A 139,656-nucleotide genomic window follows, 5' to 3' on the forward strand; every position below is an offset into this window, starting at 1 on the left:
CTTGTTTCAGAAGTAATTAGTATCTCTAACATGTTATGATGTAACAGTTGGGTTTTGGTAATCTTCCTGATGTCTTCTTCACACCTTGCTCCCAAGGCTATCTATGGTGGGTAGAGCATGGGTATGGCCACTCTATGATAGACAGGTCACTTGGCAACAAGCCATTGCATTTTAGAAGGAAGAACACAGCAAAGAAAAAGGACCATGCCAACAACAGCATAGCAGTGGCAGTGAGATAGAGATTCATGTGGAGGAGGATTTGTAGCACCCCCAGTTGAAGACATTTTCATGATCAAAATGAAACATGGGACACACAGTAACGAAAATCTTCCATATTTCATTAGAAAATTAGAGGCATAAGTGCTCTTCTAAATTATGTAGGGGACAGAGCAGGAGAAACATCAAGAGTACCATGCTCACAAAGTTATATGTCAACATAGCCACCACACAAAAGACAAAGCCAATCAAAAGTACAGGGATATAAAGGAAGTGATGATAGCCCTAGAGCATGTCACAGTTGATAGAAAGGTCAGAGCGTTGGGTCATTGCAACTGTATGGAAAGGATGGTGAGAAACTGCCACAAACCATTCCTGACACATCACTGCTGATATGAATATATCTGTCCTCCAGAGAATGCACACAAAGAATTGCTTAATGCATCTGGGAAGGAGATGATTTTTTTCCTTCTACAAACAAATTTTCTAACAATTTGTAAATAACTCAATTAGACTAACAGATATCAACAGAAGACCCTCAGAACAATGTTCATGGAAACACTTTCATTAAGAGATGGAAAAGAAAACAATGCCAGACAAAAATAAACAGTAGTACAAATAAGCTAATTCTGGTAAATTCATTTGATGAAACACAATTCAGTTAAAAAATGAAGCGTAGTTACAATTTATGAAAAATTCCTCAAAAGGACACCAGATAAAATGGAATGTATAGTTTAAATGCATTTCAAATGCAGAAAGAAGTAAAATGTAAGCATTCAAAACCTATACATAGAGATTGGAGCTGGGAAGAAAAAATTATGAGTTCCATGATCTTCAGGCAGAGCAGGCAAAGGGAGTGGAAAAATGCTTACGTGGAAATCAAATAGTGTTGCTCATGTTCTTTCTTCACTTGGTTGGAGGAATAAACAGAGAATTATTATTAATAAAGTTCTGTGTATAAGGTTGCCACATTGGGATACAGAATAAGAGAACACTAAAAATAGAAATGAAGGATTGGGTAGGGAATAAAATGAAGAAATTGAAATAAAAAGAAACATACTTAAGCTCTAAAAAATAGACTATGGACATCATAGAAAACCATCGTTTAACCTACTACATTCTAGTTGAGGTAAAAAAAAAAAAAACACACAGAATTTCCCTTCTCATTATTCTCCTTTGCTCATAAGTGGTTATTAAAGTATAACTTGATTTAACAATCTGATATATTTAAATTATCTCACAAGTTCTCTAAACAATTGCATACCATTATTTGAAGAAACAATTAAAATCAATGCAATGTTTAATCCACATTATTTTGAAATTAGAAGGGAAATGTGTGTGGGGGGAGGGTGTAACTATCATGAGTGAGAAAGCACTTTTAAGTGCATTAACTTGCTCAAGGTCTCCTTGACATCTTTATTCCTTAGGCTGTAGATGAGGGGATTTAGCATAGGGATGACCATGCTGTAAAACACAGTGGCAAATTTGACAAGGAGCAAGGAGCTTTTAGATTTGAGCACACAGTAGAGAAGGAGGATGACCCCATGGCAGAAGCAGATAGCAGCCAGGTGGGAGCCACAGGTGGAGAAAGCTTTTCTGAGGCCACCCTTGGCAGGGATCTTGATGACTGTAATGACTATGACGACATAGGAGGTAAGGATGATCAGCAGGCTACAAATCTCATTGAACATACAGATGACTAAACATGCCAACTGGCTGAGGGAGGAATCCGAGCAGGATGCAGAGATGATGGCGGAATACTCACAGCAAAAGTGATTGATAATTCCAGATCCACAGTAAGATAGGGCCAAAAGAAAATATGTGAGTGTGGAGGAACAGATTCCACCCCATATGTAACTTCCAGCCACCAGCAGAGCACAGAGCTTTCGAGACATAGCAACTGTGTAGAGCAGGGGGTTACAAACAGCCACAAACCGGTCATAAGCCATCACTGCCAAAATAAACGTTTGTGTGATGACACAGGTGCAGCCAAAGAAAAACTGTGTTATGCATCCTTTGAAGGACATACTTCTGTCCTCCACAACCAAGAAATCTAAAAGTTTGGGTGCAATTGTGGTGGTGTAGCAAAAATCAACAAAGGATAAATGGCTGAGGAAAAAGTACATGGGAGTGTGGAGTTTGGGGTTAATCCTGATGATCAGTATCATACCAAGGTTTTCCAGCACAGAAATGGTGTAGATGGTCAAGAATATCAGGAACAAGGGCACCTGGAGCTTTGGATATTCTGAGAAGCCCAGGAAGATGAAAGTGAAGACTGTACTCTGGTTCCCCTCATCCTGCATTTGGCTCCTGTTGGAGGAAATCCGAGAGTTCATCCCAAGAAGCTGAAAGAGCAGAGAGAAGGTGTTGTGAAAGGAAAGCAGAGGAACCTATCTTAATTCATGGCAGCGGGACATTCTGCCACAGAGATGGCTCAACCATGCCTGCCAATAGGGATCCTAAGAACCGGTTTCACCAGGTATTCCTTGTTTATAATCCAGTCAGGCAGCTGCATTCCCGAAGCTTAATTGGTACTGAACAGTTCAGTATGGATATTTTAGTGTTACTGTTCTAGAAATACCCTATAGTCAAAGTTGCATAGAATCCCCTTTGGTCATCTGAAAAACCTTGATTTGTCTTCTCTGAAATCATCTACACTTCAGTTTCTCAGTGATGCTGCTATCCTACCCTTCGAGCATCTGTAAAAGCTATATAATCTAAATTATTTTACTTCTAAGGAAAAATGTTGAGCATTCTTTAATTTTGAAAATTTGAAAAATTGGAAAAATATCATGTGCAGTAACAAAAAAAAACATATAAATTGTATACATCAAATACAAACAAGAAAATGTATACAAAGGAAGAAATTCCAACTAACAAAAAGCAACTTTTGATGTTGGGTGTAAAATACTATGATATAAACGCATTTAGTAAGGATTGAAGTGTATACCAGAGCTTGGTTCACAAGCATAAATAATTCTATCATTTTCACACATGAAATCTGAGGCAATACTGTTCTGTATTAAGCAGCACTTTACAGACTTTTTACAGTTATACAAAATCATGACTTTCTACATAATTTACCATGGCTAATTCACCTTACAAACAGTGCACCCATGTCCAGGTCATGGAGTCATTGTGTTGTTTCATTTTTAACTTTTTGTATTGTTCATGTGATTGAAAAAATGGTTCTTTTCAAATATAGAAATGATTTACTTTATTTTTGAAATCCTTGCAGATTTGGAAGGCTGAGATATACATTATTCCTATCAGAAATCCTAGACATTTAGACCAATCTATGTAATCAACACGTGATACAAAACTTGAGTTTTACTTTTATGGGTGTGGTACAATTAAGCAGGTCAAACAGATGAAGTCTGCGAAACAAGGTTGAGACCTACTTCAGGGTAGAAGGAAACACAAGGATCCTTCTGTTTTCACGTCTTCAGCAATATTTCCCCTCTGTTTCTTAAAGTTTACATCACACAATAGATAATGTTTAGTTGTCAGAAAACCCTAAGCTGGTTTCTTGCATTGTCTGCAGAGGGACAAATCCAGCACAAACACACCACTTTTATAAGATTTTAAACATTTATTCCCCTTGTGTGGTAAACACTGTCTGAATCTTCACAACTACCTGAATTATTTCCCCTTTCTTCAATACTGGTTCCTTTAATGGGCCATATCATCTTGACATCCTTGTCTCAGATTACCAGTGCTGCAAATACTAGTAATCATTTCGCTGATTGGCCAAACCTTGTTAATAGATCATTTACACTTCTTCTTGAAAATATGTACAAACTTTGTTAAAATCTTAGACTTCAGATCAGAATACCCTGTCGAAATTCTGCCTCAGCAGCCTGTTTGTATGTGGCTCTGAGAAGCTATTCATGCTCTCTGAATCTCTTCTCTTATCTATAAAAATACAATGATCCTACAGGCATTAGATTATCATCATCATTATTACTGTAACTGTTTCATTTACATGATATAATGAAGTATATGGGATATCTTAAATTAGAAATTGATGTTAAAACATCCAGGACTGTGTTCTACATTGTAGGGAATCCACCTAGGACTCAGTTTCTTTTTTCTATTCTTTATAAAGTTGTCTTTTTAAATTTACTAGTAATTTTTAACCAATAAAGAAAAATCCTAGAACGCAGAGCCAGATATTGTTTTGGAAATCAAGATATGGGCCAATAGGGAACAAGAAGTAGAAAAATTTTGGCAGAGATAGTAAAAGGAGTGTTCTTTGTTGATTTCATTCTAACTACTCCTTTAGTTTTACATACAAACTTATTCCAGGCTCTCAAACCTTGAGAATATTAGTCTCTTATTCAATTAATAAAAATAATGTCACAAAGTAAAGAAAAAAATAAACTAAGTTCTGGGGACATTCCCTAAATGTGGAACATAGTACTGGATGATGGTTTTACATTATTTTCTAATTGGAGATGCCCCATATACATAGTGATATCAGGTACATGTACCCGTGACGACAACAATAATAATAATAATAATAATAATAATAATAATACTTTATGCATATGGGACTATTCTATTTGCACATTTAAGGAGAAGAATTTTAGAGAGAACTAACAACTTCTATCCTACATATGACCAGGCATCTAAGGCAGAATTTCCACTTAGGTTGACCTGATACAAGGTCTAATCATTATTTTCTCTTGTATTCCTTACTCCCTGTTTTTCTCTGGCTCCTTCAGGCCATCTTTTCATCTTGACTTCAGGCTGAGCAAAACAACTTAGAGCCAAATGAAAGATCTCAAACTGTTCTCTCAACTTAATGCTTATTCCACTTATAATCAGCTAGGTAACAGGGGATCCTCAGGTGACCAGTCTACTCCAACCCTGCACAACTGAATTTAAGTCTTACATTATTGTGGTGCTCAAATTCTTATACATTTACAAAATGAACTTTTCACAACATACCTGTAATCTATGAACTTCTGTGTGATGACCTATAATCTCTAATGTACCTTCATCCCCATAGGCTACTGCTGTTCCTTCTGTTCATTCAGCATTTTCAATCTCTCATGAATATATTATTTTATAATTCAATACATTCATCAAAATATCACTTCCAAATAGGACAACAGATTTCCCCTCAAATTCTAAGAACAATTACCTCCTACTGTCAGATTCCAGGTACACTCTTATAGAAAACTTCTGTGATAAATCGGGACTTCAGTTACACCATTTACACCAGATCTGCTTTCACCCATGTGACTTCAAAGTGAAAATTATATACAAGGCATATTGTATCTCTTTACAGTGTTACAATTTATTTAATATTTCCCTCTTAAAGATTTTTAAAAATTGAGAATGGATAATTTGCATAACATTAATATCTGCCAGAGTTATTAAACATTATTAAAGAACATAGATGAAGTTTAAAACAAGATCATGCCAAGGTCTTAAAGGTGTAGGAAAGAGAGTTCAATACCTGGTATTCTTATTCTCAGTTGATGGATATACACACGACTGTCACTAGGCTCAAAAGGTGTTCCTCTGACAAAAAAAATAATTGTAATTTTTTAATATAATTTTCCCCACCCAAATCCTACTATAGTGTTTAGATTCAATAATTCAATAAAATTCAGATTTATTTATTGAAGTCTCATTTAGCAAATTATTAAAAAAAATTATTTCTCATATAAAGTAGCTGTTTTACAAATCGTTTTAGTTGGTAATTAAGCAATGAGAATACTATTAAAAATATACCACTGAAGGTACCAAGGATATAAAAATTATCTTATAATGAAAAACAAATCTGGGCATCACAGAGTCTCTTCAGGTGAGTCAGACCCAGAAGTCAAATTCAGGCCTCACGTTGAGTATTTTACCTGGAACTGACTGACCTTGGGGAATCATACCTTAGAGAATCTTTACTAGGTGTTTTCTCTGAGTATAAACAACACAATTTGGAGAAAATCCCTTATTTCTAATTTAAACTATAATTAATTTAAATCACCAAATCATATGGGAAAGTTTAACATGTTGATATGCTGGTCATTAGAAAAATAAAACCAATCCATAACAATAACTCCATATTTTATACCATTTGTAATTGATTATTCAAAATATGAACCTTTTGAAATTCACAAAAAAAGAAAATCGCATTCTGTTTTAGTACGTATGAATTTTTGTTGGTTTTGGGGGGAGGTTGCTGATAAATGTTTTGGATAAATGAAATATGTTGTTGTTTGGCAGAAAAGAATTTTTCAACAATTCTAAAATGATAATCATTAAAAATTTACATTAATGTTAGCATATTTGAAGGAACTCTATCAAATAAATGTTAATATAGAATGTGTAGAACAAAAATCATCTTGAATACTATAGGGAAGAATATCTTCTTGATTTCAAGGGGATAAATATGGTTTTAAATAATATTTAAAACATTAGACAAAATATATTATCTAAGTTAGGATTTAAACTTGCTCTTTGTCAAAGGATATTAGTAACATGAAAATAAAGCATGATGTAAAAAAATTTCAAGGAACACAGATGAAAAGTGATAATTTTCATAATGTATATGAAATTTTTCAGTTATAAATAATATAAATCACAAATAATTGAAAATGCTGGCAAAGCATCATACGTAGACATTTAGAAAATATCAATAAGCACATTAAAATATGCCTTATCTCAATAATCACAAATATTCAAATTAAAGCTGCAATGAAATATCTACAACAAATGGGTAAAATAATGACTAATAATACTGACTGTTGTTGAGAAAATAGATAATAACTTTTTAACTTTTGAACATTACTGTTAAAAGTGTAATTGATAGGAACAATTTAAAATATTCAGATGTAAATATGTGTGCAATTTCATTATAATGAGTATTTATGCGCTGTATAACAGAATATATTTCCTAATTTGAAGGATGCCAAATGTCCTTCAATCTATATGGACTTACAAAAATTTCTGGAACATTCACTTGATGAAATATTAAATAAGAATAAAAATTTTAAAATAATAAATGCATGCACCAAAATTAATGATTTGTAAAATCATATGGATAATTTATAAAAGTTGGGTGCATGAAACACACACTACATGATTGTGTTCCCTTAAAGTTTGCCAATGGCAAATGCTAATTTGTGTTTTTAAGAGATAGACAGTTAATACCTATAGAAGAAGTAGTGTATCTTTATGATTAAAGTAATAATTTTATTATTGCAGGGAGTTGGGAGAACGGGCTGTGATTGGCTTTGAGTTACTGGTGATATTTCAGCTCTTCATCTACTTAAGAACTAGTTAGGTATTTAAAAAATATTTTAGAACATGTTTTTAAATTTTAAAGTCAATATCAGAGTCAATTACTACATTTTTTTACAAAGAGAATGCTTTTCACTATAAATGTAATAGAAATGTATATTACAGTTCTAATCAACAGAGGGAAATAGATTTAAAATTTTCTAAGAACATAATAACTAATCTCTCATTAATAACTTTCTTGTAAGAAAAATAACCATATTAGGGTTGCATTAACCACTAAATTCCAAATGTATTACAATGATAGATCAGAGAGGATGGAAATCAAGAAACAGATCTATACAAATGAATAAATAGAATAAAGCCTTTTTTTAAAAAATAATTCCTTCCTTAAAAAAAAATAAATAGATCTATTTTGGAGGTATAATCAATGTAACCTACAGATGTTCAGGAAAGAACAGGGAACATAAATAACATTGACTCCTCTGTTTAACCAATTTAATGGTATATAAGGAAATTTACTCATAAACACTTACATAAGAGATGAATTTATTGTTAGAATGGATGATCAAAGGTACAATTTCATAACTATTATGTCATGTCCCTCAAAACAGGATACACATATTGTTAGAAGTAACCATAAATTTTCATTGCACTCAGCATTACCTCAATACATTTCATTGAACTGTAACATATTGCGTGAATACTCAGAAAATGGGTGATGCACACAGATATACCTCTTATTTTCAAAACTTACTTCATAAAGCCAGTCAATATTTTTTCATATGTAACAAAAGCTTCTTATTGCACTTAAAGTATTAGAGTGAAACAGAAAGTTATGCTTCACAGAACTTTCTGAGTAAACACAGTGGGTTCTGAAGGCTTGAGTATGATTCTGGTATAGGAAGATGTCATTTGTGTTTTCACTACTTAAAGAACAAAGAACAGCCAGGCTGTAGAAATGGAAGTAAGTTCTAAATATGGACTTCTAACTCCTAATTCTGGACTTCTGTAGTGTTCCGTGAAAATGTTTGGAAGCATGCTTTCTGAAATTCTTCAGAAGAAATACACAAAAGCAGGATATTTGTAATGAAACCAGAAAATTAGAAAGCACTCAGAACATTGAAGAGCATTTCTTATTCAATATTGAGTGGAGAAGAACATATTATATATTTAGTTAAAACTTAAGTATCACCAAAAACATTTTTAAAAGTTGTGTACTGTTAGGATATACAAAAACATTTATCTGAATTTTATGTGGAGAGAATGCAGTTTGGAGTTGATCAGCCTCCTAACTGTCTCTTTTACATCTTTGTTCCTGAGGCTGTAGATCAGGGGATTCAGCATGGGAATCATGACAGTAAAAAGAACAGTGTCCACTTTGACCAGGATCCAGGAGCTTTTGTCATGGGGCACACAGTAGAGAAGGAGGATGATCCCATGGAAGATGCTGATGGCAGTCAGGTGAGAGGTACAGGTGGAGAAGGCTTTGCGGAGGCCACCCTTAGAAGGCATCCTGCTGACAGTGGCAATGATGAAGACATAGGAGGCAAGGATGATCAGGAGGCTACACACTTCATTGAATGTAGAAATGACGAAACATGCCATCTGACTGAAAGAAGTGTCAGAGCAGGACAAAGCGAGGATGGCAGAGTACTCACAGCCAAAGTGATTTATGACATTAGATCCACAATAGGACTGTACTAGCAGAGAGTAAGTGAGTATCAAGGAGCACAGGCCACCCCACATGTATGTCCCAGACACTAAGAGGGAACAGAGCTTGCGAGACATGGCAACTGTGTAGAGCAAGGGATTACACACAGCCACAAATCGGTCATAGGCCATCACAGCCAACATGAACATTTCTGTAACCACAAACATACAAATAAAGAAAAACTGTGTCATGCACCCATTGAAGGAGATAGTTCTGTCTTCCACAACCAAGATCTCTAACAGCTTGGGTGTGAATACACTGGAGTAGCAAATATCCAGAAATGAGAGGTGGCTGAGGAAAAAGTACATGGGTGTATGAAGCTTGGGATTGATCCTTATGACCACAATTATGCCCAAGTTCCCCACCAGAGTGACAGTGTAGATGTTGAGGAACACCAGGAAGAGGGGTGCCTGTAGGTGCGGGAATTCTGAGAACCCCACCAGGATGAATGTGGCCACAGAGCTCTGGTTTCTGACTTCACTTACCATGATCCTTCTTGAACAAAAAAAAAAAAAAATATGAGGAAGGAAAATAAAATACAGCAGCAGAACTTGACATGGTGGAGAGGCAGGCACTGAGGTGATGCTCAATGTAGGCCAGTGAGGATGAACGTGATCAGTGTGCAGTGATGACCTTTTGCTCCCCTTGGGAATCTTACTGGCTGCTGCTTCAGAGCAAGTTACTGTGTTCTTCAGGATGGTAGTTGTCTTATCTGGAATAAAAAAAAGTGGAAGTGTTCAACATCACAATTTTATAAAAATTGTCTATATATGGAATTTCTGATGTATGGAAGACTTCACATTAAAATACAATTTTATGACAGGCAAGGAGACATGTAGTAATCTCAGACTATCCTTGAGATGATTGTCTTATTCATATTATCAAATCACATAAGTCCTTGGGAATAGTAAATGCTTTTAATATGCAAATAAGTACAAAATAATAAAAAGCTTAAAACTCAACTCAAAGTGGATCAAGTATCTAAATGGTAGAACGAACACTCTGCGCCTACTAGAAAAAAAAGTAGGCCCAACTCTCTATCATGTTGGCTTAAGAACCAATTTCTTCAATAAGGCACCGAAAGCACAAGAATCAAAATCAAGAATCGATAAATGAGATGGTATCAAACTAAGAAGCTTCTTCACAACAAAGGACACAATCAAGAACATGAACAGAGAGCTTACAGAATGGGAGAAAATCTTTAACAAAAGCTCCTCCAGGATATACAAAGAAGTCAAAAAACTTAACGTAAAAAAATAATAATAACCTAATCAATAAATGGGCTAAGGGTCAGAATAGGCATTACACAGAAGATAAATTATTAATGGTCAAAAAATATATGAAAAAAATGTTTAACATCTCTAAAACTTAGATAAGTCAAATCTACACTAAGATGTAATCTCACTGCAGTCAGAATGGCAATTATCAAGAATAAAAGTAATAAAAAATGTTGGCAAGGATGTGGGGAAAAACATAAACTCTAACATTGCTGGAGGGACTGCAAGTTCATGAAAGCACTCTGGAATGCAATGTGAAGGTCCTTAGAAAACTTGGAATGGAACCACCATTTGACCCAGTTGTCCTACACCTCGTTTACACTCAAAGGATTTATAATCAGCATAGTATAGTTATGTAGCCACTTCAATTTTTATAGTATCTCAATTCACAATAGCCAAGCTATGGAATCAATATAAAAGCCCTTCAACAGATGGATGGATAAAGAAAATGTGGTAAATATATACAATGGAATTTTACTCAGTCCTAAAGAATAATGAAATTATGGATGGAACTGGAGAAGTGCAATAAGCCAATGCCAAAATATCAAAGGCAGAATATTTTCTCTGATATTTGATTACTAACCCAGGACAAGGGAGTGGAAATGTAAAAGTTTATTAGTCTAAAAAAGGATAATGAAGGTAAGGGCAGGGAATAGAAAAAACAGTAGAATAAATCGGACCTATCTTTCCTATTGCATATAAGTACACGAACAATGTAACTCCATGTCATATATAACCTCAATAATGGGATCCTAATTGGAACAAGTTATATTTTCTTCTATGTATGTGTAGTATGTCAAAATACAATCTACTGTCATGTATACCTAGAAAAAAAGTAAATAAAACCAAATTCTAAGAATTCTGTTTTGCAAGCTTTGTGTTGAGCCTCCATTAACAAAATTCCTGCCACCCATTTTCACAATAAAGCCACTGAGTTCACATTTCAGAGTTCTCTTGAATCCTTGTCATGACAAGAAATTGAGGCACTAGTCATCATAGTCAATTCCATATTTAAACGTGTACCTTGTAATGTCCTTTATTAGTATTGAAGTTTAGAATTGTTCTTTCTGAGTATACACATTTCTCATTCTAAGGAACAAAGAAAAATAATGATAATTCTCAGAATATAGACTTTCAAATATTTCAAGACACTTTAATCAGTCTTCTTACTTTGCCTGGCTAAATAACCTTATTTTATATTTACTGAATATTTATTTACTTTCTCAAAGCGTTAAAACATATCCCAGAGTGTATGTTCAATATTCTTATTACAACATTAACCTTCTTTATCTGACATTAAGCACTAACACTAGACTCACTATCCAAAGAAAATTGATCAAGGACACGGAGGAAGAAACTCAGGAAACTATTATTTCTATATCTCTACAAACATACAGTTTGCAGTTAATTGTTTGAACTGAGTCAGGTTCATTCACTACCATATCAAATTTTGTCAGGGTTACTGATAAAAGCCACAAACCACAGATTCATACTCTAATGATCTTGGAGAAATTTAGAGATTGTGCATTGATTTTAAAATTTTATGCTCAGCTTGATTCTTCTCTTATCTCCCTTTATTGGCTTCATGGCCTTTGATCCAATTGTACAACCCCTAACTCTACTTCTTGCCTTAATTCAGGTTGATGTCTGCCTAGAATCCTGGATTAAAATTTCACTTCCAACTAGGCTTATTGATCATTAGTGACCATTCCAGTCTTCTACATTGCATTATGATTTGAGCAATTAGTCATTCAAGCAATTATTAACTCTTCTTGCATCCCAACTATTAGCTCAATAATGTGATTTTAGTATGGTACCATAGGAAGGCATCGGAAAATGCAAGGGTTCAGGAGCACATAAAGGTGCTCCATCTTGAGCTGGGGATGTGGCTCAAGGGTAGCTTGCTCACCTGGCATGCATGCAGCCCGCGTTCAATCCTCAGCACCACATACAAACAAAAAAATGTTGTGTCCGCCGAAAGCTTAAAAAAATATTAAAAATTTTCTCTCTAAAAAAAAAAAAAAAAGATGTTCCTTCCCTACCTACCTCACTATCATTGTGAGGTGGTCTGCAGTGTGTGTTCCTTATTTACAAATAAAAAGGTACATAAAAATGCACACAAGGCAATTCATGCTAGAATAATATTGTGGTGAAAGTTATAGTGTTCCTCGGAGGTCATTAAGATAAGTGCCTGCAGGATTGCTAAGATTGCAGCATTCGTGTCATATCAATATTTAGGGCATCACAAAAGACAGCATAGTCTTAAAATTTGTATGTGAAAACCTTTCAGATTTTAATTCACATTCCCTTTTGAATTCCAGTGCCCACTGACTGCTCCCCCACCACTGCCTGGTGCTTTTTGCATTTGCCTATACTTTCCAAAACTCAGGCTGAGGCTGCTGTAAAATCAGTCAAGGTTAAAGGAAAATGAAGAACTACCAAGCTATCTCTCATTCTTCACTCCTACTGTGGCCAGCAGGCAGTTCAACATATTTTGCTAACTAATAAGAAATATCATCTAAGCTGGGGATGTAGCTCAGTAGTAGAGCACTTGCAGAGCAGGAGTGAGGTACTGGGTTTGATCCTCAGAGACACATATAAATAAAACAAAATAAAGGTATTGTGTTCATCTACAATTAAAAAGATATTTTTTAAAAGCCTACCATTCAAACAACCCTTGAATACACTCATTGAAGTTTTTGTCTCCACTTTCTTTCAAAGTGCACAAACAGAGGCTATGGATTTTGATATTTCCTTAATACATGAAGAAGCAATTCTGTCCATTCATACATGTTTCTTAAAATTGTATTCTATGAAAACATTAATTTCTTCTAATCTACTTAATTGACTTTATTCCTCCACTCATGATTTAAATTAGTCTTGTTTCATCACAATTTCCCTACACAGCTCTTCCAAGAAAACTTCTGTAGTTATCCAAATATTACTTTTTCTCATGATCAATATTCTTTTCACATATATCATTAGAACATTTAAAAAATGTAAGATTTATCATTTCAATGATTGTGTTTATGTGTGTTCTCTATTTCACTAAATTCAATAAATTTAATGAAAAAACAAAACCTACCTTTAAGATTTCACTTAAGTCCTCTAGTATGATATAGCCATTAAGAACAAAGTTTCAAACTCTGTCAAATTATCCTAAGAATCATGAAAATAAAATTTAGCACATTGTATATGCACTGCTCACTGAACTCAATAGAAAATACTCTCCCTCAGCCCTGATAGATTTTTTCCCCCTTTCAAAGCAATTTATGGATTTAAACACATGTCACAGAAGAAAGAAAAGATGCCCAATATTAAAGTAAATTACCAAAAGACAGATTCTCCTGATATATATTTTTAATTGTGGCCTTCCTTGCCATTATGAACATACTGCATATACATTCTGCCTCACAATTAAAATATTCTGATCCATATTTGCATCCCTTTAAAGGAAGTGACTCTTCCAGAATAGAATTCAATAAGGGATGGAACTAACAACATTTTTCCATGTGTCAAAAGTTTTTGGTAGGAGCATGGGGATGCCCGAAAAAGAGACAGATCTTGAACCTATATTCCATGATCATGCAGTTTGCTCACATCTAGCTGCTTAACTCAGGGGACACAGACCTCTGGAGAATACACACTGTTGGGAAGAACTAACAAGAAAACAATTAGAGAATATTTGTCTTCTGTTCATTGGAGTATAATTTCTTCTAAATAAGTAAGATGTTGTTTGACTTGTCTTAAAAATATGTCACTTCTATATAGAGGTTACATTCTGAAAAGCACACACACACAAATCAAGTTAAAAGCAGAACCCTATTTATTGCAGCAACCCCAATGTAAATATATACTACACTATAAGCATTTTTATTCTTCTTTGATTTGTTTGCATGTGTTTATATGTATTTGCAGAAAAATACTCTATATTGGAACTATATATTCTTGTATATTCAATCACATTATGGGTATCCTAAATATGTCTTTAGCTAGGGGGGGTCAGAAAACTGTAATATGTTATATATCAGGGCTTTTATTATAGACCTAGCTATATTCTTCAGAACATCCCTGTAGATCTGGCACTGATAGTTTTAATCCATCTATTGTAAACACAACATTTATTCGTATAGGGTAAAAAAAATAGTGATGTCAAAATCTTATCAATAAAAATACCACCAAGACTCTTGACTGACTATGAAGTCTTGAGAAATGTACAGAGACACTAGCATTTGAAAACAAACACTAATGAGTGCAGTTACAATTGCAAAAGTTGGAAAAACCAGTAGACAAAAATGAATCAGCATTTTATTTTCATCTTTACAAGTGTCAGCTGTTCTTAATTGGGGCTAGCTAGCAAGTATAATTATAAATAAAATAAATATAAATTCAAGTATAAATATTTGCTTGGAAGCACTTTGACTGCATGACCCACATCAACACATTTGGTCTGGTAATGAGTGCAAATGACAGCAGAGGTTAGTTACTAAAAATACTTCTAAATCAAAACAAATAATCACTTTAAAACAAAATACTGATAATCAAATCCTTTCATTTTCCTTTTCTATTATTCTTATATCTTACTATGGCTAACAAACTAAACTAAAAAAAAAAAATGATGGAAGCCCAATGCCATGCGTGCCTAGGAGCAATTGTGCAGTTAGTTCTACCTTTTAAAAACTATTCATTCTTAATATTATTAAATTGGCAAAAGGTACATATTCTTTTCAAAATAGCATTCAGGTTTAGGTTAAGGAATCTGTGTATCAGAGACTAACAGTTTTATCATCTCATACATAGTCTCATTAGATTTTTAAGGCATTATTTTCAATTGTGTTCCTATACTCCAATGACAAATCAGCTGAAAGAGAAATCAGGAAGCCATCCTGTTTACCATAGCCTTAAAAAAAGAAAGAAAGAAAAGAAGGAATGAATCTAACAAATGAGGTGAAAGGCTTGTACAGTGAAAATTACAGAACACAAAAGAAAGAAATTGAGGAGACCTAAGAAGATAGAAAGACCTCCCATATTCTTGGATAGGCAGTACAAATATTATCTATATGGACATATAACCAAAACCATTTTACATAATTAATGCAATTCCCATCAAAATTTCAATTATGTTCTTTATGGAAGTGGAAAAGGCACCCATTAAATTCATCTGGAAAAACAAGAGGTGCAGAATAGCCAAAGCAATCTTTAGTAAAAATAAATAAATAAATAAATGGAACAAAGCAGAAGGCATTGCAAACAGACCTAATATTATAATATAGAGCTATAGGAATAACATCAGCAGCATGTATTGGAACCAAAACAGGGAAGAAAACAAATGGAACCGAAAAGAAGACAAAGAGATTAAAACACAAAAACAGCTGACTCATACTAGAGAGAAGCCAATAACATTCTATAGAAAAAAGATAAACTCTTTAACAAATGGTGCAAGGAAAACTGGAAATCTATATGCAGTGGAATGAAATTATACCCCTATCCCTCACCTTGCACAAATCTCAGCTCAGAGTGGATCAAAGATTTAGGTATTAGAGCAGAAATACCCAATACTTCAGTATATTGGAACAGAAACTGACTTCCTTAATAACAGCCCCAAAACTAAAAAAAAAAAAAAAAAAAAAAAAAAAAAGTCGATAAACAATAAATGGGATGGCATCAAACTCAGAATTTTCTTCACATCAAAGCAAACACTCAAGAATATGAAGAGAGAGCATAACATAAGGGGAGACAATCTTTGTCACATACCCCTCAAATAGAGCATTAATTTCCAGGATATATAATTAATTAAAAAAACCTAACTCTAGACAAATACCAAACAATATCATTAATAAATGTGCAAAGAAACTGAAGAGGCACTTCACAGAAGAAGAAATGAAATGGTCAACAAATATGTGAAAAAGTGTTCAACATCTCTAGGAATTAGAGAAATGCAAATTAAAACTATGCTGAGATTTCATTCCACTGCAGTCAAAATTGCATTATCAAGAATACAAGTGGCAATGAATATTGGTGAGGATGTGAGGATAAGGCTACACTCATACATTGCTGGGATGAGTGCAAATTGGTGCAATCACTCTGGAAAGCAGTATGGAGGTGCCTCAAAAAGCTAGGAATGAAATCACCACTTGACCAGTTATCCCCCTCCTTGATAGGTACCCAAAGGATTTAAAAACATCATGTCACATTTATGTTTATAGCAGTCATTTTATAGTAGCTAACTTATGGAGCAAACCTATGTGTCCTTCAAGAGATGAACAGATAAAGAACATTGGTATATATATACAAATCTTACTCAGCGATCAACAAGAATGACTTTATGATATTTGCCAGCAAATTGATAGATGTGGATTCTATTATGCTAAGTGAAGTAAGCCAGTCCCAAAAAACTAAAAACCAATTGTTTCCTCTGATAGGTAGAAGGTAACCCACAATAATGGGGATGGAAGTGAATGAGGGGAAGAATAGGAGTACAATAGATTAGATGAAAGGGAATGGAGGGACTAGAGGGGGGATAAGAAAAGGAGAATACTGAAAGGAATCTAAAATAGTTTTCCCAGGTATGTATATGAAAACAAAACAGTGAATCCCAGCAGCACGTATATCCATAAGAATGGAACTCTAACTAGAATAAGATATATTCCATGATTTTACAATTATAACAAAATGGATTCTGGGGCCATATATAACCAAAATAACCAATAAAAAACATGAATTTTTTACAATAACAAGATAGTATTCTTAGTTTTAATTTTGTCAGTCATTGAAGTAAAAACAGTATAGTTCTGAATACTTGCAGAAATACATGTATAAATGTTAAGATGAGAGAGAAGAGTAAAATAATGTTTGTTTTTTCCTCAAGATATATGATATTTTACAGATAAAAATACAAATAATTTTGAAATAAAATGAAAAAGAGGAAAAATAGATAATATTTTGCAGTTCTTAAATTCAAAATAAAACAAAAGTTGCACTTTTTCATAATAACAAGATAAATGACATATTTAAGAAAATACTATTTATAATAGTATTAAATATATCAAATATCCAAGAAGGGCCAAGTACTCTAAATATAATTTTCAAAAATGTTTTAAGAGGATTTAATGTAGACCTTACAAACTTGTACTATATTTATATATTGGAAAAAATAATTATTATAATTATATTTATTCTTATAAAATAAATTATATTCTGTTCAATTCCAATACAATGTAAACATCTCATGGTCATTATTATTATCATTATCCTAATCATGCTTTCCATTTTCATTTGTTTTGTACTTTGTGGTAACAGTTCAGTAATTTTTCTTCTATTCCTGATTACGTTGAAGTTTGTTTTATTTTGTTTTCCCATGAACAAGTGAAGGTTAATTTTCCTTATCGATTGACTACGCCAATGCTATGCCCAACATTATTATGGGTATTTCCTGTGAGGATATTTTTTAATGAGATTAACAAATAAGTCATCTGAATAAAGCAGATTCTCAGTTAAATGCCTAGGTTTTACTAAAATAGCTACTCCTCTTCTGAGTAATCAGTTCTCTTCTGACTTAGTGTCTTAGGACAAGGACACTGGATTTTTCTGTTGTACAGACTCAAAATTAGACTCTAGTTTCTCCTGGGTCTCAGACCTTCTGACCCTTGAGTTGGATCTGCACCCATGGCTCTGCTGGTCCCAGGCCTTTCAACAACCACTGGAGCTTGAGCATTAGCTTTCATGGCTTCTTGTGGCTGCAGATCTTGGGATCTGTCAAGTTTAATGAGGACATGAACTGATCTTTTAAGTTCCTCATGTACACAGATTCTGATAGTACAAAAGGTATAGGTTTACATGTAAACATTGCTGGTTCTGCTTATCTGTAAAAATTGATCAAACATATTTATTATGCAGATTGAAATAAATCTGTGAGTTCCCCTTATTATGCCAATGTAATAGGTCATTAATGAATTAAATGTAATGGCAACCTAATATTCCTAGAATAAATACTTGTTGGATTATATTTATTTTTGAAATTTATTTGTGCACTCTATTATTAGTGTTTCCACAAATATATTTAAGTTATTGGCTATAAAACTCAACATTATCTCCAAATTAATACTCAACTTGGCTTTGCTGAAATCACTGGTCATGACTTCTTTATTCCCTTATAATTTTTTTTTCTTGTGTTTCAGGTATGTGATCTCAAGTTTCATGGAAACTGCAAGATGCACTTAAGATTGCATATTCTATACACTAAGGGTACAAAGGCCAGGAAATCCTGACCATTGAATCAAATGTTCCTTAATACATTTCTTAGTGAACTGTGCACTGTGCACATACTTTTTTAGTGACTCTCATCCTATGATTTTTGGAAAAAGAGGGAACCCAAGTAATATTGACTCCTTTGTTTAAGCAACTGAATGGGTACATAAGGCAATTTAATGATAAAAGACGTACATAAAAGATGATTTTATTGTTAGAATGCATGATCAAAGGTACAATTTCAAAACAATCATGTCATTTCCCTCAAAACAGGGTACAAGTATTGTTAGAGGTAAGTATAAATTTTTATTAAACTCAGCATTATCTCAATGCATTTCATGGAACTCTAATATATTACACTGGAACTCAGACAACAAGGGATGCATTGAGATAATGCTGAAATAATGCATAAAAGTAGCAGCTCTTATTTTTAATACCTACTTGCAGAAGTCAGTCAATACTTCTCATAATATAACCAAGGGTTCTCATTGTACTTAATCTATTAAGGTGAAACAAAAAGTGATGCTTTATAAAACTGGTGGGTCAACACAGTGAGTTCTAAACATTTGAGTACGAATCAGATAAAGGCACCTTTCATTTGTATTTGAACCTCGAAAATATTAATCCCAAGGTAAATTCAGGTTGTGGCACAAAAAAATGAATTCTATTTGGACTACTAACTCCTCATTCTGACTTCTGTGGTGTTCAGTGGGGAAGTTTAGAAGCATATTACCTTCTGAAATTCTTCAGGAGAAATCTACAAAAGCAGCATATATGCAATGAAACAGAAATTTAGTGCCCTAAACATTTAAGAGCACATTGTATTCAATATTGGATGGACACAAGAGTATTTCATATTAAATAATGGTTGGAAGGTCATAGGTCATCACTAAAAACATGAGTATTTACATAATCACACATAATCAAATATATGGTTCAAAAACAAGTGCCATCAAGAATATTTTTTAAATTAAGTATGGTTAAGATATACAAAACATATTTATATGAATTTTATTTGGAGATAATTCAGTTTGGAGTTGATCAGCATATACTAGAAGAAAATATAAGCCCCAAAACACTTTACATACACAAAGCAATTCCCACAAAATTTCAATTATGCTCTTCATGGGAGTGGAGAAAACCTCACCACAATACCCAAAGCAATTCTTAGCAAAAGTAAATGGATAAATAAATAATAAATAAATAAACAAAATTAAGCAGGAGATATAACAACATCAGCCTTAAATTATACTAAAGAGCTATAAGAATAGAACTAGTATTGGCAGCAAGACAGGGAAGAAGACCTATGGAATAGAATAGAAAACACAGAAATAAAAACACAAAAACACAGCTAACTCATCCTAGACAAAGGAGCCAATAACTTACACTGGGGAAAAGACAGCCTCTTCAACAAATTGAGCTCAGAAAACTGTTAATGCATATGGAGTAGAATGAAATTTTACCCCTCTTTCTCACCCTGCAAAAAACTCAGCTCACAGTGGATCCAGAATCTAAATATTAGACCAGAAATCTTGCATATACTGGAGAAAACATAGGTCCAACACTTCAATATATTGGAACAAGAACTGACATCCTTAATAAGAGACCAAATATCAAAAATTAAAATCAATAAACAATAAATGGAATGGCATCAAACCAAAAAGCTTCTTCAGATCAAAGAAAACACTTGAGAATGTAAAGAGAGAGTGTACTGAATGGGAGAAAATCTTTGCCACATGCCCCCAAGATGGATCATTAATTTCCAGGAAAAAATATCAAGAACCCAAAAAACTTAACACCAAAAGAAAACCAAATGACCAATCAATAAATGGGCAAAGGAACTGAAAAGGCAAGTCATAGAAGAAGAAATGCAAAAGGTCAATATGAAAAATTCTTCTATAGGAATTAGAGAAATGTAAATTAAAACTACACAGAGGTTTCCTCTAATTGACCTCAGAATGGCATTATCAAGAATACAAGTAGCAATAAATATTTGATGAGAATGTGAGGATAAATCTACATTCATACATTGATGGGATGAGCACAAATTGGTCCAATCACTCTGGAAAGCAGTATTTAGATGCCTCAAAAAACTAGGAATGGAACCACCACTTGACCCAGATATCCCACTCCTGGGTAAGTACCCATAGGATTTAAATTCATCATACTACAGTGAAGCAGCTCCATTAATGTTTATAGCAGTCATTTTACAGTAGCTAAGTAAGGAGCCAACCTAGGTGTCCTTCAGGAGATGAATAGATAAAGAAAATATGGTATAGATAGATACATATTGGAGCCTTACTCAGTCATAAAGAAGAAAGACCTTATGACATTTGTGCTCACAAATGGATAGATCTGGAAACTGTCACGCTAAGTGAAGTAAGGAAGTCCCAAAAAACCACAGATCAGATGCTTTCTCTAATAGGAAGAAGAAAGGTAACTCACAATAAAATGCAGGACCAGGGGAATGAGGGGAAAATACAGGTGCAGTAGATTAGATAAGGAGGAATGGAACAAATGGAGGAAGGATAAGATACACATGAGATTGCATATTCCATATATTTAGGGTTCAGAGACCAGGAAAATCTGACTCTTAAATCAGACATCCTGCAATACGTTTTCCAACCAACTGTTTAATATTTTTCTTTCTTAGTGACTGTCATTCTATAAATTTTGGAAGAAAAGGAAAGATACAGCATACAACATTGACTCTTTGTTCAAGCAAATGAGTGGGTACATAAGAAAATTCACTGTTGAAGACTTACAGAAGAGATGAATTTATTGTTAGAATGCATGATCAAAGGTACAATTTCAAAACAATCATCATATCCCTCAAAACAGGGTACAAGTATTGTTAGAGGTAAGCATAAATTTTTATTGCACTCAGCATTGTCTAAATACATTTCATTGAACTCTAATATATTACACTGGAACTCATACAACAAGGGATGAATAAAAGTAGTACCTCTTATTTTTAATACCTACTTGCTGAATTCTGTCAATAGTTGTCATAATATAACCAAGGGTTCTCATTGTACTTAATCTATTAAGGTGAAACAAAAAGTGATGCTTTATAGAACTGCTGGTTCAACACAGTGAGATTTAATATGAATCTGCTGCAGTCATCTTTTATTTTTGTTTCTGACTCCTCTAGTAAGCACAAGGAAAATCTAGGGTGTAGCAAAAGGATTGAGTTCTAGATATGTACTTCTAACTCCTCATTCTGACTTCTGTAATGTTCACTGGGGAAGTTTATAGCATACTACCTTCTGAAATTCTTGACAAGAAATATACAAAAGCAGCATATATATTTCATCAAACTGAAAATCATAAAGCACTCTGAAAATTTACAATCATTTCATATTCAATATTTCATGAATATAAACTATTAAAATATTCAGTAGAAACAAGATTCATAAAATTATTTTTAATAATTGTGCATGGTTCTGTTATACAAAAAAATATTTATCTGAATTTTATTTGGAGAGAATGAAGTTTGGAATAAAAGAGCCCCCTGACTGTCTCTTTCACATCTCTGTTCCTGAGGCTGTAGATGAGGGGATTCAGCATGGGGATCATGACAGAGTAAAGTGCAGTCTCCACTTTGACCAGGTGCCAGGAGCTTTTGTCATGGGGCACACAGTAGAGAAGGAGGATGACCCCATGGAAGATGCTGATGGCAGTCAGGTGAGAGGCATAGGTGGAGAAGGGTTTGTGGAGGCCACCCTTAGAAGGCATCCTGCTGACAGTGGCAATGATGAAGACATAGGAGGCAAGGATGATCAGGAGGCTACACACTTCATTGAATATAGAAATGATGAAACACGCCATCTGACTGAAAGAAGTGTCAGAGCAGGACAAATAGAGGATGGTAGAGTACTCACAGCCAAAATGATTCATGACATTAGACCTACAGTAGGACAGTCTTATCAGAGAATATATGAGTATCAATGAGCAGAGGACACCCCACATGTAAGATCCACCCACCAGGAGGGCACAGAGCATGCAAGACAGAGCAACTGTGTAGAGAAGGGGGTTACACACGGCCACAAACCGGTCTTAGGCGATCACTGCCAACATGAACATTTCTGTAATCACACATGCACAGCCAAAGAAAAACTGTGTCATGCATCCATTTAAGGAGATACTTCTATCTTCCACAACCAAGATCTCTAACAGCTTGGGTGAAATCATACTGAAGTAGCAAACATCTAGATGAGAGGTGGCTAAGGAAGAAGTACATGGGTATATGAAGCTTGGGATTGATTCTCACTACAATGATGCCCACATTCCCCACCACAGTGACTGTGTAGGTGGTTAGGAATAGCAGGAAGATAGGTGCCTGGAGCTGTTCGAATTCTGAGAACCCCACCAGGATGAATTTAGTTACAGTGCTCTGGTTGCTGACTTCATGTGCCATGATTCTTCTTTAAAGAGAAAACATGAGGAAAGAAATAAAATTGGAGCATTGTAACTTCATGGAGTAATGGCAGAGACTTAGGTGATGTTCAGTGTGGCCCAGTGAGGAAGAAAGCTGTCAGTTTTTCTGTGGTGAGTCCTCTGCTTACCTTTGCATTCTTACTTGACCCCTTACCTGGTCCTTGATAAAAAGGAAGTTACTGTTTACTTCAGGACTGTACTTTTTTTTTTTAATCTGAATAAAAAAGTGGTAGTGATCATCATTATTTTATGTAAATTGTGTATAAATGTATCTGACGCATGGAAGGCTTCATGTGAAAATATTTTATGACAAGCACAGAGACATAGAGAAATGTCAGAAAATCATTGAGCTAATCATATATTTTACATGACACATCAAGAGAATCCTTGAGAATAGAAAATACTTCTAAATGCCAATACAAAGAAAAGAATAAAAATTTGAGGGACAGAATATACTTCATCAAACTTACACTTCTTTATCGACACAATTAATTTTTTTTATTTTCAAGACATATTCTAGTATCTTTTTCTTTTCTCTGTCCTTCTTTTTTCTATTTCTTTTCATATTTCTTTCTTTCTTTATTTGTTTGGATGTTTGGTTACAGAGTCCTTGCATGCAATACCACTGAACTGCATCTCCAATTATTTTTGGGGACAGGGTGTCACTAATTTCCTTTGATTTTGGCCTAGTTTCTCAGGCTGTCTTGGAAGTGCAATTGTCCTTCCTCAGCTTCCCAAGTGTCTGGGATTGCAGGTGATCCTTGACCTAGCAAACCTTATTTTCAATTTATCATGAAGCATCTACTGAAGAGGACTTTTAAGTATATCATTAACCCTTCCACTGATAAATACATTCTTACAGTTATATAAAAAACTGTATGGTCATTTATAATGTTGACAATGCTAAATATTTACAGCGATGTGCTGAGTGTGTATTTTGAAAATTTTCTTAACAGTTTCACATGGATTACCTTCCATCTGTGCATTTTATAGCACATATTTTATTAAACACAAAGAAACAATCCATTATCAGCATTTAAATATACTACTAAAAATAATCATTTTTCATTAAAATTACCTAAACCCTTGATTCATGAGGTCATTTTAGAAGTGTTGACCAAAGAGAACTAAAAGCATATGTAAGACTGAATAACAAAACCATCATATTTTTGCAATCCACACAATGTCCCAGTGAATAGAGGTCAAAAAACTGTGATCTTAACACATCTGAGAACTGGGACAAATTTTTTGCTAATGTGTTTCAAGTGACAGAAACTGTGAAACCTACTACTATTAGTCCCAGCACAGAGCACTGCTGTACCTTGCAAACTTGACATGGTGTAATGGCAGAGACTTAGGTGAGTTGGTGACCTTTGCAAATAGTCACACATAGGGATACTGGTGAACCACAAACCCCATATTTATACCCTTAAGATCTTGAAAAACTAGACCTAAAAATTTATATTCTAACTTCTTTTTGTTTTCAAATTCACATGTCTTTTTGAATTTCAGTGACCATGGACTCCTTCTCCAGTGCTTAGATAATGCTCACTTTGCATTGCTCCCCAACCACTCCCTGGTGCTTTTTGCCTTTGCTTATCCTTTCAGATGCTCAGGTTGGGCCTATTATAAAATCAGGCACAGTTAATGAAAATTGAGGAAATATAAAGCTGTCTCTCATTCTTCACTCCTACTCTTAACAGCAGGCATTTCAACAGAACATTGCTTGCTATCTAATAAAATCTATTCTCCAACTAACCCTTGAGTACAATCAGTGAAGTTTTTGACTCCACTGTCTTTCAAAGTGCATAAATGGAAGCTATGAATTTTGATGACATTTCCTTAATACTTCAACAAGCAATACTCTCCATTCATACAGGTATCTTAAAATTGCATTCTCTGAAAAGATTTATTTCTTCTGATCTATTTTATTGACTCCATTCCTCCACTTGTGTTTTAATCTTGTTTAATCACATTTTCCCTGTATATCTCTTCCAAGAAAATGTGTATGGTTATCCAAATGTGAGTTTTTCTCATGCTATACATTCTTTGCACTTATATTGTCAAAACATTTATGAAAGCATAACAGATTTGAAATTTTATGTTTGCATTTAGGTGTGTTCTCTATTTTACTAAATTCAATAAATAATGAAAACAAAAACTTACCATTGACAGTTCATTTTAAACCCTCTAGTGTGACATAGAATTCAGAACAAAGTTTTAAACTCAGTCAAATTATCCTTGGAGTCATGAAATCAGAATTTAGTATTTTGAATATGCACCATTCACTGAACTAAGGAGACATTCCTCTATCTCAGACCCCACAGTTGTTTTTGTTTTTGTTTTCTCTCCAAGCCATTTCTGGATTTCAACACATCTCTTGGAAGAATGAAAAGTTGCCCAGCATTGAAGCAACTCACCAAAGGACATATTATCCTGAAATACATTTTTAATTTTGTATTTCCTTGCCTTATGAACACACTTCATGCACATTCTCCCTCATGATTAAAATGTTCTTATACATTTCACATCCCTTTAAAGGCAGTGACTCTTCCAAAACAGAATTTAATAAAGGAGGGGTTAACATTGTTCCAACTGTCAACAACATAATGATGCTCTGAGGAAGATATAGCTCATGAACATATATCCCATGATAATTCTCTTGGTTTTACATCTAGCTGTTTAATCCTAGGGACACAGACCTTGGAGAATCCTGATTATATTGAAGAACTATAAACAACAGAATTAGAGAAAATCACTCATCTGTTACCTGGAGTATAGTTTCTTCTAAATTGGCAATATATTGATAGACTTGTCTTAAAAATACCTGACTTCTATATGGAGGTTCACTCTGAAAATCACAAAATCATAAATGAAAGAACAAGAACATATTTATTTCAGTCATGCCAATATAATTATATGTTATAAGCATTTTTAGTCTTGTTTGATTTGTTTGCATAACATTCTGCAAAATCATAGATAAAGTTTGTTCAAAATAAAGATGTCAAATAGTCTGAGTCATGCAATAATGTAAAGATGGATATGGTTTTATAATTTTTTTATGTACCAACTTAGTTACATGTATATAGGAAGAACACTACACTATACTATATATTCTGAATATACCTTCACCTAGGGAATTCAGAAAACTGGCATATGTTATGTATCTGGCTTTCACTATAGACTAGCTATATTCTTCAGAATAGTCCTATAGATTATAGCACTGGTACTTTTCATTCATGTATTATTCCTGCTACATTTACACTTGTGGGTTGCAGGTCAGGGTAAAAAAATAGTGGTGTCAAACACTTAGCATAAATATAATACCCAGATTCTTGACTAACTATGAAGTCTTGAGAAATTCAAATAGACACTGACATTTAAAAATAGTAACTACCAAGGGTCTTGTTTGTTTGTTTGTTTGTTTGAATAAAGGATTGAAAATTCTGGTGCAGTTACATGAAAGGACTAGGGGAAATGGGGAAAAATGAAGCAGCATTTTATGTTCATCTTTACAAGTATCAGCTGTTTTGAATTGGGGAATGCTTGCAGAATAAATATTTTTGCTTGAAATACTTTGTCTGGTTGATCCACATCAGTATATTTAGTCTAGTATATTAGTTGAAGTTACAGCAGAGATTAATCACTAAAAATACTTTAAAATCAAACAAATGATCACTTTAAAATAGAACACTGAGAACCAAAATCTTTTCATTTTCTCACTCTATTCTACTTTCATTTCACTATGGCATGTAAAAAAAATAAAAGAAAAGAATAAAAGATGCCCAAAGAAATGTGTGCACTATAGCAATTGTGTAATTAGTTCTATGTTTTAAAAAGTATTAATTCTTTATCACATTGAGTGAAAAAGGTACATATGCATTCCAAAACAACATGCAGATTTTAGTTTAGGAATATGTGTCTCTGATATTGACTGTTTTATCATCTGATTTGTAGTCTCATTAGATTTTTAAAGAATTATTTTCATGATCTTCAGACATGTTTTTTTAGATACAGAAACTAAACCCTTGCTGTATCAATCAAGAAGAGATATTTGCAATATAGACATCGATAAGAATTGCATCTTCATTGTAATGATGTATAACTTTGAGTTAAAATACAGAAGCATCCCAATAACATTCTGCATAATTGTAGATAATTTTTGTTCAAAAAAAGACGTCAAATATTCTTTCATGAAAGAAAAAAGATGGATGTGGTTTTATAATTTTTTTCACTTTTACCAACACAGCAAATATAGTGAGAAGCAATAAGAAAATTTAAAAAGACACAAACAAACAAAACAAACCTGAATGACTGGTTAATGTATCAGAACATATTTTTAAAGAACATATGCTGTGATCCAAAGTGGGAAAGATTTTTATGGGTTTATGATACAAGGGGACTCATGCTTAGCAAAGCTCTAAGCAATGTAAATATTTAGATAAATGGTCAATGATAGTATTAATTAGTAATGGACTAGTGTTATTTGAAACGCATTCAAAAACCAGTTGAGTTCAAGGGTGAACTCCTGAAATGATGTAAAGTTTAAGAACTATTTATTTTAAATTTCAATGTCAACAAATGTACATATTCTTTACCCAAGAAAATTAAGAGATCTACTTGATAAGGGGGATTCACATGACAGTTCCAGAAGAAAGTACTAATATTGTTTAAAAGCTCAGAAAACTGTAAGTGCATTTGTAGTGGAATGAAATTTTGCCCTTCTTTCTCGCCCTGCACAAAACTCAGCTCAAAGTGGATCAAGAATCTAGGTATTAGAGCAGGAATCTTGCATATACAAGAAGAAAACATTGGCCCCCAAACACTTTACATACACAAAGCAATTCCCATCAAAATTTCAATTATGCTATTCATGGGAGTGGAAAAAGCACTCACCAGAATACCCAAAGCAATTCTTAGCAAAAGTAAATGGATAAATAAATAATAAATAAATAAACAAAATTATGCAGGCAGTATCACAATATCAGCCTTATATTATACTAAAGAGCTATAGGAATAGAACTAATATTGGCAGCAAGACAGGGAAGAAGACCTGTGGAATAGAATAGAAGACACAGAAATAAAAACACAAAAACACAGCTAACTCATCCTAGACAAAGGAGCCAATAACTTACACTGGGGAAAAGACAGCCTCTTCAACAAATTGAGCTTAGAAAACTGTAAATGCATATGGAGTAGAATGAAATTTTACCCCTCTTTCTCACCCTGCACAAAACTCAGCTCACAGTGGATCAAGAATCTAGGTATTAGACCAAAAATCTTGCATATACTAGAAGAAAATAGGCCCAACACTTCAATATATTGGAACAGGACTGACATCCTTAATAAGAGACCCAAATATCAAAAGTTAAAAGCAATAAACAGTAAATGGAATGGCATCAACCTAAAAATCTTCTTTACATCAAAAAAACTTTCGAGAATGTAAAGAGTGTACTGAATGGGAGAAAATCTTTGCCACTTTCCCCAGGATACAGCATTAATTTCCAGGATAAATATCAAGAAACCCAAAAACTTAACATCAAAAGAAAACCAAATAGCCCAATCAATAAATGAGTAAAGGAACTGAAAAAGCAAGTCATAGAAGAAGAAATACAAATGGTCAATATATATATATATGAAAAATTCTTCTCTAGGAATTAGAGAAATGTAAATTAAAACTACACAGAGGTTTCATCTCATTGATGTCAGAATGGGATTATCAAGAATACAATAGCAATAAATTTTTAGTGAGAATGTGGGGATAAATCTACATTCATACATTGATGGGATGAGTACAAATTGGTGCAATCACTCTGGAAAGCAGTGTTTAGATGCCTCAAAAAAAAAAAAAAAAAAAAAAACAAGGAATGGAACCATCACTTGAACCGGATATCCCACTCCTTGGTAAGTACCCATAGGATTTAAAATCATCATACTACAGTGAAAGAGCTCCATTAATGTTTATAGCAGTCATTTTACAGTAGCTAAGTATGGAGCCAACCTAGGTGTCCTTCAGGAGATGAATAGGTAAAGAAAATGTGGTATAGATACACAATGGAGGCTTACTCAGTCATAAAGAAGAATGAGCTTATGACATGAGTCCTGACAAATGGATAGATCTGTAAAATGCCATGCTAAGTGAAGTAAGCAAGTCCCAAAAAAACACAGGACCTATGCTTTCTCTAATAGGTACAAGAAAGGTAACTCACAATAAATTGCAGGGGCAGGGGAATGAGGGAAATTAGAAGTGCAGTAGATTAGATAATGAGGAATGGAACTAAGTGAGGAAGGATAGGATACACATGAGATTGCATATTCCATATATTTAGCCTTTAGAGACTAGGAAACTCTGACTCTTAAATCCAATGTCCTGCAATACATTTTCTAACCAACAGTTTAATATTTTTCTTTCTTAGTGACTGTCATTCTATAAATTTTGGAAGAAAATGAAAGATACACCATAAAACACTAACTCCTTTGTTTAAGCAACTGAGTGGGTACATAAAGCAATTTAATGATAAAAGACTTAGAGAAGAGATGAGTTGATCATTAGAATGCATGATCAAAGGTCAATTCCAAAACAATCCTGTCATATCCCTCAAAACAGGGAACAAGTTTTGTTAGAGGTAAGTATAAATTTTTATTGCACTCAGCATTATCTCAATACATTTCATTGAACTCTAATATATTACACTGAAACTCAGACAACAAGGGATGAATAAAAGTAGTGCCTCTTATTTTTAATACCTACTTGCTGAAATCTGTCAATATTTCTCATAATATAACCAAGGGTTCTCATTGTACTTAATCTATAAAGGTGAAACAAAAAGTGATGCTTTATAGAACTGCTGGTTCAACACAGTGAGTTTTAAAGACTCGCATATGAATCTGCTGCAGTCACCTTTTATTTTTGTTTGTGGCAGCTTTATTAAGCACAAAGAAAAGCTAGGCTGTAGCACAAGGAGTGATTTCTAGATATGTACTTCTAACTCCTTATTCTTACTTCTGTAGTGTTCACTGGGAAATTTGAGAAGCATACCTTCTGAAATTCTTCAGAAGAAATATACACAAGCAGCATATTTTTTTAATTAAACTGAAAATCATAAAGCACTCTGAACATTTATGATTATTTTAAATTCAATTTCATGAATGAAAACATGTTAAAAAACATTCTGGAAGCAATTTTCATATAAACATGTTTTTAAGAATTCTGCATGGTTCAGTTATACAAAAACATATTTATCTGAATTTTATTGGGAGAGAATGCAGTTTGGCATAGAAGAGCCCCCTGACTGTCTCTTTTACATCTTTGTTCCTGAGGCTGTAGATCAGGGGATTCAGCATGGGGATCATGACAGTGAAAAGAACAGTGTCCGCTTTGACCAGGAGCCAGGAGTTCTGGGCATGCGGAACACAGTAGAGGAGGAGAATTATCCCATGGAAGATGCTGATGGCAGTCAGGTGAGAGGTACAGGTGGAGAAGGCTTTGCGGAGGCCACCCTTAGAAGGCATCCTGCTGACAGTGGCAATGATGAAGACATAGGAGGCAAGGATGATCAGGAGGCTACACACTTCATTGAATGTAGAAATGATGAAACATGCCATCTGACTGAAAGAAGTGTCAGAGCAGGACAAAGAGAGGATGGCAGACAACTCACAGCAAAAATGATTCATGATGTTGGACCCACAGTAGGACAGTCTTACCAGAGAATATGTGAGTATCAATGAGCAGAGAACACCCCACATGTAAGATCCACCCACCAGGAGGGCACAGAGCTTGCGAGACATGGCAACTGTGTAGAGAAGCGGGTTACACACAGCCACAAACCGGTCATAGGCCATCACTGCCAACATGAACATTTCTGTAATCACACATGCACAGCCAAAGAAAAACTGTGTCATGCATCCACTGAAGGAGATACTTCTATCTTCCACAACCAAGATCTCTAACAGCTTGGGTGTAATCATACTGGAGTAGCAAACATCTAGAAATGAGAGGTGGCTGAGGAAAAAGTACATGGGTGTATGAAGCTTGGGATTGATCCTTCTCACTACAATGATGCCCACGTTCCCCACCACAGTGACTGTGTAGATAATTAGGAACAGCAGAAAGAGAGATGCCTGGATCTGTGGGAATTCTGAGAACCCCACCAGGATGAATTTAGTTACAGTGCTCTGGTTGCCGACTTCATATGCCATTATTCTTCTTTAAAGAGAAAACATGAGGAAAGAAATAAAATTGGAGCATTGTAACTTCATGGTGTAATGGCAGAGACCTAGGTGATGTTCAGTGTGGCCGAGTGAAAAAGAGAGCTGTCAGTTTTTCTGTGGTGAGTCCTCTGCTTACCTTTGCATTCTTACTTGACCCCTTACCTGGTCCTTGATAAAAAGGAAGTTACTGTTTTCTTCAAGACTGTACTTTTTTTTAATCTGAATAAAAAGGTGGTAGTGATCATCATTATATTATGTAAATTGTGTATAAATATATCTGATGCATGGAAGGCTTCATTTGACAATAGTTTATGACAAGCATGGAGACATGTAGAAATATCAGAAAATCGTTGAACTAATCATATGTTTTACATGATCACCTCACAGGATCCTTGGGAATAAAAATACTTCCAAATGCCAATACAAAGAAAAGAAAAAATATTTGAGGGTCAGAATATTCCTTATCAAACTTTTACAGTTCTTTATCAACATAATTAATTTTTCCATTATGAAGACATATACTATTATATTTTTCTTTTTTCAGTTCTTCCTTTTTTCTATTTCTTTTCATGTTTCTTTTTTTATTTTATTTTTTTTTTTTTGGTTCTTTGGTTACAGAGTCTTTGCATACAATACCACTGAACTGCATCTCTAATTGTTTTATGGGACAGGGTCTCACTGATTTCCTTAGATTTTGGCCTAGTTCCTCAGACTGTCCTAGAAGTGCAATTATACTTCCTCAGTTTTCCAAGTGTCTGGGATTGCAAGTGTGTCTTGACCTAGCAAACCCTATTTTCAATTTATCATGAAGGATCTACTGAAAAGGATTTTTAAGTATATCATCAACCCTTCCACTGATAAATAGATTCTTTCAGTTATATAAAACTATGTGGTCATTTAGAAGGTTGATAATGCAGAATATTTACACAACATGCTAAGTTTTTTTTTGAAAATTTTCTTAAAAGTTTCACTTTCATATGTGCATTTTCAAGCACATATTTTATTAAACACAAAGAAACAACCATTATCAGCAGTTAAATAGAATACTAAAATATAGTAATTTTTCATTCCAAGTATCCAGAACCCTTGCTTCATGAGGTCATTTTAGGACTGCTGACCAAAGAGAACTAAAAGCATATGTAAGAATGAATAATAAAAACATCCTATTTTTGTAATCCACACAATTTCCAAGTGAATAGAGAGATCAAAAAACTGTGATGTTAACACATCTGAAAACTGGGAAAAAAATTTTGCTATTGTGTTTCAAGTGACCGGATCTCTGAAACCTACAAGTATCCATCCCAGCACAGAGCACTGCTGTACCTTGCAAACTTGATATGGTGCAATGGGAGACCTAGTTGAGCTGGTGACCTTTGCAAACAGTCACACATAGGGTTACTGGTGAACCACAAACCCCTTATTTATACACTTAGGATCTTGAAAAACTAGACCTAGACATTTACTTTCTAACTTCTTTTTGTTTTCAAATTCACATTCCTTCTTAAATTCCAGTGCCCATGGACTCCATCCCCAGTGCTTAGATAATGTTCACTTTGCATTACTTCCCAACCACTGCCTGGTGATTTTTGCCTTTGCTTATCCTTTTAGAAGCTCAGGTTGGGGCTATTGTTAAATCAGGCACAGTTAATGAAAAATGAGGAAATATAAAGCTGTCTCTCATTCTTCACTCCTACTCTTGACAGCAGGCATTTCAACAGAACATTGCTTGCTATCTAATAAAATCTATTCTCCAACTAACCCTTGAATACAATCAGTGAAGTTTTTGACTCCACTGTCTTTCAAAGTGCATAAATGGAAGCTATGAATTTTGATGGCATTTCCTTAATACATCAACAAGCAATACTGTCCATTCATACAGGTATCTTTAAATTGCATTCTCTGAAAATATTTACTTCTTCTAATCCATTGCATTGACTCCATTCCTTCACTTGTGTTTTAATCTTGTTTAATCACATTTTCCCTGTATATCTCCTCCAAAAAAATGTGTATGGTTATCCAAATGTGATTTTTTCTCATGCTATACATTCTTTGCACTTATATTATCAGAACATTTATGAAAGCATAACAAATTTGCTATTTGATGTTTGCATTCAGGTGTGTTCTCTATTTTACTAAATTCAGTAAATATAATAAAAACAAAGACTTACCATTGACAGTTCACATACATCCTCTAGTGTGACATAGAATTCAGAACAAAGTTGCAAACTCAGTCAAATTATCCGAGGAGTCATGAAAACAGAATTTAGTATACTGAATATACACCATTCACAGAACTAAGGAGACAATCCTCTATCTCAGACCCAACCGTTTTTTTTTTTCCTCCAACCATTTTTGGATTTCAACACACCTCTTGGAAGAATGAAAAGATGCCCAACATTGAAGCAACTCACCAAAGGACATATTCTCCTGATAGACATTTTTAATTGTGTACTTCCTTGCCATTATGAACACACTTCATGCATGTTCTCCCTCATGATTAAAATATTCTTATACATTTAACATCCCTTTAAGGCAGTGACTCTTCCAAAACAGAATTTAAAAAAGGAGGGAGTTAAAATTGTTCCAACTTTCAACAGCATAATGATGCTCTGAGGAAGATACATATATCCCATGATAATGCTCTTTGTTTTACATCTAGCTGTTTAACACTAGGGACACAGACCCTGGAGAATCCTGATTATATTGAAGAACTATAAACAACAGAATTAGAGAAAATCACTCTTCCATTACTTGGAGTATAGTTTCTTCCAAATTGGTAATATATTGATAGAAATGTCTTAAAAATATCTAACTTCTATATGGAGGTTCACTTTGAAAATCACAAAAACATCAATGAAAGAACAAGACCCTATTTATTTCAATCATGCCAATATAATTATATGTTATAAGCATTTTTATTCTTGTTTTATTTGTTTGCATAACATTCTGCAAAATTATAGATAAAGTTTGTTCAAAATAAAGATGTCAAATAGTCTGAGTCATGAAATAATGAAATGATGGATATGGTTTTATAATTTTTTTCATGTACCAAATAGGTACATGTATATAGGAAGAACAGTACTCTACTATATATTCTGGATATACCTTCAGCTAGGGAATTCAGAAAATTGGCATATGTTACGTATCTAGCTTTCAATCTAGACCTAGCTATATTCTTCAGAACAGTCCTATAGATTAAAGCACTGGTATTATTCATTCATCTATTATACCTGTTACATTTACACTTGTGGTTTGCAGGTCAGGGTAAAAAAAATAGTGGTGTCAAACACTTACCATAAAAATAATACCCAGATTCTTGACCAACTATGAAGTCTTGAGAAATGCACAGAGGCACTGACATTTTAAAATAGTAACTACCAAGGGTTTTGTTTGTTTGATGTTTGAACAAAGAATTGAAAATTCTGATGCAGTTACATTGGAGGAGTTGGGGAAATAGGGAAAAATTAAGCAGCATTTTATGTTCATCTTTACAAGTATCAGCTGTTTTCAATTGGGGAATGCTTGCAGAATAAATATTTTTGCTTGGAAGAACTTTGGCTGGCTGACACACATCAGTGTATTTGTTCTTGTATAGTAGTTGAAATTACAGCAGAGATTAATCACTAAAAATACTTTTAAATCAAAGAAATCATCAATTTAAAACACAACACTAAGAACCAAAATCATTTCATTTTCTCACTCTATTCTACTTTCATTTCACTATGGCATGTAAAAAAATAAAGAATAAAAGACACACAAAGCAATGTGTGCACTATAGCAATTGTGCAATTAGTTCTATGTTTTCAAAAGTATTAATTCTTTATCACATTAAGTGACAAAATGTGCATATGCATTCCAAAACAACATGCAGATTTTAGTTTAGGAATATGTGTCTCTGATATTGACTGTTTTATCATCTGATTTGTAGTCTCATTAGATTTTTAAAGAATTATTTTCATGAACTACAGACATGTTTTTTAGATACAGAAACTAAACTTTGCTGTATCAACCAAGAAGAGATATTTGCAATATAGACATCGATAAGAATTGCATCTTCATTGTGATGATGTGTAATTTGAGTTAAAATACAGAAGTATCCCAATAACATTCTGCATAATTGTAGATAATTTTTGCTCAAAAAAAGTTGTCAAATATTCTTTCATGAAAGAAAAAAGATGGATGTGGTTTTATAATTTTTTTCACTTTTACTAACACAGCAAATATAGTGAGAAGCAATAAGAAAATTTAAAAAGACACAAAGGAACAAAAACAACCCTGAATGACTGGTTAATGTATCAGAACATATTTTTAAGGAACATTTGGTATGATCCAAAGTGGGAAAGATTTTTATGGGTTTATGATACAAGGGGACTCATGCTTAGCAAAGCTCTAAGCAATGTAAATATTTAGATAAATGGTCAATGATAGTATTAATTAGTAATGAACTAGTGTTATTTGAAACACATTCAAACACCAGTTGATTTCAAGGGTGAACTCCTGAAATGATGTAAAGTTTAAGAACTATTTATTTTAAATTTCAATGTCAACAAATGTACATATTCTTTACCCAAGAAAATTAAGAGATCTACTTGATAAGGGGGATTCACATGACAGTTCCAGAAGAAAGTACTAATATTGTTTAAAAGCTCAGAAAACTGTAAGTGCATTTGTAGTGGAATAAAATTTTGCCCTTCTTTCTCGCCCTGCACAAAACTCAGCTCAAAGTGGATCAAGAATCTAGGTATTAGAGCAGGAATCTTGCATATACTAGAAGAAAACATTGGCCCCCAAACACATTACATACACAAAGCAATTCCCATCAAAATTTCAATTATGCTATTCATGGGAGTGGAAAAAGCACTCACCAGAATACCCAAAGCAATTCTTAGCAAAAGTAAATGGATAAATAAATAATAAATAAATAAACAAAATTATGCAGGCGGTATCACAATATCAGCCTTATATTATACTAAAGAGCTATAGGAATAGAACTAATATTGGCAGCAAGACAGGGAAGAAGACCTGTGGAATAGAATAGAAGACACAGAAATAAAAACACAAAAACACAGCTAACTCATCCTAGACAAAGGAGCCAATAACTTACACTGGGGAAAAGACAGCCTCTTCAACAAATTGAGCTTAGAAAACTGTAAATGCATATGGAGTAGAATGAAATTTTACCCCTCTTTCTCACTTTGCACAAAACTCAGCTCACAGTGGATGGAGAATCTAAGTATTAGACCAGAAATCTTGCATATACTGGAAGAAAACATAGGCCAAACACTTCAATATATTGGAACAGGAACTGACTTCCTTAATAAGAGACCAAAATATCAAAAATTAAAATCAATAAACAATAAATGGAATGACATCAATCTAAAAATCTTCTTCACATCAAAAAAACATTCGAGAATGTAAAGAGCTTACCGAATGGGAGAAAATCTTTGCCACTTGCCCACAAGATAGAAAATTAATTTCCAGGATAAATATCAAGAACCCAAAAAACTTAACATTAAAAAAAATCAAATAGCCCAATCAATAAATGAGCAAAGGAACTGAAAAGGCAAGTCATAGAAGAAGAAATACAAATGGCATATATATATCTTTTTTAGGAATTAGGGAAATGTAAATTAAAACTACAAAGGTTTCCTCTCATTGATGTCAGAATGGCATTACCAAGAATACAAGGAGCAATAAATTTTTAGTGAGAATGTGGTGATAAATTGACATTCATACACTGATAGGATGAGCACAAATTGGTGCAATCACTCTGGAAAGCAATATGGAGATGCCTCAAAAAAACTAGGAATGGAACCACCACTTGACCCAGATATCCCACTCCTGGGTCAGTACCCATAGGATTTAGAATCATCATCCTACAGCTCCATTAATGTTTATAGCAGTCATTTTACAGGAGCTAAGTATGGAGCCAACCTAGGTGTCCTTCAGGAGATGAATAGATAAAGAAAATGTGGTATAGATACACAATGGAGGCTTACTCAGTCATAAAGAAGAAAGACCTTACGACATTTGTGCTGACAAATGGATAGATCTGGAGAATGTCACGCTAAGTGAAGTAAGCAAGTCCCCAAAAACCACAGGTCAGATGCTTCCTCTAATAGATACAAGAAAGGTAACTCACAATAAAGTGCAGGACCAGGGGAATGAAGGGAAATTAGAAGTGCAGTAGATTAGATAATGGGAAATGGAACAAAAGGAGGAGGGATAGGATACACATGAGATTGCATATTCCATATATTTAGGGTTCAGAGACCAGAAAACTCTTGACTCTTAAATCAGACATCCTGCAATATGTTTTCCAACCAACTGTTTAATATTTTTCTTTCTTAGTAACTGTCATTCTATAAATTTTGGAAGAAAAGGAAAGATACACCATACAACATTGACTCCTTTGTTTAAGCAATTGAGTGGGTACATAAGGCAATTTACTAATGAAGACTTACAGAAGACATGAGTTTATTGTTAGAATGCATGATCAAAGGTACAATTCCAAAACAATCTTCATATCCCTAAAAAGAGGAAACAAGTATTGTTAGAGATAATTATAAATTTTTATTGCACTCAGCATTATCTCAATAATTTCATTGAACTCTAATATATTACACTGGAACTCAGACAACAAGGGATGCATAAAAGTAGTAACTCTTATTTTTAAATCCTACTTGCTGAATTCTGTCAATAGTCGTCATGATATAACCAAGAGTTCTCATTGTATTTACTCTATTAAGGTGAAACAAAAAGTGATGCTTTATAGAACTGCTGGGTCAACACAGTTAGTTCTAAAGACTCACATATGAATCTGCTGCAGTCACTTTTCATTTTTGTTTCTGGCACCTCTAGTAAGCACAAGGGAAAGCTAGGCTTTAGCACAAGTGGTGAGCTCTAGATATGGACTTCTAACTCATTATTCTGAATTATGTTCACTGGGGAATTTTAGAAGCATACTACCTTCTGAAATTCTTCACAAGGAATATACAAAAGCAGCATTTTTTAATCAAACTGAGAATCATAAAACACTCTGAACATTTATGATAATTTCATATGGAATATTTCATGAATGTAAACATATTAAAAATTGAGTTAAAACAAGTTTCATATAAACATTTTTTAAGAACTGTGCATGGTTCAGTTATATAAAAACATATTTATCAGAATTTTACATAGAGAGAATGCAGTTTGGCATAGAAGAGCCCCCTGACTGTCTCTTTCACATCTCTGTTCCTGAGGCTGTAGATGAGGGGATTCAGCATGGGGATCATGACAGAGTAAAGTGCAGTCTCCACTTTGACCAGGAGCCAGGAGTTTTGGGCATGGGGAACACAGTAGAGGAGAAGAATTATCCCATGGAAGATGCTGATGGCAGTCAGGTGAGAGGTACAGGTGGAGAAGGGTTTGCGGAGGCCACCCTTAGAAGGCATCCTGCTGACAGTGGCAATGATGAAGACATAGGAGGCAAGGATGATCAGGAGGCTACACACTTCATTGAATGTAGAAATGACAAAACATGCCATCTGACTGAAAGAAGTGTCAGAGCAGGACAAAGAGAGGATGGCAGAGTACTCACAGACAAAATGATTCATGATGTTGGACCACAGTAGGACAGTCTTACCAGAGAATATGTGAGTACCAATGAGCAGAGGCCACCCCACATGTAAGATCCACCCACCAGGAGGGCACAGAGCTTGTGAGACATGGCAACTGTGTAGAGAAGCGGGTTACACACAGCCACAACCGGTCTTTGGCCATCACTGCCAACATGAACATTTCTGTAATCACACATACACAGCCAAAGAAAAACTGTGTCATGCATCCATTGAAGGAGATACTTCTATCTTCCACAACCAAGATTTCTAACAGCTTCGGTGTAATCATACTGGAGTAGCAAATATCCAGAAATGAGAGGTTGCTGAGGAAAAAGTACATGGGCATGTGAAGCTTGGGATTGATCCTTCTCACTATAATTATGCCCACATTCCCCACCACAGTGACTATGTAGAAGGTGAGGAACAGCAGGAAGATAGGAGCCTGGAGCTGTGGGAATTCTGAGAAAAATCATGAGGAAAGAAATAAAATTGGAGCAGCAGAACATGACATGATGTAATGGCAGAGACTTAGGTGATATTCAGTGTGGCCCAGTGAGGAAGAGGGCTGTCAGTTTTTCTGTGGTGAGTCCTCTGCTTACCTTTGCATTCTTACTTGACCCATTACCTGGTCCTTGATAAAGAGGAAGTTACTGTTTTCTTCAGGACTGTAATTTTTTTATCTGAATAAAAAAGTTGGAGTGATCATGAGTATTTAATGTATAAAAATGTATATAAATGTATCAGATGCATGCATAGAAGGCTTCATGTGAAAATATTTTATGACAAGCACGGAGACATGTAGAAATGTTGGAAAATCATTGAGCTAATCATATTTTTATATGATCACATCAAGAGAATCCTTGGGAATAGGAAATACTTCTAAATGCAAATACAAAGAAATGAATAAAATTTTGAGGAACAGAATATATCTCCTCAAACTTTTACAGTTCTTTATCAACATAATTAATTTTTTCATGTTCAAGACATATTCTAGTCTCTTTTTCTTTTTTCTTTCCTTCCTTTTTTCTATTTTTTTTTCATGTTTCTTTTTTTACTTATTTGGTTGGTTGTTTGGTTACAGAGTCCTTGCATATAATACCACTGAACTGCATCTCCAGTTGTTTTTTGGGACAGGGTCTCACTAATATCCTTAGATTTTGAGTAGCTCCTCAGGCTTTCCTAGAAGTGCAATTATCCTTCCTCAGCTTCCCAAGTGTCTGGGATTGCAGGTGAGCCTTGACCTAGCAAACCTTATTTTCAATTTATCATGAAGCAACTACTGAAGAGGAATTTTAAGTGTATCATCAACCCTTCCACTGATAAATAGATTCTTGCAGTTATATACAAAACCGTATGGTCATTTAGAAGGTTGACAACGCTAAATATTTACAGTGATGTGCTGAGTGTGTATTTTGAAATTTTCTTAAGAGTTTCAGATGGATTATCTTCCATCTGTGCATTTTATAGCACATATTTTATTAAACACAAAGAAAGAACCCATTATCAGCAGTTAAATAGAATACTAAAAATAATAATTTTTCTTTCCAAGTATCTATCATCTTTGCTTCATGAGATCATTTTGGAGTGCTGACCAAAGAGAACTAAAAGCATATGTAAGAATGAATAATAAAAACATCCTATTTTTGTAATCCACACAATGTCTGAGTGAATAGAGAGGTCAAAAAACTGTGATGTTAACACACCTGAGAACTGGGACAAATTTTTTACTAATGTGTTTCAAGTGACAGGATCTGTGAAACCTACCACTATTAATCCCACCACAGAGCACTGGTGTACTTGCAAACTTGACATGGTGTAATGGCAGAGACTTATGTGAGCTGGTGACCTTTGCAAACAGTCACACATAGGGTTACTGGTGAAAGACAAATCCCATATTTATACCCTTAGGATCTTGAAAAACTAGACCTAGACATTTATATTCTAACTTCTTTTTGTTTTCAAATTCACACGTCTTTTTGAATTTCAGTGCCCATGGACCCCATCCCCAGTGCTTAGATAATGCTCACTTTGCATTGCTCCCCAACCACGCCTGGTGATTTTTGCCTTTGCTTATCCTTTTAGATGCTCAGGTTGGGGCTATTGTTAAATCAGGCACAGTTAATGAAAAATGAGGAAATATAAAGCTGTCTCTCATTCTTCACTCCTACTCTTGCAGCAGTCATTTCAACAGAACATTGCTTGCTATCTAATAAAATCTATTCTCCAACTAATCCTTGAATACAATCACTGAAGTTTTGACTCCACTGTCTTTCAAAGTGCATAAATGGAAGCTATGAATTTTGATCACTTTTCCTTAATACTTCAACAAGCAATACTCTCCATTCATACAGGTATCTTAAAATTGCATTCTCTGAAAAGATTTATTTCTTCTGATCTATTATATTGACTCCATTCCTCCACTTGTGTTTTAATCTTGTTTAATCACATTTTCCCTGTATATCTCTTCCAAGAAAATGTGTATGGTTATCCAAATGTGAGTTTTTCTCATGCTATACATTCTTTGTACTTATATTGTCAAAACATTTATGAAAGCATAACAGATTTGAAATTTTATGTTTGCATTCAGGTGTGTTCTCTATTTTACTAAATTCAATAAATAATGAAAACAAAAACTTACCATTGACAGTTCATTTTAAACCTTCTAGTGTGACATAGAATTCAGAACAAAGTTTTAAACTCAGTCAAATTATCCTTGGAGTCATGAAATCAGAATTTAGTATTTTGAATATGCACCATTCACTGAACTAAGGAGACATTCCTCTATCTCAGACCCCACAGTTGTTTTTGTTTTTGTTTTCTCTCCAAGCCATTTCTGGATTTCAACACATCTCTTGGAAGAATGAAAAGTTGCCCAGCATTGAAGCAACTCACCAAAGGACATATTATCCTGAAATACATTTTTAATTTTGTATTTCCTTGCCTTATGAACACACTTCATGCACATTCTCCCTCATGATTAAAATGTTCTTATACATTTCACATCCCTTTAAAGGCAGTGAATCTTCCAAAATAGAATTCAATAAAGGAGGGAGTTAAAATTGTTCCAACTGTCAACAACATAATGATGCTCTGAGGAAGATATAGCTCATGAACATATATCCCATGATAATGCTCTTGGTTTTACATATAGATGTTTAACACTAGGGATACAGACCCTGGAGAATCCTGATTATTTTGAAGAAGTATAAACAACAGAATTAGAGAAATTCACTCTTCTATTACCTGGAGTATAGTTTCTTCTAAATTGGCAATATATTGATAGACTTGAATTAAAAATACCTGACTTCTATATGGAGGTTACACTCTGAAAATCACAAAAACATCAATGAAAGAACAAGACCACATTTATTTCAATCAAATCAACATAATTATATATTATAAGCATTTTTAGTATTGTTTGATTTGCTTGCATATCATTCTGCCTAATCATAGATAAAGTTTGTTCAAATAAAGATGTCAAATAATCTTAGTCTTGAAATAATGAAAAGATGGATATGGTTTTATATTTTTTTCATGTACCAACCTAGGTACATGTATTTAGACAGAACTCTACACTGTGATATATCTTCTAAATATGCCTTCAGCTAAAGAGTTCAGAAACCTTGCATATGTTAAGTATCTGGCTTTCACTATAGACCTAGCTATATTCTTCACAACAGCCCTATAGATTGTATTTTTCATTCATCTATTATACCTGCTACATTTATTCTTCTAGGGTGTAGGTCATTGTAAAAACAATAGTGTTGTGTCAAACACCACAAAAATAATACCGAGTTTCATGACTGACTATGAAGTTTTGAGAAATGCACAGAGGTACTGGCATTTGAAAATAATAACTACCAAGATATTTTTGTTGTTGTTGTTGGTTGTTTGGTTGGTTTTTACAAGGAATTGGAAATTCTGATGCAGTTACACTGAAGGAATTGGGGAAATAGGTAGGGGAAAATGAAGCAGCATTTTATGTTCATCTTTACAAGTGTCAACTGTTTTCAATTGGGGATAGTTGCAGAATAAATATTTTTGCTTGGAAGCCCTTTAGCTGGTTTACCCACATCAGTGTATTTTTTCTAGCATATTAGCTTAAGTTACAGCAGAGATTAATCAGTAAAAATACTTTTAAGTCCAAGCAAATAAGTGCTTTAAAACAGAACACTGAGAACCAAATACATTTCATTTTCCCCTCTCTATTCTACTTTCATTTCACTATAGCATGTAAAAAAAAAAAATAAAAGAATAAAGACGGCCAAAGCAATGTGTGCACTATAGCAATTGTGTAATTATGTCTATGTTTTAAAAACTACTAGTTCTTTATCATATTAAGTGACAAAAGGTACATATGCTTTCCAAAACAACGTGAAGATTTTTGTTTAGGAATCCGTGTATCTGATATTGACTGTTTTATCATCTGATATGTAATCTCATTAGATTTGTAAAGAATTATTTTAATGAGCTGTGGACATGATTTTTGATCCAGGAACTAAACTCTGGCAGTATCAACCAAGAAGCGATATTTGCTATATAGAAACAGATAAGAATTTCATATCTTCATTGTGATGATGCTTATCCTTGAGTTAAAATACAGAAGTATCCCAATAACATTCTGCATAATCATAGATAAAATCTGTTCAAAAAAAGATGTCAAATATTCTCAGTCATAAAATAATGAATGAAAATATGGATACGCTTTTATAATTTTTTCACTTTTACTAACATAGCAATTATAGTGACAAGCAACAAGAAAATTTAAAAAGACCCAAACAAACAAACAATAACAACCCTGAATGACTGGTTAATGTATCAGAACATAGTTTAAAGAACATATGCTGTGATCCAAAATGTGAAAATTTCTTATGTGTTTAGGATACAAGGGGACTCATGCTTACAAATGCTCTAAGCAACATAAATATTTAGATAAATGATCAATGATATTATTAATTAGAAATTGAGTAGTGTTATTTTAAACACATTCAAACACAGTTGATTTTAAGGGTGAACTCATGTAATGATGAAAACATTAAGAACTATTTATTTTAAATTTTAATATCAAGAAATATACATATTATTTACCCAAGGAAATGAAAAGGGATCTACTTGATAAGGGGGATTCACATAAAGATTCCAGAAGGAACTTCTAATATTGTTTACATGACCATACTACAAAAAAAATTTACATACTCAATGCAATTCTCATCAAAATTATAATTATGTTCCTCATGGGAGTGGAAGAAGCACTCACCAGAATAGCCAAAGCAATTCTTAGCAAAAGAAAATGGAAAATTAAATAATAAATAAAAAAACAAAATCAAGCAGGAGGCATCACAATATCAGACTTACATTATACTAAAAAGCTATAGGAATAGAACTAGTATTGGCTGCAAAACAGGGAAGAAGACCTATGGAATAGAATAGAAGACACAGAAATAAAAACACAGCTAACTCATCCTAGACAAAGGAGCCAATAACTTACACTGGGGAAAAGACAGTCTCTTCAACAATTTGAGCTCAGAAAACTGTAAATGCATATGGAGTAGAATGAAATTTTACCCCTCTTTCTCACTCTGCACAAAACTCAGCTCACAGTGGATTGAGAATCTATGCATTAGACAAGAAATCTTGCATTTACTAGAAGAAAACAAAGGCCAAATACTTCAATATATTGGAACAGGAACTGACTTCCTTAATAAGAGACCCAAATATCAAAAATTAAAATCAATAAACAATAAATGGAATGGCATCAAACTAAAAAGCTTCTTCAGATCAAAGAAAACCCTCAAGAATGTAAAGAGAAAGTGTACTGAATGGGAGAAAAACTTTGCCACTTGCCCAAAAGATAGAGCATTAATTTCCAGGATAAATATCAAGAACCCAAAAACCTTAACACAAAAAGAAAAGCAAATAACCCAATCAATAAATGAGCAAAGGAACTGAAAAGGCAAGTAATAGAAGAAGAAATACAAATGGTCAAAATATATGCATGAAAAAGTATTCTCTAGGAATTAGTGAAATGCAAATTAAATCTACACAGAGATTTCATCTCATTGATGTCAGAATGGCATTATCAAGAAAACAAGTAGCAATAAATTTTTGATGAGGATGTGGGGATAACTTTATACTCCTACATTGCTGAAGTGAGCACAAATTGTTGCAATCACTCTGGAAAGCAGTATTTAGATGCCTCAGAAAACTAGGAATGGAACAACTACTTGACCCAGATATCCCACTCCTAGATAAGTACCCATAGGAATTAAAATCATCATACTACAGTGAAGGAGCTCCATTAATGTTTATAGCAGTCACTTTACAGGAGCTAAGTATGGAGCCAACCTAGGGGTCCTTCAGGAGATGAATAGATAAAGAAAATGAGGTATAGATACACAATGCAGCCTTACTCAGTTAAAAAGAAAAATCACATTTGTGCTGACAAATGGATAGATCTGGAGAATGTCACGCTAAGTGAAGTAAGCAAGTTCCAAAAAACTACAGGTCACATGCTTTCTGATAGAAGAAAAGTAACTCACAATAAAGTACAGGAGCAGAGGAATGAGGGGAAAATAGAAGTGCACTAGATTCAATAATGAGGAATAGAACAAAGAGAGGAAGGATAAGATACACATAGGATTGCATATTCCATATATTTAGGGTTCAGACCAGGAAATTCTGACTCTTAAATCAGACGTCCTGAAATACATTTTCCAACCAACTATTTCATATTTTTCTTTCTTAGTGACTGTCATTCTATAAATTTTAGAAGAAAAGGAAAGATACGCCATACAACATTGACTCCTTTGTTTAAGCAACTGAGTGGGTAACTAAGGCAATTTACTGATAAAAGATTTACAGAAGAGATGAGTTGATTATTAGAATACCTGATCAAAGGTATAATTTCATAACAATTGTCATATCCCTCAAAACAGGGTACAAGTATTGTTAGAGGTAAGCATAAATTTTTATTGCACTCAGCATTATCTCAATACATTTCATTGAACTCTAATATATTACACTGGAACTCAGACAACAAGGGATGCATAAAAGTATATTTAATACCTACTTTCTGAAAAGTCAGTCAATAGTTCTCATCATATAAATAAGGGTCCTCATTGTACTTACTCTATTAAGGTGAAACCAAAAATGATGCTTTATAGAACTGCTGGGTCAACACAGTGAGATCTAAAGACTTGCATATGAATCTGGTGCAGTCACTGTTCATTTTTGTTTGTGGCACCTCTATTAAGCACAAGGAAAAGCTAGGCTGTAGAACAAGGAGTGAGTTCTAGATATGTACTTCTAACCCCTTATTCTGACTTCTGCCATGTTCACTGGGGAAGTTTAGAAGCATACCTTCTGAAATGCTTCAGAAGAAATATACGAAAGCAGCATATTTTTTAATCAAACTTAAAATTATAAAGCACTCTGAACATTTATGATCATTTTATATTCAATATTTCATGAATGTAAACATGTTAAAAACATTCAGTTGAAACGTTTCATATTTTTTTAAGAATCATGCATGTTTAAATTATACAAAAACATATTTATCTGAATTTTACATAGAGAGAATGCAGTTTGGTGTAGATTAGCCTCCTGACTGTCTCTTTCACATCTTTGTTCCTGAGGCTGTAGATCAGGGGATTCAGCATGGGGATCATGACAGTGAAAAGAATAGTCTCCACTTTGACCAGGAGCCAGGAGTTTTGGGCATGCGGAACACAGTAGAGGAGGAGAATTATCCCATGGAAGATGCTGATGGCAGTCAGGTGAGAGGCACAGGTGGAGAAGGCTTTGCGGAGGCCACCCTTAGAAGGCATCCTGCTGACAGTGGCAATGATGAAGACATAGGAGGCAAGGATGATCAGGAGGCTACACACTTCATTGAAAGTAGAAATGACAAAACATGCCATCAGACTGAAAGTAGTGTCAGAGCAGGACAAAGAGAGGATGGCAGAGTACTCACAGGCAAAATTATTTATGGTGTTAAACCCACAATAGGACAGTCTTACCAGAGAATATGTGAGTACCAATGAGCACAGGACACCCCACATGTAAGTTCCAGCCACCAGGAGGGCACAGAGCTTGCGAGACATGGCAACTGTGTAAAGAAGGGGTTTACACACAGCCACAAACCGGTCATAGGCCATCACTGCCAACATGAACATTTCTGTAATCACACATGCACAGCCAAAGAAAAACTGTGTCATGCATCCATTGAAGGAGATAGTTCTATCTTCCACAACCAAGATCTCTAACAGCTTGGGTGTAAATACACTGGAGTAGCAAATATCCAGAAATGAGAGATGACTGAGGAAAAAGTACATGGGTGTATGAAGCTTGGGATTGATCCTTCTCACTATAATTATGCCCAAGTTCCCCACCACAGTGACTGTGTAGATGGTGAGGGACAGGAGGAAGAAGGGTGCCTGGAACTGTGGGAATTCTGAGAATCCCACCAGGATGAATCTGTCTATAGTGCTCTTGTTTCTGACTTCATGATCCATGAATATGAGGAAGAAAAGAAAATGGAGCAGCAGCACTTGACATGTGGAGAGGCAGAGACTTAGGTGATGTTCAGTGTGGCCCCAGTGAGGACAAAAGCAGTCAGTTTACTGTGGTGAGTCTTCTGCTTCCTCTTGGGTTGTTACTTGATAACTTGCTGCCCATTGATTCAGAGCAATTAGCTGTGATCATAGGACTGTAGTTTTCTTATCTGGAATGAAAAGTGGTAGTGATCATCATTATTTTTTTAATGTAAATTGTCTATAAATGTATCAGATACATGGAAGACTTTACATTAAAATATTTTATGACAACCAAGGAGACCTGTTCAATGTCAGACCATCATTGAAACGATCTTATTACTCATGTGTTAATGTCATGAGAGTCGTTGGAAATAGTAAATACTTTCAAAATGCAAATAAAAAGGAAAAAATGAGGGGGGCAGAATATATCTTGTCATACATTTACTTTTCTTTATCAATATAAAGAATCTTTTCATATTCTATTCATATTCTATTTTCCTTTACTTTCTTTTCTTTTTTACTGTGGAATGAATCCATGTGTGCTTTATTACTAAACTCCATCTACAGTTGTTTTGATTTTGGGGGACAGAGTCTCACTAAGTTGCTGAGGATCTGCCAAAGGTCTTGAGGCTAGCCTAGAACTCACAATTATTCATCCTCAGCCTCTCAAGTAGCTGGAATTACAGGTGTGCCCCACTGTCCCTTGCCCAACAAACCCAATTTTCAAACGATCATGAAACACCTACTGAAAAGGACTTTTAAGTGGTCCCATGAACAAACCTGACACTTATACCTTAGGATCTTGAAAAACCAGCCCTAGACATTCATATTCTGAGTCCTTTTGGTTTTCAAAATTCACATTCCCTTTTGAATTCCAGTGCCCATGGACTCCTCCCATAGTGCTTACATTATCCTCATTTCACATTGCTTTCCCAAGACTGCTTAGTGCTTTTGGTTTTTGCTTATCCTTTCAGAAGCTCAGGTTGGGGCTGTTGTAAAATCAGGTAGAGTTAATGAAAACTAAGGAAATGTCATGCTGTCCTTCATTCTTCACTCCTACTGTTGCCCCAGGCATTTCAACAGCACATACTTTGCTATCTAAAAAAAGAAAGAAAAAAAAAAAAAAAAGAAAACTATCATCCAACTAACCCTTGAGTACAATCATTAAAGTTTTGACTCCACTCTTTCAAAGTGAACAAACAAGCAATTCTGTCAATTCCCACGGGTATCTTAAAATTCTATTATGAAAATATTTATTTCTTCTAACCTACCGAATGGACTCTATTCCTCCACTTGTGTTTTAATCTATATCTTATTTAATCACAATCTCCCTATATAGATTTTCAAAGCAAACTTTTATAGTTATCCAAATATTATTATTTTTCTCATGCTATAATTTCCTTGCACCTATAATTCACATTTATTTTTTAAAAAACAGCTTTTTAAAAAAATTTTATGTGTATATAAAAATACACATATTTTATATGCATGTCTGTCCTTTACATTATTTTTCCTGAATTCATTAAATTTCATGACAAAAAAGCTTACTTTTAACCCCTAGCTCATGCGACATAGGAAATAAGGGCAAACTTTCAATCTCAGCAAAATGATCCCAGAAACAATGAAAATAGAGTTTAGCACTTTGAATATGTACCATTAGCTGAATTGAATAAACATTACTCTCCTTCAACCCCACTGGGTGTTTTCCTCCCCAAACAATTTCTGGATATCAACACACCTATCTCACATATGAATGAAAAAATGCCCAACATTAAAGCCACTCACCAAAAGACAGATTCTCTTCATATACATTTTTAATTGTGGCCTTTCTTGACATTAGCAACCACCACATGCACATTCTCTCTTACAATTAAAATGTTTTATATGTTTTCACATTCCTTTAAAGGTAGTGACTCTTCCAGAATATAATTCAATAAAGAATGGAACGAATAGCACTTTTCCAATTGTCAAATATTTTGGTGAGAGCATAGGGATGCCCTGAGGAAGAGACGGATCTTTAACTTATAATCCATGACCCTGCTGTTTGTTTATGTCTCTTTCCTTAACTCTGGGGACACAAACCCTGGAGAATCCTGACTATTGTGAAGAACTAAAACTAAAGGCAGAATAATTAGAGAAAATTCCTCTTCTGTTACTTGGAGTACAATTTCCACCAAATAGGTAATACATTGATTGACATGACTTAAAAATACCTGACTGTTGTATGGAGGTGAAACTCTGAAAATCACAAAAACACCATTGTAAAAACAAGAACATATATATTGCAATAATCCCAATACCATTATATGCTACAAGCACTTTTAGGCTTACTTGATTTGTTTGCATGTGTGTAAAAGTATTTAGACAGAATTCGACTCTACTTAGCATTACACATCATTTCATATGCAACCAAAGTGTGGATTTAATGTTGTTTTCTGAACATGCCTTCAGCTAGAGGGTTTGCAGAATTGCCATGTGTTAAATATCAGGTCTTTCACTATAGACCTAGCTGTATTCTTCAGCACAACTCTATAGATCATAGCACTGGATATTTTAATCCATCTATTGTAACTGCTGAATTTACCTTTGTAAGGTGCATTTCAGGGTAAAAAAAGATAATAATATCAAAGACTTACCCATAGAAATACCACCCACACTGATGACTATAAATTCAAATTGGCATTTGAAAACAACACCTACCAAGATTTTTTCAACAATTGGAAGAGTTGGAGAAATTGGTAGGAAAAAAAGCAGCAGCATTTCATGTTCATCTTTACAAGGGTCAGCTGTTTTAAATTGGGAATAGCTTGCAAAATAAATATGTTTGCTTGGAAGCACTGTGGCAGGTAGACCCACATCAACACATTTAGTCTAGTATATCAGTTGAATTCACAGCAGAGATTAATCACTAAAAATACATCTAAATCTCAGTATGACATATAAAGCAAAACTAAAAGAAAAAAAGACTCTGGAAGCCATGTATGCATGGGAGCAATTGTGCAATTAGTTTTACCTTTTAAAAACTATTAATTCTCTATATTATTAAGTTGACAAGGGTACATATACTTTCCAAAACAGCCTGGAGGTTTTGGTTAAGGGTCTGTGTATCAGATACTTTTTTTAATCATCTTATATGTAGTCTCATTAGACTTTTAAAGCATTATTTTCCTGAGCTCTGGACATGTCATGGCTGTATTAATAAAGAAGTGATATTTGAAATATATAAACAGATAAGAAGTACACATTTTCATTGTGGTAACATATATCCTTGAGTTAAAATGCAGAAGTATCTCAATAAGATTCTGCATAATCAAAGATAAAGTTTGTCAAAAGAAAGATGTCAAATATTCTCAGTTAGGCTGGGGTTGCGGCTTAGTGGTAGAGCATGTGGCTAGCACATGTGAGGCAGTGGATTCAATCCTCAGCAACACATAAAAAAATAAATGAATAAAATAAAGTTTAAAAAATTAAGAAAAATATTCTCAGTTGTATAAAAATGAAAAGATGGATACGGCTTTATATATATACATATATTTTTCATTTTTACTACCACAGCAAATATAGTGAGATACAATGAGAAATTGAAAACAAACAAACAAACAAACCCTGAGTTTACAAGTGAAGGTATCAGAACATATTTTTAAAGATAATATGCTGTGATCCAAATTGGGAAAGTTTCATTTTTGTTTGGGATATGAGACTTGACTGTATTTGAAGGGAGTTGATAGGATGTATAAAGGAATGATCAAGACAGACTGGAATGGAAGAGCTAAGGGGCATAGACTTAAGAAAGGTGAAACACTGTAAACTTTTAGATAACTGTTCCATGATAGCAATAACTAGTAATCAACTAGTGGTAGTTTTAACACTTCCAAACACCAGTTGATTTTAAGAGTGAACTAATGTAATAATGTAAACATTTTTTCAAGAACTATTTATTTTAAAATTTATTATCAATGCATGTACATATTCTTTACCCAAGAAAATCAAACATGATTAACTTGATTGTCTGGGGTTCACATAACAACTACAGAAGTAAGATACATAATGTGAAAAAAACATTTTTTTAACTATAACAATATAGTATTTTCAGATTTTATTAGGAAGTCACTGAACTAGTACCAGTATAGTTCTAAATACTTGGATATATACAAGTATAAATGTTAAGATGAGGGCAACAAACAAAATGATATCTGTTATTTTTTCACAATAATGTTGAAATGAAATATATGGGGGCAAAATAGTTAATTTTTGCCATAATCTTAAATTCAAAATGAATAAACAATAATCGATTGCATGTTTCTATAATAATAGCATGTTAAATGATGTATTTAGAAAATATTACTTATAATATTATAAAATATACCAAATATCTAAAAGGAGGCAAATTACTCTAAACACAATTTTTAAAAATGTATTAAAAGGATTTAGTGTTCACAGATTGGAAACAAATAAATATTATAATCATGTCAATTTTGATCAATTCCAATAAAATGTTATGACTATTATTGTTATTTCTATTGAACTGTGGGATAATAGTTCAAAAGTTTTTCTTATATTCTTTGTTTTTTTAAAACAATTTGTTTTTGTTATTGCTTTATCATTGGTAGGTGAACTTTAATTTTGCATATAAATTGACTGTGTCATGGGTTGTGCACATATTTGGTCAAACATTATTCAATTGAATTCTGTAAGGAGGTTTTTCCTGCCGCTCTGTCCTGCAGATCTTGGGACTTGTCAAATTTCATGATGTCATGCACCTATTCTTTAAATTTAATTCCTCATAAAGACAGATTCTGATAGATACAGTGATATAAGTATGAATGTAAACACTACCAGTTCTGTTTATCTATACTAATTGATCAATATATTTACTATGTATATTGAAATAAATCTGTGATTTTTTCCTTATTTTCACAATGCAATATATTTATTAATGAATTTTAAATGGCATGCCAATTTCTAATTTCTAAGATAAATATATATCAGATTTTATATATTGTTAAAATTGATTTCAGAACTTTATTATTAGTATTAATGTAAATATACTTATGAGTTTGGGGCTATAAAACTCAGTTACCCCAAAAACAATCTTTAATTTTGCTTCTCTCAAATCCACAAATAAAGCCTTCTTTATTCATCACAGTTACAAGTTTTCTGTGTTCTGAGTGCATGAGTTAAAGTTTCATGGAAACTGCAAGATATACTTAATATTACTTTTTCTATAAATTTGCGGTGCAGAGACCAGGAAATACTGACTCTTGAGTAAGATGTTTCTCAATATATTTCCTAACCAGCTGTGCATTTTCCATTTTCTTTCTTAGTGACTTTCATCCTATAATATTTGGTAGGGAGAAAAGACACCTAATGAGATTTTTTTGCAATAGAAATACAATTATTGAACCCTCATTTATTTTATCAACATAATACCAAAATTGACATATACAAATTTTATAATTACTGCTATAATAAAAAGCAAACATTAAGCAGTTTAAACATATTTATCGGGCTGGGGATGTAGCTCAAGCGGTAGCGTGCTTGCCTGGCATGTGTGCGGCCCAGGTTCTATCCTCAGAACCACATACAAACAAGGATGTTGTGTCCCCTGAAAACTAAAAAATAATATTAAAAAATTCTCTCTCTCTCTCTCTCTTTTTCTCTCTCTCTTAAAAAAACCCATATTTATCACTGGAGGTATCCTCAACAAATATTCTGCACATCTCTTCAGGTTAAAAATCATCTTCATATCTAGTAGATCCCATAGTTTAAAAGTTGTGTGTGTGTGTGTGTATACAATCCATAATCACCACTTAAAACAAGAATTAGCAAAATAACATATAGAATGTAAAATACATGTATTTTCACAATTAAAAATGTCTACTCCCAGACTGAAAACACAATTTACTATTTTTTTTAAGGCACATTACATTCCTGTCAGTACATATCCCATCAGGAGTATTTGAAAAATGTTTATAACAACTCAATTCACAATAGGTAAGTTGTGGATCCAACCTATGTGCCCTTCAACAGATGAATGGGTAGAGAAAAAAATGTGGTATATATAAATAACAAAATATACCTTAGCCATAAAAAAGAATGAAATCATAGTATTTGTCTCTAAATGGATGGAACAGAAGACTCATGTTAAGTGAAATAAGCCAATCTCCAAAAACCAAAAGTCAAATGTTCTGATATGCAGATGCTAACACATAATATGGGGATGGGAAAGGAAGAATAGAAGGGCTTTGGATCAGACAAATGGGAATGGAGAGAAGGGAGAGGAATGGGAACAGGAAAGACTATCGTCTTTGAATTGAACATAACTTTCCTATGTCCATATACACACAACCAGTGTAACTCCACATCATGTACAATAAAAAGAATGGGAAGTTATACTCCATATATGTATAATATGTCAAAATACATTCTACAGTCATATGTAACTAAATAACAAATAAAAAAATAAAATATATACTAATTTGAATGAATTTACAACTATTTTTGTATTTGCTTAATTTTCCACTATTAAAAAAACTCATTAGATTTCCATGCTCAAAGGTAAAAACATCAAAATAAATGTAAATATAACATTCCAACTTATAACCTAGTAAATTTATTGAATATACAAGTGTTCCATGGTGCATACTCAAACTTCTTAAATCTTTTTTTTAATATAAGAAGCATCATTATTGAACAGCAAACATGCTTCTCACACACATTCCTACACATAGAGAAACTGGAATGGAGCATTTAATGATTTCTCCTCCTTTATTAGTCAACAACTAGAATTAAAGTAGCATATTAAAATGACTATTTAGCATGCTTGAGTAGGATCTAACCCAGGAATTCGAGAATAGCAAGAAGAGTATTAGTGTGACATACAACATCAACAAAATGTAGGATGAAAACCATATGACCATCTCAATAAACGCAGAAAGGACATTTAATAAGATTCAACAACCATTTATGATAAGTAGTACTGAACAAATTAGGTGAAGAAGGATTACACAATTACATATAAAAATCTCATGTAACAGCTGACATTGTTCAGAATGGGGAAAGCTGAAATCCTTCTCTCTCTGATTTGGAAAAAGCGGGTAATATTTTCACCCTTGAATTTGGGGATTAGCTATGTAATTTACTCGGAGTCAAAAGATATTAACACATGGATAACCAGACAAGCTCCAAGTATCTTTGATGGATAGTAAATTCAACTGTGACTCAAGAAGTTCAAGAAGATGAGGGACATGTAGGCTTAAGGGCTGAAGGTTAATTAGTCAAGTTAATTCACTCTTGCAGACCAAAGAATTCATCCAATATCAGCAGAAATATTTTAGTCAAGTCATTAATACAATTGCTTAGTAAATATGACTGCAGGGTATGCTTGTTTCTATATTATCAGCTAGTAACTGCTGCCTGAATAGTATCTGTTTATTACATCAATATCAGTGTCGTATATTGTACTTTTATGGAGGAAATTGGAGAAAAACAAAATGAATTTAAAATTACCTCTAAAATATTTAACAACAAATAATTAATGAAAAAAAAAACCACATGAACATGAAGTGCAAGTCTAGAATGATGGCTGTATATTTGCAAATTACATTAATTCCTTTTGCAAATACATAATTATATAAATATAAGTATTATATATTATATATATATATTATATATATATATATATATATATTGCCAAATAAAATTTAGATACACTATATTCTAGCCTTTGTAAGAATTTGTATAATTTATTTTGTTTTTATTTTGGTTGCCTACAAATTATCCAATGCCAAAATGACTCATTTTTTATACTAAGTATTTTATTTTGAATAGTTGTTTAGGTACAAATTTTGAACGATGAAATTAGCTTCCTCATTGTAAAGTAAAATTCTTCAAATCATCTTAAAATATCACACTTTATAGGACAAAAATTGAACTTAAAGACTTCCTGAACAATCTCATGGAAAAATATGTTAAAACAAATATTTTTATTTAAGTATAATAATATTGTAATAGTCTAAATTTCATTTCTAATAATATTCAAATTTTAAAATTCACTTTAATAGAGTGAACAGATGTTGAAATGTTAGGTGAAGAAAGCTTAAAGATACATTTAAACATACTTAATTTGTTAATATTTGATTTGTTAGTAAAATAGAACACCAGTACTCAAAAAAAAAAAAAAAGCTTCTGAAATCACATTTTATGACAAAATAATTGGGTGTTGATTAGCTTCATAACTGTCTCCTTCACATCTTTGTTCCTGAGGCTGTAGATCAAGGGGTTAAGCATAGGGATGACCACTGTGTAAAAGACAGAAGCAACCTTGACCAAGAGCCATGAACTTTTGTTGTTGGGAACACAGTAGAGAAAAAGGATGGTACCATGGAATATAGTAATGGCGGTCAGATGGGAGGCACATGTGGAGAAGGCTTTGTAGCGCCCCCCAGTTGAAGGCATTTTCATGACAGTGACAAAAATGAAAACATAGGAGGTAAGAACAATCACCAGGCTGCTTATTTCATTGAATGTGGCAAAAGCCAAAAGGATTTTCTGGCTAATAGAGGGGTCAGAGCAGGACACAGCAACAATTGCAGCATGTTCACAGACAAAATTATTTATAAACTTAGTCCCACAAAACGATAAGGTCAACAAAAAGTATGTGAATGTTAAAGAACAGACTATACTCCAAGAATATGATGCAGCCACCAACAAAGAACACAGTTTCTGGGACATGGCAACCATGTAGAGAAGAGGGTTACAGACTGCCACAAATCGGTCATAGGCCATCACTGCCAACATGAATGTCTCTGTCACCACAAATATGCACGCAAAGAAGAACTGCATGATGCAGCCTGTGAAGGAGATGGTTCTGTCTTCCACCACCAAATTTTCTAATAGTTTGGGAGTAACCACAGTCGAGTAGCAGAAATCAATGAAGGACAGGTGACTAAGGAAAAAGTACATGGGGGTGTGGAGTTTGGGGTTGAATCTGATGACCAGGATCATGCCTGTGTTCCCCAGCACAGTGACTGTGTAGATTGTCAGAAACACCAGGAACAGGGGCACCTGGAGCTCTGGGAATTCTGAGAAGCCCAGGAGGATGAATGTCACTCCAGCAGTCTGGTTTCCTTGGATCCTATGGATAAAATGGAAAAGAAGTGAGAATCAATGTTTACAATAGTAAAGATTAGGAAGAAATGTGGAGAGGTATAGTTAGTCTCAATTAAAAAGTGTTGCTGAAAATGTTGGGTTAATGCTGCTGAATTATTTTAAAAATTATTGTTTATTTATATCACATCTATACAGCAAATAATTTTGAAATTCAAATAATTGAAAACAAAGACAAGAAGAACAAAAATAGAATATATTCTGCTATGTTCAAAAAATAAGTTTCACTATTAAAACAGAGGCTTCCTGAGAAGAGCTTCTATATTTTTGCCTGAATCTGTTAGTAAATATAATTCTGTAGGAAGAACACATACAGCAGATTTCTGTAGCTTCTTCACTGCCTTTCCTTTTGAGTTCTGATGGAATTAGCTCAGAACCATTCAAAAACTTGTAATATGTTAACCTACCTGTAAAATAATGAATTTAGAATTTTATTAGTTCTTTTGTTTTCCTTTTCACTGTCTTTTGTCACTCCATATGTCAACATATTTTGGAGTTGAGCTATGGCAATACTAAACATTTCCCTTTATATTGAACTAGTCTTGAAAATTTTAACAATATCTCCTTCCCAGAATTTTATATTACCCAGTAAAATGGGATCACAGCAAAATGTAAAATGTGGTGGAATAAAATAGTGGAAGCTATAATTAATCAAAATCTCTTCATTTTCCAATATGGCAAATTTCAGAAGATGAGTAAATGAGGAACAATAGAAACTGTGAAAACACTAGAAATTCTTATGTTTTGTTAAGTCATGAAAAAAATACATTCTTTTTTCACTCAAGTTTAAAGCCTTGTCAAAAATAAATATCAGAATACAGACTCATTACCAACAGGACATCATGATATTCCTCAATGCCAAAGTAATTTCAAGGACAGTCAAATGAGGATCTAAAAATATAAAATTTAAATCACTAGGTAGAAACTTCTGTAAAAAATTTAAAGCATAAGCAACATGGTGTGATTCACAGTAGATGTGCAGCACTACATTCGTTACAACATGAGAAGGTAGCATGGTTTAAAAACTGTATATACTTGGGAAAGTCAGTCCCAAGCAGCAGCAACTATCCACATGTAGGCACATTTGGGAATACAGTGTAGAATTATATTTTTGTCCCTGAACCCACACAACAGAAGCACTGTGCAGGATTTCAGTTGGGCAGTTAATCTAAGACCACATCACTCTTCCTAGAGTCCTATGTAATAGCTGTCACACACTCTTCACTTGCACAGGCTTTGTTCTGTAGGAAAGATGTATCACACAGAGACTGGTTGCTCATCAAATCTTTATCTCTTTGCAACACAATGCTTGTCTAATGGCTGTTCCCTGATACCTTTCTACCAATCTAATTATTCTATGGAGCACTGTGAGAATAATTTTCCATAATCATTTTAAACTGACATTAGTGGCTTAAAGGATTCAAATATATTTATCAATGAAAGCATGAAATTTTCAGTGTTCTGTCTTGTTTATCTAAAGTGGTCCAGATCTAGATATCCAATCTCATAACCACTCGCCTAACACATTCTTCTCTAGATGCTATATTTATCAACCAGCAACATAGCACATGTTCATTTGCACAAAGTATATTTTTCTGTTCTATTCTCACTTGTATAATGCATGATTTCTCCACTTTCATTGTAAACTATATTCACTTTTCTTTCTCTCCTGTGTACAGGAAAAGAGTAAAGTTTACAATTGACAGTTATCGATGGCTGCAGCCTATCATTTATATAGTTGTTACTCTTAACTCCTCAGAGATTATGGGTATTGTAAAGGTGATTTTTTTATTACTCTCTACTTACCCAAATGTTGATTTTATTCATGTACAAATTGTGGATATTCAGTGAGAAAACCAGAAGAACTCAAAAGTCTCCCTTAGTGAAATGAATTGGATCTGGGTGTATTGGGACTGATACATCAATTTGTATCCTGTGAATACTATTATAACTTGAAATTTTCCCACTAAAGGGAAATAACAGAAGAACTGAATGAACTCACCTAAATACAGAAGCTCTTGAGTGCTGCATTTACTGAAGAACTTTTTCCTGAGATCAATGCAATCCCCAAATCCTCTGTATTTAATAGAACAGAGCCCAAATAGTAGAGTCCAGAGTGTATTTCATTGAATGTTTCAAAAGTTGCTTTATGTTCCCACCTTTGAAGGAAACTGAGAGATATTGCACCAAATACTTTATACTAGTACCCAAAATGTCACAAATATTTATCATCAAACCTTGGGGACATGGAATTAGAGAATATCACTGAAATGTTGCCAAAGAGACTCCAATTTGAGCAATTAGATATAACATTCACAGTCCCCTGTGGTATCTTGATTGTATATTACTTTTTTAAACCTCTGGGGTGTTTTTGATATAAACTTTACTCATTAAACAACATAATGAATAGCCTTTGACTTTATGTGGATATAAAATAAAGACATGTGCAATGGAATTATCTATAAAATTAGTCCGTTGTAATATTAGTAATTCATGTTGAATTTTTTCTTCTTTCTCTCTCTCTCTTTTAATATTCTCTCTTTTATCACAAAGTTCTACTTATATAAACTCTGTGTCTGAATATAGATTTCCCAACATAATGACTTTTGTTGTTAAGGCTTCATTAGTTAACAGTTATAATATATATATATATATATATATATATATATATATATACACACACACACACATCATTCATTTTCTTAATAGAAAATAATTTGTTGCCAAAGATTATATTATTGTATCTGAAAATATTGATTTCTGTATTTCAAAAAATACAGGGAAATTTTTATATAAAGGATAATACACTCATTAATATCCTGAATTTTATTGCCAGCTCTGAGTTATTGATGGAGTCTTCACCTTTAGTATATATAACATCATGTTATTTCTAAACAGGAATAATTCACTTCCTCAACTTTTTGGATGCATGTTAATTCTTTCTCTAATTTCTCTGAATAGGAGCTATTTTGACCAAGAGTATTACAAGTAGACATTCTTCACTTTTTCTATCTTGGGAAAAATGTTTTCAACTTTTTCCTGTTCAGTAATATGTGGTTCTCATATAAGAAGACATGAATTGGTGTGAACATTCTTTATATATAAAGATATTTAAAAATATTCTCTATATGTGTAATAAGAATTGTAACGCATTACGCTATTGTGTATTTTTAAAAAATAAAATCAATTAAAAAAAAGTAATATGTGGTTCTGTTATACAAAGACTAGTATCAAGATATGTTCCATTTATACATAATCTCTTAAGAATTTTTATAATGAAGGTACATTGAATATTATTGAATGCTTTTTTAAAAATTATTTATGTGGATTTTGTCCTCATAATGTTGAAGTTATGTGTTGTATTTACTTGCATATGTTGAACTATTCTTGATTCCCTGGGATAATTCCCACTTGATCAAGACAGATGATTGTAGTTAGCTATTGTATTCAGTTTTCCAGTATTATGTGGAGAAATTTTGCCTTTATATTTACAGGGGTTACCTGTCTGTGGTTTTGTCATCATTGTTGTACTGCTATTGATTTGGTATCAGTATAATAATGTTTCATAGAATTAGTCTTTTGAGTTTTGATGAGTTAAGCAGTGAAATCACCCAATATTTTTTAATGGTGTAATTTTGACTACTCACTGAATTTTTTACTCATTATTGGTTCAATTAGCTTTTATATTTCTTCAGAATTCAATGATAGTTGGTTGTAAGTTCCATGAATTTATCAGTTTCTTCTAGGTTTTCTAATTTGTTGCTGTATCGTTGTTTATAAGACTTCCTAACAACCCTTTGTATTTCTATGGTATCAGTTATGTCACTTTCTCTATTTTTGTTAATGCCAACATTTTTTTAGGTCTTCTCTATTTTTTGTTTTAATCTAGCCAAAGTAATTTTAGTTTAACTTTTCAAACATAAACCCTACACTTCAATTATAACAACATGTATAACTTTGTTAATCATTATGTGTATTTTCAGAAAATGTTCTGACACACATCTTCAAAGGAAAAAAACTCTCACATTTATCCATCCTATACCCAAAAGTTTTATAGAATAATATCAAACAAAGACATTTGTAATAAAAATAGCCTGTAGCCACCACTTAATCCAACGTTAATGATGTAAATTATATTACTTCAAATGCATTGGGCTTCACAGTTAAAAGGTTTACTCTAAAATTAAAAGGAGAATCTGAGAATTTTCTGGGAAAAACGTTTCATTTTTGTAAATAAGTTGCTCATTCACAAACATTTACCAAAATGAAAGTACATTATAGTTTAAAGGAGTTTTAATGAGTAGTTTGCAGCTACATATTTTTTCTTACATGCTTTTATTTCCCACTAAAATAAAGAAAACTAACTGGATTGCCAAATCAGAAATTATCTAATATAAACATCAATATAAAATTCCAATTTTTATTCTAGAGACCCTATTGAATGTACCAAATATTTTATGATCCATGGTCAACATTTCTGAATACTTTCAGTGTTTATAAATATCTCATTGAGATGTTCTGAGAAGATGGCAGAGCCAGATGGCAGTGTAGGTCTCTCCAACCTATCCCTCCACAGAAACATTACTTTGAAAAGAGTATTAATGTAAAAAAAATACTTTTAAATTATCTAAAGATCCCAAAATAGAAATGCTATCTTCTTTTAGAAGAATACTATAGGGGTAAAAATGCATTGAAGAGATCTTGAAGTGCAGTCTCACATTGCTTCCATTCTTCTCCCCCAATCCCAGATACCATGGTATGGAGAAATGCACAGTACAATTTAGGGAAGTAAAGGGAGTGTGTGAGGTACTTTACTTTTGACCTTAGCACTAGGTCCAGCTTAAAACTTAGAAGTGGTCAGAAGTCCATGTTTTCTGACTCCAGACTACTCTCTCAGGATAGAACATGTAGACCTGCTATGGTGGCCAGGTGAAATCTGTCACCCCTACCTGGAATCCCATAAGGTACATCAATGAGAGAGAAGTATATCCTTGGGGGAAGGAGAGTAAAGTGAGTGGAGGTCTTTTCATTGTAATCAAGTACTAGGCCTACCGTAGTAAAAACTAATGGTTGGGGAAAACCATGTGACACTCATTTCTGCTTGCAATCTATCAATGGAGCTCTCTTAGATCTTTCCCAGAATCAGATGGTTATCTGAAACTCTGATGGGATAGATTTGTCTTCTGTTTCATACAACCCCTGGGTAACTACAGACATCTTGGGCCCCAAATGGACTTTGGTGGTAGGCAGGTTGTAGTGACTTTGGGTCTACTAATGGGTACAGATGCTACTCAAGGTTTATAGCCTTTTTTTTTTTTTCAGGTGAAAAACAAAGTAGTTTGGAATTAGGCAGAGGTATGATATATTGCACAATATATCAAAAACACTGAATTTTCCACATTAAAATAATTTATTGTAGGTTATAGGATTTTCACTTCAAAAAAAAAAAAAGATGATGACATTTGCTCCTGTTAATGACTAAGCCTGAAGTGAAATTTTATATTTATTTGATATGTTGTACATTCATCATAAATATCATTCCTCCACTAAGTGACTACTAATTCTGTGTGTTCACCCTCTAGTCTGGTGAATATTTTACCAGGTTTCTTGTCATAGGCTGTGGAAACAAAACCAAAAAGGTGCACCTATCCAGATCACTGAGAATTTGAGATAAGTAATTGATACTTAGAAACAAATAATCCATCACCATTACTTTTTAGAACACACAAGGAAATCACATATATTTGAAAAGTCACATTCTTTGTTATTTAAAATGTATATATGCAGTTTTAAATGATAATCTCTAATTTTTTGAAGAATTATTCTGTCACATTTGTAGAATCAAATATCCATTCATTCATCGGCATTTTCAAAATTAAACAATCTAGAGATTCCAGGTATTTTTCTTTAGAGTTTTATTTTCTCCACCATGACAAAAGGCTTAATAGAGTTCTTAAATTATAATTTACCATATGAACTATCACCTGTATTTTTTAAAAAATTAAGATTTTAAATATAAGAACTTAAGCAATATGTCAAACATAGTTCATTTTATATTGTGTTCACACTCCACAGATACATTTTTCCTCTGTATTCAAAATGATTTTATTAATATTGTGCAATATTGGTTAGAACATTTAATGAATTGTATATGACATCAGATTGACATACCTGTGAAAGATAAATTATATAATCCTATAGTTTGTTGACATGTTGTAAATGTTATGTATTGTTTATTGGATAAGTAGGTTAGGTTTTGCAGTTTGCTAGTAAAGCTTTAAAGTAAAGAAATTTCTATTTTTTATTTGAAAATGAAAGACTTACAATTAAGGAGACAGGAGGAAACTAGTTTACAGGCTGCTGTTAGATTGGAATCATGTAATATAAAAATTCTTCCGAGACTTTGACTTTCCTATGGAAAATCAACCATGATCAGCATGTGACTAAGACAGTCATTTATTTTCACCAAATCAATGGCTCATAAATTTATGGAAAACATTTATATACCTAGCACAACTATATTTTTCTGGAACACAGAAAGATATTTTTCCCATTGAAAATTTTTCAGTAACTTAGATATATTGAAATATTGAGCACAATTCTTTTGTCTTCCTCCATATACACTATACCACATAACCTTTCAATTTCATAATAGGTAGATACAGTTGCTACTGTTTATGACTCAAGTATTCATTTGGGGCTCAACTATGATTTCCAATGGTTAATAGTGTGTCAGCAAACATGGCAGAAGGAGACTCATGCTAGCTTTTGTTTTAGTACCTCTTTGTGATGACACTGGAAGAAAATGCTCTTACTACTCCAGTGATTCAAAGAGGATCACAAACACTCAGAAGAGTTACCCAGTCACTGTGCAGATCTGCAGAGGAGAGACAAGTTGCCCAATCAGACCAGATAAAAACAGGTTAATCAAGAAACGGTCTGACTGATATAAGCAGGGCTACCTAATCAATCAATCAAAAATATTTTATTTATCACTGAAATTCTTTTATTTTGTTATATAGGTATATAACATATATAAATAAATACACACATGAATGACAAATTCAGATTTATAAATATCTAATTATGAAGGATATGGTTGTTTTAATTTTTGATGTGTTATATACAATTACCAAATAACATTTATGCTAACACATACCATACAATGTAACAAAATAAAAGTCTTCAGTTTGGGGGACAGAGATATGCCTTATGCTTTTATAGTGTACCAATGTTCCCTATATGACACTGAATAAAATATTTCTTATAAATTTTTTATCTGTGTGTCAACGAACTCTTAGGTTACTCTATTACACTTCATTTTTCTCTATCATGGTAAGGTATAATTGCAAAAACTCTATAAATTCATTTCTCAAAAATGACTAAAAAAGAATAGAAGATCTATTTTAGAGTAAAGTGCCTACTAAAATTTTTTTTCATGACAAACCAGATTAGAAATTTTACTTAAATAGATAAAGACTTATTATTGTATTTTTTATAATTTTATGGCTTATTTTCCAAACTTCCATTTAAACAGACATTGGATTATGGATCAACTGATGATTATGTTAAACGTGTTCTGGTTGCTTTTTGAAAACTGAACTTTCAAATTGATGATAATTCTATGATATCTTGGACCATTCTGCATCATGATATATATATATATATTTTTTTAACAAACCTTTTGTGTATGTGTGGTGCTGGGGATTGAACCCATTGTCTTGTGCATGTGAGGCAGGCAGTCTACCAACTGAGCTATATCATCAGCCCTTGCATGGTATTCTTAAGCAGACATTACAATATGTGACATAATTTGGTGTTTATTAATTTCCCAACTGTCTCCTTCACATCTTTATTCCTGAGACTATAGATCAGTGGGTTCAACATGGGGATGACCACTGTATAGAAGACAGAGGCAACCTTAACCAGGAGCCATGAACTTTTGGTGACTGGAACACAATAGAGAAAAAGAATGGTCCCATGGAAAATGGTAATGGTGGTCAGATGAGAGGCACATGTGGAGAAAGCTTTGTGATGACCCCCAGTTGAAGGCATCTTCATGATTGTGATAAAAATGAAAACATAGGAAGCAAGAATGATCACTAGACTGCTTATTTCATTAAATGTAGCAGACACTAAAATGATCTTCTGGTTAATATAGGGATCTGAGTGTGATACAGCAACAATGGCAGCATGCTCACAAATAAAGTTATTTATGATATTATTTCCTTGGAATGATAATTTCAGTAAAAAGTAAGTAAGAGTCAAGGAACAGACTAGCCCCCAAGAGTAGGATGCACCAACTAACAAGTAACACAGCTTCTGGGACATTGCAACCGTGTAGAGAAGAGGGTTACAAACTGCCACAAATCGGTCATAGGCCATCACTGCCAACATGAATGTCTCTGTCACCACAAATATGCATGCAAAGAAGAACTGCATGATGCAGCCTGTGAAGGAGATGGTTCTGTCTTCCACCACCAAATTTTCTAATAGTTTGGGAGTAACCACAGTCGAGTAGCAGAAATCAATGAAGGACAAGTGACTAAGGAAAAAGTACATGGGGGTGTGGAGTTTGGGGTTGAACCTGATGACCAGGATCATGCCTGTGTTCCCCAGCACAGTGACTGTGTAGATGGTCAGGAACATCAGGAACAGGGGCACCTGGAGCTCTGGGAATTCTGAGAAGCCCAGGAGGATGAATGTCACTCCAGCAGTCTGGTTTCCTTGGTTCCTGAGATAAAATAGGCAAGTTGATACAGAAAAGAAGTAGACCACTTTGGGTGAGGCAGAATGAAATGAGCAAATACTCAGAGACCTACTGGTTATCAATAAAAAAATTGTCCTGGAAAATACATTTGGTAGTTACATTAATTCATAAGCAAGCCTTCATTCACTCCACAATTATAATAGAGTATGAAATTTGTACAAATGGCTTAGTAAGCAAGTGTAGAGGGGGAGAACACAAATGCCATTAGCCCTGCTATATTTCCAAATAGCAAACTTAGCATCACCAGAGAGCACTTACCTGATGGGAAGGACCAGGTTAGATTTTTTTTGCATGAAATATAGTTTAATGTGGTACTTATTTTCAAGGAAATAGTCATCATGGTTTTCATGAATTTCTTCCCTGCCTCACCTGCCTCTCTGAAAATTTAAAACTCTAAAAATAAATGACTCATCAAATTGATCAAGTTATTTTTTTCTGTTGTTTCACAGCTATTTCTGAATTTCCTATTCCATTATCCTTCCCATGCTCCAATATACCACTCTCTTCACACATTTTCTATAAAAGAGTAATTCATAATTATTGAAAAGTATAAATGCTGTTACCTCCTCTTGGTAATTACTGCAATTTGAGGTTGAAACAAACTTAAGTACAATATGTCCTGATTATTTTTTTATGTTTAAATATTTCTACCACATCATTCTCAGGTGGTTAATTTAGTCTACCTCAAACCCTCCAAAGATGAGACATTGCTTCCTGAGGATTTATAGTGTTTTTTATTTGCTTCAGATTTTTTTCTGAAATTCATTGGTTTTGATGGCCATCTAGTTGTTTCAATGCTCTATTCTACTGGTTATTCTCCTAATCTCTGGAGAAACAACATTTTTTTTTCACTTGACTCATTCCCCATAGCCTCATTATTGGTCTTTATTAATATCTGTAAACCCTAAAATTTCATACAGTATCTATAACATAACATATATTTCACTTACTTTCTTACTGTTTGTCATTGTGTCATTGTCTGTTTCACTTTAAAGTGAAATCCAAAATAGCATAGATGGAACAGTAGAACATAGCAGATCCTCCATAACATTTGTTGAATAAGTAGATGCATGGATGTGTAAATGAATGAATTCTACACTCTAGGTACATATCATACATGTATTTGGGTAAAAGCTTATAATACTATTAAGAAGTTAAAATTGCCTATTGAATTAGGACTGCACTGTAAACACACAAGGGTCTGAGGCACATCTTGTACAAGTAGTTACAGTGAAACTCCATGGGATCTAAGCATGCTAAATTAGTATGAAGCAAGAACAGTTAGGGAATAAAAAAAGGACCATTGTATTATTTTTATATGTTCTCAATGTATTTATATATTCCCTCAAATTCCTTCCACTATGCTTTTCTTAATTTAATGCAATTATTGACATAACCACATTATAACTACTTTATGAAACCTAAAATAGAAATAGGCATGAAGGGAAGAATATTTCACATAGAACACTTTGAGTCACATGCCTTATGAGCTGACATTAAATATGCCTTAGTTTTCTGTATTATTATGATCTTATGATTCAAGACAATACAAACAGATTGTGTTTTATGAATAAGAACATACCATATGTAACATATCCCTGCAGATTTCCTTTGATTCAGTATCCATAATTTAACCTGCTACAATATTGATTTTTTTCTCAATCTATTTTTAATATAATACAAATCACATTGAGTCAAAATTCCATGACTATACACTTTTTCACTTTTTCAAATGTTTTATAAAAATTTGTGTTTTTTCTTTAAATCTGTTCTCACATATTCTGAGTGGCCCAAAGTTGAAAGCAAAATCATTTCCATCAAAGACAAATGTATGCTGATATTCATATATTCAGCTGATTCCTACCCTCACATCTTTTCCACACATGTAGCTTTAACTCACCTCCTACATTCTGCACCAGTACTTATGGACTTGAGGCTTCAGGCTAAGGTTCACAGTCTCACATTTAGCTTCAGGAACCATCACAATATTCAACAAACTAAAGGTTCAAAGTGCAACTTCTTTCCTTCCTTTCTAGTGACACACACCCTAGCTTATTTCTTATGCAATTTTCCATGCACCCTTCACTGTATGAGCATTTTAAATCATAGAATTATAAAATATAAGCCTTTTCCTCTAGCATGTTTCTTCTGAGATTCATTTGCAATATATGTAATTGCAAATTATGTACTATATCTCAGAATTCGAATCACTTATTAAAACTAAAGGTCTTTTGCATTAAAGAAGTTGTTTGTGATAAAAAAATAAAATAAAATAGTTCCTGGTAACATAGTCCAGTCAATTAGAGTAAATATAGTGAAAGAAAAAAAACAACAAATATTTCTAGCCTGCTGAACTGTGTGGTTGTCATGGCAGCTAGATTTATATCTGTTTGCCTCTTGCAAAGATTATAGGAACATATTCTTCTGCTTCTAAAATAATATAAAGAAAGAATTGAATCAACCCACCTCAATGCAGAAGAATTTGAGTGAATCATTTATTAAAAGTTCTTTAAAAAATTAATAGACTCCTTCAGAAAGAAAGGCTTTTTCTGCTTTTTTATTTTTTAAAAATAAACTCAGTGATGACAGAATGAAAGGAAGATGAAAGGCTGAATCCTAGCTTCAAAGGATGCCACACATATATTCCACCAAGACCTTAGGGATTTTGACCCTAGAGAGTGTAAGTAAAGGACTGTACTGCCTCAGAAGTCACACAAGGAGCAATTAGATGAAACAAAGCCCCATTACATTGGTTGGAATGTAATTTCTTCCAAAGATTGAGGAATAGTTTCATTATCAATTAATTTCCATAATCTTACCTTAAATATGTTTTCAGGCATAACACATTTTGATTTATTTATCTATTAATTTTTAAATTTACAAAAGAAAAACAGCTGTTGAACAACTATCTAGAGATTACTACTCTTAAACTACTTTTTTTCCTGAACACCAATGTGGATATATATGTATCCCTGTATATCCGTATACAAAACTTGTATAAAAAGATAAATGGATAAAGAAATTGTGGCATATCTAAACAGTGGCATATTACTCAGCCACAAACAAGAATAACGTTATGACATTCACCAGTAAAAGTATGGATCTGGAGACAATCATGCTACATGAAATAAGCCAAATCTCCATATAAAATGGTTGAGTTTTTCTCTAACAAGTAGCTAAACAATCTAGAAAATGAATAAATTTGGATTTTTGACACTTTTTCACTTCAAACTTACTAAAAGTTATCATAATCCAAACAACTAAGCACTGGTATAAAAACAGATATATGATTCATAGACTAATGGAATAGAATAGAAATCTGAGAAATAAATGCACACACACACACATTTACATACAAACACACATATATATTTAATATATATCAGAAAAGAACCAAGATTATTTAACCTCAACAGGGCAGTCTTTTTAATGTATGATGTTCAGAAAGCTGGATACCTCATGCAAATAAATTTAAGATTTGTAATGTATAAAAAAATACTCAAAATGGATCAATGACTTAAAAAGTTTTAAAACTTAGAAAAAAATCTTAGAAGACAAACTTTACAACTTAGTATTTGCAAATGATTTCCTGGATATTATCAAAACAATAGAAAAAAAATTAAAAATAGAAGAAAATAAGGAAGAAAAGATAAATGGAAAATGACAAATGTTGGGAAGGATGTGAACAAACTAGGCCCTTTAGTTCCACATGGGAATGTACAATATTGATGTCTCGATGGACGTTTGTGTGGTGGATCCTCAAATAAGTAAATATGGAAATACTATAAGATGCAGTAATTCCACTTTGAATTAATACCAAACTAATTAAAAGCAGATTCTCTTGCAGATATTTGTTACTGGTTTTCTTAGAAGCATTATTTACAGTAGCCAAAGGTGGAAAACACCCAAATGTCCATCAACAGATGCCATATGTCAATATGATGAACCATGAAAATATCAAGCTATATGAAATACGACACAGAAGGTAAATGTTATATGAATAAACATAGATGGGATACTTTTAAGAGTAAAATTCATATTGACAAAAATCAGAAAAAATAAATTAAAGAAATACAATATGGATAAAAAAATAAAATAGAAAAGTAGAAGAAATTGAAGAGGACTTTAGAAGATGGAAAGACCACCCATATTCTTAGATAAGCAGAATTAATAGAGTCAAAATGGTCATACTTTGGACATAACTTTCTTATGTTAATATACGAATATACTGTCAGGGTAACTTCACATCATGTTCAGCCACAAGAATGAGATTCTAATCAGAATACATCATACTACATATATGTATGATATGTCAGGATAAACTCTCCTGTCTAAAAAGAACATAAAAAGACAGAGACAGAGAGAGAGATAAAGATTGGCATACTAGCAAAAGCAATATTTAATACAATTCCTACCCAAATACCAATGACATTCATCAAAGAACTGAAAAAAAAATCCATTTTAAAAATTTACTTGGAAGAATAAGAGGCAGAATAGTCAAAGCAATCCTGATCCAAGAAGAGTAACACCATTATGATGGAAACAATACCAGACCGCAAATCATACTATAGAGCTATAGCAACCAAAACAGCATGGTATTGGCACCAAAGAAGTCTTGAAGACCAACGGAATCAAAGAGAGAGATAGTGTTTTAAAAAAATAATGCTGGGAAACTGGATATCTATAGGTAGAAGATTGAAACTAGATTCCTATCTCTCACCCTGCACAAAAGTAAACTCAAAGTGGATCAAAGCCCAAGAAATTAGATCAGAAACTCTGCAACTGCTAGAAGAAAATGTAGATTCAACACTCCAACAAATTGGCACAGGAAACAATTTCATTAACAAGACCCATTTGGTGTAAGAAATAAAACCAAGAATCAATAAGTGGGACAACATCAGATTAAAAAGCTCTGCACAGCAGAGGAAAAAAATGATGTGCTTCAGGAGAAAGATTACAGAATGGGAGAAGGTCTTTGCCACCTGGTCCTCAGAGCACTAAAGTCAGAATATTATGAAGAACTCAAAAAAGTTAACTCCAAATAAACAACCCAATTAATAAATGGGCCAAAGACACTTCTTAAAAGAAGAAATACAAATGACCAAAAAGTATATGAAAAAAAAAATCAGCATCTCTAGAAATTAAGGAAATGTAAATCAAAACAAGGCACTAGTTTTAAAAAACTATAAAATAGACATTTGGTATTTGTCTTTTAGGGATTGGCTAGCTTCACTGAGCATAATCTGCTCTAGTGCCATCCATTTCCCTGCAAATTCCGTGATTTTGTCATTTTTTAGTGCTGCGTAATACTCCATGATGTATAAATGCCACATTTTTTTTATCCATTCATCTATTGAAGGGCATCTGGGTTGATTCCACAGTCTAGCAATTGTGAATTGTGCTGCTATGAACATCGATGTGGCAGTATCCCTGTAGTGTGCTCTTTTAAGGTCTTCAGGGAATAGTCCGAGAAGGGCAATAGCTGGGTCAAATGGTGGTTCCATTCCCAGCTTTCCCAGGAATCTCCATACTGCTTTCCAAATTGGCTGCACCCATTTGCAGTCCCACCAGCAGTGTACAAGAGTACCCTTTTCCCCACATCCTCACCAGCACTTCTTGTTGTTTGACTTCCTCATGGCTGCCAATCTTACTGGGGTGAGGTGGTATCTTAGGGTGGTTTTGATTTGCATTTCTTTGACTGCTAGAGATGGTGAGCATTTTTTCATGTACTTGTTGATTGACTGTATGTCCTCCTCTGTGAAGTGTTTATTCATGTCCTTGGCCCATTTGTTGATTGGGTTATTTGTTTTCTTGTTGTCTAATTTTTTGAGTTCTTTGTATACTCTGGATATTAGGGCTGTATCTGAAGTGTGAGGAGTAAAAATTTGTTCCCAGGATGTAGGCTCCCTATTTACCTCTCTTATTGTTTCTCTTGCTGAGAAAAAAAACTTTTCAGTTTAAGAAAGTCCCATTTGTTGATTCTTGTTGTTAACTCTTGTGCTATGGGTGTCCTATTAAGGAATTTGGAGCCCGACCCCACAATATGTAGATCGGAGCCAACTTTTTCTTCTATCAGACGGAGAGTTTCTGATTTGATATCTAGCTCCTTGATCCACTTTGAGTTGACTTTTGTGCATGGCGAAAGGAGGGGATTCAGTTTCATTTTGTTGCATATGTATTTCCAGTTTTCCCAACACCATTTGTTGAAGATGCTATCCTTCCTCCATTGCATGTTCTTAGCTCCTTTATCAAATATAAGATAGTTGTAGGTTTGTGGATTAGTCTCTGTGTCCTCTATTCTGTACCATTGGTCCACCCGCCTGTTTTGGTACCAGTATCATGCTGTTTTTATTACTATTGTTCTGTAATGTAGTTTGAAATCTGTTATCGCTATACCACCTGATTCACGCTTCCTGCTTAGAATTGTTTTTGCTATTCTGGGTCTTTTATTTTTCCATATGAATTTCATGATTGCTTTATCTATTTCTACAAGAAATGCCATTGGGATTTTGATTGGCATTGCATTAAACCTATAGAGAACTTTTGGTAATATCGCCATTTTGATAATGTTAGTTCTGCATATCCATGAACAGGGTATATTTTTCCATCTTCTAAGATCTTCTTCTACTTCTCTTTTTAGAGTTCTGTATAATGAGAGCAACTAAGAACAGAACAGGGAGGAAGAGCAGGAAGAAAAGATTAACATTAAACAGAGACATGAGTTGGGAGGGAAAGGGAGAAAAAAAAGGGAAATTGCATGGAAATGGAGGGAGACCCTCATTGTTATACAAAATTACATATAAGAGGTTGTGAGGGGAATGGGATAACAAACATGGAGGGAAATGAATTACAGTTGATGGGGTAGAGAGAGAAGATGGGAGGGGAGGGGAGGGTGGATAGTAGAGGATAGGAAAGGTAGCAGAATACAACAGCCACTAATATGGCAGTTTGTAAAAATGTGGATGTGTAACCAATGTGATTCTGCAATCTGTATTTGGGGTAAAAATGGGAGTTCATAACCCACTTGATTCTAATGTATGAAATATGAGATGTCAAGAGCTTTGTAATGTTGTGAACAACCAATTAAAAAATTTTTAAAAAAATTTAAAAAATTAAAAACTATAAAATAATAGAAGAAAGATAAGTAGAGCAGAGGAAAGGAGACAGATGTAGAGAGAAGGAGAAAAAAAAACAGAGAGGTCTTGGGGACTGAATTAGAGCAAATTATATTCCATCCATTTGTAAATTGCATCACCATGAGGATTAATATTATATGCAACTAATACAAAATTAAAATGCAAAAAAAAGAAAGGAAGGAAGAAAATTTTAAATTGATACAGACACAAATTAGAACACATTTACTGGTGAATGTGGAGAGGGAAATGAAGGGTTATTTTTTAATGGATATAGATTTTAAGTTTGTGATGTTGGAAAAGTTCTTGAGATAATGGTTATGACTGTTCACCAGTGTAAGAACATTTATTGCCACTAATTGTACACTCAAAAGTATTTAATATGATCAATTTTTATGTTATGGAAAATTTAAAATTAAAGCAAAAATTAATACTAACAGCTCAGTGATGTAAAAAGCATACTAAAATGAGCAATTTTTATAGGGCTAGACTGCATGGATGGCCAATGTTCATAGAAAGATACTCAGAATTAGTGTGCATCATAGAAATTCAAATTAAAATCCTAACAAGATAGCACTACTCAAATGGTAGGTGAGTTATGATATCCCCATTAATATTTTATATTAAATAATATATTTTAAATTAAAAAAATGCCAGTTTCTGATAAGGATATAAAAGAACTGTTGCACACATGTACCTGATAGGAAGGTAAAGCATTTAAGATATCCTATAACTGTTGCAACTCATAGAAGTGAAGTCTTAAAACTTTGGAAAAAATCTGTACACATTTCTTTATTTCAATTTTTAAAAATATGTAATGAGTGTAGTATTCCTGCATTAATTGGGAATTTTAGAGTGTCAATGTGAAGGTGGTCCAGTTATTAAAGGGATCCTTCTTACCCAATGTTAATAGAGAAATGAAATCTGTAATAGTGGTACCTATAAGCAATTCTAGGACAATCCTCTGTATGTTCCACATTTATAAGAGAAAGCTTAAAGAGAAGTGATAATTTAAATACAGATAGACAACTGATGGATATATAAATAGGTAAACGATAGCTACAGATATACAGAAATAAAGGAAGGCCAGAAACATGGAGTTTATATATACATATAAAGTACATACATATTTACATAGTTATAGCAATCATATGTTTTTTTTCATTTTATACTTCAAATTTTGAAAAACTGCTTTTTATAAGCAGTACTTAACTTTTAGGCTCTAAAATTAAAAACAATGTCTAAATGTAATAGTTTTTTTTCCAAATATTGCAAATGATAAAAACAAAATTTGAACATCTGAATGTTTTTTTCAGGAAAACAAAACTAATTATATTAGGAAATGACAAGTAAAACCTAGATTTACAAAGTCTGAGTTCATTATTCTTTCTTGTTTCATAGGAAATTGTATATTTCAATTTTATTTTAGTTGGAACCAATGAGAATCAACTATTGGTTTTAATTTCCACACATATTATCAAGTTGACTCATATTTGTTATCTTATACTCAAGGATATAATATGGAAATTGGTAAAAAAAAAAAATCATATACTCCAGTAGTAGTACAAAATACATCTACAAAAGACTGGGTGAGAAAACTTTTTTTTTTTTTTTTAACTTTCAAGTGGTAAAAATAGAAGGTTCCACTAGGTGGCAGAGCAATACCATCATTTAAATCAAGAACCTTTTTTTTTTTTTTTTTTCAAAGTACTAATTTGAATAGCTTGAAATACTCAGCTGAAACATTATACTAACTCATTTCCAATACTTTAAGGACATAGAAAAATTTAAGAAGCAGATTCATCAAGGCCTGCTTAAGCAACAGAAGCAGACAACTTTCAGAAAAAGATGATTTTCATTTTTGTTTTTATTTTGTTTTGTTTTGGTTTGGTTCAGGGTATTTTGTTGTTGTTGTTTGTTTGTTGCTTTTATGTTCCTGGTTCACAAGAAATTAATCTATTCTATGAAGTTTCAGGGTATATACATCTTATTTTGTCATTTCCAACACAGTAGCTAGTAGAAAAACAGATAACTCGGTATTGTACATGGACTTTGTCTTGAAAAGTATGACTAGGTGAAAAGAATAAAGAAAATAAATTCATGATAAGTTAAAATTTCAATTTTATTCTATTTATATATAAATTTGACTCTGGAGAAACGCAGTTTAAATGCTCCAGTGGTGGGCTGAGGAATTTGTACCATTTCTTTCCAGCTTGGCATCCTTGGGGCCTGGTGTTCACCTGATAGAAATTGGTGCACACTACAAATCAAGGCTTCCTCTGACCTGGAAAGCTGATTGTTAAACTCTTGCCACCACACCCCTGAATGTAACTACTTAATTTTTATTGTTAAAATCAAATAATTCCTCTAGATGTTAATGTGTTTAAATCGTGAACAGAAACAAATAGGAAACAGTGTCATTTGTCTGTCTGAAAATACTTGGAAAACTATTCAGTTCATCCCCTTCTGTTTTACAGGTAAGAGAACAAATGTTCAAATATGGTAAAATGACATGACAGAATTTAAATATACATATTTGACAATATTTATTTTTGTTTTTGTCACTATTAATTTTGACTTGCTGTAACTTATTGCTTCTTGGTCACTTACAGCATCACCAATTAAAAAACAATTATTGAGAATTGCTTATCAAATAAAAATTATAAATACCTCTGAAGACTTAAACTGAATCTATTATTTCCATTTAATATATTTAGATGTCTCTGAGGTTGGCTGAAGGAATCAATTACATTCATTCAGCCAAAGCATTTTGCATAATTGCAATATGTGGAATGTTAAATAGTGAATCAAACCTAATTCATTCCCTAACAAATCTCAACTCTTAGTGATAAAGAAGCAATAGGATGTGGGCAGTTGTAATACAATGTAATGTGTTTAATGACAGTGGTGTATAAGCAGGTAGTGGGATCACTTTAAAGTAATAACTCCTGGAGTCAGTGGAACTAAAATTTATTGACAGTATATCTTAATCTATTTAGCTGACAGAATGCAAATAAAAAGATGATGAAAATATGCATAAATATTAGCATAAAGGTAAAAATCCTTATGAAAATACAAAACTTTTAAAAGCATGGCACCAAGGAACCAATCTAAATGTTGAAAAGCTATGCACCTATTTATGTGGCATACACATGCATATACCATAAAATAATAATTTATATGAAAAAATGTTACACAGGTAAAACAAAATATGTGGATTATATTAATATATTTAATGGCAATGTTAAATTCAACAGGGATATATATAGAGATAGATATAGATAGATAGATAGATGAAGAATTTATAAACAAAAGACTCAGTAAAGTTAAAATTACACTGCTAGCAGAGAAAATATTCTCAATTGTTTAATGCTTTGAAATCTGCTATGACTTTATATATAATCCAGCAAATGATCAATGTTGGTAAATTTTCTACAAAAACTGCAAAATATGTATGTGTTGCTTTTGTTGGGTGTCATGTAGGTTAATTAGGACAAATGTGTTAACATGTCATTTGAAACTTCTATAATATTGAATTTTGTGATTTGTTTTATTCATCAATGGAAGAAATATGTTTAAGTCTTATATAGCAATAAAAAGCTTGAGTATTTCTTTTTTTTTTTTTTTTATCTTTTTGAAAGGTCTTTTAATAGGTGTATGGAAGTTTGAGTTGCTGTTTTCTCCTTGTAGGTAGACTTTTCATCATTTTCAAATAATTAATTTTGCCTTTAACATTTTATTGAATGGTAATGCCATATGATTAGAGCTGAATGAGATTTATAGTAAAGTTTAAATTTTTATATATATTTTACCTTATCTCCAATAGATATAAATATGCATATGGCTGAGAAAATTTACTCAAGATTTTTACCCCACAAAAATATTTAAGTTTCTTTACCAAAATATATGGCCCAAAGATTTTATAATGACACCTGAAAACTAACTGAGCATGAGAGACAGTAAATAAATAAAGCCTTAAACAACTCTCAAAATCTTTATACAAAAAAAAAAAAAACCCATAATTTATTCAGGCAGTGAATAACCAATAGGAATGAGTGGAAACTGCAGAGAACAGACAGCGGAATGCCATACATATAAAACTGAACAATGAACCCAAGTGCAAAAATATAGTATTCTCTATAATTGATTTTATATGAAATTTAAAACAGGCAAATATATCAGTGTTATAAATTGAGTTAGTAATTTCAATTCCATGAGGGAAGGCTGGCAATTAACAGATCAAAGTATATTTCTGCATTTTGATGTCCCTCTTGACTTCTTTACTGGTTACACAGCTGATCTCTGGATGTGAAAACTCATGGACCTGTTTGTGCATATTTCTATAGGCATATTAATTTTAGTTAGGTTAAAATTGGATAAAGATATTTGATGAAGGCAAATACCAAAATATAAGATGAGAAAATTGTGACCTACAAAAAAGGAAAATGCAGACCATAAAGATACAAATGTATTAAATCAACAAATACTTTACATTATATAGGATATCACTCATAATGAAGTTATGACAGTTTCCAATGTTTATGCAGCCAAGGACATAGCAACAATTTTCTTAAAGTAGAAAATATAGGGGATAAAGTGATAAATAAGCATGCACTCTTAATTCAAGACAAAAAAAAATGAACATTTGCTAACTAGGAATACATTTCTAATCAATGCATAATGTGTAACACAACTTAAGCCTAACAAGGAATACAGTTTTCTCAAATGCATATGTGGACTCACAAAAATTGACTATACTTTTGCACATAAGTACAAAAATTATAAATTTAGCAAAAATGACAGATATGTAGTTTCTCTGAATGCTGTTAATTAAAACTATGAATTAGTAGCAATGTCTTGTTAAACAATAAAGCATTCCATTTAAAAATGTAAAACATTGTCATTAAAAACAATAAAGAAATAATAGACTTTACACAAACAAAATTAAAATGGGAGATGCGGTATATATCAGAAGACAGTCTATGTCCATGTGCTAAAAATAAAAGATAAAGATTTCACATAAGAGGCCTTTAAAAAGGCCTTAAAATCATGATAACAATTAAGATATAATTTCTCTGTTATCTATCCTCCATAAAACCTTTCAAACAAATGAAAAACAATAAATGAATCCAAGTTTTTACACCCGTAAAACAGAGGGACTTGGGAAGTGAAAACTTGCCTACACAATAAATATTTGTAAAAAAAAAAAAAAGTAAAAAAAATTAATCTTACATCGAACTACCATAATTTGCAGTGTAAAGAGTAGAGAAGTCTGTAGAGACAATTCAGAAGTAAGGAAAATGGAGAATCTTCTAGTGGCACTAAATGGTAAAATTGATAAGAAATATTTCCTTACTTTTAACAAAAAAAAAAATTGAAAACAACTTCAGAGCCTTTGGAACATAGCTTTCATAGAACAAGAAAACTAGCAATTGCTGGAATGGCCGTGAAAAACTTGGGGAAATTCTTTTAGGAGGAAGAAGAAAGGGAAAAAGAAGACAGTGCCCTCCAGAGTTGAAATGTCAAGAGAAGGATGAGGACATTAGGTTGCTCTAAAAACAAGGTGGAAGTAATATAGATACTAAATACAGTAAGCCCTACAACAAGTATGGATTGATGTGTTCATTTATTTGGGTATAAATATTAAACATACATGTATATACATATATAAACTGTAGACACAGATATATGTAGTTACACATGTAGGTATATGCAGACCTATATAGGTGATCTATATGCATCTAACCATCTGTATTGATGCTTATAATCAGGTAGGCAGGCTTCATTTTCCTGTACCTTTTACAAGACTAGACACTTTTATAGAACTCAAATTATTATTCTCAGCTCCTATTACTCATTTTAAAGAATAGAAGTGTAAGGGTTCTGTGTTTGGGATCAAGGTCTCTGATGGCTTCATGATTGTGGCATGCTTGGTGGCTTAGAAGTTTCTGGGCAAAGACAGAGAATGCCTGGCTGCTAGAAAAACTTCGGTGCAAAGACATGGGATGCCTGGCTGTTGTAGCAATGCTTTGCATGAGGAGGCTCCATGCTAGAGTCTTATCAGCCTTGACTTTGATCTCAGGCACACAGCTCCTGGGAATAAAGAAACTGTCTGGTTAGACAACCACAATGTTTCACCCAGCTCTTTTGCACCTGAACCTCTCCACCTAACAGAGTAACTTTAAACAATTGACTTTCAGGAGACCAATGCAGAACTCCTAACATTGCACATTGCAACTATAGTATGTAACTGAGGAATAAGCTGCATAATGTTGCTAACTCTGTAACCTGCCTAATGACACAACAAACAATAATGTACTACTGATGACAATGACCTAATGTATCCTATTGATATAAATAAAACTGCAGCTTGGTCATTCTGCCATTCTTCCATTCTTCCTCTATATCTTTTCTCTGTGTCTCTTTTTATTTTTCTTGCATAGAGGAACGAAATTGTTTTCATTACAATTAATATCTTAAATATTTTATCTAATCTTATGTCTATCTTCATATAATAAAAATATTTAAAATAATTTGATTTCCTCAATATTTCAAATTTATTTGTTGTAGATACCCATAGTAATATTGTTTCATTTTTGTATGATTTATTTTTTAGATTTTTTCATTTTCTTTTTTTAGTTGCTTTTATTTTTTAAATATATGACAGTGGAATGCATCACAATTCTTATTACACACATAGAACACAATTTTTCACATCTCTGTGTGTATATAAAGTATGTTCACACCAATTCATGTCTTCATACTTGTACTTTGGATAATAATGTCTATCACATTCCACCATCATTGCTAACACCCTGCCCTCTCCACTTCCCTCCCACCCCTCTGCCCTATCTAGAGTTTGTCTATTCTTCCCATGCTCCCTTCTCCCTATACCACTATAAGTCAGTCACCTTATATCCAAGAAAACATTCACCATTTGTTTTTTTGGTTTTGGGATTGGCTAACTTCACTTAGCATTATCTTCCTATAAATGCCATGATTTTATTCTCTTTTATTGCTGTGTAATATTCTATCAGGTATATATGCCACATTGGGTAAAGATGCCACATTTTTTAATCCATTCATCTACTGAAGGGCATTTAGGTTGGTTGTACAGTTTAGCTATTGTGAAATGTGCTGCTATCAACATTGATGTGGCTGTGTCCCTGTGGTATGCTGTTTTTAAGTCCTTGGAGAGGGATAGCTGGGTCAAATGGTGGTTCCATTCCAAGTTTTCCAAGGAATCTCCTTACTGCTTTATGTATTGGCTCCACCAATTTGCAGTCCCTAGAAGACCCAAAAAACTCCACTAGAAAACTTCTAGAACTAGTAAATGAATTCAGCAAAGTAGTCGTTTATAAAACCAACACCCATAAATGAAAGGCATTTCAGCATATCAGTAACAAATCCTCTGAGAGGGTAATGAGGAAAATTATCCCACTTACAATAGCCTCAATAAATAAATAAATAAATAAATAAATAAATAAATAAATAAAATACTTGGGAATCAACAAAAGAGCTGAAATATCTGTACAATGAAAACTATAGAACCATAAAGAAAGAAATCAAAGAAGACACTAAAAGATGGAAAGAGTAACTGAATTTCTTATGTGTGTTCATAAATAATAAATCATCTCTATTTGGTAGAAAAATAACTTGAAAAACTTTGTGAACAGGTTGTTGGTTTTATTTCACAAGTATGTTATATTGATCATAATAAGGAAAGTTCTTACCAAGCCAACAAAAGAAAGAGAACAACTTTTAAATTTTGTGTTCAGTAATCTCACAGCTTTAGCTAATAGTATAGTAAGATATTGTCTTAGCAAAAATACAACATTTTCTTAATTTTCCCATAATTGTAGTATTTGAAGTTCTTCATTAAAATTTAAAAGAATCCACTTTATTGAATTTTGTATTCACATAGTTGCCTATCAAATTTTATATTTAATAAGAAGACATTATGTAGAAAGACGTCTATTTTTCAACAGAAGTTAACATTTAAATAGATTACAGGAAAATGTCCACACCATACATGAGAAGATGAAAACATGAATCTTATCTCAGAATATTGTAAATTCTGACCAGTTATTTTTTTTTTATATTACCAACACCAACTTTTTCTTTGTGAGTCAGGTATTTATTTCAATAATGAAAAATATACTAATATAGGGTTTAAACAAATTGAAAATTCAGGGAAAAAGCAAAGCCATTTCACTTTTAGTTAAGATGTTTTAAAACAACCATCTATTTACAATGTTAGGTACAAGTCTGTGAAAACAGGAACATAGCATCTCATCCAGCCCAGAATCCATATAAAATACAATCCATACGAAAGTCTGGGTATTTGATCAGTATCAACTAAGAACAAAAATGAATTTTCATGAGGTGCATGCATTAAATGCTGTGTTTTTTATTTCATTAAGAATCACAAACATTTCAAGTCTCAGAGAAAAATCAAAATAGACTGTATATATAAGAATATAATTCCAATTTTCTTAAAATTTTATATATTATGTATGTATTTAATATATAGCCATATACAAATGTAAAAATGTATATATAATATATAACCATATACACATGTAAAATGCCTGGCATTCAAGGGTGGTTTGACATTAAAAATTAAGGAGTGTAATACACTAAGTTAATATGACTGAGGAAAAATATTACATAGATTATTAAAGTTGGCACAGAAAATAAATTTGGAAAAACCAACACTATTCCCATAAAAAAAAAAAACACTTGAAATCTTGGCTGAGAAGGGAACTTCTTTATCATGATGAAGAGGATTTAGGAAAAACCCAATACTAACATTAAATCTAGTACTGAGAGATTGAAAAATTTATACCCAGGATCGTGAAAAAAGCAAATACGTCCCCACTCATCATTACTATTCAGTACTTTGCTGAAAGCACTAGTTAGAACAATTAGACTAATAATAAAAAACACATTTAATATTAGAAGAAAGAACTAAAACTATCTCTATTCACTGACATGTTTTCTTCAAAAAATATTCAGTAAGAAGGACACCAGACTAATAAACAAATTCAGCAAAGCTGAAAGATACAAGATCAAAGCATAAAAGCCAGTTTTTTTCTCTACTACAGCATGAACAATTTAATATGGATGTAAAGAAAGCAATTATATTTCTAGTAGCACATAAAAAATACAAATCTTAAGAAGAGATTTCATTAAGTAGGTTAAATATTTTACATTGAAAAGTTTGTGAAGAAGAGATTTCATTGTAAATATTTTACATTGAAAAGCACAAAACTTTACTGAAATTAAAGAACATAAATAAATGTAAATAGACACAATTTTGAAGAACTAGACGACATAAAAATGTTAAGTTTTCAATATTACCTAAAGCAACCCACAGATTCGTTATAATCCCTCTCAAAGTTTTAACATCCATTTTTCCCATTTCTTTGTTTATTTAGTGGCACTGAGTATTGAACACAAGGCCTCGTGCATGCCAGGCATGCACCCTATATCTGAGCCACATTTCCAGTCCCCCAACATTAATTTTTTAAACAGAGAAACTGATATTTCAAGCTATATTATTTGAAATTGCAAGGACCTATATAGTGAAAATAATTCTGGAAAAGAAATAAAATTGAAGAACTTGCAATCACAAAATTTAAACCTTACAACAACACTCCAAAATGATGCATAAATGTGATTGACATTAGATTAGATGTATAGACCAATTAAATATATTTTAGAGACCAGATATAAACAGCTACCAGCCCCCAACGTATCTAAATTATTTTTAAAAAGTGTGGGAGTTCTTTTCAATGAAAAATAATACACTCTTCAAAAATTAATGCTGAACAATTAAATTTGCAAAAAGGATTGATGTTAGATCCCTATATGAGACCATGCAAAATAATGAACTAAAAATTGATTGATAATCTAAAATATCTAAAGTTATAAAAATAATAGAAGAAAATATAGGGCTAAATCTTTATGGTTTTTAATTGGACAATGAATTCCACAACACTTAGTGTAAGAGCCTCAAAAATATATACATAAATTGCACTTGATAGAAAATAAAAATCCCTCTTTGCATTAAAGAACACTATTAAAGAATAAAAATGTGTCCTACAGAGGGTGGTAAGCTATTTGCAAATGATATATCTAGTAATTAACTAATGTCAAGGACATATAAAAATTTCTGGAACTCAATACAAAGGATCAAGAATCTCATTTAAAAATAATTAAAAGACCTGAAGACTTTTCTTCAAAAATGATATAGAAATGGTCAGTAGCACATGAAAAATTTTAGTGTCATCAGTTATTAGGGAAATGAAAACCAAAACCACAATAAAATAACATTATATGATTATTTGAATGATTATTAAAAACTTTAAACCTATACACACATCAAAAATAGTTTGGGTGAGGATATAAATATTTGAACATTCCTGGTCATACAGCACCAGAGAAAACAGTTTAGCAGATATTTTAAAAATTAAACATATAGCTTTTATATGTTCATAATTATATACTTCAAATAGTTAAAATCAGAAATTCAAATAGATACTGGAATACCAATATTCATTGTGGTATTAGTCAAAAAGTGAAATCAACCACAATGTCTATCAACAGAGCATGGATAATATGGTGGAGATATACAATGGAATATTATTAAACAAAAACAAGGAATGAAGTTTTGATAACAACTTCAACATAGAAAACATCAAGGGTGCTAAAAACATATTGCAGAAAAGATAGAACCTAGGAATTAGACCAGACCCCCTGAATCTGATAGAAGGAAATGTAGGCACAAAACTCCAACATATTGGCTCAGGAACTGACTCCTTAACAAAACTCCCAAAGCACAAGAAGTAAAAACAATCTATAAAAGGAATGTCATCAAATTAAAAGTTTCTTCACAGCCATGGGCACAATCAAGAGCATGAAGAGAGATCCTTCAGATTGGGACAAAAATCTTTGCCATCTGCTCCTCAAATAGGGCATTAAATACTAGGATATACAAAGAATTCAAAAGACTTGACAGAAAAAAATAACCCAATCAATAAATGGGCCAAAGAACTAAACATTCACTCCTCACAGAAGAAATAGAAAAGGTCAATTAATATATGAAATAATGTTCAACATCTCTAGCAATCAGATAAATGCAAATCAAAACTACACTGAGATTTAATCTCACTCCAATCAGAATGGCAATTATCAAGATTACAAGTAATAGAAAATGTTGGTGAAGATGTGAGGAAAAAAATACACTCATACATTGCTGGTGGGACTGCAAATTTGTGCAAACACTCTTGAAAGCAGTATGGAGTTTCTTTAGAAAATTTGGCCTGGAACTACTCTTTTACCCAGTTATCTCAATTCTTTGTATATACCCAAAGAACTTAAAATCAGCATACTACAATGTTATAGCAGCATAATTCACAATAGCCAAGCTATGAAACCATTGTAGATGTCCTTTAGCAGATGAATGAAGAAAATGTGGCATATGTACACAATGAATTATTACTCAATATAAAGAAGAATGAAATTATGGCATTGGCCTGTAAATGAATGGAACCTGAAACTTTCATTTTAAGTGAAATAAGCCAATCCCCCCAAACCAAAGGCTGAATGTTCTCTCTGATGTGTAGGAGAGCAGGGGAAAGGGAATGGAATGGGAATGGGAAAGACAGTCCAATGAATTAAATATAACTTTCCTATATACATATAGAATATACTGAATCTATATATCATGTACATCCATAAGAAATTAATTAAAAAAGATGACATGGGTAAATGGCAGAGTAATCAATAGAGAGAAGGGAGGAGGGTGGGGAGAGATGAATAGAAGGAGAGATACTGGGATTTAATTGGAACAAGGTATATTTCATGCTTTAATAATGATGTCTAAATGGATTATACTGTCATGTGTAAATAAAAAGAACCAATCAATTAAAAAGTAAAACACTTTACCAATTATAGTTGTTGGTATAAAAAGAAGTAAATATTTTATGATTTCTCTTATATAAAAAATAAAAAAATAAGCAAATTCATAGAAATAAGGAGCAGATCAGTGGTTACTAGCAGTAGAAAAATGGGAAAAACTATTAAATAGTTACAGTGATTCCATTTGGGGTGAGAGAAAAGTTTTTCAACTGCATAATGGCCATGATTGCTTAATTGTGTAAATGCAATTTATGCCAGTAATATGTTCACTATATAACTGAAGTGAAGAGAGAGCAAATTCAAAGTATGTAACATATGGGATTAGGAGAAAATGCTTTTAGATTCCATTCTGAGAAATACATCATGAGAAAAAAAAAGAAATAATATCAAAACAAACTAGGCTCAGCCACAGAAAGAATAAAATCCTGGCATTTGTGACAGTTTGGATAGAACTAGAGACCACACATTAAGTGAAATAAGCCAAGCAGAGAATGGAAAGTGCCACATGATCTCACACATATGTAGAGTTTAAAAAAGTTGTTTTAGTTTATGTTGAGAGAAGAATGGTGTTTACTTGAGCATGGAGGGAAGGATCGGGAGAGACTGATCAGTTTGGAGCAAGAAGTTCTGGCCTGCAGTTGCACAGGAGATGATTATAAACATTAATAATGCACAGCGTATTTCATACTTTATATAGAAGAAATATTTGCATGTTTTCACTGTAAAACATACATGCTTGAGGAGACAGACATGTTTAATCTGATATAAACATTACATAATGTATACATGTGTTGAAATATCACACTAAACCATAAATATATAATTTTTTATGTGATAGATAAGAAATAGACTTCATTGAAATTTTAAAAATAAGCAAAAAAAAAAAAAGACTTTGTCTATGTTTCATTACAAGGATGAGGTTTATAGCTGAGTCCTTACATGAAATGTTGGCAGAAAAATGAACAGCCAAGAACATCAAGAAAAGGAGAATAGTAGATTGCATTAACTTTTTAAAAGTTGTATTAAATAATAAGAGATGCATGCCAAGTATTAGGCATCCTTCACAAAAGATAAATTGAGACAGTGCTATTATTTTCTCTCCATTTTTTTAACAACTCAGTGCAGCTCATTCTATTTTTCTTCTCTTTTGCAAAGGGGTGAGCATTAGGTCCTTACTTTCCAGATAATCAGTTTTCTCCTTAGATACTTCAATAGCAAATGGAAGCTGATCTTATCTGTTTCTTGATATTCATTAAGGGGAGGGTGATCTTGATTTACAGCAGTATTTTTAGACCTTAAACAAAGTATTTTTTTTTAGAAATGGTCACTTTCACCTTGGTCAAATTATCCCAATGAGGATTTTCAGATTCACAGAGACTGCAATAAATTTTTACAGGTTAAATATTTCCCAGGTAAAGCTGTTTGGAACTCAAACAGGAGTCATACACTGTTGTTTTCATTTTCCCCAGAGACTATGACAAATGAACTATTTGAAGAGGTTGAAGAGGGGCAAAAAATAGCTGCATATGGGAATGATGAAGACACCATTTCTTCCCTTGTTGAATGTTAAGTTAAAACTGGAGCAGGACTCAAAACTGCTTTAGAAACAAACTGATCCACTTTTCCTTAGAAAACAGGTGAGTTCTGCCTTCAGGATTCCTAAGAATTACTTCAATAGTGAGGTTTATTAATATTTGTTCCTTGAATTTATTACTTGTTTCTGAAACTGTTATAATTGTGGGTCATTACACGTATCTGAGATTTTAAAAAAATACCTGGTGAAACAGACATAGGGTACATTTTATTTAAGTAATCCACACTTGATCATTTTCTGTAGACAAGTAAGAATTAAAGTTTTAGAATTTATTATGAAAATAAAAATTTAATGCTACTTTTGATGAATATATATTGAAAACTTTTAGGTACCATTTATGTGCAAGTAATTCTTGATATTTGGCCTCTTGATTGTATCATTATGATTAGAAGACTTTATCATCAGTGATAGAGAAGGAAACAACCTGAGGCTGTAGTTGTAAATTTATTCTGATGTGTTTGGAATGAAGGTAACAACCGTCATGCCAGCTGCTGGACCCCCTCCTTACACATGGTCAGTCCCAAGGATATTCTTAAAGATCTACTTAAAAAAAAAAAAAAAAAAAAAAAAAAAAAAAAACAGTCCTAATGCATTTTTTTTACTTAGCATATTACAGTTACACAAAATGGTGGGGTTCATTTTGATATAGTCACTCATGCATGGAATATAGTTTGTTCCATTTCAGTCCCCAGTACCTCCTCCCTGCCCCCCTTCTCCCTTCCCATTCCTCTCCCCTTATTTCCTTCATCTCTTTGTTGTTTTTATAAATGGTTACTTCACAGGACTACATAAAGATGGGATTCTCACCTGCACAGAGCATAATTTGGTCCACCTCATTCCAGTGTTCCTCCTCTTCACTCTCCCACCCCCTCCCCATCAACCCTGCTCTCCATTCCTCAGATCTCCCCTTCCATTCCATGGTGTGCCCCAACTTTTCTCCCCCTTATTTTGCTCCCACTTCTGCATCTGAGAGAAAGGGTCAACCCTGAACTTTCTGAGTCTGAGCTGCATCACTTAGCATGATGCTTCCCAGTTTCACCTACTTAGTGGCAATGCCATAATTTTATTCTTCTTTATAACTGAGTAAAACACCTTTGTGTAGCTATACAGCATATTGTTTATTAAAAATCTACTTTAACACTTAACATTTATTTATTGTTTATTTGAAGTACACAAAAGGAATAGAGCATATATAAAATCACTGAGTTAGGAAGTTATACAGTCAGACGAGATTAAGATTGGTACGGTTACCCAAATAGTCCACTATTTTAAAAGATATCTCATTATAACAGGACATTATATGTTTTAAAAATATGAAAATGTAAAATTACTCTCATAGAATACAATATTCTCTTAGCTTTCTATAGAATAACTAAAACTAGAGAATATAATACTTCAAGTAATCCCTGAACACAGATTAAAGTTTTGGATTCATGCAACACATGGATTTGTGTAATATTTATAAGTAAATTAAGTTATAGCTACTTTTAATATCCTCTGCTTTCTAAACTAGATTGAATATGTAATTATCACTTGTAAATAATTTTGTGTTTTGTTTGAAATACCAAAAACATAATCTGTATTATAAAATGTCCTTAGTTATTTTGTGGGGTACCTTTAACTTTAATATTTATTTTCCAGTTTGGGCCTAAGAAGACATGGTGAGGGGCTGGGGATGTGGCTCAAGCGGTAGCACACTCGCCTGGCATGCGTGCGGCCCGGGTTCGATCCTCAGCACCACATACAAACAAAGACACTGTGTCCACCGAAAACTAAAAAATAAATATTAAAATAATTCTCTCTCTCTCTCTCTCTCTCTCTCTCTCTCTCTCTCTCCTCTCTCTTTAAAAAAAAAAAAAAAGAAGACATGGTGAGCATAGTGGCATTTCTCTTGGGATTTAAAGCACACTTTTGTCTGCTACTTGATAAAAAGTCTCAGTGAAGTACAGTGGGTCAGGAAGAATATTAGCCTATGGGTCAGGCAAAGGTCTGAGAAAAAAGTGAATTGGTAAAATTCATTCAGCAAATTACATGTGAAAAAAAGACCACACTGAAATGAAAAATGTAACTTAGGCATTTTTACTAAATCAGAAGGTTGTAACTTTTTTTAGTTAGAGTATGACTAAATTATTTTAAATTATTGGCATTCGGGCTGGAGATGTGGCTCAAGTGGTAGCGCGCTCGCCTGGCATGCGTGCGACCCGGGTTCGATCCTCAGCACCACATACCAACAAAGATGTTGTGTCCGCCGAGAACTAAAAAATAAATATTAAAAAAAATTCTCTCTCTCTCTCTCTCCTCTCTCACTCTCTCTTAAAAAAAAATAAAAATAAATTATTGGCATTCATTGTAAAAGTGTAAAGACAATAGTTAATTGATTGAAATGTCTTATTTGAACACTATAAGAGCTTTCCCTCTTGACTGTGCCTGATAATACATGCCAAAAGGTAGTTTTGTCACAATTAACATTAACTTTCATACTCTGGAGGAATTATTTTTCTCTCGTTTTGTACACAAATTTGAATGATAACTTTACTGAAGGAGAAAAGTTAGAGTACTAAAAGTGAAATTTAATATATATTAGTGCTTATAATTTCAGTGTTTTATGTAGCTGAAGTAGAGTATTGCTGGTGTGATTGAGTGAATGATTAAAGATTGTTTCTCAATAGCTCTTCCTCAGTCCATTGATCACATTTGAAATTCTACCAAGAGTAGCTACCGGTTTGTCCTAAGGTATTTTATAACCAGAGAGAAATTAGTAAACTTGGTTCTGCATTATTTAGTAACAGTGACAATAAGGAGGTAAAAATAATGAAAAGAAGATGAGAAAAGCCAGCCCAAGAGACCAAAACTAGTCATGTAGGGAGTGAACTGAGCATCTGTGATCAGGATGGCTGACTAGAAAAAGCTGAAAAATTTATAGACATCCAGAAAAGAAGAAAAATTTTTTAAGGGTGGGGTGTGAGACATCAGGTAAGACTCTAGAATCCAAACTGAACCTGCTACTATTGTTCTCAAATACCTAGCTGAATGCCAAATATACAATTATTTTGAAAATGAAGATAATTTGCCTTTCTATTCATGGCTTTAGTTGGATGTAAAGCATAGTTCTTTACTGATACATTAAGTATACATGTAAGTTAAACACATTTGTAAATTAAGCAAAAGAGAAGCCATGCACATATTCCTCAGAGTCCCAAATATCCCAAAATTGTTGATTTTTTTTATGTATGATACTTTCTCATAGGATATACAGCAGGGAGTTTCTCACTTAAAATATTATGTACATATTAGACTTTAAATATTTGCTTTTCTATAGTATTTTAACTCAATGTTTTATTTTGTAGATGGTTTCTCAATAGCAAAAACAAAAGTGAATCTCTGATGTGATTTTTTCCCACTAAAAGTGTCAATTCAACAGTCCTATTGGACTATAATATCATTAGGTTTCATAATACATGCTCTTATAAGTATCATTCTGCATTATTCTACAATGCTAGTCTTTATCCCAGCTACCTAAGACATTTAGTAACAATATTTTCAATAAACTGACAATACATAAAAGTCTTCATAATATAGGAAAGTCTTCATAAGTAAAAATAAAATTTCTTTAACCTTTAAATAATTTCTAGCATACTCTACTACAAATCAGAGGATGATATGATATATCAACATATTTCAATGCATTCAATAATTCATCATTCATCTAATTATAGGTGACTACAACCTGCATCTGGATCATGGAATATAGAAATAACGTCACAGAATTTATTCTTTTAGGACTTTCTCAGGAAAAAGAATTAGAGATTCTCTGCTTTTTACTGTTTTTACTTTGTTACATTGCAATTTTGACTGGAAACCTGCTAATCATGATCTCCATCATCTGGAGTCCACTTATCAACCAGCCCATGTATTTCTTCCTGAGCTACCTGTCACTCTCAGATCTTTGCTACACCTCCACTGTTACCCCCAAGCTAATCGTGGACTCATTATCCACCAAGAAGTCCATTTCCTACTCTGGCTGCATGACACAACTCTTTACCATGCACTTCTTTGGGGGCATCGAGGTCTTCATTCTCACAGGGATGGCCTACGACCGCTATGTGGCCATCTGCAAGCCCCTGCACTACACTGTCATCATGAGCAGACAGAAGTGTGATATCATTATTGCTGTCTCCTGTGCTGGGGGATTCCTCCACTCCTTTGGTCAGTTTCTCCTGGCTGTCTTCTTACCCTACTGTGGTCCCAATGAAATAGATCACTACTTCTGTGATGTGTATCCTTTGCTGAAACTGGCCTGCACTGACACAAGCAAAATTGGTTTCTTGGTGATCGCCAATTCTGGACTGATGGGCACTGTGATTTTTGTGGTCCTGCTGATATCTTATGCTGTGATCTTATGTACTGTCAGGTCTTACTCTGCAGAGAATCGCCGCAAAGCCCTCTCTACTTGCAGTTCACATATCACTGTGGTTGTCCTGTTTTTTGCCCCTTTACTGTTTATTTATATTCGACCAGCAACTACTTTACCAGAAGACAAAGTATTTGCCCTCTTTTATACTATCATTGCCCCCGTGCTCAATCCTCTGATATACACACTAAGAAACACGGAGATGAAGAATGCCATAAAAAAATTATGGGGCCATATCATGGGAAGCAAAGAAAATAGACTGAAAGGCTTCCCTGCATTTCAGCACACAGCTTCTTGAAAATGTTATTGCTACCTTGAAACCTTCAAAATGCATAAGGCTTGCCTAATCATCTTCTACCTAGCAAGCATATATGTAGGATAATATTGGAGAAGTTATTTATTGTTTTCTGGATGTACGCAGGACTTGTCTCTGCTGTAACTTTTTTCAAGGTTTTCTGTACATATTGCCTCTATTCTATTTGATCTGTTAGCTCTGTGATTAATTTTCATATTTGGCAATAGACAAGACAGTGTGCAACCCAAATTAATACTAAGGGTCCTTACAACCAGTATTGTGGATGATTGTATTCAATGAAGCCAGTTCTAGCCTCCAGAAGTTAATAAAAGCAACCAAAATTTGTACTTATACTCTCTTATACTCTAAGGATATTCTCAAAGATGTGGGACACAATATTTCCCCACACTCTCATGTTTTACTCTGATGATAACTAGCAGCATTCTTGAGATTCTTATGTTCCCAAGACCAAAGCTTTTTTCAAAGCCCCCAAGAAAACCTCTTGTTTTGCTCTAAGTCAGTTCCTCTCCTAACTCTTTCATATATAACTCAATTGCCCCTTTCTGCTAATTCTAGGAGGATTCAGTGTTTTGGTTGATGGCACAGATTCTGGTTACAGATCTGATTTCTAACCATGTAGATGGTGGGCAACATGATATTTTAAAACAGAGAGGTATAATCATGACACACCTTGCTTGATACACATATGTTATTTTATTGTCTCATGCTGTGCTTTGATCAGAAAAGATACCATTAAATGATGACTTTCCTGAGCAGAAATTAGAGCACCTGCACTAAAAAAAAAAAAAAAAAAAAAAAGCAAGGAGCACTCACATGGTTATACTACGTTTCTGTTAGAGATGAAATGAGCATTTTTCTCTTGGAGTGGCAAGCAGGAAATATCATCTGAACTGGATAGGTGCTGTGTTCTGTTTTGATTTTTTGCACGGTAAAAGTAAAATATTTTGCTCAGTACAATTGAATGTCACACTGGAAGAAATACATGTAATATAAGACATGGCTTAGAGAAAAATTGGTTAGGATTGTGGAGGAACTCAAAGTTTTTACAAACCTTGTGATATTTAATGAATGGCAAATAATTTATTTTCAGGCAAATACAGAAGGAACATTAAATAAAATGGGAATTTTGGGAGTTGCTAAGATGCATGGAGCATATAAAAGCAAAACAGCATAATATCCTGAGACCCCTAAGTGGTCCCTAAGCAGCACATAAGCAAAGGGCAGCATCACAGCCCAGATGGGGAAGACTTCATTCTAGTGGACAATAGCATTTTGCCTCTTTAAGAAGTTGTACCTATATTATTAAAAATAAAATTTCAAAATGAAAACAAATATTTCTATCTTCTTATTATTAGAATAAACATATTAAAGAAGGATTTTTAAAACATATGGAGCAAAAGTGGGAAGACAATAACAGCAATTTCTATCTTTAAGCTGTGTATTGGTACCCTGGAGCTCATCCCTTTCACCTCCCAGGGGCATCTCCTCATCAGTTTCCCTGTCTTTGCTGGATCATTGATATACGCCTAAAAGCTGCAGGAATAATGAATTGAGTCTTTGCAGTTTGGGAAATGTCTTGAGTAGTTCTTCCACTGAGGTTAGTCATACTCCATTGCCCTTGTGGAAAGTAAGTTATAATTCTGCAGACACAGACATTAATTTAGAGAAAATAATAGCAGTGGCAATCAAGTCTGTCCACAGAAATGCAGATTATTTCTGGGGTGGGGGATGGGGAGAGGATATCTATTGATTGTTCCCCTCTTTGTGTTTACCAATTATGTCCATTTTTTAGCCATTCTCAATTTCATTTTAGTAATTTCTTATCAGACTAAAAAGCTGTCATATTTGTGTTCTCTTTGAACAAACCATAGTATCTTGATTTCTACCTTAAATTTTGACTTAAATAAAATGTTCCATATATTTTATTTGTATCAGAACCATAACTTTGTCCTTTTTTTAAATTTACTCTCTGAATAAACTCTCTGAAACAAAACATCTTTTGTTCTTATGTCCCCTCTCCCCTACTTCCTCACTTCCGATTTCTCCTCTTCTGTACTCACTGCATCTGATTTTGGTCATCCTGATTGTATTTTAAGGGGAAATCTTTTTCCCTCGACCATTACCTTTCCTAGGTGACTGTAGCTGCTCTTATGAAGGTACTCAGCATCTTCCATCTTGATGAATTCAGGCTTTCACAAAAATTATCCCTCCTTTTTCCCTAAAGACATTTACATTTTCACTTGGCCTTGGGGTCACATCATACTCTCCTAGTTTTCATGCTAAATATCCAAAAACCTTCTCGCAATTTCTTTTCTGGGTTCTTGATCACCTCATCATATTATCTATAATGGAATGTTGCAGAGCACTGTTTTCTTTAAATTTTGGTTATTGATTGTATGCACTCCCATGGTTTAAAGTGTTCCCAATGTAAGACTGACTCCAGAATTTCTGTAACTCAAAGACATGCAATGTGGCAAGTTCTTTGTGATTGTCAGGGATTAAACTTTTCAAGTCCAAAGATCCATTTATGATAATACAACTGTGTGTCTTTAGACAAAATCCATATAATGTTCCAAGTATATGTGTGTATGTGTATGTGTGTGTGTTGTTATACATATAATCATATACAATTGATATAAATATCATCATATATGTTGATTTAATAATTACTGTCTTCATTAGGATTTCAGAGAACTCATGTGTGTTGTCCAGAAAAGTTAATCAGTTTGGCCAATAGAAATTGTATCTAGGCCTCTGACTTTGACATTAATATTTTCAAAACTTTTGCCACATTACCTGTCCACTTTTGACACAATGTTTGAATTAAGAATTAAAGAAGGGTAAAGGCATTGATCCACCTGGGAGACTAAAAGAACTGGTTTAAAACATTACTCCTGCCAGGTGCTATTGTGAACATCTGTAATTCCAGCTACCTGGTAGGCTGAGGCAGGAGGACAGCAAGTTTGACGTCAGCCTCAGCAACTTAGCAGGACCCTCAGCAAATTAGCAAGATACACAGCAACTTGGTGAAACCTTGACTCAAAATTAAAAATGAAAAGTACTGGGGATGTACCACAGTGGTAAAGTGCCTCTGGTTTTAATACAACAAATTCAAATAATTATAAATAATAAAATAAACATAATAGTAAATAATGATAATAAATATAAATTAGACATTAATAAAAATAAAAACTTATTTCTGACAATTATCAGGGAAATCTGAAGAAATTTATACACTTTTCTTAACTTCAGATTTTCATTCATAATTTTTTAAATGTTTTTCTAATTAGTTATGCATGACAATAGTATGTATTTTGATACATCATACTTAGTTTTCCCAGTTCTCAGTTTATACCCAAAGGAAGATTTAGAGGATCTAAAAAGTTTATTACTTTCTTTATGCATGAATTAACTTTAAAGCAACCACTTGTAGCAGTAAGACATGGTTAATAATGGTATGAATTTTCAATTAAATTATAAGACACAGTATTTTTTAATTTATTTTTTGTTCTTTCTAGATGTATATGACAGTAGAATATGTTTTGACATGATATACATACACAAAAAAAATTATAATTTGTTCCCCAATATTGTGGTTGTACGTGATATGCAGTTATATTGGTGGCATATTCTTATACAAGAATAGGAAAATTATGTCAGATTAATTTCACTCTTTCCTCTTCCCCCTCTCTTCATTATGTTCCCCTTTATTTAATCCAGTAAACTCTTATTCTTTCCCTCCTTTTTTGTAGGTTAAAATCCACATATTAGAGACAATATTCTGCCTTTGGATTTTGGGGACTAGCTTATTCATTTAGCATGATTAACTCCAGATGCATCCATTTACCAGCAAATGCCATAATTTCATTCTTCTTTAAGGCTGAGTAATATTCTGTTGTGTATATACACCACATTTTCTTTATTTGTGCATCTGTTGTAGGGCATATCTTGGCTATTGTGAATTGAGCTGCTATCAACATTGACTTGAATGCATCACTGTTGTATGCTGATTTAAAGTCTTTTGGGCATAACCTGAGAAGTGTGATAACTGAGTTGAAAAAAAAGCAGGAAATAATAATGAATTCATTTTGTTATAGTGGCAGACAAAGCAAAGAAAGTTCATGGAAGTAGAAAAGTATGATAGGATCAGAAGATGAGAAATGTGTAATTGAAAATTATGTAACATATAACAATTGTTGAAACACTATGAATATTAAATAGCTAATATGAAAATAAACAAATAAATCATAAGGCATAGAATTTAGTAACAGTTACTAAAAATGTGACAATTCCCTGCACTGAAATCAATGAATATTTAAATTTGAGGGTATAATACAAGGCCTATGACTCTAAGGTACAACTCTTCACCCTTTCTCTTCCCCACTCTGAGCATGAAAATTCCAATGGAAATTTCATTTTGTGAAGCTGTGCAACACAACAAAATACATAAAAAAGAACAAATAAAGAAAGAGGGACATATCGATGTAATTGGAGAGATAAAGGGGCTTTGCATAGCAGTAGTGGGTTCTCCCTGAGCCCATATTCTAGACACAAGTGCTGTATTTCTGAATGCCCATGGTAATTTCATCAACATCATTCACTTCAAAGAAAATAGGTCATATCACTTTGGGGTTCACGTCAGTTTCTACCTTTCTGCTCTTCAGTCTGAGAAAACATGTTGCATCTCTGTACTTCTGTTTTTTTTATTTAGTTTTCACAATACCCATGGTTTTACTTCTATTTATCTTAAATTTAGAAGGTTTTTGCTACAAATGGTGAACACTAATTTTGTAAAACAAAACTCCAGGCCTATGTAGTAGCTTGAAAAAAATCTCACAAATAATGTTTTGGTTATTTTAACAAAGGTAAAAGAAATATATAGTTTACAATAACTATATGTCGTTTAGAATATGAAAAAAGCCTCTTACTTGAAAACATGAAACTTTCCAAAGACAATCCAATCACAAATGATATGGGCACTTTTGATACCATGAGCTAAATCCTTTGTCTGTGAGTGTACAAGAAAACATTTTGCTACCTACTGGGAATGCCTTATAGAAGAAAGAAAAGATCCCAGTGAACTGCACTTTATTTATGTCTAATCACAATTTTTAACTGCTCTTATGATCTAAATGTTTTCTCATCAGATAAGAGTGAAGATTGATGTGACTTGTAGGTCATGCTCACAAGTACCGGAATGGAACTCTCAGAGAAAGAGTCGTTCTAAAGATGTCAGGGACATAAACAGTCAGAGGTCAAAACACAGAAAACTCTAAGGAAAGCAGGCACATGAATTTAGAATGTATAGAAGTAGCCAGGCCCTAGAACCACAGTGGCTGGAAAGGAAAAGAATCTGCAGGGAGAGAATATTTTCTATAACTACATGACTTAATTTCCACAACATCTTTGTAGGAAAAAAAAAAAAAGATACCATGGTATCCATATTGCTTTTCATCTAAAAAATATTAAGAACCCACAAACTTATTTGAAAATACATATGACTCTCACAATCATTAGAAGTAATCATATTTAATATTTGTACAGAATCACTCATATCATAAACATGTATAAGTATGAGATTGGACTTCAACTCATTCCCTGCTTTCTGATGTAGTTTTAACCTTCCACAGATTTCTCATGGCGTTTTTGACCTCTGCATTCCTCAGTGTGTAGATGAGTGGGTTGAGGAAGGGTGTGCCAATGGTATAAAACACTGTCACCATCTTGTCCATGGGGAACGTGGTTGGGGGGCGTGTATATATGAATATACAGGGACCAAAGAACAAGACAACAACAATTATGTGAGATGTGCAAGTTGACAGTGCTTTTTTCCTCCCTTCTGCACTGTGGTTTCTCAACGAACGAAGGATTACAACATATGAGATCATTAAAATCGTTAAACTGACTAAGCAAATTGCCCCATTGTTAGTCACCAACAGCAGATTCGACAAATAAGTGTCTGTGCAGGCAAGTTTAAACAAGGGCTGCAGATCACAGCAGTAATGGTCAATCAAGTTGGGTCCACAGAAGGGCAATCTCAAGGCCAGGATAGTCTGAGAAATGGAATGCATAAAGGACCCTGTCCAGGCAAAGACAATCAAGATGTGACAGACTTGCCTCCTCATTATCCTTGGGTAATGCAAAGGCTTACAGATGGCCACATAGCGATCAGCAGCCATGAGGATGAGGACAAATATCTCCATGCAGCCAAATAAGTGTAGTGCAAAGATTTGTGTCATGCACTCATTGTAGGATATGACTTTCTTTGTAGAGAGAGCATCCACAATGAGTCTAGGGGCTGTGGATGTTGAATAGCAGGAATCAGCAAAGGACAGATAAAATAAGAAATAATACATGGGGCTTTTAAGTGTCCTGCTGGATTTAATGGTCACAATAACAAGTGTGTTCCCCACTATAGTTCCCACATAGAAAATTAAGATGATTAAAAACACCATTTTCTGCCTGAGAGGATCCTGTGTCAAGCCTAGCAATATGAACTCAGTTATGTTACTATTTTGCCACATGGTTTCAGTTGATGTGAGGATATCACAAATTGGAAATAATCTGCAAAGGAAAAAAAAACGTAAATAAATTAGTAAATTTTGAAGTTAAATATATATTCTCAGTCATGAAACTACAACTTTACAATGGATGTTTTCCATTAGAACCTCCAATAGGTGCCAATCATTTTTCATTTCAGATATTTTGTTTTTCTGGATAATATGGAATCTCTAGAAACAATTTTATGCATTTACCAGATTGGATATGACAATGATTAAATAAGACATAGTGCCGCAGTCTGGCTGGGCACAAAATCATGAGTGACTCACAGCCTTGTAGATTCAAACAGCAATTCTTTATTCCCGAACTTACACCGGCACTCTACACACGTTCTGGGGAAATCCACGTTCTGGGCAAAATCCACGTTCTAGGCCAGGCTCTGAATCCCAAATACTCTCTGAATCCCAGGAGAACTCAAGGGGAACTCAAGGAGCTGGCGTGCCTAAGGCAGCAGGATACGCCCTATTCCCAGCAGAGTACACCTTAAACCTGGAACCGCCCTAAACCCAAGGAGCCGGATACTCCCTAATCCCAGCAGGATACACCCTAAACCTGGATCCACCCTGGTCCTTGAGCAAAGTCACCTTACTCAAGCATACATGCAATGTCATTGCAAATGACGTGGGTCCAAAGGCAACCCCATTTCCACAATGGAGAGTCCTTCCTCTAAGCAACATGGAGTAGGCTGACAAAGAAATTGCCATTCATCATTCCTACTTGGCAATGGCCCTCAGCAACATAGAAAATATAATGAAAAAGCAAATGTTTCATCAAGCAAATTAAACATTATGGGATTTGGCATGGGTAGTAACTTTCCAAACTGAATGTGTTTCATTAGTCTTCAGCAAGGAGCTATCAATACTAGAGTGATGCATTGCAAATCTAAAGAATGCTTAAGCTTGATTTACCTCAATAGACATTCACATTATTTGAACCTGGTAGTCCCATTTAAATAATACTTATAGAATAAACATGTTGAATATGTTGAACAGTCCAGTAATGATTGTTTAAGCATTTGAAATTGCATCTTTTAAAATTTAAGCATTCACACACACACACACACACACACAATGAGAAAGAGAGAGAGAGATAGAAACACAGATAATGAACCTACCTCAGTATGCTTTCACCTTTCTTGAACCTATTAATGCAGTTTAATATATTTATTTAATGAATATTCTGAACATTCAAAAATGACTTTCTAAACATTTGAGATTGCCTTCCTGAAGGAAAAACAAAGGAAAACAATAAAAACAATAAATAAAATTTTATGAATAAATAAGACAGTTGCTCTGGTCTATCAAAAGACTTAGTTTAATCTTTTGTTTAACTAAATCAATCACATTTTACTATACTGATTAAAACATTCTAGTCTTTCTTATGTCCAAATCCAGCATCAAACATTAAATTATGTACTTTTTATAATTTTATGTTTCCCAAACTCAAATTCTTATTCTTTAGTTTTCTGAATCCTTGAAAATGTTTTCTTAAAACCCCAGGAGACACATTAAAATAAAAGAAAAAGATAAGAACATATATCAATCAGAATATTTTTTCAAATTTCAACTTTGTAACTAAACAATAAGGATTTTTGCAAATGTTAACAATTAATTCTCCAATTCAGAGCTGCAACTTTTAATAGAATTACAATTAATATTATCAGGTGTTCCATTTGCTGACTTCAAGGAAGAAAAGAGAAATAAAATGGCAATTCATTTATTATGACCATACCAAATACGGTACAAATGTGTCCATGAAACTTGTCATGTGTGTTCTCCAAATGATAGCACAGTCGAAAGCAAAAGTTAACTCTGAAGTGCATAAAATATATTTAAATATCTCTTGCCAGAAGAAAGCATACTTGCTCCAAATTTAAATGGATTTCACAGGTCAACATAAAAAAAGAAAAGGAACAAACACAGAATTGGCAAATTACCAATTTTAATAGACACCGTGTTCCTTATTAGAAAGAATCACAAGGGAGCTTGATTTTTATTCACAAGTACATTCAAATTAAAATTTCAAATAGATATCTTTTCAGCTCTCAAATGAAAACAGTGATTTTTAATGAATGTCTTTAAATAAATAGTTAATGACAAAGATGTAGAAAACTGCTAATTCTCAATATTCTTAGTACAGATTTAAATGGACACAATCTCTCAGGGGGTAATTCTCAACACTCATAAATAATAGTATTAACAACAAATACTAAAATATATTTCTTATAGAACTATATAGCCACTCATGGTCACAAAGATCTTCCTAGTAGTCCTTTCCCTGGAGGTGAAAGATAGGTAGTAATTTAGTGCCCATATCAGCCTCAATGAGATAGAGTGGATAAGGAATGGTATTTTTATGCAAACAGTAAAAAATTATACACACAGACACACACACATATACACAGGCCTTAAAATACATTCCAAATTAAAATTTAAGAAATCAGAGCAGTGCTGGAGAAGGAGATTGACTTTATCCACATAAGAAAGCTTTTCTTATGAGAGAATCACTAAAAAAGTTATTCCTATAGTTGGACCACAAAGACAGCATATGATGAAACTCCAAAGTTTAAATATTAAAACACATCCACAGTTTCATATATGCATTTAAATGAAGGATTGTAATACAACCACAAAATAAACTTCTGATATCACCAAAGGAGGACGAGGAGGAGGAAGAAGAAGAGGAGGAGTAGGAGGAGGAGGAGGAGGAGGAGAAGAGGAAGAAGAAGAAGGAGGAGGAGGAGGAGAAATAATCAGACATGTGTGCGTGTGCTTTGGGTTGTAACACTGTTGTTCACAGCAGGCAATTATATGTTACATGAACATATATCTTACTAGAAGGATACCAAAAACAGCAACGTGTTCATCATCTCTGAATAGGAAAGGAGATTGTATTCTTGGCATTAGAGATTAGAGGAAGACCTGCTGTTATGAAGCACTCATTACAGTAACAATTAAAAATGTGTCATATTTTTTATTAGGACTTTGTATTTATACATAGTAGTTGGGTTCATCACAAAATACTCATGCATACATGAAAATCAATTTCATTTCATAATCCCCCTTGTTCCCTCCCTCTTTTCTCTCCCTGACTCTCTCCCCTCTCCCATTCTCTTTCCTCTACTCTGACTTCTTTTCGCTCATTTACTAATTTGCATTTGATGGGTTCTTTGTGTTATCCTATCCTTTCCTCCCCTTTCCCTTTATTTTACTCTGGCTTCTGCATATGAGAGAAAACATTTGAGCATATTCTCCACTTTCATCCAAAAATGTGTTATATTCTTGATCCATTAAAAATAAGTCTTCGAAAACCCTTACCTTAGGAGAAGGCCTCTCCACACTGGTATGTAACTTAGCCTTAACAATTGTCTTCTGATGTAGGAAGGAGGCAGTGTGGTATTCCCTAGGCAGCATTATGATCCAGAGACTTGATTTGTCATGGTGAGTCGGTTGCAGGGGTATCATAGAAATCCAGTGCTCTTTGATCACATTACACACCACCATATTGCCATTATCTATAGATTTGTTTGCTTTCATGAGATTTTCCACATGCACTCAAACAAAAGTAAATATCAAACAGATAAACTAATATGTGAAAATGACATAGATAGATAAGAGAGATGTACATTAGAATGAAGCAACATAAAGAAGGAGACTATCTGTCCATCACATCTATATTTCTTATAGATAAAATGCAATAGTGTTCCATACTCTGCTATGTTCAATGGCCAGGAAGAGAAGGGTTGTTTTCATTCTACGGTATCCATGGTAACATCATCACCACTGGGAACCATGAAGTATTTTCCTGGAACACACTAATAGATACTGTTTTCCTTTGCTTCTCATCTCCCTGTCTACCAATATTCCTTACCCACAGAGTAGTGCCCATGTCCATCAGCAACTGCTATGCATGCTTCCTGTTTCCATATTCTTTTCTTGGATTATTGTGCTCTCAGAGAAGTCCCTAAAATTTCTATGTTCTATAAATGCCTCATGTGCCCTAGATACTAGCTGTGGCATTGATAAAACTAATTTCTTGCAACTACTAAATATGACTAAATTACTTCCAAGTGCAATTCTTCCTTTCTTTGCTAAATCTTATAAAAGTTAATTATGTTCAGTTGCCCTTTTTTCTTCCCAAGGCAATTTGGAAGTCATTTATTCAAAGGAAAATAAAACAATGCTTCTCTAATTCTGTCTGAACCAAGATCACTTTGAACATGGGATATGAGGCTTTGGTTCTCCTCTACATTTTAGAAGACAAGCTAAGTTAGTCCCAGATTCACCCATTTCCTTAAATTAATGATCACACAGGATTCTGGCTATGAAGGCTTCTCTTTTGCCATCCTGGGAGGAGTATTTATGCAGAAATGATGCTAAACACAGGAAACAGGGTAAGGGCTGTCCTCTAAATTGTCCCTTCCCTCCCAATTAAGAAACACAAACAAAATATGATAATTAATTAACCTATAATTTGACTTACGTACTTGTAAAAAGAGGTGTAAATGTACTAAAGAGTTTTAGAACATGAAACAATAATTGTCTAGGGCCCTGGTTGCTGAGAAAAATTGCCATGTGTCATTCCTACTTGGCAATGGCTCTCAGGATCATTGGTCATCAGAGAGTTGATACTGGAAGAGATGAGATAATGCTCATTAGAAGAGGAGGAATATTAGAGATGAAAGAGGAGAGGCACTGTCCTTCTTGTTATAGCAGAGCAAGATTACAGAGAGGTCACTTATTACTTAAACAAGGAAAACTTGATGAAGCAGAAGATGATTTTAAAAAGTGATGGTGATCCTGATAACTATATTGCATACTATCGAAGAGCTACAGTCTTTTTAGCTATGGGAAAATCGAAAGCAGCACTTCCTGATTTAACTAAAGTGATTGAATTAAAGATGGATTTCACTGCAAATGACCTGGGTCCAAAGGCAACCCCATTTCCACAATGGAGAGTCCTTCCTCTAAGCAACATGGAGTAGGCTGACAAAGAAATTGCCATGTGTCATTCCTACTTGGCAATGGCTCTCAGCATCTGGTATTATTTTTAGTACCATTCTCCAATAGAATTCTCAGGGTTTTTTGATTAAATGGATGATTGTACATCTGGGGCACAAATTATATAGACAATTGAACATTAGGTAGTGGCAGAAAGTAGGGAATTCTAGAATGCACATACATTAATGAGCATGTGTGGCAAGGAACCTGGAGTCAGCCAATAGAACCCACCACAGTCAAAGCTATAAATAAGTAACACAATATTGAAATATAGCCTAAAGTATAAAATAAATATCCATGAGTGTCCAAGTAAATATTGAATAAATAAAAAAATAGGAATTATAAAACACCTCCCATGAAAAATTCCAAATGACCTTTTATAAATTTTACTGCTTTTGGTACTTCATATAAATGGAATCATACAGCATTAGACTTTTTGTGAATGGCTAATTTTTATTAATATCCTCAAACTTTATCCATGTTGTAGCAAGTACTGGAATATTCTTTAAATACTGGATTTTCCATGGTATGTATTTATCACATTTTTAATCCATTCATTTGTTGTAGATCACTTGAATTGCTTATGTGCTTTGGCTATTGAAAATAAGTCTGCTATGTACATGAGTGTACATGAAAATTTTGTCTCAAAAGTCCATGAGTTCAATTATTTTGAGTTTATACATGAAAATGGAAGAATACAACAGTTACTATTATGACATTATGTAAAAATGTGGATGTGTAACTGATGTGATTCTGCAATCTTTGTAATGTTTTGAATAACCAATAAAAAAAACAATAAAAAAAAAAACTATAGATGGAAAACAAAAAAAATGGAATGGTGGATCACCTAAAAGTACTATTTTTTTAGGAGAAATGTCTTTCATAGAAGTCAATCATTTTATATCCCTATGAACAGAGGACAAATGTTCCTATTTTCACACATCTTTACCAATTCTTTTCATTTAATATATTTTTAGTTGTAGATGGACACAATATCTTTATTTATTTACCTGTATGTGGTACTGAGGATCCAACCCAGTCCCCCACGTATGTTAGGCAAGTGCTCTACCACTGAGCCACAATTCCAGCCCTCCAATTCTTCTTTTCAGTAGTAGTCACCTGAAATGTTATTTCTCTTATGCTTTTGATTTACATTTCCCTGTGCACAGTGATGTTGAGCATCATTTCTTCTGCTTAATAACCATTTGTTTATCTTCTTTGAAGAAATATCTATTCAGTACTCTTTTAAAAAATTTAGTTTTTATTTGACATTTAGTCATAGGAGTTTACATATATTTTTTTTTTGTGTGTGTGTATACCTATTTTTGGATATTATCTATAATCACATAAGACTGCATACATTTCTCCCACCCATTCCATGGGTTCTCTTTTCATTTTATTAATTATACCCTTTGATATAAAGAAATCTAATATTTAGATGAAGACCAATTAATCTAGTTTTCTTCTGTTATGTATGCATTTGTGTTAATCTGAGAAATAATATTCTAATAGAATGTCGTGAAGCTTTTTCACTATGTTCTCTTCTGATATTTTTAGGGTTTTAACTTGGAAATATTTGATCTATTTGAGGTGGTTTTTGTTTGGTATAACTTAAGGATGCAGCTTTAGTGTTTTACGTGAGAAAATCTAATGTTTCCAGCATCATATATTGACGATTCTCCCTTTCCCGTTGAATGGTCTTAACCCTATTATGGGAAATGATTTGGTGATATCTGAGAGGTATTATTTTTGAGCTCTTTATTTTATTTCATTGTTTAGTCTCTTTTGTGTTGTGACACACTCTTGAATATTATAGTTCCTATTCTTCTTATTAACACAAATTATAAAAATTAGTGGGATCCACGATGGCATTTGTACACATGCAACATCACGCATTAACCATAATTACACACCCTCCATCCTCCCTCCTCCCCATGTGTCACCTCCACTGACACCTCTCTCATTCACAAGGAAACATTTTTCACTTTCAGAATATTTTTTTTTCTGAACAAAATATACATATTCAGATTCCACATGTAAGAGAGAACATGTAGTAGTTGTAGTCTATGTCTGGATTACCATTTTTTTTTGTTTGTTTTGCTTTTGTTTTGGCACTGGGGATTCAACCCAGGGGCGTTTAACTACTAAGGTACACCCGAAGACCTTTTTATTTATTTATTTTTTAAATTTTGAGATAGGGTCTTTCAAGTTACTAAGGGCCAATCATTGTACATTCTGTAAAGAGGAGGATCATTGAGAAGGAAAATGTGTAAAATGTTTGCAAGCTAATTTACCCATGTTCAGTAAGACTGTGGTCCATCCTGGCAGATGTTAGAATTGATAGAGAAAAATAGAAGAAACCAATAGTTTTTTTTTTTTTTTTTTTTTTTTTTTTTTACAATTTTCTAGAGTAACTCCTGAGAAGTTTCAGCTGACCTTGATATAAAAAATGAGAGGGTTTAGTTTTGGGACAACATGGGGTAACTGACTTGGTCTTAAAGAGTCGACAGGAAATTATAATCAAAGAAAATGCATTAATGTTAGATTTAAAAAATGTAAAAAAAAATTTCTATATCGGTATTTAAAAGGGAAAGGCAATGATCTTTTTAAATATAACTTTAGATGTTCACTTTTGACAGCCAAAAGTTAAATGGGATTTTATGAATAAATATCTAATACAAACTGTTAAAAAAAAAAAAGTCTTGAATTCCACTGCTGTGTATAAATAAAATACACCAACAAAAAATAAAGTAAAAACTATGGGTCGTGGTGGCTCATGCCTGTAATCCCAGCAGATCCTGAAGGCTGAGGCAGGAGGATCCCTAGTTCAAAGCCAGCCTCAGCAAAATGAGGCACTAAGCAACACAGTGACACCCTGTCTGTAAATGAAAAATACAAAATAGGGTTAGGAATGTGCCTCAGTGGTTGAGTGGCTATGAGTTGCATCACCAGTAATCTCCCTCCCCTGACAAAAATAAATAAATAAATAAATAAATAAATAAATAAATAAATAAATAAATAAAGTAAAAGAGTGGGAAAAAATTCCCGCTACACACTCACATGTAAACAAAACAATGTAAAAAATACAAAAAGTGGGAAAAATAATCTGCTAAGTTTATCCCAAGATAATTTGATTCTGATCCAAGAGACTTGTCTTTTAAAAACACATATCATGAGAAACTATTGAAGCTTACATGCCTAACCTCACTACACTGTTACCTGTTACTGTTGTGGCTTTATATTTCTTAATCTCCTAGTAAAATATGTATTTTCCAGATTACAACAATTCCATGGTTAAGTCCCATAGTTCTTCTCAAGCTCCAAGTGGCTCCAAAGGCTTAGCCACATTTAAAATATCACAGAGCAGATGGATGTTAGACACTGATCCCTCTCCAGGTTGCTGATAGCCTGGACACCATAGTCAAGGCTTTCACTCAGTGAAATGGTTGACTTCCTAACTGCCATGGTGCTACAAAACAGGGGAGCCTGGACCACTCAGGAGAGGCCATTATAATTGACTTAGGCAGCGTAGGAGTAATCCTAAAACAGGTGTGGAGAGATCATCCACTGATAGTGGGAGGGCACTTCTACAGAAAATGAAGAGGCTTTTTTTTTTTTTCACTTGCAAAAATTCTTATTTCTCTCTCTTCAATATTCTCAATTTACTAATCCATTTGGTGATGGAAGTCAGAACCTGGTTCTCACCCATAATTCTTCTTTTTCTAATCATCCTTATATATCAGTTCTGTTGTCTATAGGTTTTTAAAATATTTGAGGAACAATTTCTCTCTCTCCATGTCAGTTAATGTTCAATAGATACAGAACTTGAGATGAAGATGTTTACCAAGTGACATACAGAAGTCAGGGAAAGGAATATGGTACAGACAAAAAGAAAAATACTTTCAGGTTTCTTGAAGAAGGGTGGGAGACAGATTCATATATTTTTTTTTTTCTTGAGAGAGAGAGAGAGAGAGAGAGAATTTTTTAAAATATTTATTTACTTTTTTTTTTAGTTTTCAGTGGACACAACATCTTTGTTGGTATGTGGTGCTGAGGATCGAACCCGGGCCGCACGCATGCCAGGCAAGCGCTCTATCGAGCCACATCCCCAGCCCAGATTCATATAAATTTGGGGCAGTGCTCAGGGTTGCTACCTCAAGCATATACAACTTCTCTTTAATTTTAGGAATCTGGTTCTGCAGAGCGGCTCAAGTCTGGAAGTTGATTGAGGGAACATGACTTTCTCATTTGAGGATTCAGTTTTTATTCCACTCAAACTAGAAATTTTCTGCTTAACTATATCAAGAAAGAAGTCATTAGGATTTCTATAGTATGTCACTACTAGGAAGCCTAAAATCAATCACCCAAAGTCATAGATCTTTTCAGGTCAGCTAGTTTCTTCTTTGATTCTGTTGTTCCCTGTTACTATCTAGGGGTGTTGAGTTCATTGATTCTGTTCAGCAAAGCATTGCAGAGCAAGACACAGAGCAGAAGGTTTATTGCAAAAGTGATAGGGACACACTTCTCCAAAAAGAAGACCTTCTTTTTATGTTCTCTGGAATTTTCTCATTTTCTTATCTCCTGTCCTGTCTATCCTCTCCTCACTATTATTGATTGATATCCCCTCTGTCCACACATCTGTTTTAGTTTTTCTACTGGATCCCTGGCTTAGGAGCAGGAATACAGACTTGTATGTCTGATTGGATCCCTGCTGTGTCCAGGAGCACTTCCATCCAGCAGACCCTCTCCAGGGTTCTTTGTTCTCATCCTGCCCCCTGACCTCCTTACTGGCCATCTTGCCATCTTGCCCTGGCTGCCTGAGCCCTTCAGTATCTCCCTCACACTGTGGTAACCACACCACCAAAACCTTGGAGGTTGAGAGATGCCTCTTTACCCCTGCTGTCCCCTGGATCCAATTATTCACTTTTTAGTTAGAGTTTCCTTGCTGGGGACCATAATTTCTACTGAGGGGGTCCCTCTAACAGGGAAGAGGAATCACAGAAGTCCTCAAGGACGTCAGGGCTCGTCTCACACACTTACTACTCATAGTTATGATGAAAGTTATGTCTTCTGGACTCTCCTAGGGTGGGCAAGTAGGTCTTAAATAACAAATCATACAGCATTCTGATTTCTCTATGCCTTTGAATTCTTTTAAGCCTTTAAGCCCTAAACATCCTAATTCACTCAATGTGAGCTTCATTTGGTCCTTGTTGTTGCAGTCAAATAAACAGAGTTCCTTTCAACTTTCTGAGCTGCAGGGCTAAAGAGAGCATCTGATTAATGAAGCCTGTATCAGTAAATTTTATCTGATCCAAATTTATGTCTATTTCATCATTCTTGCACATTCTTAGCATATATTTGCACATCTATTCCTGCATTTCTGTCTGCATAAATTAGAAAAATCATGAAGCCTTTGGAGCGGATTTCACCTTTTCATGGGTCACACATTGTGGCTCTTTTAGGTCCCTGTTGGGACTTGAGCCTATTTATAGGTCTAGGAGCCAAGAAGGGGAGGGGGGTTAGGAGTCAGTCCCAAACAGAGTCAGCCTTGTCTTGCAGGGAACCTTCCTCAGGGGAGACCTTTGTGGTTTCTTCAGCCAACTCTGGAGCATTCCTTAGACAGGCTGGGAGCCCCCCTGCTGTAGTTGCAGGCACCTCTGCTGGAGATGGAGAGGCCCTTTTCATTTGCAAAGTTCTCTCCATTCCATCTTCTCAGTTCCCTCATCCTTCTAGTGATGGAAGCCAGAACCTGGATCTCACCCATGTCTCCTGTGTTCTTAATCTTCCTCATCAATTGATTACTTTGTCTCTAACTTCTAAATGTAATGGAAGTATTTCTCTGTTTCAGTTTATGACAATGGACCTGATGTGGGCATTTCCATGGATATGTCCTATGGAAGCCAGGACTGAATAAATCTGAAGAGAGAAGGAGAAAATACATGGTCCCCATTGAAGTCAGGCTTTAGCCTGGGGCCTTGGCAACTCTGGAATGTTCACTGTGTCACCAAAACTTGGTCCCATCCCTGAGGTCAATCCAGTAAGGGAGGCAAGGTTTTAAGAAAAAAGGGAAAAAGGAGTTTCACTGTTTTTTTCTAGCTAAACAGAAACAAAGGGGACTCCTATGCCAGCATCTGTGATTCTCTCCATCAGAGGCAACAGAAAGATTTTTGCCACAGTCTTCCTGGGCACAAATCAGGAGCCACTGAAGCAGGAACAAACTTTATTTCTGAACTCCACCAGCACACTCCACACACGCTCCCCGGGAACTATCCGGAACCCCACGAACCAGACACCGGAAATATCTTCTCTGGAAATGCCTCCTCCTGCACTTCCCCAACCAATGGGAACTCTCCGGGAATCCCCAGGAATCCCCAGAAGAACTCCAAAGTAGCCTGAGAACTCCAAAGTAGTGGCCAAGGCAGATAGTAATGCTTCGCCTGTCAACCAATACTATTGGCAAAATGCCAGGGGCCATTCCAACTCGGCTGTGGCTCTCAGCAGATTTTTAAGAGTTGATTCAAAGGAATCCCATTCTTTCTCCTGAGATTAGGAGGAGGGACTATGGAGAAGAGATTAGGGAGGGAAACAGGGGAAAGATAATTTGAGCAACAGGCTATGTTTAAAGCATGAAATGGACCACTGCTATAGTTGTTGTACATAATTTGTTCTTCATGGGATGGTGGGACACAACCTTTTTAAGACTGTTGTGATAGCCTTTTGTTTTTTCACCTGAGGGCCATGAAATATTGGAAATAATACCTTCATAGGGTGTATTATTTTCCCTGGAGTATTTGGCCAGAGATGGTTAGGGCTGTGAACTCCTAGAAGTCCAGAGTCACAGCACCTGGGTCTTGTGCACAGTCAGCCTGGTGAAAGGATTTCAGCATGATTCCAGTGTCTACCACACTCTGCCTCTTCTCCAGCAGGACCAGAGTTCCATCCCAGCCTTTCACCCTCAGATCATTATACAAGGCTTCTGATTCCATTCTGCCAATCATATTCCTTCATTCATTGATCATACTTGGGGCCAAATTATTGTAATTTAAAATATAATTGTATCACTCACCATTTTTTAAAAAATGTTCTACCTTTTGCTGGTGGTTTTTATCAGTAAGCTTTAACTCAATTTTAGATCTTTTTTGGTCATGCATATTTCTGTCTTCTCCTTCTCAGGATGACAATTCACCTTTACATTAACTTAGTGTTCATTTTGGTGCCTAACATTTGTGGGATTTCATTAAACAATTGTTGAATAAAAATATGAATTAATAACCACAGTCATGCTGAACGATTTAGGTTTCCTGCATCTTTTGTTTTTAACTTACCTGTCATAGAAATGCTTTGATCCAACCTTTTGCTTCATCACTCTCCTTACTCAATTTTAACCCATAAGTGCCATTTTTTTATGTCATTACTTCTGGGAAACCTTTCTTGTCTGCACCCCCTCTCTAGGTCTTTGTTTGTAGTTATCCATTTAATATGTCTTCACCTTATCTTGTCCATCTTAACATGTGCACATAACACTCAGCAGTATTTCCTACTCCCCTTTGATGTCTCTCACTTAACCACCATAAAAGAAGAACCTAGGTGTGTTTTGTTCACCTGAAAAGTCCCCCAAAATATTAAAACTTTTGGAATCAAATCTTGGGGTTTTTTAATGAGTGAAGGAGACATTGAATGAAAAATAATCCCAAAATTGCTTTTGTATAGATAGACATACTTATTTAACAAAATGGATTTGACTAATAAAATGTGGCCATCAAGTAAAAGAAAAATCATAAACAACCTGCATGTAGAGGGCAATGGAATCTTGCTGAGAGAATATCACAATATAAATATTTTTGCTCACATGCTCAGAAAATCAGTTCTAAGTTCTTTCTCATTCCTCAGTTTACACAGGGGTAAAAACAAAACGTGGTTTCCCTTGCTGGTCAATCTGAATCAGATGACAACAAACAAAACTGTGTTTTTTACTACATATTTTATTTAACTAATATATGTTACTTTAACATTCCTTCTTTATTCAGTATTTATCAGGGACAAATTTTGTTCTACATTGGAGAAAATATTGTTTACTAGTAGGCAAGTACTTAATGGAGTCTAGATGTGCATTATTCAAATAGATGTTTCTGCCTGACAGTCAAACGTTCTTTTATTTGACCCACCTGTTTTGCTCATGGATTATCAAACTACAGCAACCTGAGTATAAAGAGCCTTCCTGAAAACTACAAGAGAATTTCGTTGAATCTGCAGTACTTGCCATTGAAAGGTCAATGTTGCTTCAGTTTTTTAGCCTGAAAGCCCTTAGTTACCATGCTCCTCAAAACATATTACCATCAATTGTGATATGTGTATACATAAATTTTTTTATGAAAATCATTAGATATTTAGGTTTAGAAATTCAACTAGTGTGAAGTGTGTACAATACTGTCATTTTCTATTAAATGGTAATTAGTACAATAACATGATTTATTTATTATAATTACTTATGCTTGTGACATAGGAATTAAGAATATGATCTGTTAAATCTATCATATTCTGATTGCAGGATCATTGATACTGGTACTGGTACTTTTTTCTGTCATTTTCCTGACAGATAAAATGGGAACAGTAAATATGCTGTGCTTATTTCTTTTGAGTGTTATAATCACTGTTGCTCAATACCAACATATTTAGTTATTTAGTTTTTATTAGGATAACATATGAATCTATGTAGGTAAATAATGATACCAAAAGCAAGTCTTGATTTGGTAAAAGATTCCAAAGATGGGCACTGGTCCAAAAGTAGTCATTTCTCTATTTCTGAATGAATTTTTCCTTCCTTGAAAGCAGGAGTTTCATTTTTTGTTTTGAATTTTATTTTTTGGTATTTTACATTTATGGATGATACTGGGATTTATGATGTGAATTCACACACACAAAAAACATAATTTTCTAAATCTCATATGATTGATCAAAAGTATTTTGAATGTTTTTTTTTTTAAATTTAAGTTCTGCTTGGTAAGGCCATTCAAAAGAAACTTTCTGTAGTTATATCACAGTTGATCTTCAGACATATTTATTTGACCAGCAGAAAGAAATTTGCTAGTAAATAATTTCCTAATAGTGCTTTTCATCTGGGCATTTCTCAAGGTGTAGATCAAGGGATTTAACATGGGAGTTATCATAGTGTAGAAAACAGCAACTGCCTTATCAATAGGTAAAGTAACTGCAGGTCTCAGGTATACAAATAAGGAGGGAAAAAAGAATAAAAGGATCACTGTGATGTGGGAGACACAGGTGGACAGGGCTTTGCGCCTACCCTCCGAGCTGTGGGTCCTCAGGGAGCACAGGATGACCACATAGGAAACCAGCAGGAGGAGGAAGATTAGCAGGCAGATGAACCCACTGTTGGCAACAACAAAGAGCCCAAGCGCATGCGTATCAGTGCAAGCCAGATTGAGCAAAGGGTTCAAATCACACATAAAGTGATCAATGACATTAGGACCACAGAAGGGTAGTCGCAAGATGAAGAGAATCTGGATGGTTGCATGGAGAAAGCCTCCTATCCAGCATACTACTACTAGCAGGACACACACTCTCCAGTTCATGATGGTTGCATAGTGCAAGGGCTTGCAAATGGCCACATAGCGGTCATAGGCCATCACTGTAAGTAGAATTATCTCAGCACCTGCAAAGAAATGTTCCCCAAAGACTTGGGCCATGCATCCATTGAACAGGATGATCTTCTTTTCATGGAGTGAATCCACAATTAGTTTAGGGGTATTGACAGAGGAATAGCAGGCATCAATAAAGGAGAGATAGGCCAGGAAAAAGTACATGGGGGAGCCCAACAGTGGGCTGGAAATGATGGCAACCACAATGAGCAAATTTCCTAACATAGAGATGATGTAGATGAGCAAAAACACAGCAAATATAATTTTCTGCATCTTTGGGTTTTGTGTAAGTCCCAGAAGAACAAATTCTGTCACACTTCTGTTCTCCATGTACTTTCTGTGCAAGTTTGTTATATTACCTAAGGGGAAAAAGAAGAAGAAAAAACTTGAATTTATTAAACTTCTGTATTGTAATAGAGCACAAAAGCCTGGATTCTCTTGTGCTCTGAAATCTGATGATTTTTTTTTAAAGGAAAACATTCTGTGTTGTTCCAGATGACTCCAATGCCTCCTGAGTGTTGACTATGCCAGAGACTCTACATAGGAAACTTACAGACACATAAGCAGGAGCCCATCTGAGTTCACAGAATTTTCAGAGATGATGGAGGAGACTAAATATAAGTGACATACATAAGTGTATACATTGTGGCAATTAAGCCTATAAGGGAGGTAGAAAATAAATGAAGCACCCATCATTGTCTAGTTAACGATTTTCAACTTTATTCTTAGGATAAGGGAAACTGCACAACCTGAGAAATGAGTGTAAGAATGACAAGGAACTTGAGGAAGAGTGAATCGGGAGCATGACTCTTGTAAAAGCCATTGTGTGCCCTGGAAGAAGCTGATCAAGGTTCAGTAAATAGTGGAAGCCAGATTCAGGAATCCCCAGGTTGCATACTAGTGAGGAGAGTTTATAGAAAGAATAGCAGTTCAACAGTGACGGAAATGTAAATAGAAAAGGCTACTCTTAAATACTTCATAATGCTTAATGACTAAATCCAAGAACTTTATAATCGTCAATGACAAACTTCTTTGCAATATTTGTTCAGTATATTTTATGGTACCAAGTGCTTTGCACACATGATTCTTTTTAATACTTGGAATAACCTGTGTGGTTCATACTACTTCATTGCACAGATAAGGAAAGAATCTCAGAGAAAAATGTTTGTAGTGGTTTAGCAAGGGCAATACTAACCAAAACTCATTGGACTCTTCAGGTGTTCTAAATGCTTTTCCAGATGCACGTTGATTTAATCCTTACTACAAGACTACTGATTGCTGATTACCATCATTTTATAGGTATATTTATTCTTACATTACTTGATATATAGGCAAAGAGAAATTAAGGATTATGCTCTAAGATAAGCAGCTAATAAATGGCCGAGCTAAGAACAGGACCCAGGTTTTTCTTATTTTATTTATTTTTCTCCTCCATATTCTTAACATGTATTATCCTTGAAATTCTTAGCTTTAATTATATACCATATGTTGCCATGCTATTCAAATGTTGTACCAGTAATCCTTTTTGACATGACCATATTATTATAATTAATTAAATGCTACCTGAGATACGACTTTACAGAAGTAATTTCATCAGCAGGCATTATGATCCATTTGAACTCTCAGATATTAAGAAAATAAATATTTCTGAATTCTTGGACGGGTTCCTTTGTCCTCATCTGTCCCTCACAACTAATTCTCACTTTTCTAATACCATTATTAGGTAGATTACAGACCCTGCTGGAAAATCTAATTTTGTCACAGTGGCTAAGCATCTTGGCTTGAATATTAGAATTCTGGTTAGAATCCTGGTTCTTCCACTTGCAACTCTTCTTTCTGGGGGTAGTTTCCCTGGCAAAGCATGCAAATATTTTCTCTATGTATGAGATGAAAATTAAGAATATCACCTTGTGAGTTATTCTGATAATTGATTGCTATATGAACATACATACCACCCTTCTGAGGGCACATACAGGACTTTAATTTATGTTTAACTGTATGTACTCAGCAGATGTACAGAATTAACACATGGAATGATGAAGAGATTCTTTCCAATATTACTTGTTAAGAAGCCAAGGAGATCTATATTATCCATAGTCATTTATTCAAGAAAGATTTCTCCATGTTTTACTTGTACTCAGTACCTGATGTCTTATGCCATCTAGTATTCATATTTAGGTCTCATGTGTGGGAAGTACATTTAAACTTTGTTTTCACCTCTGTGAATTACTTAGTTAACAAAAAAGAGTGTCTCATGATAAAATACTGGTTCTTTTTGCTAGAGAGCTACTGCTTCATATTTATGACTCTTGAATTGTCCACTGTTAAATCAGGTTAATGAGATTAATAATCTCTTGAAAAATTAGAGTGAGGATGAAATACACTATGATTATACTTAAACATGTTGAATAATGATTATAGTGTATTAAAAATAACAATAATTAATAACATCAGTTCTGTTGAAGAACTTACCTTGTAATCTCATAGAATTTTAATGATGCTTGTGGATATTCAGAAGCAATCCCATATTCAAAATGACCTCCTGTTTAAATAAGAATCTTTACATATTAAAATATAAGACACAATTGAAAGAGAACATTCAGATAATCTTATATCAAATCAACAGATACTAAGGGAGTGTCCTTAAAAGTCCAAATGTTTCCTTTCAACACAAAACCTTGAATGCTTCACAGAAAACCCAGGGTTAGAATTCAGAATGGATTCACTTAATTCACTATGGATATATGACTTGGGCTTCAGCACAGGAGGTACAAAGTTTGGAGGAAAAACATTCCAGTAGGTCTCTCTAGTCATGATGATTCTTGCTCTTGATGAACTGACTACAACAGAAAGTCTTTCCTCTTACAGTATCTGCATATTTAAAGAGGTTTCCACATAGTCTCTTGAACCTTACTGGTAGCTGGGCTTTTTCTCCCAGGGATCAATTATTTCCTTTGATGGAAAAGTTTTGTCTTAGGAGCAGGAATCCTGGAAAGAAAATTTGAGAATCTCTCCCTCTTGAGTGGGGAAATTTATTTCCTGCATTAAGGACCTATGTCTTCTTGCAATACTGTGGTTATAGGACATAGTGCATGTAAAACACTCAGCATGTTACCCACACAGTGTATGGGCTTGATAAAAGTTACATCTTCTTGAACCTATCAGTTTATTTTAGTCTGGGTTGATTGATATTTGCAGCGTTTTCTATCCAAATATCAAACACTTCGTAGCTTGCCTTGCACTAACTAGTGAATACATCATCTAGTATTTGAGAGTTTCATGAGTAGTGGAATCAATAACAAAGAAAATTAATAGAGATTTAAAAAAACTTAAAAGGAGTTAAACAAATTACAACATAAACTTAAAAATCAAAAGGCAAAACTCAAGAGAGTGATTTGAAACTTTCTATGGCATATGACTAAAACAACACAAATTATATCTTTGCAACAAAAATTCCAAAGTCAATGAAAATAGATTGATCTTGTCCTTGGTACCCCAAAACAGCATGGAGTTTCTTCAAAAAGTTAAAAATTGTAGTATCATATGATCCAGCAATTCAACTTCTGGATGTATGTATAAAGGAATCAAAATCAGTATGTCAAAGAGATGTCTGCACTCCCATATATAATGCAGCATTATTAAAAATAGCCCAAATATGAAATCAACCTGTGTCCATCAAAGGATGAAGGGATAAAGAAGTTGTGGTGTATGTACACAGTGGAATGCCATTCAGCTTAAAAAGGGAGGGAATTCTGTAATTTGCACCAAATAGATAAATGCGAAGGATATTATGTTTAGTAAAATAAGTCAGGCATAAAAAGACAAAGATTTCATGGTTTCACTTATAAGTAAAATCTAAAACAATCAAACCTGTAGAAGAAGAGAATAGAAAGGTGGTTACCAGGAGTTAGGGTTATGGGGTAGAAACCAGGAAATTTTGGTCAAGGAGTATATTTTGTTAGATATGAGGAATGAGTTCTAAAGATCTGTTATATAGCATGTTGACAGATAATAATGTATCATTAACATAGTTTTTAAATGTTCTCACCAAAAAGAAATGATATGTGAGGTGACAGATATGTTTATCATCTTGATCTAATCATTCTACAACACACACACACACACACACACACACACACACACACACATATATATATAATGTGTTGAACTAATATACATTCATGTTAGCTATTACTATTATTATTATTTATTAAATTTAATAAAATTTAATTCAGTGGTAAAAAAAGAAAGAAAACATAGGCTTAAGGAAAATCAATACTTCTCAATTTATGCAATTCTTAAATGGTAAAGTACCTGTCACATGTTACTTAAATTACTGGTTTACATGTAATATATTATAATCTACACTCACAGAAGAGTAAGAGCCCTGTAATCCTCATGCATATGTCTCTCCTGGCTCCCAGCACAGAGCCTGGGATGTATTAGATATGTGGATGGCATGTGTTGAATGAATAACGAAAGGAGAACAAGTACAAAGAACATATTTAGCTCTAATGCATTTTTCACTTTAGATTCAAAGTCTTCATCCTCCTGAGAAAATAGAACCAACATTTGGGAAATAGTTTGACTATAGTTCTACTTTCTAATATAATCTTAATGATGCCACAATATAGAAAACAAAATACTCCAGAAGACATTTCAACCCAGATAGGACAACTTCACCTTGCCTCAGAACTCTCACCCATAGCAGGTCATCATGACCTCATAGCAGGTCACTAAGACAGGACAGCAGATCATTATAACAACACAGGAGTGATTATAACATCATGGAAAATCATTATGCCACCACAGCAGGTCATTATGACACCAGCACAGATAACAATGACATAGCAAATCATTATGACCATAAAGCAGGTCATTATGACATCATGCAAGGTCATTATGATAATATTATAGGTCCCTTTAGAATAATAGAAGAGTCTTATGACATCTTGGCACATCATAACAACATCATGGAAATTCATTATGATATCATGGCAAATCATTATGACACCACAACAGGCCAATATTACATCATGCAAGGTCTTTATGACACCATAGCAGGTCATTATAACATCATGTGAGGTCTTTATGACACCACAACATGTCATTGTGACAACACAGAAGGTAACTCATGAGGTAGCCTGTATGTGCTAATGTGATACAGTATAAATTTGTATAGATGTAATAAATACTGTTATCTTCAAAGGCCAATGTTAATATAAATGATCCAAAGATGGCATCTGTATATTGACTGTTTTTTCCTCACAGCTGGCTGAGACTGATTAGTTAAAAAGTTCATCAGTACTATACTTACCTTTTTACACATTCCATTATTTTGAAATAACCCCATAAACAAATGTTAAGCCATTTAAAGACTATTTTTTCCTAATTAGACTGAAATTAAAGACTAAAATTAGAATCTGCTTTGTATAACACATGAAATTATACCCAACACGTTCCAGCCATGGGAAAGATAAGCTCTGTGGTGTAAAGACCCCAGTGTCTACTGACCCCTGAAGCTCGCTGACCCAGGGACTCTCATCTCCCTGCTGAGTGACATCATTTAGACATGTAAGCCTCTCTGATCCTCCACTCCCTCATAGTTCCCTTGTTCTTCTCCCATTCTGAATGCTGGTCCCCTCACAGTAGCCTGAGGATGCTCTCAAGCTGGGAGGAAATTGGCCTTCCAAAGCAAATCTGTCTGAAATTACTTTAATAAAACTCAACATGTATCATTGCCACCTCAAGTTCGTATGTTCTTCTTTCATCAACCCTAATGTTCCTTCTACTCTTCACAGCCAGTCCCTCCTCATTTTATTCTGCACTATAGCATGCATTTGATATTTCTCATATATTTTAGAATATGTCAATGAGTTCCACCAGAAACACTGCTGAGCTCTTAATTGTAATTTCAGAGACTAGTTTGGGAGGAAATGCTTTTTAAACAACAAGCATCTCTCCATTTTTGCAAAGACTTTTGTAATGTTTTCAAAAAAATGTACACTTTTTTGTGTGAATTATGAGATATATTCCCAAGTACCTAATATGTTTATTTTCCAATGAAAAATTACTTTTATTTAAAGTTTTATATTCTGCTGATTGTTAGTGTACAAAAATGAGTTTGACTTTTTTATTAATTATAGTTCTAAAAATATAAAATAATAAAATAAAATGATCTCTTAATGCTTCTTATATCTGTAGGATTTTTTTTTGTTGTTATTTCTGTTGTTGTTGTTGTTGTTAATGGGGATTTAATTCAGTGTACTTAGCCAGTGAACTGCATTCCAAGTACCCTTTTCATTTAAAATTTTGAGATGGGTTCTCCCTAAGTTGCTTAAGGCCTCACTTAATTTCTAAGGCTGGCTTAAAACTGGGGATCCTCGTTTCTTAACCTTGAAAGTTGCTGAGATTACAGGTGCAGCAATTTTTTAGTGTAGACATTCATGTAAAGTTTGAAAGATAGTTTTATTTATAACATATTTAATATTTATAATGTATTTAAAATATATATACAGATATATATGTATATATAATATATATATATATATATATATATTAATTCTTGAAGCACTAATCATTATATACTGACAGGGATCTACAGTACAATATTAAATTAAATAGAAATGATAACAGAGGTCCTTGACTTGCTTTTGTTAAGAGGAATATTTTCATCTCTCAACATTAAGTGTTATATTATTTCTTCATTTTTATATAACATATACCAAATATAACAAGTTCATCATATATATATATATGTATATGAGAAATAATTACATATATTCTCTCCTTATATATATGAGAACATACTAACATAAACATACTAACAAAAACAATAGTTTGCATTCTTGTTAAACAAATATCAGTTATGATTAGATGACTTCATATATTGCTAGATTAATTTTTCTAATAATGTGTTTAGGATTCACTTCAATATTTGTGGACAAAATTGGATTTCAAACATATTTGCTTTTGATGATAACATTATGTTTTGATGATAAGATTATGTTTTGATGATAAGATTATTTTTATTAAATGAATTTAATTTCCACCTTTTTTTCTGAATAAGATTTTGCAGGATTAGAATTGTCACTTCCAAAAATGTTTTGTAAAGTGTGCTTTAAATTTTTCTGGACCCAGTCTTTTATAATAAATGACTGATTAATTTTATTCTAAATGGACAGAACCATTCTTGTTTTCTGTTAATTATTGGTTCATATTTTTCATATAGATTTTAATTTATATTTTACTTACAATTTCATTGATCTACTTTCAGTGTGATTTCTTATTTCATTTTCTTGTGCATCTTTAATGTCCCACCTTAAATCCTTAAAATCACATTTTCTGTCTTTGTAACTCTCCCTCATTTTGTATTAATCTGAACATTTTCACTAATTCTACTTGTTTTCTCAAATGTAAATTCATTAATTTCTTTCATGATACACATTGTTTCTGAATAGCTCATGAATACATAATTTTTCATATTTTATACTGTTTTGGATTATGTAGAGTATACTTTGCATAATTTCCCACTAAAAACTGAAGTAGCCTTTCATAATCATACATGCAAATTTTCTGCAGCAAAATATGTGCATATTTACATACAGAGAGATGCTTACATTTTGTAAGTAGCATTGGTTTATTTTTGTAATTTGTTCCCACTAACAAGAATATGATGATTTTCAGATAGATTTGTTTTTAATTTCAGAATGGCCAACAAGAAATTGTACACAAATAAAATTGCTAATTTGTCCACATTTTAAATTAAAAAGTAACATTAGATGTTTCTCTTCCATTATGTCCATTCATTCATTTTCTGTACAATCTATAAGTAATCTTCTAGATTTGTATGCTGAATTTAATTAGATAATTTTAGTTTTGATTTTTCAATGTAGCAAATTTTGAGAGTAGAAGACCTTGCACTTTATAAAGGATGTGGTAAAAATCTAGCTGGGTATGCATAAAATATGTTTTGAATTATTTAAAGATAAAAGGATCTGGGCAACTCTAAAGGTTAATTAACAGTATTTCAGTTTAGCTTCCTGTTTTATATTTCTCAACTCAAATAGTTTGGGAGAATTTGCTATGAATGACATTTCACTAAATGATGTGTTTTTTTTCTGTGGGTTCACTTTAAAGAAAACTAAATTGGGAGTTCATAACCCACTTGAATCTAATGTATGAAATATGATATGTCAAGAGCTTTGTAATGTTGTGAACAACCAATAAAAAACATAAAATAAAATAAAAACAGAAAAAAAAGTCACTAAATATTATGTCAAAAAAACCCCAGACCTATTTCTATAACTTCTGTTGTAAAATGTCTAAATTCTACAGAAATAAAAATTTATCTTAACAACTACTCAATTTCCTTTCATATTAAATATCAATTTATCATTTTATATGAAAGTAATATGATAAGTTTTATTCTCAGCTTTCTGGTATAAATGAAACATAAGATTCACAGAAGTCTACTGATTTGCCTAGATTTGGGCAGTGAGGAAGTGACAAAAGACATTCTTATCAGGGTTAAATGACTGAATCATTGCTCTCTTTTATTTTCATCAGTGCATTAAGATATGGCCTTTGATTATGAATAAAAATTCATCATTCATTTGTGTTCTGACTGGGCCCCTAAGATTTTATGGTGATTTGTCATTTTTTTATGCTTTGAAGCTGCCTTTAGGAGAAATAGAGAATTTCTTTAATAAAAAATAACATTGTTGTAAATTGGTGAAACCACTCTGGAAAGCAGTAGGAGATTCCTCAAAAAACTAGGAATGGAACCACCATTTGATCCAGTTATACCACTTCTCCATATACACCCAAAGGAATTAAAGTCAGCATTCTAGAGTGACGCAGCCACATCGATATTTATAGCAGCTCAACTCAAAATAGCCAAACTATGGAACCTACCTAGATGCCTTTCAACAGATAATTAAATAAAGATAATGTGATACACACACACACACACACACACACACACACACACAAACACACACAGCGAAATATTACTCAGTCATAAAGAATAATGGTTTTATAATATTTGTCAGTAAATAAATGGATCTGGAAAAATACCATTCTTACTGAAATAAGCCAATTCCCAAAACCAAAGGTCAAATGTTCTCTCTCATATGTGAATGCTTACCCACAAGGAATGAGCAAGAATAGATGTTCAGTGGATTAGACAAATGACAGAGAGTGAGGGGTGATAGGTATCGGAAAGACAGTGGAATGAACCTGACAAAACTTTCCTATGTGCATATAAGAATACACTACAGTGAATCTGCACATCATGTACATCCACAATACTGGGATCCTAATTAGAGTAAGACACACTTTATGTTTGTAAAAATATGTCAAGCTTGACTCTCTTGTCATGTATAACTAAAGAAAACAAATATATATGTATGTATGCATATATAGTGCCTATCAGTGGAAAAAAGGAGAGTCTACATAATTATGCAATGGAGTTTTCAAAGCAAAGAATATTACCAAGAATAGCAGATTTTATTTCTTAATGACAAAGTGATCAGGAAATGACGGAGAGTTTGCATGTATAAGTGATTATAACCAGGGCTTCAAAACACACAAACCAAACTGCAGGGCCTTCAGGAAAAATAATCAAATCCATAAATATATTTGGGTTTCACCACTTGACTGTAAATAGAACGAGTAGAACATAGTGGACTTGAGCAAGACTATTAACTTATTGGACTTAGCTGCCCATACCTGGCAACATGAAATCTTTCAACAATTTTAATTATAATTTCCAAAAATATGAACAACACACATTTTCATCAGCAGGATTCAGACCCACCCCACATCAGACAAAACTAAGAAGACTGTACCCAGAGAAGAAGTCCTTCAGACATGAAAGAGAGATAAAGACTTTCCCAGTAAAATGGACTCTTATGGAGTTCATCACACCAGACCTGTCACAAAAATGCTAAAGGAGTTCTCCAACTTGAAGGAGGACACTAATTGGCAATATGTAAGGATGAAACTATGGTAAATATGAGTGTCCCATCAAATGTAGATTACTCTGATATTGCAATAGTGCTGTGTAAATCACTTACATCTTTAGTACGCAGGCTAAAAGAAAAATAAAAAGTTGGAAATGGCTATGTGTTAAGGAATATAAAATATGAATTTATTCAGAGAATGTGAACAACTACAAGTACATATGCATCCAACATTGGAGGATTTAAAGCTATTAAAGAAACATTAAGAGATCCATCCACAACAGCCTGTGTGGGACCCAGGCTCACAGTAGGCCCAGGTTCACCCCTCCACCTACAGAGCAGACACTCACCAGAGCCCAGCTTCTGGAACAGGACTGAACCTTCGGACCAGCAGACTACTGCAGGAGCCCAAGCCCAGCCCAGATCTGTCCACACCACCCTGGGTGGAACCTAGGCTCACAGTAGCGCCACCCCTACCACCCATCCATTCCTTCCACTGGCAGGGTAGACACCCACCAGAACCCAGCCTCAGGCATAACAGCAGACTACAGCAGGAGCCCAGGCCTAGCCCAGATCCACCCACACCAGCCTGCTCATAAACTAGGCTCACTGTAGGCCTGGGTCTACCCATTTAACTTTGGGGCAGGCACTGGTTCCTGTAAAGGACCACCTCTTCTGACCAGCAGACTACTGCATGAGCCCAGGCCCAGCCCATGCAAACTTGTGAAGGACCCAGGTACAGGGTAGGTCCAAGTTTGCCGGCCCCTCTACTTGGAAGCCTAAGCCAAACCCACTTCCATCTTGGGACACTACACTCATTCCAATAGCCTTCCATACACAGTAGCCCTAATATTTTGACAGTAGACAGGACCTAACAGCTGCATTTTAGAGCAGGCATCCCAAAGAGAGTGTGAGGTCCACCCTTTCAGCCACATCTGTAAGACATTGCTTCCAACTTGGGGCACCTTAACTATTATCTCGAGTCATCTCAGCTATTGCCGCCACCACGTTTAGTTGCAGTAGCATACATTGAGGAACACCAGCAGGGTCTGGAAGCCCCAAATCAAGGTGAGGTACAGACAATCTGCATGGGTACTGCAAGAATATAGGGTAGAAACTGTAATATCTCAGATCCACGATGCAAGAAAGGAAGACACATAGACAACATGAAAAAACAAGGGAGGAAAGTGCCCCAAACAAACTAGGATACTATAATAACAGAACCCATGGACAGTGAAGTTTATGAAATTTCAGAGAAAGAATTCAGATGGTTCATAATTAAAATTATCTGTGAATGAAAGAATGATCCAAATGAGTAAATACAGGCAAAAATTGATCACTCCAACAAAAAGTAAGAGAGCAAATGCAAGTAGCAAAAGTTGACTTCAGTAGAGAGATAGAAACTCTTAAAAAAAATAACAGCAAGAAATCCTTGAAATGGAGGATACAATAAATCAAATAAAAATATCAAAAGAAAGAATGATTAACAGACTAAATCAAATGGAATAAAGAACATTAGATAATAAAGACAAAGTATACAATCTGGAAAATAAAGTTGATCACACAGTGAAGATAGTAAGAAACAATTAACAGAACATACAAGAATTATGGGATAGCATCAAAAGAAAAATCTAAGAGTTATTGGGATAGAGGAAGGCACAGAGTTTCAAACCAAAGGAATGCACAGTCTCTTCAATGAGATAATATCAGCAAATTCCCCAAGCATGAAGAATTAACTGGAAAACCAATACAAGAGGATTACTGGACACAAAATGTACAAAATTACAACATATCTACACCAAGAGCACATTATAATGAAAACAGCTGCCATACAGAATAAGGATAGAATCTTAAAAGCTGCAAGAGAGAGGAATCAGATCACATATAGGCAGAGATCAATTAATATATCAGCAGATTTTTCAACCCAGACTCTCAAAGCCAGGAGATCATGGAACAATATATACCAAGCTCTGAAAGAAAATGGATGCCAACCAAGAATATTATTTCCAGCAAAACTAAACTTTAGATTTAAAGGTAAAATTAAAACCTTCCATGATAAACAAAAGTTAAAAGAATTTATTACTAGAAAGCCTGTACTACAGAACATCCTCAGCAAAATATTCCATGAAGAGGAAATGAAAAACAGTGATGAAAATCAGCAGAGGAAGGTATTACACTTAAGAAAAATCTAATCAGAGAAGAAACAAAGTCACATTCAATATCAAAAATAAACAAAAATGCCTTGGAATACAAATCATGTCTCAATAATAACCGTAAATGTTAATAGTCTAAACTCACCAATCAAAAGACATAGACTAACAGATTGGATAGAAAAAAGAAAGTGAAGGGTTAGGAAAAATCATATCACTCACATGGATTGTGGAAGCAAGCAGGGGTTTCCATCCTCATTTCAAATAAAGTAGAATTCAAGCTAAAGTCAATTAAAAAGGATAAAAGACACGACAAACTACTCAAATGAACCATATACCAATAAGACTTAACAATATAAACATATATCCCTAACAATGGAGCATTTTAGTTTATGAAACAAACCTAGATAGATCTTCCAAACAAAAGCTGAACAAATAAACTATAGAATTCAATATTTTGATCAATAACTTAGGCTTAACTGAGATATATAGAATATTTCACCCTTTAATGAGGAATAAACTTTCTTCTTAGCAACACATGGATCCTTCTCTAAAATAGACCATATACTATGCCACAAAGCAACTCTTAGCAAATATAAAAAAAGTAGAGATACTACTCTGCATTCTTTCAGATCATAATGGAATGAAACTAGAAATCAATGATAAAATAAGAAATAAAAGCTACTCAAACACCTGAAGACTAAATAATATGCTACTGAATGAACAATGGGTTGAAGAAGACATCAAGGAAGAGACTTAAAAAATTTAGAGGTGAATGAGAGCACAGATACAACATATTAACATCTCTGAGACACTATGAAATCAGTTTTAAGAGGAAAGATCTTTTCGTGGAATTCATTCCTTAAATAAAGAAAGTCAACAAATAAATGACTTAACATTACATCTGAAAGCCCTAGAAAAATAACTAACCTACAGAAGCAACAGAAGACAGAAAATAATTAAAATCAGACCTAAAGTGAATGAAATTGATACAAAATAAACAGTTGAAAAAATTGACAGAACAATAAAGTTTGTCTTTTGAAAAAAAATAAATAAAATTGACAAACCCTTAGCCGTGCTAATGAGGAGAAGGAAAAAACTCAAATTACTAATACACAGGATGAAATAGGAAATGTCATGACAGACACTAGAGAATTACAGAAGATAATTAGAAATTACTTTGAAAATTTGTACTCCAATAAAATGGAAAATATCAAAGGCATCAACAAATATCTAGAGTCATATGTTTTGCCCAAACTGAATTAGGAAGATATACAGAATTTAAACAGATCAATTTCAAGTGATGAAATAGCAGATGCCATCAAAAGTTTACAAACCAAAAAAAGCCCAGAACCAGATGAATACACAGCCTAGTTCTACAAGACCTTTAATGAAGAACTAATACCAATGCTCTCCAATTTATTTCAGGAAATTGAAAATAGCACTTCCAAAGTTATTCTATGAGGTCAATATCACTCTGATTCCAAAACCAGGCAAAGACACAGTTAAAAAAGAAAACTTCAGACCAATATCTCTAATGAACATAGATGCAAAAATCCTCAATAAAATTCTGGCAAATTGAATACAAAAACATAACCAAAAGATCATGAACCATGATTAAGTGGGATTCATCCCAGGGACACAAGGTTGGTTTAACATATGGAAATCAATAAATGTATTCATCAAATCAATAGATTTAAAGAAAAGAATCATATGTTCATCTCAATAGATGCAGATAAAGCATTTGACAAAATACCTTACCTATTCATGTTCAAAACATTAGAAAAGTTAGGGATAACTGGAACATATCTCAACATCATAAAGACTATCTATGCTAAACCCAAGGCCAACATCTTTCTAAAAGTAGAAAAATTGAAGGCATTCCCAATAAAAATGGGAATAAGAGAGGGATGCCCTCTTTCACCACTTCTATTTAGCTCTTGAAACACTGGCCAGAGCAATTAGACAGACAAAAGAAATTAATGGGATACCCATAGGAAAAGAAGAACTCAAATTGGCACTATTTGCTGATGATATGATTCTATACCTAGAAGACCCACAAAGTTCCACCAGAAAACTTCTATAACTAGTAAATGAATTCAGCAAATTAGCATGATATAAATTCAAGACTCGTAAATCACATGCATTTCTGTATATCAACGACAAATCCTCAGAAAGAGAAATGAGAAAATATACACCATTTACAATAGCCTCAAAAAAAAATACTTGGGAATCAACTGAATGAAAGAGGTGAAAGATCTATATAATGAAAATTACAGAACCCTAAAGAAAGATATCAAAGAGTACCTTAGAAGATGGAAAGATATACCTTGCTCTTGTATAAGCAGAATTAATATTATCAAAATGACCATACTACCAAAAGCACTATACAGATTTAATGCAATTCCAATCAAAATTCCAATGACATTCCTCATAGAAATAGAAAAGGCAATCGTGAAATTCATCTGGAAAAATAAGATACCCAGAGTAGCTTAAGCAATCCTTAACAAGAAGAATGAAGCAGGTAGTATCACTATACTAAACTTTAAACTATACTACAGAGCAATAGTAACAAAAAACAGCACAGTTATGGCACCAAAACAGACTGGTAAAACAATGGTACAGAATAGAGGACACACAGACTAACCCACAAAATTCAATTATTTTATATCAGACAATATGTCAAAAACATGCATTGGAGAAAAGATAGCCTCTTCAACAAATGGTGCTGGGAAAATTGGAAGTCTGTATGCAACAAAATGAAATTAAAACCCTATCTCTAACCATGCAGAAAACTCAACTCAAAATGGATCAAGGACCTTGGAATAAAAACAGACACCCTGTGTCAAATAAAAAAAAAAAAAATAGGCCCTAGTCTCCGTCATGTGGGGTTAGGTCCCACCTTCCTTAATAAGACTTCATAAGCACAAGAATTAAAATCAAAATCAATAAATAGGTGGACTCAAACTAAAAAGTTTCTTCTCAGCAAAAGAAACAATCTGTGAGGTGAATAGAGAGCCTACATCTTGGGAGCAAATCTTTACCCTTCACATATCAGATAGAGCCCTAATATCAGGGTATATAAAGAACTAAAAAAGACAAGCACACACACAAAAAATATCAATAAATAAGCCAAGGACCTGAAGAGACACTTCTCAGAAGATGATATACATACATTCAACAAGTATATGAAAAAAATGTCCATCATCACTAGCAGTTAGAGAAATGCAAATCAAAACTACTGTAAGATTTCATCTCACTGCAGTCAGAATGGCAGCTATAATGCATGCAAACAACAATAAGTGTTGGCGAGGATGTGGAGAAAAAGGTACACTCATATACCGCTGGTTGGACTGCAAATTGGTGCAGCTAATATGGAAAGCAGTATGGAGATTTTTTTGGAAAACTTGGAATAGAACCACCATTTGACCCAGCTATCCCTCTCCTTGGTCTGTACCCAATGGACTTAAAAACAGTATTTTTCAGGGACACAGCCACATCAATGTTTATAGCAGCACAATTCACAATAGCTAAACAGTGGCACCAACCTAGATGCCCTTTAGTAGATGAATGGATAAAAAAATGTGGCATACATAGACTTGAAATATTACTCAGCAATAAAATAAAATAAAATCATGTAATTTGCAGGTAAATGGATGGAGTTGGAGATGATAATGCTAAGTGAAGTTAACCAATCCAAAAAAAATAGTAAATATTTTCTCTGATATAAGGAGGCTGATTCCTAGTGGGGTAGGGAGGGTGAGCATGGGAGGAATAGAAAAACTCTACATAGGGCAGAGGGTTTGGTGGGGAAGGGAAGGAGGCATGGGGTTAGAAATGATGGTGGAATGTGATGGACATTATTATTCAAAGTACATGTATGAAGAAGCTGTATATTTGAAAGAGGGAGAAAGAGAGAGCATAAGAGAATGAGAGAGAGAAAAAGTGAAGGACAAGATATAGTCCAAAACCATATCTCTGGTTACCTACTACCTCCAGCCATACCCTACCTGTCTGGTGTTACTATATGAATTGGTGTGAATATACTTTGTATAGAATCAGAGATATAAAATTTTTGTTCTATATGTGTAATAAAAATTGTAATGCATTCTGCTGTCATATATAAATTTAAAAATTAATTTAAAAAAAGAAGTGATGGGTGAGGCCCTGCTCTTTGGTCTATCATGAATGGAAGTTGAATTTTGACAAAATATTTTTTATATATTGATTAAGGTAATCACATTATTTTTGTGTTTGATTCTGTTGGTGTGTGACACATTTACTTGCACATCCTTTACATGCCAAAGATGAATCCACTTCATCTGGATATATGATCATTTAACATGCTTTTGATTCTTGATTTGGAGTATTTCTGTGTCAATTACATAAATCATTTTTCTTAATATTTATCTTCTCAGGTTTTCCACTTCTTCATTATTGAATATTATCAAGCCCTAAATTTTTAGGACTTCTTCTATTTCTTCTAGGTTATGCACCATAGTGGTGCTGTATGATTACTCATTATGCATCATATAATTGGTCATTTTCTCTTGTGATTTTGTTTTCTTGTAGTTTTACTCAAAGTCTTTGATGATGTAATTACATGGATTCAGTTGTTAGAGCTACCTGTACATTTCTGATTTTACTAATTCATGTGGTATTCTTTCTTAGTTGGCTGAGTTGAAAGTTTGCCAAGTTTATTTACCTTTCGGAAAAAAAAAATCATTGAACTTTTTATTGTTTTATTCCCTTCTGTTTAGAGACATCATCTTATCCCAATTAGAATTGTCATTTTCAAATGGTCAAAAAATAACAAATATTGATGAAGCTGTGGAGAACAGGGAACTCTTGTGTCATATTCAGGAGAGTATACATAAATATAGTTGTAATGAATAGCAGTACAAAAGTTTCCCAGGTAAATATAACTATTATATGATCCAGCTACTCTTTTTTGGGGGGAATATATCCAAAGAAAATGGCATGAGCAAATCAAACATACAGCTGAAGACTCACGTTTAATATGACACTATTCAGAATACCTAAGAAATAGAATCAGCCTGATGCCCATCCACACGTGAATGAATATAGAGGTGGGGTATATACCCACAATAGAATGCTATTCATACATTAAAACCATGATGTTCTATTATATGAAGCAAAAAGGGTGGAACTGGAAATCATTATTATCAGCTGTGTATTTTAAAGAGGGGGAAGAGAAAGCACAAGAGAGTGATAGAGAGCAAAAGTCAAGGAGAAGATATAGTCCAAAACCATGTCTCTGGTTACCTAGCACCTCCAGCCACAACCTACCTGCTTGTTGTTACTACCTAAGATTCCATTTAAATTATTAATCCACCAAATAGATTAATGCACTATTGAATTTATAGCTCTCATAATCTAATAATTTCACCTCTAAACATTTCCTGCATTGTCTAACACAGGAGCTCTTTGGGGGTACATTTTTAGATCCAAACCATATTATAATTTAATACTTGATTAAATAAATATTTAGTTATTAAATGCAAAGAATATGCATTTCTTGTTCAATACATAGCTTTATCTATGCCTTTATATACTTTTAAGTTGTCCTTGAGATCTTTTATGTTATTTCTACTTAGTGCCAGCTTTACCCATCAGTATTAGAGATGGGGATATTGAAATCTTCCACTTTAAAGGTGAATTCATTTGTTTCCTCAGGTGGGTTTATTTAACATTGCTCCATATATCTCGGGACTATATTATAAACAAACATATCATTTAGGATTGCACAGTGAGAGAGCACTGTCAAATGCTATAATTTAACAGGAGTGTAGAAAGAGTCTATTTTCAAGATGTGCACAGCTATAGGAAACAGCCCATGAAGGTGTGATATCCTGGGGGTCCAGGGATTTGCTATGCTAATGACAGTACAGTGATTATTCAGAGAGGTGAGGGGATGTGAAAGGAGTGATATAAAAATTGTAAAATAAAATACGTCTGTAGAAGGACTTTGCATAGATCTATGAGCATGGTCTGCCATGAACTAAGGGCTGTGATTTATGTAATCTGTTCCCTTAGCATCTACTGAGTCTTCTTTTCCTCTTTTATTCAAGGGGGATGAAAGACAGAATGAAGCAAAAGAGTAACAAATAAAAATAAGGACAGTATTTACTATATATTTTACAAAGATATGTATTATATATACTTAATCAGTATTCAAATACTACTACCTATTAACATAGAAGAGTGAACATGGACTCTAAACTTCCAAAGGGCATAATTAAATTTTGAGTAACTATTTTGAAGTGTTTTTGTAATGGCAATGACTCTGAGGATAATGTTGATGAGAATATACTAATACTCTTATGATAGTTTCTTGATTCATTGATAAAATTAGGTGATAAAGAACTTACAGTTTATTAAGTGCATATTACATGACATCAGTGAGTTTGGACTTTAAGTAAATTATTCTAGTTGAGAGGGTGAAATTATCACATTATCAATGTTACAACAATACAGAATCACTCATGTCAAGACTCTAAAGAGAAATAAAACAAAGCCTTAAAGTATCTGTATGAACACTTTAATGTTACTGGCTTTATTTTTATAAATATAACTATACAGGTTTTATTTTGGGGAAAAAATTAAATGCCTATGGGAGTTTTTCCCTCTGGTCCATCTTAAGCCTTATTTCAAAGTATTCCCAGTAATGCAGCCCTAAAAGCTTCTTGTGCTTTGAAGATCCAAAAGGGGAGACAGCTGGTGTCTATATCAATCTGCTGTTTCATGTTACAGAGAAAGGTAAGAAGAATCAGCCTGAAGAACAACCTTGACATTGCAGAGAAATATAAAATAAGAGACAATATTAGCATAGATTTTTTAAAAGGGGAAAAATCTTTGAGGTTTTGGACATCTATTTACATAAAATTTGATTTTAGTAAATATTAATATTAATTTTTAATTTTTAATTCTTCTGGAATATTTTAAATGGTAGTTCTTTTTTTTAAGAAAAGACACTCAGGAAAAGCTGGATGGTAATTTGAAGATAAATTCATTTGAGGGAAAAGTATTAAACCTTTGATTTTGTGATATGACAAGTATTATAAAAATATGAGGTTTTGAAACATACAAATACTCAGTAGATGTAGATTTTTCTATTTGAATTTTGTTGTAATATTTCTATTTGCAAACAGAAGAAACAATGTAATAGCATATATCTCATTGGGCCATGGTGAATATATAATAGATAAATAAATAAAAATTTCAATACTATGCCCAAAACATATTAATAATTATGGTACATAAACATTTTGTGTCAAATGATTTAGTCTACATCTTTCTATTTCACATTTTTTTCATTGTTAAAAATACGATGACTAATTACACAGAAAAACATAAAATTATTTCACATATTCTCTGGACCTTAGACATGCATCCATTTTGAAGAATGACACTTCAATGGGCTTTTCTCTTTTTTTGGCAAATAGAAATTGACATATTTTTGTGAACAGTTTTGCATAGGAACCTTTCTCCAAAAATTTACATAATAAAGAGAGACTTTTGGGAAATAGGCTTAAAGTAAAAGGTATGTGATCAGATGAACTCAAAATTCTTCACTCCAATACCCTTGTGTTACCATGAGAGAAAGAGAAAGAGAGAGAGAGAGAGAGAGAGAGAGAGAGAGAGAGAGAGAGAGAGAGAGAGAGAGAGAGGTCTTAGAGGCAGAGACAAAGATATTGAAAGCTTTTAGTATTGAAAGAACAGAAAGGTTTTACAAACAGGAAGAGAATGGTGGATGTTGCAACATGAGGTGGCTTTTTCAGAGGGCTCCTAAAACTGCTCTGGGAACTGCTTTGTACCTTTGTCCACATAGTACTGGTGCTTTTGTCAATATCAGGGAAATATTTTGAAGCAAGATTTCCACTTTCTACAGTTTTAATTTTGTACTTTTTTTTTTACAGTTTTGTTCCATAGTTTGAATGAGAAATTATCCAGAAATTCTTTTGTCTTTCAACTGAGATATTTTTTCCACAAAATTTGAATCTGCAATGAGCACAGCAACACTCACATTTTTCTGTGTACTTCACATGTGTTTAAAACGTATACTTCAACACTTTTCTCTGTGGCAGACAAAATCACAGTAGGTGGAAACATCAAGATAAAATATTGATATTCATTTCATTTTACAAGAGTTTGCTCCTCTGAAAAAGACTTCAGAGGGTAGGGCTGTTCTGTGGACTTGTTAAGTTGTATTATATTTTATTACATGAACTCATCTCTCTGCTTAATTAGCATAGCATCCAAGAGGGGCACTTACTGTCATGCTTCATTATGAAGGGACCTGCCCATGACAGCAGAATGGTCCCTCACTGTTTCCACTGAGAGATTACAGAGTCTGAAACAAAGAATGGTTTGCTGATGAGGATATTGAGATCTTGGTTAAAGGTGATGGTTTGGATGTATTTGCTGTCTGTTCCCAGATTCGTGGTATCAGAATAGCTGCAGTGCTCTGAACTTATGATTAAATAAGCAAGGTACATGAGGTTCTTGAAACTGTTGTCAGAAGACTACAAGATCCCTAAAACGTTTCTAATGCATTAGCAGTAACCTCTAAAAGATGACTTCAGAATTCTTAGAAAAAAGGTAAGTTTTAATATAATAATGCACTGTGTCCCTCTATTTAGATGTTTAACATTGCTGCCCAGAATTCTTTATTTCCAGCATCTCCATGTAGTGAGCTTTGAGCAAACATGCCAGAGAGAGGCACTGAAGCTATTATTGGGCTACTTTTCTACCATAATACTCTATAGTATGATTAAATGTCTTGCATTTATTTAAAAATAAATCGTAATTCTACTGGATTTATAAATTAGCAGTGAGATGAAAGCTGTAAAGTAATAGGAAATGAATATCAAATTTTATGGATAAACTCTATGTAAAATATAGAAGGAAATATCTTTCTTAGTTTTATAGAGTTAAAAAAAATAACAGAGATAGTGAAAGACCCCCTGTTTTTTACAGGAGTGTAAACAGCTGTAATTCCATTTGATCTATGGAAAATGTTGCACAGCTCTAAGACGCACGGAGTCTGGCATCAGATACAGGTTCATATCTTGAGTCTGCTTTCTAATAGTTTAGTGATTTTGTGTAATTAACCGAACCCTCCTATTTCTCTATTAATGAATATCAGAAACTTACTGTGTTTTTATGACAGCTAAATGCATTTAAAAGGTTTACAAAAGTCCTAGGTATAAAACATGCTTTCTTTAAATATCATGAGAAGTAAAATGATTATTTATATCTAAAAAAAATTCTGAAAGATTACCCCAAATAACATCTGTTACTACTATATATGTTTTTAATTTATAAATGTATCCAAACATAAAAGCATCTATTAAGATATTATGTTCTGTATCATTTCAGATGAATTAAGTTTCTGCTGTGTATGTGGATTCCAGCTGACTTCATGGAACATCCGAATAATGTCACAGAATTTGTTTTCATGGGGCTTTGGGGAAATAAGGGAATCGAACTACTCTTCTTTTTCCTCTTCCTGCTTTGCTACCTGGCAGTCTTAATGGGGAACTTCATCATTTTACTCACAATCACCTGCAGTCACCTCATCGAGCAGCCCATGTACTACTTTCTGTGCCACCTTTCCCTCATGGACCTGTGCTACACCTCCACTGTGGTTCCCCGGCTTATCAGGGACTTGGCGGCAGCAAGAAAAACCATTTCCTATAACAGCTGCATGACCCAGCTCTTCACGGCCCACTTGCTGGCAGGAGTGGAAATATTCATCTTGGTGTCCATGGCTTTTGACCGCTATGTGGCCATTGTCAAGCCACTGCACTACATGGTCATCATGAACCGGAAGAAGTGTAACCTGCTGGTTGCGGTGGCCTGGGGGGTGGGTTTTTGGCACTCTATTGCTCTATTGCTCATGGTACTCAGGCTGCCTTTCTGTGGCCCTAATCAGATAGATCACTACATATGTGATGTGAAGCCTCTTTTGAAATTGGTCTGCAAAGATATTCACATTGTGAGTATCTTAGTGATTGCCAATTCAGGGATGGTGGTAGTTGTGATTTTTCTTGTTCTAGTAGCTTCTTATATAATGATTTTATATAATCTTAGGACAAGGTCATCTGCAGGGCGTCGCAAAGCTCTCTCAACCTGTAGCTCTCATGTAATGGTAGTCATTTTGTTTTTTGTGCCCTGTATTTACACCTATGTGCTACCTGCAGGTAGTGAGAACAAGGACAAGGAAATCTCTGTGTTTTACACTGTGGTTGCCCCCATGCTGAATCCTCTCATCTATACACTCAGAAATATGGAGATGAAAATTGCCATGCAGAAGGTATGGTCTCGAATGTCACATCTATAAGTAAAGTAAAGAAGGAGACATTCATGATGCTTTTCTTTTGTGTCCCCAGGTCTGCTATCATTTGAGAGTCATAGATCCTATGAGTGGAATTGTTCCTGAAGTACTGATTTCTCTTTTTATTTAATGATGTGTGTTGTTTTTAAGTGTCTAGATTATCTCCTCCTTTCATTAACAAACATTAATAATAAAATAATTGAGTTAATTTTACACTGACTTTCCTAATTTGAATCATTCCTGTCTCAATAGTCAGTCATGTCAACTTCAAGGAAAAGTCACAGAGGCAGTTGTGTGTTTGACTTTAGTACCAGGGTCTCCTTTATTCACTTTTCAAATCTTAGAACTTTTGACATAATTAACTATTCACTTTTTTTTTTCCTTTCAGTACAGAAACATGGCGTGTGGAAATGAAATTTTGTTGTGTGATGATTGTGTACACGTATTTATGACATGTGGTTCTTGCAGATTTTGAGAACATATCAATGAAAGTACACATTCTATCAAGAAGAATACTTGCAATAAAACTAAAACAAAACAAAGCATTGTATTATCACTTGTTTGCTTTTTTCAAATGTTCACAGAGTTTTATTGGATAAATTTTGATAATGTTACATGATTAGACCACAAAAAAATTATCAGTTCAATTTTTCTTTAATTGCTTGGTGTTTCTCCTAGAATTCACTTTCCAGCATGTTCACAATGCCTTGTATATTCCAAAATATCTGTCTAGTTAATACGTGGGAGAAACATAAAATGTTTTGTCATGCATATGAGAATAAGCATAAATATTCAGCAAATTTTATTGCATGGGAATATCAACCATTACTAAATTTTATTAAATGATTATCTGAAATCACCTGAACCCCATTCACACTAAGAAACATGATACTTGAGAACTATCAGAAATACCAGCATGAAAGTAGGTTAGAAGTCCTGGTCAGGGACTCAACATAGATTAGAAGCCCAAACTAACTGAGAGGGATTTAGTTTTTATTTGACATCCTCCCTTGACCACATCATCCCTTCATCTTCTTTATTAACCCTCTTTCTCTTAAGAGAGAAGATGAAGAAGAAGTACGTGGCCAAGGGAGGATACTTTCAGGGTATTCTAGTATCCTTTGTAAGACCTGAGAAAGTCCTGTGTTTTTTTTTTTTTTTTTTTTTTTTTTTGACCACAGTGCTTTATACCTCAAAGCATTTCAGATTTTAAATAGTCATCCTTTCCTACTTACCTGTGTCACCAATTTTCCCAGAGTATTTTGATTTTGCTAAACATGTATTATTTAGCTTTAGCTAAAGTTTCTGAAATGGTCTTATTTTATTTGGAGTTAATGGTATTTTTGATCTACAATGAGCCACAAAATGGATTAAACTCACAAGGGGAACTTGGCCTAGTAGTGGTATATGGCACAAGAGGATGCAGGGTTTCATATAAATTTTGGGCCTCTATATTCTTATCCAGCTCATATTTTCATCCTCCTACCTTCTTTTTAATAGCTTTATTTGTTGAAATCTACCACACACTAATGAAAAGTAGGTTGTTCTTTACAAAATCTTTCAAATATAGAACTAAAGATGAGTTTTCTGAAATCTTATTGGCTATTAATCTCTGATACTTAAAATAAAATTTTCTGTATATTTCTTAGAATGTCTAAGTAGACAATCAATTCATTGGGTTTAAAGACCTTTTCACTATGTTTTGCTCAATACATGTGACTATGAGTTTATAATGTGAGTTTGAGAAATAAGATCAGTATGTAAATACCAGTTATACAGTTTGTACTATTAACTAAGAATAAAAAATTGCAGTTTTATTTTTATTTTTTTCCAGATTTTTTTTCAGATATGATAGATTAAAAAAAAGTCTATGTTAAAGTTGTATGTGATGGTTTCACTTATATGTACATTGCAAAATGATCACCATAACCAAGTTAAAATCTCATTTATAATTTCATTACCAGTATAAAATATTTAAGGATGACTGTTATTAAATACGCTCGTTTTTGTGGTGCTATGGATTGAACCCAGGGCTTCAGGCATGCTGGCAAGAACCCTACCACTAAACTACATCCCCAGCCATTGGTTACAAAATGTGAGCAAGGCATGTGTACTGCCAACTGAAAACTTTGTTAAGAGAATCTGATGACATGAATAAATAGAAATAGACATGCTCATGAGCCAGACAACATTGTGCAGATCTAAATTCCCCTCAAATTAATCTCTGGATTGAAGAAATTTCAAATAAAATCTGAATGGGCAGCTTGTCTAATTTTAAAAATGTATAGCTTCTACAGCTTACAATAGAATAAATTTGGAGAATTTATATCATAATCTTATATAAAAATACTATTTTCAAAAACATAAAAGTGATAAAAAGACCTGACAATGAAACTCAGGAGTTGATTTGGACTTACATGATTATTTTTTAGCAAAGTTAAATCAGGAATTTGGGAAGAAAAAAATAGCTTTTGCAACACTGGGTGGTGAAACTAGTGGATGTTTTTGTACTATATAAAGAACAAACAAAAAAACAAAAAAATAACTCCTTTGTGCCTCACAGCCAGTAAAAATTTAATTCACAATAGATCTTAGACGTAAAATTTAAAAGTAAAGCATTTAAAATTCTATGTAGAAGATTTTATGATCTTTAAATAAACAATTAGTTTTTACATGAAATGACATATGTATGAGCCATTAATAAATTATAAATTGAACTTCATTGAAATTAAAATATTTACAAGAGAAAGTACCTGGCTTTGGTTGAATTCCATATTTGAAGCCTTAAATGCAATTCCGTTCATGTTTCTGGGGGTATCCTGAAGTGTGGGTTTGTAGGCTGAGGAGGTTAGAAGGGAGACAAGAAATCTTCTATGGAGTAGTTTGAGTGAAGTTTGGTCACCAATGAGCACAATGTTGAAGTTGAAAAACTGTATAACACAGGGTTTTGAAATCTTTTTACTAAAGTACAAAATCATTTACTCAGGAATCCTTAGCTTTCAAAGTCTTGAAGAAAACTCTTCAAAAAAATCTATTTCATCATTTTTCTGATATCTAGCTGTTTAAGCTAGCTCTTAAGCCTCTAGAAGCTTCTATGTTCTCATCTAATAGAGCGAATAATAGTTATGTCGAGTTACAAGTATAGAATATATGATGAATGTAAAACACCAGTAATCTCTTTAAAAAGTTTTACTATTATTTTGCTAAGTAGTTTAATACCAACAGTATCAGGTATATGCAATTGGATTTTCTGAAGTATTAAAAGTCCGAGGAATCATAAAATCTATGGATTTGTCTATGCTGGAAATTACCCACCAACTGAATCAGTGTGTGTGGGTGAGGTGGAGCATCAACAACTATGGATTCCCAGAGGAAGAACAAGTAGAATACAACTTTGCTGCCCTTTGAGTACCATCTTCCTCTGAATATTCCATATATTCTTCACCTTATGATGGACGGATTCTTTAACTCATGTCCAATGTATGGGAAAAGAAGCTTTATTTATTTTTTATTTTTCCTTTTCCTCTTCTTTCATTCCTCAACCATCTATGCCCAAAGTGTTACTCTCTGTCAACATTAATTTAGAACTAGTTGTAATCTTGCAGTTCATTGATTTTATTGACCTATTAACTCTCCACTACTTAGAATCTCAGTAATAGACCATGTCTGAAATATGAACATCTGTCTCTGGTTCTCTTTGTCCATCCTCATCTCACATATTCCTAGAAGGTAACATAATACTATTATAGGCTTTGTCATTTCCCTTTCCATTCCTCAGAAAGCTGGAAGAGCACATACCAGGACTGGTCCTGAGCTTTTCTGTCTGGCTAAAGCATTATGGGACCTCCAGGTAACTAGTACCTGAGCCAGATTAACCCATAGGTGGAAGGAACACACACAGGGGCGCCAGAAACCATTCCCATGGACAGGGGCTTGGATGCATTTAACCAAAATTGGTTTGCAAATCTCATTAGACAGTAATATAACTTCTTAGAGCTTTCAAAGACATATTAATTCTTGCTTAACATTTAAATTTATATGTTGCTTTTGGTAAATTAATTTTCTTTAGGCAAAGAGTGCTAGGACTTAAGAATGTACATCAATTTTTGAAGGAATTTAAAATACTTTTTGATCATTTATTTAGTTTGTGCTCTTATTAAAATGCTGTTGGATAGAAATTCAGATTTCCTAACCTGCTTCCCTGATGGATGAATGTATACTCTTCCTTCGTTACTGATAATTTTAGCAAATATTTGATGTCCCTTCCTCTTGGAAACCTTTAAACATTTTAAGATCTGTAACTTTTGGGGGAGTGATAATCTTGGTAAGTTGAATTACTGTATAGTTTTCTTAAATGTATTATGTATTTTGATGCTGAGATGCATTGCTCAAATGAGTATCTTGGGGCTGAACGTTTCCTGATCTTCACATAAATCCAAACTGTCAATGAGACCTGATGGTCAGTGTATTACTATGTTGCTCTGGTTGTGGAGAGTCCTATAACCCCCTGTGCTGGAGTGAGAATGTGCTTTTGTCATTGATTCTATAAATTTCATTCTGAATATTTGAACACCTTAGTAGCATATGATAATTTTTTACTATAAAAAGTTTTATCATACTTAAAACTTACTGAGTATTATATGTAGGCAGAATTTCAATTAAGAACAAAAGTAAACATTAAGAAAATATAAAGTGGGTTGTGAATTTCATTGTTTCTAAGTCTGGTACTTTCTCCATATTCCCACTAAGAAATTACCCAGTTTAGACTGGCTCAGTGGTGCATGATATCCCAGCTACTCATGGGGCTGAGGCAGGGTGATGGCAAGTTTGAGGTCAGCCTGGGGAACCTAGCAAGACCCTGCTTCAAAATTAAAAGTGAAGGTAGTTTAATGAATAAATTTTTAATGTGCAATGAGTGTGGTTTTCCTCTCATTCTATCAGTATGTCGGCACTAATGATATACTTTTTCCACCCTGGTATACGCATGGGGAACATCATGGAATACTTTTATCTTTTCAGTTGTATCATCCACACTATAGCCATGAGTCACATAAATTTTCTTTGCAAGAAAAGCTAGGTCTTTCCCCTCACAACCTCTTATATGTAATTTTGTATAGCAATGAGGGTCTCCCTTCATTTCCATGCAATTTCCCTTT

The 139,656-nt window shown here is 33.7% G+C and overlaps 10 protein-coding genes and 2 pseudogenes across 10 annotated transcripts; 2 read left to right on the plus strand and 10 right to left on the minus strand.

Annotated features, from left to right (window-relative positions):
- Positions 1–1,574: 1,574 nt before the first annotated feature.
- On the minus strand, positions 1,575–2,552 carry LOC113175334 (olfactory receptor 1165-like). The gene has a single exon (XM_026379606.1). It carries the CDS (start codon positions 2,550–2,552, stop codon positions 1,575–1,577), a length of 978 nt encoding a protein of 325 aa, XP_026235391.1.
- Positions 2,553–8,706: 6,154 nt separating this feature from the next.
- Positions 8,707–9,666, minus strand: LOC113175305 (olfactory receptor 1165-like). Its single transcript, XM_026379577.2, has one exon. It carries the CDS (start codon positions 9,664–9,666, stop codon positions 8,707–8,709), a length of 960 nt encoding a protein of 319 aa, XP_026235362.1.
- Positions 9,667–22,167: 12,501 nt separating this feature from the next.
- On the minus strand, positions 22,168–23,122 carry LOC113175306 (olfactory receptor 1165-like; annotated as a pseudogene).
- A 7,259-nt stretch (positions 23,123–30,381) lies between these two features.
- Positions 30,382–31,341, minus strand: LOC144254216 (olfactory receptor 1165-like). The gene has a single exon (XM_077797229.1). The coding sequence runs from the start codon at positions 31,339–31,341 to the stop codon at positions 30,382–30,384; it is 960 nt and encodes a 319-aa protein (XP_077653355.1).
- A 7,181-nt stretch (positions 31,342–38,522) lies between these two features.
- Positions 38,523–39,420, minus strand: LOC144254217 (olfactory receptor 1165-like; annotated as a pseudogene).
- Positions 39,421–46,510: 7,090 nt separating this feature from the next.
- On the minus strand, positions 46,511–47,470 carry LOC113175308 (olfactory receptor 1165-like). The gene has a single exon (XM_026379579.2). It carries the CDS (start codon positions 47,468–47,470, stop codon positions 46,511–46,513), a length of 960 nt encoding a protein of 319 aa, XP_026235364.2.
- Positions 47,471–55,684: 8,214 nt separating this feature from the next.
- On the minus strand, positions 55,685–58,690 carry LOC113175309 (olfactory receptor 5D13-like). Its single transcript, XM_077797591.1, has 2 exons — positions 58,662–58,690; positions 55,685–56,627 (listed from the first exon to the last, which is right to left on the minus strand). The coding sequence occupies exons 1-2, from the start codon at positions 58,688–58,690 to the stop codon at positions 55,685–55,687; spliced, it is 972 nt and encodes a 323-aa protein (XP_077653717.1).
- A 2,567-nt stretch (positions 58,691–61,257) lies between these two features.
- Positions 61,258–66,397, minus strand: LOC113175310 (olfactory receptor 5D13-like). Its single transcript, XM_077797230.1, has 4 exons — positions 66,380–66,397; positions 65,674–65,687; positions 64,471–65,393; positions 61,258–61,367 (listed from the first exon to the last, which is right to left on the minus strand). Exons 1-4 carry the CDS (start codon positions 66,395–66,397, stop codon positions 61,258–61,260), a joined length of 1,065 nt encoding a protein of 354 aa, XP_077653356.1.
- Positions 66,398–89,821: 23,424 nt separating this feature from the next.
- On the plus strand, positions 89,822–90,790 carry LOC113175311 (olfactory receptor 4P4-like). Its single transcript, XM_026379582.2, has one exon. It carries the CDS (start codon positions 89,822–89,824, stop codon positions 90,788–90,790), a length of 969 nt encoding a protein of 322 aa, XP_026235367.2.
- Positions 90,791–96,399: 5,609 nt separating this feature from the next.
- Positions 96,400–97,332, minus strand: LOC113175344 (olfactory receptor 4C11-like). The gene has a single exon (XM_026379615.2). The coding sequence runs from the start codon at positions 97,330–97,332 to the stop codon at positions 96,400–96,402; it is 933 nt and encodes a 310-aa protein (XP_026235400.2).
- A 14,072-nt stretch (positions 97,333–111,404) lies between these two features.
- LOC113175312 (olfactory receptor 4C46-like) lies at positions 111,405–112,355 on the minus strand. Its single transcript, XM_026379583.2, has one exon. The coding sequence runs from the start codon at positions 112,353–112,355 to the stop codon at positions 111,405–111,407; it is 951 nt and encodes a 316-aa protein (XP_026235368.2).
- Positions 112,356–133,585: 21,230 nt separating this feature from the next.
- On the plus strand, positions 133,586–134,506 carry LOC113175348 (olfactory receptor 4P4-like). Its single transcript, XM_026379618.2, has one exon. The coding sequence runs from the start codon at positions 133,586–133,588 to the stop codon at positions 134,504–134,506; it is 921 nt and encodes a 306-aa protein (XP_026235403.2).
- Positions 134,507–139,656: the final 5,150 nt, after the last annotated feature.

The sequence above is a fragment of the Urocitellus parryii genome, chromosome 4 (genome assembly GCF_045843805.1).
Source record: "Urocitellus parryii isolate mUroPar1 chromosome 4, mUroPar1.hap1, whole genome shotgun sequence".
Taxonomy (NCBI): Eukaryota; Metazoa; Chordata; class Mammalia; order Rodentia; family Sciuridae; genus Urocitellus; species Urocitellus parryii.

What these genes read in the sequence shown, in the direction of transcription:
- LOC113175334 (XM_026379606.1), bottom strand. Translation starts at nt 2,552, where the DNA reads ATGAACTCTCGGATTTCCTCCAACAGGAGCCAAATGCAGGATGAGGGG.
- LOC113175305 (XM_026379577.2), bottom strand. Translation starts at nt 9,666, where the DNA reads ATGGTAAGTGAAGTCAGAAACCAGAGCTCTGTGGCCACATTCATCCTG.
- LOC144254216 (XM_077797229.1), bottom strand. Translation starts at nt 31,341, where the DNA reads ATGGCATATGAAGTCGGCAACCAGAGCACTGTAACTAAATTCATCCTG.
- LOC113175308 (XM_026379579.2), bottom strand. Translation starts at nt 47,470, where the DNA reads ATGGATCATGAAGTCAGAAACAAGAGCACTATAGACAGATTCATCCTG.
- LOC113175309 (XM_077797591.1), bottom strand. Translation starts at nt 58,690, where the DNA reads ATGCAGCACTCAAGAGCTTCTGTATTTAG. An exon ending in TCAAGAGCTTCTGTATTTAG is followed by an intron (nt 56,628 to 58,661) that starts GTGAGTTCATTC and finishes TTTTATCCATAG; the next exon opens with GATCCAAGGAAACCAGACTG.
- LOC113175310 (XM_077797230.1), bottom strand. An exon ending in GAAATTAATAAACACCAAAT is followed by an intron (nt 61,368 to 64,470) that starts TATGTCACATAT and finishes ATGTGAGACTGC; the next exon opens with ACTTCAAGATCTCTTCAATG.
- LOC113175311 (XM_026379582.2), top strand. Translation starts at nt 89,822, where the DNA reads ATGGAATATAGAAATAACGTCACAGAATTTATTCTTTTAGGACTTTCT.
- LOC113175344 (XM_026379615.2), bottom strand. Translation starts at nt 97,332, where the DNA reads ATGTGGCAAAATAGTAACATAACTGAGTTCATATTGCTAGGCTTGACA.
- LOC113175312 (XM_026379583.2), bottom strand. Translation starts at nt 112,355, where the DNA reads ATGGAGAACAGAAGTGTGACAGAATTTGTTCTTCTGGGACTTACACAA.
- LOC113175348 (XM_026379618.2), top strand. Translation starts at nt 133,586, where the DNA reads ATGGAACATCCGAATAATGTCACAGAATTTGTTTTCATGGGGCTTTGG.